The sequence below is a fragment of the Rhipicephalus microplus genome, chromosome 6 (genome assembly GCF_043290135.1).
Source record: "Rhipicephalus microplus isolate Deutch F79 chromosome 6, USDA_Rmic, whole genome shotgun sequence".
Classification (NCBI taxonomy): Eukaryota; Metazoa; Arthropoda; class Arachnida; order Ixodida; family Ixodidae; genus Rhipicephalus; species Rhipicephalus microplus.
Genome location: NC_134705.1, coordinates 42,600,307 through 42,744,485, shown reverse-complemented (window position 1 = coordinate 42,744,485; position 144,179 = coordinate 42,600,307). Strand labels below are relative to the sequence as shown.

General features: G+C 44.7%; 4 protein-coding genes and 1 long non-coding RNA gene across 7 annotated transcripts; 2 read left to right on the top strand and 3 right to left on the bottom strand.

Annotated features, from left to right (window-relative positions):
* Nucleotides 1-28,417: 28,417 nt before the first annotated feature.
* LOC142765253 (uncharacterized) lies at nucleotides 28,418-72,131 on the top strand. Of its 2 annotated transcripts, XM_075865955.1 has the most exons (6): nucleotides 28,418-28,601; nucleotides 46,135-46,264; nucleotides 58,628-58,779; nucleotides 66,013-66,080; nucleotides 67,446-67,532; nucleotides 71,837-72,131. In XM_075865955.1, the coding sequence occupies exons 2-6, from the start codon at nucleotides 46,169-46,171 to the stop codon at nucleotides 71,959-71,961; spliced, it is 528 nt and encodes a 175-aa protein (XP_075722070.1). In that variant the 5' UTR covers nucleotides 28,418-28,601; nucleotides 46,135-46,168; the 3' UTR covers nucleotides 71,962-72,131. The 2 variants fall into 2 exon arrangements, with proteins under 2 accessions (XP_075722070.1, XP_075722069.1); XM_075865954.1 differs by lacking the exon at nucleotides 28,418-28,601 and having other exon boundaries at nucleotides 46,084-46,264.
* Nucleotides 31,561-36,017, bottom strand: LOC119172499 (uncharacterized). 2 transcript variants are annotated; one of them, XM_075865953.1, is made up of 3 exons: nucleotides 34,396-36,017; nucleotides 33,115-33,330; nucleotides 31,561-32,187 (listed from the first exon to the last, which is right to left on the bottom strand). In XM_075865953.1, the coding sequence occupies exons 1-3, from the start codon at nucleotides 35,714-35,716 to the stop codon at nucleotides 31,745-31,747; spliced, it is 1,980 nt and encodes a 659-aa protein (XP_075722068.1). In that variant the 5' UTR covers nucleotides 35,717-36,017; the 3' UTR covers nucleotides 31,561-31,744. The 2 variants fall into 2 exon arrangements, with proteins under 2 accessions (XP_075722068.1, XP_037279525.2); XM_037423628.2 differs by having other exon boundaries at nucleotides 31,561-33,330.
* On the bottom strand, nucleotides 58,781-98,943 carry LOC119167657 (uncharacterized). The gene is made up of 3 exons (XR_005109275.2): nucleotides 98,765-98,943; nucleotides 87,158-87,244; nucleotides 58,781-58,897 (listed from the first exon to the last, which is right to left on the bottom strand). It is a non-coding gene; the product is annotated as an uncharacterized LOC119167657 (long non-coding RNA).
* Nucleotides 98,944-98,958: 15 nt separating this feature from the next.
* LOC119167655 (uncharacterized) lies at nucleotides 98,959-125,842 on the top strand. Its single transcript, XM_037419170.2, has 5 exons — nucleotides 98,959-99,264; nucleotides 110,752-110,903; nucleotides 119,597-119,664; nucleotides 124,415-124,501; nucleotides 125,671-125,842. The coding sequence occupies exons 1-5, from the start codon at nucleotides 99,169-99,171 to the stop codon at nucleotides 125,796-125,798; spliced, it is 531 nt and encodes a 176-aa protein (XP_037275067.2). The 5' UTR covers nucleotides 98,959-99,168; the 3' UTR covers nucleotides 125,799-125,842.
* LOC119167654 (uncharacterized) lies at nucleotides 112,794-113,746 on the bottom strand. The gene is made up of 2 exons (XM_075865956.1): nucleotides 113,572-113,746; nucleotides 112,794-113,410 (listed from the first exon to the last, which is right to left on the bottom strand). The coding sequence occupies exons 1-2, from the start codon at nucleotides 113,682-113,684 to the stop codon at nucleotides 112,855-112,857; spliced, it is 669 nt and encodes a 222-aa protein (XP_075722071.1). The 5' UTR covers nucleotides 113,685-113,746; the 3' UTR covers nucleotides 112,794-112,854.
* Nucleotides 125,843-144,179: the final 18,337 nt, after the last annotated feature.

Genomic DNA, 144,179 nt, shown 5'->3' with positions numbered 1-144,179 from the left:
GGCAGCCAAATAGATCGATAAACGCTGTCAAAGCGAGACGGGCTCCACCATGGACGCGATGTTGGCGCAGAAATTTCACTCGAGGGACGCTTCAAGGTAGCTTGATCGCTTCCTTGACAATCTCGAAGAAACGCTCGAGATTTCCTCAAGTGAAGGAAGCGTTTCAAGTGAAGGGCGGTTTGTGAATGGGAAAACGCCACTCAAGGAGCGTTTCGAGTGAAGGGTCGAGTCGAGGAGCGTTTTTGAATACGGGGGATAATCTCCTACTGCCTGGTATCTAGCCTGCTTCTTCCCTACTTTTGCATTAAAAAGTTTCTCATCAGTATGATATACTTGTTTATACCTTACGTATTGCCGATTCCACGTCTTCATAGAAGCTTTCTACTGAAGCGTCATCATGGCTCGATGTAGGTGCGTAAGCCAGTACCACCTTCGTTTTGTATCTCTTGTTGAGTTTAACTACGACACCTACCACCATTCGATAATGCTATAGTATTTCTGTATGTTGGCAGCTATGTTTCTGTGAATAAGGAATCCTACTACCAGTTCTCTTCTGTCAACCATGCCCCGATAGCAAAGGACGCGCCCATTCTGTAGCCCCGTATAGGCCTCATCTGTCCTCCTAACCTCACTGAACCCTATTATATCCTATTGATGTCACGCCATTTACATCACGTCATACCAAATTTGGCATGTGAAGTTAGCGAAAGCGCCGCGAGGGCATCATGAGCATAGGCCGTAGTCATGTTGTTACATGACACGCATCTCATATTTATCATGTATGTCCGAGTCTCATACCTTCGTCATTCATTCACGTCCCGCAATACCAAATTTGGTATAAGTGAAGCTAGCGAAACGGCCGTCAGCGCATCATGAGCGTGGCATGTAGCCATGTTGTTACATGACACGCATGCTATATATCTCTTGTTAGGGCCTGTCGCTTTTGTTCGCCACGCAGTCATGTCATACCATGCCAGTTTTCCAACATGTCATGTGAACGAAATCACCGCAAGAGCAGCAGGACCTTAAAATGTAAATCAAGACATTCATGACATACATGTCATATATCTCGTGTTATGACTACTCAAATATGCCTGTCATACAGTCATCTTATGCCATACTAAGTTTGTTATCGATACCAATATTGAAACAGCCAGGAGAGCTAAAAGTCGTAACCCTATTAGATAGATAGATAGATAGATAGATAGATAGATAGATAGATAGATAGATAGATAGATAGATAGATAGATAGATAGATAGATACATAGATAGATAGATAGATAGATAGATAGATAGATAGATAGATAGAGAGAGAGATAGATAGATAGATAGATAGATAGATAGATAGATAGATAGATAGATAGATAGATAGATAGATAGATAGATAGATAGATAGATAGATAGATAGATAGATATGCTCAAAGTCACCGAGGTTCACTAAAAATGCTTCACATTGATTGGTAGTACAAATAGAAATATAAACAAGACGGAACACTCACCGCTCAAGAGTGCAGAAAGGATAGATGGGAAACATGCGGAGGCATGGTCGAAGGCGTACGAGGATGGGACATCAATCGGCGAGAGCTATGGGGTGCCTGTAGATTACGCACGGCACAACTGTTCAGCAGGGAATCCACCAGGCGACTCCATCGCTGCACGTGGAGCGATGTTATCATGTCTGTACTTTTCGCGATGAAGACACGGGTTCTTTTCCCTTCTGCTTCAGTGACGCTCGTCCCTAGCAGTCGCACGCCGTTAGATAAAATATGCGTGGATTGATGCCATCTTTCGAACATAAATTGGAGCATTATTGCGTTGACGAAAACCTTCGAAGAGGGTCAGGACACAACAAACAAAAATACACGCAGAATAGTTGTTTATGCATATTGTTTCATGCCATCCTTTCAACCGGTGTGCGCTTTTTACGGTCTAACAATAAGCCGTCGGAACTACCATTTTAGACATCAACACCAGCTACGCTATGTTCCATCACACGCATTTGCACAATGCATAGTTTCGATAAACTTCAAGGACTCTTCATATGAACGTAAGCACGACAGCTGCATTACGTCCCTTGAAGGGCCATTGAACCACACCGAGTTCAAAGACAATATATTATTTTCTTTCTGGCATTTGCTGCGCTTACTACAAGCGCTACCTCCTCACCAGTTATTTCTTCATAAAACACGTTTCATGTCACAACTAAGCGTTGAGCCAGTCCGGATATGCGCTTTTCGGCGACACGCTGCTTTCTCCACTTGCGCTGTCGCAAACGTAAGTAACAAAGCGAAATGAGATCACCGCTTGCAATAGACAGATGAGACAAGGCAGCACGGACATGCGACTGAAGGGTAAAGAAGGGAAGTGACAATTTACAACGGATATCTCTCGTATATCGAACAACTGAGACCTCATTTCATAACGTCAGATAAACTCGCCCCGCTGCGGTGGTCTAGTGGCTAAGGCACTCGGCTGCTGACCCGCAGGTCACGGGATTGAATCTCAGCTGTGGTGGCTGCATTTCCGTTGGAGGCGGAAATGTTTTAGGCCCGTGTGCTCAGATTTGGATGCACGGTAAAGAACCCCAGGTGGTCGAAATTGTCAGAGCCCTCCACTCGGAGTCTCTCATATACATATGGCGGTTTTGGGACGTTAACGCCACATATCAACGTCAGGTAAACTCACTACTAATGTGCCAAAAAGATGGAAAAACTTCGAGAAAGAATAACGCGCCCTTTCTTCACGTTTTCAGCGACTCTTCAGTGGCCTTTGAACGGCAGCTAAGGACACCGGAAGTGAAGCTCAAAATGTATTGAAAAATAGATAGGGTTAGCTCAGAGCTCTATGAAATAGATTGAGTCCTTCATTACATCATGATACTCTAAATATTGATCTTTGATATGTATTCCAAAATCTCCTTCATGAGCGTCTGAGTATTTCAATATTACTTCGAAAATACTGAAATCTTTTCTTGATAGGAATTGCTAACTTGTGTAATTCTTGCTGCTGTTCTTGCTTTCAACAGTCTTCATTGTTTACATTCCGTCAGCTACTCGCGTCGTATATTCTCAACTAATCAGACTTTTTCCTCACTGTACAGATTGCATGCTGTGGGTGAAACGTGCGGTCGCAAACACAGTGCCACAAAATTGCTTGGACAAGTACGAGGAGAACTGCGACGTCCGAGTACAAACGTACGATAAGGACCTCAGCAAGTACGAATAATAAAATTGCATCTCACATTGCTGCACTTTGTCTGCGTTTATTCGTCAAAAACTAAGAACTCCGTGTGGACACCGATAAAAAATGCACCTCTGGCGATCGCGGCAAAGTGTCACCACGTGCAGTCACTACAGGTTGTTTAGCCTACATTCCTATTACATCGACTTCTCCTGTGAAGATATCATACACTTTCGTGTTGTGCAGATTCCTAAGACGCAGATATTAATTATGGTGTTTTAAGTATAGTTTTAAACCGGAGATGAGGTTTCCAATGCTATAATAAGCTGCAAAATATAGTCGTGAACTCCTGCTACACAATATTACTTGTTTAATATCTAGTATCATTGTGTTTATGCAATATTTGCATGTCTGACGGTTATGTGGTTAACAATAAACGAATCTCATTGGTGCACTAGCATCTCTCAATCTTTTTTGCAAGGTGTTCAGCAGTTTTCGCTTTCTTCTCAAGCTGTCATTCATTTATGTTTGCCCCGTTGCCACTCTCCAAGCAGCCTTAACTGCTTTAGTGTCTGCTTGAAACTATTTTATCGAAAAAAATTCAATGCTTACTTACGGAGGGACAATGCGGTGAAGCAGTTGCATCAGATCATGAATCGTACTTTTCTATTTTCTTCTGAGTAGGGATGTTTTTATTATGTTAACGTTTTGTTCTGTGATATGTCTTGATTGATGGGTGGCTGAATATCAATGTTTTTACGATGTCGTGGCCTTTTATTTCGTTTATTTTGATTTACAGCTTCTCGATAACCTGTTTGTTCTTCGCTGATGTTTCGATTTCTTCGTATGCACCTGCGCCAGATCTGCTATAAACGATAATGAAACACAGACATTGCGCGGTATTGAGGCGCTACTCTTCTAAGAGCCCCTACTATCCCGTCCAATGCTTGCGAAGCCGCCACGTGGGCCTGCATTATCTTACTGAACTAGTTCGAATTTCGAAGGGCACTCAGTAGCCCTCAATCGCCAAAATCTGCTGAAAGCATGCCTTTGTTTTCTTTCTGTCAGCAATGGTAACAGCTATCACGTTGCGTTGCGATGAACTCACGTCACTACATTAATTGATAGATTCATATGTGGGGTACAACGCCTCAAAACCACCGTATGACTATGAGAGACGCCGTAGTCGAGGGCTAAGAAAATCACGTCACTGCATAATCTCGGTGGGTTTTTGCCACCTCTGATGCCATCCGCATCGGTACCATGTTCAGCACATGTATATCGGCGCGCATATATATGTTGTCACGTGGTATTCGATGGGTTTCCAGTGAAGAAGGTGGCAGTGGAGATGTTACAGACAAATCTGTTTACTCGATGATCTTCTGCCGAGCGAATGAATCGTACTTGTAATGCACGTGGTACATTGATAGCGGTTTTATTCATATGCCTGCTTTTATATATATATATCTTTGTACATTCTGGTAAATATCTGTTATTGAACTCGCGACCGCTTTACTTCTAAAAAAATTGCATTCTTTTTTTTGCACGTGCAATATTATTGGAACATTCTGAACATTGGAGCCGTTTCAAAGAATTATGGCTAGGCAGTTGTTACTTGTGTTACGGACTGGTTACATGAGAACAAGGAAAGGAAACGCGTGTAACCATGCATGTGGAATCCACCACCAATTTAGTCATGAAGAAAGATTTTTTTTGATGAACGTGGCTGCGTATTTGAATCAGCAACTACTAGGTCGGTAGCGGGACGCGTTAAAAAACTGGCTCGAGCTTATATATACGCCTACTTGCTAACGGTGATTAATTATTTGTCATAAATTTCAATGCAAACGCCTGCGACACTGAGCGTAGGTACCTATCTAACGCCTAAGGCTTGTACTGTCATTACTCTCTTTGCACTCCTGTTTCATTCACGGCATGCATATTCCAATTGGTATAGCCTGATATGACTTTATGAAGAACATAAATGAAAAGTCATCATGTGAAAATTATGCCTTGCATGCCGTGAACGGCACGCCATAGTTTTGAGGCTTTTGAGGCCTTTGCGTTGACTTGATGTGTATGAAACATCTTAATTTATGACAGTAGCTAATGATGAACATCAACCACAGCTGCTAAGGTGCAAATTATTACACGCATGTCGGTTACGACGTTATTTACATGACATAATATCAGGCTTCTGGAGACTGTTTAAATCATTGAATATGCACGAAACTGGCATTGCGTGACCTTACTGTATGACGAACATTGGGGACACCTGGCAACAAAAAAATAATGATATGCATCTCATGTACTTCATTATATAAAAGCCATGTTCATGGGGTGCTTACGACCAGTTCGCTAGCTTACTGTACATCATAACTGGTATTCCGTCAGATGACTGTATAATCAATATAAAATACTGGTGTTAGCATGAAAGTCACGACACGCATGTCATGTATGCTATGACTTACATACCATGGTAATGGCGAGATTGCAGCAACTTAGCTTTATATGAAACAAAATTGGTATTCTGTCATATGACTGTGCGTTGTATATAAATGATAGATGGTAATATTGAAATCATGACAGGCACGGTATGTACGGTGCGATATGTATGATATTGTCTTGGTGCACTTTTGGCCGTTTCGTTACTGTATATATACACTAAAGTTGGTACACGAAAATTGGCACGCATGATATGGTTTCTGCAGAACGTAAATATTAGGTTACGAATGGTATATAGGAATATAATTTTCAATGACAAGGTAGATACTAAATTGTACATGCAAATCATGACACATATGTGATAGTGAGCACGTCACATCAAGGAACAAATCAATGGCCTCAAAGGCAAACCATATGATGTAAAAAGCTCCTTGCTGGCTGCTTCAATTTACAGCAGTGGCATAGGTAGAAAGTTTTTTTCAGGGTAGAGCAACTCCTTATTTCGGGAGAGGGGGCACCTTAAAATGGTAATTTTTCGCTCGGTATGCCATGGCGGAAAAATTTGGAAAAAGGACATGGGCCTTGTGCACCACCCCCTCGCTATCCACTGATTTACAGCAATTGCCACAGTGGATCTGGTCTGCCTGATTTTTCAACGTACACCATCTACCGTTGCTCCTACACACAGCAGACTTTTCCTCTAGCCCTTGCGAAATGACGCTAAGGGAATAAAGGCACGTTCGAAAGGCCATCGCATCAGGTGTCTTTCGTCACGCCACTTGTACATATAAGCTCGAGCACGTCCTTACTATGACTTAAAGGGCCTGCTCACCAGTGCTTAGCGCTTATTTTTTGAGGAAGGTTCGACAGATAGCTTGTACTTTTTTTTACGTGTTGTGCGTTCGTCTATAAACTTGCGTTGATACCGCAGAAAGCATGAACGTACTTTGCACACCACAACGGCCGCTAAAGGAGCTAGATAAAAGTCTCTCTTCATATTCCATTCCTATTCCGTGGCTTCGTTGACCATTGGCTTCAACAAGCTACTTGCGGAAGGATTAATGAAACAGCCTCCTAACTGATCAATCGCTCTAACGGTCTAATAGACCGACCTCTTCGATACCATTTCACTATTTTCATCGCCTAACCATCAGTTTATTACAAAAAGCTTGCAGGTGCCTTTTGCGGCCATGCAAGTTACTCATGGCAGCACTACTATTTTTATTAGCATCCCATACATATAAATTGTTAGGTTTATGTTACGGGGATGTCTCGACACATATTAGAACTCCCCCCTCTCCCTGCAAGACGCGTAAGTTTTTAAGCAGTCGATAACACGCACTGCCCAAGTTCTTGTACACCGACTGTGGTTAACCCACGTGATTCGTCACCAGCTGGTGTACTTCATTCCTACGCATCTTGCAGTATTAAGCCCGTCAAGTGTACTAAGCTAGACTGCCTCTTAGACAAATTTAGGGTGGCCGGCATCACCAAAGCTGCAGCCAGAGTCTCAGTGAAAACCACAGCCACGGCGAAAGTCACAGCACAATACACAGACATTCCAGTGTTCGTAGTGGACATTGAACAAGACAATGACAGTGCTGCTTCCCCATGACTTGTAGAAAAAGAAACAGGGCATTCCTGCGATCTCCCCCTGTCTTCTGGACACCACATTTATGCTTTTGAATAAGCTAAGTGCACCGCCAGCACGCAATGCCCTGGAGCTTCTGAAGATTTCTAGTTGAGGGTTTTATTCAGATACCAAATGTATGGCCATTATCCGATGGATTTTGCCGCCGGCGTCTTTGTTGATGAGTGCCGTCATTCACCGTATATATACATATCTATATAAATAAAAACGGAAAAAAGGAAAGTATTAGAGAAAAAATCTACGGCATGCGGAATGAAACGTCCGACCGCTTGCTTTTGAGTTCATGTTGTTTACCACTCAGCCACAAGAAAGCATCCTCTTCAAAGTAGAAACCGCAAGCAATTTTTACCTGCCACTTACCCCTGGCGACACCAATCATGGGGAACTATCGCATTTTCAGCATTACCTGTGAGCTGGCGCAATGAACGTGCGTCGCCACATCGCAACGATGCGGCGACGCCCGCTCATGCGTTGACCTCTCACGCATTCTTTCCCCGTGGAGGGGGTACACACTCACACACTCACGCGTGCGCACGCTTATTTCACGGTGGCGAGAATAGTACGCCTTTGGTTTTCACATGAACGATTCTGTTGTAGTCACCAGGCGCACAAAGGTCACTGCACTCAATGCACAGGTTACGTTCGCGACGACGGTGCGTTTTTCAGACATGGCGAAGTAAACACTGAGACACTTATTTGTCTTGATCTCAACCCAATAGCACATTTCGTGCGTCACTTGTGTGCGAACAACACGGGGCACATTTCCATGTGCTTGTCATTTTTCGTGTGCAATCCTAATTTGTTGCTATCGCATTTATTGCTTCGCCTTTGCGGCAAATCTGTGACACTTTTAGCACTCCAATATTCACCATGTCTCGGTGTCACAAGTCCCGTTAAATTAAGGAGGCGATCACCGGGCTAATTCCAAGGGCCTATATGCCTTCCAGTCCTTTCAACGCAGGTCGTCCTCTCAACAGGATTTGTCCCTTCACAAACATCTCCAGCAGAATTCTCATGGCTTGGCTGCACTCTACACGGTAGACAATTCAGCAGCCGCAGCACCCAATTTCCCTCCTCCAGAGAAGTTACAGGCATCATCGCCACGACACCTGTGTCTCCTGCCTAAGTGTCCAATTGCGCACAAGAAGCGCCACCATCGCAACAGCCTGTCTCGGTGCAAGTTTTGCTGTGCTGCGCTATGGAACTTCACGGCCCGGTGCCCATTTGCACCTTGTTGGTTGAACTTGCTACAAGCAACTGTATGATTTCGTCGTGACCCTCGCCCGCTGAGATTCTTCCACACTCGCCCGCCAGAGACCAACTGCTTACCGACGGCCACTCCACGTTGACGACCTGGCCTTCCCAATGGACACCTTATGAATTGCCGTTCAAGTAATTAGTATTTGTCACTCTCTTTCTTTTTCATATATATTTCAAATTGCGCAAAGCACTGAGGGGGGGGGGGCTGTAGTGCCATAACCACCATCAACATTTCTTGATCACTGCTCCGCGCCTCTCGCGCAGCTGATGCAAGTTCGAGCTTCACGAGGACAAAATGGCTGAACTCCTGTCCTGGCTGGACGCGGCAACTGAAAACCCGTCTACACTCGCGTCCCGAATAAAAGCTTAGACCATGGCATGGTCTCAGGCGCCGTCTCGTCTCTCCTTTCTCTACAAGCACTCGAAAACGGGAAACTGTTTCAAAGCGTAAGGCAATGTGGCCATTTTCAACGCTTGGAGCAATGACGACAAGCTACTGCGTGTCAATTATGCCTTGCTAGACACCACCAGGACATGATAAAATAACCAAGAGTCAACCCTCACATCGTGAAACATTTTCCGCACCAGATTCATCACCACTTTTACAAGCTTCGTTCGCTAAGAGAGGGTCGAAGCTCTGCTTGAATACCGCCTTCATCTTCACAAAGAACTGTTCATGCTGTTCATAGAAGAAGAGAATAAAATGTTCTGCCGCGCCGACCTAACATGCCGAAGGACAAGAAAATCCGCCTCCTTATGCGAGGAGTTAAACAGGAGATTTTCGCGGTACTGTTGCGGAACCCAGCGAACAGTGTAGAAGAATTTGTCTCAGAGGCGACCGCAATCAATATGTTGAGATGCGCAGCCGCCAGTACAATTGCCGTTCGACGCCGCAGTTCGCCGATATCCATGGGCTGTGCTTTGCCGACCTGAGTTAAACAACCAGTGTGATTGTGCAGGAAAAGCTGTGACACTTTAGGCATACGCCACCCCCTCAAGTTTATTGTACTGATGACGTTGTGCCCCATCACGAGATCAAGCAATTTCTGGGCGTTCTTTGACAAGCAGAGCCGTAGCCACAGGCTATGAGCTAGGCTGCTGCAGCGTGACGCTGCGCTCCCCCTCCACACTCAAGTCAAGATGCCGCATTGTCGCCTTTCTGCAGCCACAAACCACCACTACCAACGCCGTCACGTCCACCCGACAGCTAGCACAACACTTCGAGGAAAAACCGACGTGTGGCGTGCCCCAAACCACAAACTTCTTTGCTACCATTGCATAGAAACTGGCCAGACGTACCACCAGTGCCAGTACCGCCAGAGGAGATTGCGTGTTTTCAAAGCCAATGCAATGTGCCTACAGTAGGGTAAACACTCTCTTGACATCGCTGTATACCTTGAAGGAGCGCAGTCGACGCACCGACTAGCTTACCATTCACCGTAGCCAGGTCGGTACGCCTCACTGCATTACAGGCTGTATATGCCAGCCCTGCTGTACGATGAACTATCGAAGATCCTCCTCCGCCCCCGACGATGATGAGGATGCGACAAAAACTCACAAACCTGCCGTACCTCGAATGCATATCCGTCATATAAACTGCGCTGCCACAAGAAGACCTGACGACACAACGTAGAAGGAGCAGAGCAAACTGTCGCAGCCGTGATCTGACGCCGAGATCCAACCAAAACAAAGGACAACGAACCGGAGACCTTGGCGTTCTCATCGACCGTCACAGCGTCACCACTCTCAGTGACCCTGCCGCCAACTATGTCGTCATTAATGGGTCATTTGTCGCCAAGCTGAAGAAAGTAAGGGCTGATGGAGGTCACCTGATAACGCCGGTTGGAGTTTGCACTCGACATGTCATGCAAGCTTTGTTATGCTACAACAGTGCCCCCGGAACGTGTTTTTTCTGAAGGAGTACTTCCTAAGTCAAAGAGAAAGACATGCACTACACTCGGACAAAGACCACCCTACGCTATGCCAGACAACCCCGAAATAAATCAAATAGGAGAGCAGGACACCGCGCCACCTTTTCTCCAGTGCCATCATTTCTGTCAGCACTGAAAAGCAGAAAACCTTCAAGCTGTCATTGAGGGCAGTAAGCACATGCTCTCAAACCGTCATATGCTGAGCTGCATGGCGGCAAAGCAAGGGTACTGACGAACTTCAGCCACGAGTACACGCACCTGAACGTTAGTACGATGGTCACCGACATCGACGAATTCTTTAACGCCAGCAATGCTTTCGCCCTAATCGACGCTGCCGAAGCTGTTTTGACGAATCGAGGTCCGCAACCAGATTCTGATGTCAATGTGAGCTTTCCGAAGGGCGAGAAATACCAGCTCAAGGCCCTGATCCCGCAATTGAACGACTTATTCTCGTTATCATTGAGAATTCGACAAACCCTAGGTGCCAAACACCGCTCCAACCCAGAAGAAAGTACCCGACCAGTTCGACAAAGCCCGTACAATGTTTCCACACGCGGACTTGAGGCCGTGGAAAAATAAGTCGACGAAATGCTACGCGACGACATCATTCAGCCATCCAAGAGCCCGTGGGCATCACTCGTGGTAGTGAACAAAAAGGATGCGGCCCTGCTTTCTTGCGCCCATTACCACCGCCTGAACTCAATCACGAAGAAAGACGTGTACGCTCTCCCACGTATAGGTGACGCCGTCGATCGAATCCACATTGCGAAATTTTCTGGTAGACTCGAAGACGGTTATTGGCAAATCGAGGTGGACGAGAGAGATCGAGAGAATACAGCCTTCATCACATCACATGGCCTATTCGAGTTCAAGGTCAAGCCATTTGGCATTTGCTTGGCGCCTGATATGCTCCAGTGCGTTCAACACACCAAGCTCGCTGAATTTATGTGGCAGATTTGCCTCGTGTACTTGTATGACATCGTCATGTTTTCGTCGAGCTTCGACGAGCATCACCAACACCTTGAAGCAGAAGTTTAAGCTATCAAGCCCCCAAAATCTACCCTGAAGCTAGAAACTGGCGCTTCTCGGAAGGGGAGCTTTTGTTCCTAAGACACGTTATTAGCAAGTCTTGAGTCCACCTCTACCCGTCTAAAACAGCTGACATTGTCCTTTATCAGCCACCCACCGACGAAACAGCAGTACGCCGATGCCTCGCACCATGTGCCGAATACAGGCGCTTTGGAAAGGGATTCTCACAGATCGCTGAGCCCCTAACTCACGTCACAAAAATCGACGTTGAATTGAGGTGCAAAGCAGATTAACAGTGAGCATTTCGTGAACCTAAAGAACGCTTCCATACACCGTTGTTATTTGCGTATTTCGACGAACTACGTAGGAAGAGAAACACATAGGTAGCACAAGTAGCGACGTCCGACGCAGGTATCGTAGAACTGAGCACCGTCCTTGTGCAAAGTACTGATTTCCTGGAAAGGGTTGCCAGTTATGACAGCTGGTCGCTATTCAAGGCGAAAGCCAATTATTCCACAACAGAAAAGGAGTGCTTCGCTATAGTCTGGATAGCGTCAAAGTTTTGCCCTTAGTTCCCCGGAAGGCATTGGTTAGATGTGAGCGACCACCATGCCCTGTGTTGGCTTGAGAACTTGAGACCCTTCAGTTTATCTTTTACGATGGAGCCTAAAGCATCAGGAATTCGACATTACCATCGCGCACAAGTCCGGAAACAAACACTCTGGAGCCGACACCATGTGCCATGCCTTCGTCAATCCACCATCCCAGGACGACCAGGATGATAAAGTTTTCTTTTTTTGCACCATCAGTGCCGATGACTTCGTCCGGTGACAGCTAGCCGACCTGTGACTGAGGGGCTGAGTGAAGTACCGCGAGGGCCACAAACCCCGTCTTTACAATAGTACTCGCGCGAGAAATGGCGTTCTTTTTCTTGAAAAACAACACCTTTGTGAAGAAACACTGCTCTCCGTTCCGAGTCAGCTACCTTATCGCAGTACGTTCGGCTATGCAACCAAAGCTTCTGCAGGCCCTGCACGACGAACCTTGGCAATTTCGCTTTTTCCACACGCTCACGGAGATCCAAGAGAAGAGCTGCAAGCCACGCCTTTCAGCCGACGCCACACGTTACGTGAGGACATTTCGCGACTGCCAACGTGGACAAAAACGCCGGCTAGGCCCACCTTCCCACCTTAATTCCCCAGCCCAGCAAGCCACCTCCTCAGCCGTCCTATCAAATAAGCATACACCTACTGGCGCTGTTTGCAACGTCGAATTCCTGGAACAAAAGGGTTTTCATAGATAGTAACTACCTCACACATTACGCCAAGACAAGGGCCCTGCCCGAAGGCAGTGCCTCCGAGGTACCAAAGTTTTCCGTCGAGAACATCACTCTGCATCGCAGAGCTCCAGAGGTTCTCCTTGCTAACAGATTACGGACTTTATGGTGGACGATCCTGAGGGCGATCCTGAGGTACAGACAAACGATTCACCGTCCGATCACCACATACTAATCACAGAGCATTGGCCTCACAGCGTCTCAACAGTACCATCAGCGGTATGGTAGCGACGTCGAATACAAGAAGGGTGTTGCAATTACTCCGTACGTCACCTTCACGTAAAACGTTACCATGCAAAAAATGACACAAATGATGTCGTACAAGTTGGTGTCTGGAAGGAGCTCAGCGCCGACAGTTGACGATATATTTTCCAACTTCAGTGATGAAAATATTGACGTGACGGTCTACCTTCAGCGCGCCGAAGAATCTCGACTACTCGCCCACCTCCGCATCAAGAAGCAACAGTCGACCGACAGGCACCGATGGAATCTTTAAGTTTCCTGCATTACCAGTGCGGGGATCATGTTTGGTTGTTGAAGCCAATAAGCCGACGTTACGTACCACAGTGAAGAACTTCTGCGACGGTACTACGGACCGTACAGGGTCGTTCAACGTCTCGGTACGCTCAACTGTGAAGTTGTCCCCGACAGCACCACGAACTCTGCACGGCTGCATATCCGACCTGAAGTCGTTCATGGCGTGCGCATAAAGCCGTTTGATGCACGTACCTAAGGACTATATTCTTTGTTGTTGTTTCTCTATTATTGTTCTTTATTACTTGTACTTATTTATTATAGTACTTTCTTGCTTTCTTGTATGCATTTTTTCACGTGTTCTTTTTTAAGCAGCGCGACAATTTGTTTTTTTTTTCAGAAAGAGAAATGCTACGTGCATTCCTTGTTTTAACTGATCTTTCATTAGCTGTTTGCCAACGAAACTTGTCAAATGCTGAGACCAAACTACGCCTTTTTGTGTGGGAAGGTTTTCAATTATTGTAGATCATCCTGTCAAGATAGCGCATGAGGCGCGAATACACGAGATTATTCCAGAGCTTGCATGACGAGTGGTGATAAGGCTGGAATATCTGACGGAACACGCATAAATGCCGACGCGCTTCGCCGCTTGTTAGTTGATCGACGGCCGACAGTGTATTCGTCACTATTAGGGCCAGTGTGTATCACTGTAATTTACTTTCCTCTCACTGGCCACAAGTTCTGCTTAATAAACAGTGTTCTCTTGGACCTTCAGTCTACTCCCTTCGTCCCCGTGACAACCCTGTGACAATATTGAGTGTCTCTCGTGGAACGCTGCGTAGTTAGAGGAAGTCTAGGGCATTCATGAACATGATTTTATTCACCTTGCAAATAAGCCTTAAACCGCAGATCACTGGATCGATTCGCGTCAGCGGCGGCATTTTCAATGGCAGCTAAAATGCTTGAGGCCCATGTGTTTATATTTAGGTGCACGCCAAAGAAGTCCATGTGGTCCAAATTTCCGAAAACCCTCCACCGCCACGTCTCTCATAATTACGCGGTTGTTTGAAGACGTTAAAGACCAACAGTTGTTATATTGTCCAAATGGCCCATGGCCACTCCGGTCGTTGTTGTTATGAAAAACAACGGTTTCGTACGGTATTGTATGGACTATCAGTGGCTGAACTGGATTGCTCGAAAAGAGCTTCATGTATTTCTGCGAATAAAGGACGTGATGGAGGGCCTACAAGGAGTCGAATTCTTTTCACCTCTCGAATCGTACACTCACAGCCCCAGGAAAGTGCTGGCAACTCTCTTTCAAGGAGTATAGGCTTGTTTCATATTTCACTCTCTTCTCAGAAGTGCTGGGAAATCTCTTCTGCACAGAGTAAACACGCACTCTCGACCGAGTGATGGCACTCTGGCTGAATGAGAGCGAACAGGCTCCCTCGACAGAGTACAGTCAAGATTCTAAAATAGAGTTCATACACGATCCCTGCGGTAGTTGCGCTACTCTCTCACAATGTTCTACAATCTGGTAGGGCTAGAGTGCATCAACTCTCTCCAAGAGTCAAATCACTCATGCTGTGCTAGGACCAACGTCTCGTAAAAAATTATGTCGCGTATTTTATAAATGCAGTGAACTGCATAGATAGCTTCAAGATTACGACACATATGCAGGATGGACATCGGCATACACATTATAACAGTACGAAACACAGCAAAAGTAACACTGAACATACACCTCTCACGCTACGGACGACTATTCACACAGCAAACGGTATTTATGCTCACGATGTCTAGCCCCCTTCTAATGAAGGTGGCGCTACATAAATATTACGCGTTTCGAAAAGCAAATATGCTTCTATCTTCTGTAACAATCTGGTGATCGTTGAGTGCGCTGAAGGCACGTCGACCTTTTATCATAAAGCCACATGACATACAACGCCGTTTTCATTGCTATTCTATTTATCAGCTGGTATTCTGTCATATAGGCTCAATGCAGTGAAGCCACTCATGCCCAAGCCTGAGAGTTGAAACTAGGCGCCTACAAACACAGTTGGGACGACCTGTCAGCAGTGCTGGTCAAAAAATTACCTACGAACGTTGCGATCCGGCGTCTTATCTGACTTGCGAAGCCGCGGTATGTACTTGTACGCCAGAAAAGCAACGCTGGTCGAAAAAATCACAACTCATATGCACTTCTGGAAATCCTTGTGGTTTTCCTTACGTCGCCTTCACTTAAATACAACAATGAAAGGTTTGCGGATTGCTCAAGCGTCAACCTTCACAAGCCACCTGCGCCAAGATCGGTTCAAGTAAATGAGACCCGTACAACTCCCCGCGAATGTAGGCTTAACTTACTGGCTGAGTCCGTCATACATGCTATCAGCACTTCTGGGTTTAATTTAAACGCGCTATGCCGAAGAGTAAAAAATGACTGTACAGTAGACCCTTGCCGTTGGGTAACTTGAAGGAACCATTCTTTCTTGCTTACGGTGTGCGCAGCACAAAGAGTGAGGAGCATCGACGCGACGCGCTTTCAGCCTGCGGCGAAGCGCACGCGGGCCACCGACGACAGCCGCCGGGCGCACTCGTGGGCACTTCGCTGACTCATACGTCGAAACACATGCTTGTCGTACGGTGCGCGTTCATAAAGTAACACGTTGAGACACTTCCGTGCATGTGCAATCAGATTTTTAGCTATCGGCTATGTAGCTCTAGCTATCAGCTTACAGATGCAAATCAGCTCACCCTCCAGAGGCCCCTGCACTATAGCATATCGTCGTTTGTGCACGAAAATACACCTAATTTAATCAACTACACGTGTACGTACTTATTGAGCATTACAGCCCATATAAAGCTTCGGAGCACATGAAGCAGCAGAAAAAACGAGTAACGGTTATTGCACTCGGCATTAAATCATCTGCCCCAATTTCTCGGTAATTTTTGTATACATTCTTTTCTACGATTATGAGTCCGAAAGAAATTGGCGTATTGGCATTAGTGGCATGTATGGCGTGGACGCCAGTAGTTTCTATATCAATAACACGCAAGGTTTAGTTTGAAACGAAAATCGCGTATGTGTGCAAGAACCCGCGAATTGGAATGGCGCGGGTTTTCTTTTAACCAGTTTTTTTTTTTTTTTTCACGCAGTGAGCGCGGCACAACGTGATGTAGTGGTAGAGTACCTGCCGCAACCTACGTTGGTGGCGAGTTAGTACCCTGCTGTTATTTTTTTTTGACAGTATGTGCTGAGATTTACCTTACTCACGTAGCAATACGTTTGTCTGGTAACTTTTGGCGACGCTTTAATTGTTGCCGCTGTTTCTCGCTCACAAGTTTTAGTATTGGCACTACGGGAACTAAACGTTCATGATCACACAAGCATGCTCTAATTATCACTGAAAGTTATCCTAATACTTGACGCATCAAACTCACATCTTGGACGTCTACGCTCAGAGGCGTATGGGTACGAGACAGTTTTCTTGCTTTCCGGCGTCGGTGGTAACATGCAAGCGATAGATCAGCAAGGAAGGAGTGCCAGATCCCATTCGCGCCTCGTCGGCTCGAGCGTTGCATAGATTGGGTACTCCACTGGAGTAGCAGAGAGTTTGCAGCCTCTTTTACTCTGAATTTAACAAAAGAGCATGTTCCACGGCCAACTCTGCCCTACTTTCCCATGGAGTTAAAGAACTCTGTGGAGAGTAACAGTCCCTCTGCTCTTGCAGTACCCCCTCCAATATTTAGTGTACTCAGGGTACCACCATAGATGATGATAAACCAAAATCGGCATATTTCATTAGCTATGGTGCGGCCAATACAGGATTGTGCGGATGCTAGTGGTGCTGGCCTCAGCCCTATCCTTGCACAGCGTGAACCAGGGTTCCCTGGTTCACGCTGCTTTAAAATACAAGGACTGCATCTTATCACCGTCTAAAATTCACCCCATCCCAATCGCGAAACATCGCATCATAGCATAGAAAAGCTCCAGACCACTAGGGCAGAGCCCCTACAAAGTACGAGGCGAGAACGCGAGGCTGTAAAGCGACAAGAGGACGAAATGCTACGCAACGACCTAATCCAGCCATCGAAGAGCCACTGGGCATCTCCCGTGATGTTGGCGAACAAGAAGGACCGAACCTTATGCTTCTGCGTCGACTATCTGTCGCCTAAACAAAGTGACGGAGAAGGACCTGTATCCCCTCCCACGGATAGACGGCATCCTAGAGCGACTCCAAAACGCTAAGTAATTTTTGTCGATGGACCTGCCTTTTGGCAAATCTAAGTCGACCAGAGACCAAGCGAAGACTGCATTTATAACACCAGATGGCCTCTTAGAGCTGAAATTTGTGTCCTTCAGTCTTTGCTAGGCACCTGCGACTTTTCAACGCGTTATGGATACAGAGCTAGCAGAATTAAAGTGCATGGCAGGCTTGTCTCAGTTAGTTGGATGACGTCGTCGTATGTTCCTCGAGCTTCGACGAGAATCTTCGGTGCCTTGAAGTTGCACACTAAGATATAGAGACGTCCGGACTCACCTGAAGCCAGCAGAAGTCAGATTTGCGTACGAGGAGCTCTTGTTCTGGGACGCGTAGCTAGCAAATCTGGAGTATATCCCGATCCGCAGAAAACAGCTGCCACCACCGACTTCCCGTCGTCCACTGACAAGAGGCCGTGCGCCGATTTCTCGGCCTGTGCGCGTATTAAAGGCGGTGTGTCAAAAACTTCGCCCGCTTTGCCAAACCTCTCAACAACTTTACCAGGACCAACATGGAGGTAAACTGGGAAACACCGCAGAAGGAAGCATTTGAGGAACTAAAACGACGTCCTCATACGCCTTCATTACTAGCGCATTTCTACGAGTCCACCGAGACAGCAATACAAACCGATGCAAACAGTGTAGGACTCGGCGCCGTTCTCGTGCACATAACTGACGGACGGGAAAGAGTCATCAGATATGCTAGCCGGGCGCTCTCAAAGGCAGGGCCAACTATTTTACAACAGAAACGGAACGTCTCGCCATCATATGCGACAATTGACGTTCCGTCCCTACCTTTACGGCCGGCGCTTAAAAGTTATGAGCGACCAGCACACCTTGTGTTGACTATCTAACTTGAAATACTTTTCGGGTCGCCTCGTACGGTTGAGCCTGAGACTTCTGAAATTCGGCGTTACCATCGTTTACATGAGTGGAAGAAGGTACTCTGACGCCGACTACCTGTCTCGTGCCCCCGTCGAACTATCTCCGCCGAACGACCCGAATGATGAGTGCTTCTTGGGAATTATAAGTGCCGTTGAATTCGCCGAACGACAACGAGCTGATTCGGAACTGAAAAGCCTTGTGGAATTCCTCAAGGGTAACAGCGCCACTGTTCAGAAGGTATTCAAAGTAGCACTAGCGTCGTTCTTCCCGCAAAATAGAGTGCTCCTAATGAAGAACTTCTTGCCCCTTCGAGCCAAACACCTTCTCGTGTTGTCCTCAGCAGTGAGATCAGAGGTCTTTCAGGCCCTCCATGACGACCCGATGGCTGCACACCTCGGTGTTTTCCGTACGCTCGTAAGAATACAAGAAAAGTAGTACTATAGGCACTACTTGCGGCCGATGTCACTCGTTACGTCAGGACATGCCGAGACTCTCGACGACGAAAGACACCGCCGACAAGACCGCCGGCTTCCTTCAACCGCTCGAACCACCTCACTGACCGTTCCAGCAAATTGGTATGAACTTACTGCTACCATTTTGTACGTTGACTTGTGGGAATAATAAGATCGTTGTAGCCACCGACTACCTTACCCGCTACGCCAAAACAAGGGTTCAGCCTAGAGGCAGTGCGGCCGAGGTAGCGAAGCGCTTCGTTGAAGACATCGTCCTGCGTCATGGAGCACGAGTGGTCCTCTTCACTGACATAGGTATGACTTTCACTGCTGAGGTAACTCAGGCTACTTGGCATGCAGCCAGACAAGCCACCCCTGGACTACAGCGTACCACCCATTGACAAACTGCCTCACCGTGCGGATAAAAAGGACAATCACCTACGTGCTGGCCATGCGAGTCGATGTCAAACAGAAGACGTGGGACGCCATCCTTCTGTACGTGAGGTTCGCATACAACAAGCTGGTACAGGAGACGACGCAGATGTCGTCATACATGTTAGTTTATGGAAAGAACCCGGCATCAACGCTCGATGCCATGCTACCAAACGTTGCTGAGAGAGAAAACTATGACGTGACTGCCTACTTTCGGTGCGCCGAAGAAGCTTGACAACTCGCCCGTTTTCGCATCAAGAACCAACGAATGACCAAGAGCAGCCGTTACAATTTTTGACGACACCTCGTGGAATACCAGCCTGGCGACCGCGTTTGGGTATGGATGCCGATACGTCGACGTGGATCGTACAGGGTAGCTCAACGTCTCGGCACACTCGACCATGAGGTTGTCCCCGATGGCATCACGAACTTTCAATGGCTGCGTGCGCGACCTGAAGTAGTTCACGTCGTGTGCTTCAAGCCGTTTCATGCGCGTCAACGAACTTAAGGACTGTGTTCTTTCTTGTTGTTGCTCTGTTATAGTACTTCATTGTTTGTACCTCATTATTATTGCGTTTTTTCTTTGATTTGCAGTTGTTCTTTTTATTGTTATTCCCTCAGTGTTCAGCTTTAAGCATCAAGACGATACTTTTTAGAGGGGGGGGGGCAATCCCACGCGCTTTTATATTTACACAAGTTTCATTCGGCTTCCAGCCACAAAGCCTGTCTCGAACGCTTACCGCAAACGATGCCTCAATATAGAAGGTTCGCGATTACAATACGTCTTTTGTTAAGATTACGCCAACTTCGCGGGCGTTTTAGATTATTGTGGAACCTACGCGGCCGCTAGTCATAACGCTAGAACGTTCGATGCCACGTGTATAAATGCCGACGCGCTTCGCCGCTTGTCAGTCAATCTCCAGCCGATGCTCTGTTCGCCGCTATCAATTCCAGTGTGTTGCTGTTATCTAACCTTCAATTTTCTAGCCACAAAATTGGCTGAATAAACAGTTTCATCTGAAAATTGGATGTGCTCCTTTGGTCCACGTCACAGCCCCGTGACAATATATAATTTCAACTTCCTTATGCTCTCTCCTTTCTGCGTCAGAAAAGCGTTTGAACAAATGGGACAGATCAAACCTCAAGGTACTGAGCTGCCGTTTATATTAACCGGGAGCTTAGTTTTGTACTTCTGCGAATTTTCTTGCTGGAGTTCATAAGTTTTTCCTAATATAAAACAGCCAAAAGCTGCAAAGGAGGCCTATAAATAGAAGCATCCGGTGATAAGCATCCATGTGGTTTGAACAGGATTGTGACATCCTAATGCATGAGAAAAAAGATGTTATGTACTGAAGTATTGCGGGCTAATAGTCTTACTTTCTAATTTCTACAAGCTTTTCACTAAAGTATTGCCATGACTAGACTTTTTTTAGAGGAAGTGATATTAAGGAGAGCCACCCCCCACCCCCCTATCTCCCCGGTAAGTAGGGGGTTCTGCCGACAATGACACCGGACGTCGAAGTTCTGTCGTGGTGTCGTGGGCCCTCAGGGCAGCCTGGAATTGTGTGTGAATACTTCTGATATTCGTAAATGCACCCCATTTCTCCTTCGTGATGGGTTGAGAGGCATTAAGGCCTCAGCAAGGTAAGAGAATGTGATCGAAAGAACAATTCTCATGGCCACATTTCGGGCACGACCGAGAATCTTCGGGGAGTCTCCTTTCAAGCGATCGAGGAGAGGGATACTAATGGACTTGCAGTAGTGTGAGGGTGCTTGCTGAGAAGCTTCATTATTTGGGGAGGGGGGGGGAGGGAGGGGAACATAATTGAGATCACGTACCTTCGAACTCAATACCCAAAAGAGCAACAAGCATTTTTTGTTCTGGCTGCACTCTAAATCTTGTTCACATTATGAATTAGGTGATAAATATGCACAAACTACAACAAACTTTAATATGAAACTTTTATAGATTACGAGAAGGCATTTGGTTCGGTAAGGAAATCAGCAGTCATGCAGACACTGTAAAACAAGGTAATGAACAATGCACAAACATACTGCCACGCAGCTTTCACAGCGCAAGCATTACCACATGAAGCGTAAAAAAATATCCAATTTCTAACTCAAGGAATTCAAATGCTCATGAATAGGGCATGTAGCGCGTAGGCAATATTTTTGGTCATTAAGAGGAACAGACTAGACTCTAATAAGAGACTAACACAGGAAGAAGACACAGAAAGTAACTTGGGCAGAAGAGATTATTATAGAGAGGTAAAGAAAAGTTTAGTTGAAGGCAGGGAGAGCTGAGAATAATCGTTCGGGTACAGTAAGCACATGGTCATAGTAAGCACAAGACCAGGTCGATTGGAGAAACATGACCCTGAGAAGTGTTTGCTTTTCAACAGCTAGATGTAGTCAGACTGAGATTGATGATGCGTACATCAGCAACAACAAAAAATTTTGCAAAGGTAGTTGTCTCACCTGTCCCGTTTATTAGAGAAGCAATCGCCGGGCTAATTCCAAGGGTCGAAGTATCGGCCCGCCGAACCGCACCACGAAACCGTGGACAATTTAGAAGTGGTCCTTTTTGGCGCGCCAGCGGACGCCGGCTGTGGTCCAAAGAACACGTCAGAGCCGAGAGTTGATAAACAAACAAAATTATATTCTCATTAACGGCAGATCGAAAACAATACACACGTATGCACACTCCACAATAGTTACATACAATACGTCACCAATCAAACAACGTACTACACAGTACAATCAGCCACACTCAAAACAACGGACATAGACAACGAACGATACGCTCTACAATGCAGTCGCATGCATTGAACAACCAAGACACTTAAAGACTAAAGAGATAGAAACCTATCCAGTCCAAAGTTCTTGGAACAAAAGTCTGGATGATACTCTTCCGAGAATCACTCACTCAAATTCCAGCGTTGTTGTCGTTCCGCGCCCTCGAAATTTCTCTTCCAGGAAACCTCGCGCCTTCAATTGGCCACTCTCCAAGCTTCAAACTTCTTCGCCCGAACACGTCGGCTTCACACACGCAGCTGTCGCCACGCGTCTTCGCTCGATAGCGGTAAACACACTCTCTTGCCTGTAGCTCGGGCCTTCACCCCTCAGGTGGAAATCCTCTTCATCTACTGCTTCGTCCCAACGCAACTTCCGTCTTCTCCTGATCTCTCGTCTCCGCTGCTCGGTTAAATACCTTCCGCGCGACATTCCAGAAAGTTCTCCTCATTTCGTCGGCGCGATGCGCAGCGGAGGCTGGGGAGAGGCGCGAGACTGTTCGGGGGCCGTCCCCGACAGATGACTCAACTCGGCATATACGCCCCTTTCCTTCTGGAAATTTCTAGCGCTTGCCCGGCCGCCGCTGTGGGGTGAGGAGGTTCATCGGCGAAGCCACGCTTCCGAGAGGAGAGGCGTCGCGCGCCCAGGGAGCCTTGGATGCTTGTTTTCTCTTTTCTTTTTTTTCGTTGACCTCGCCGCGTCTCTCTGGGCGCGTTATCGCAAGAATTCGGCGGCGCGCCCGTTTTTAGCGCTCGTTCTGTGACACTGCCCCCCACTTTAAGAATATTATCTCATAATATTCAAAACCACACAAACGAGCGCGAATAGTCACCACACTGAAAGACTGTAACACATACCGTCGCTCATGACACTTTACATTCGCAATAGATCGCTCAATACAATCTTACATTGTAGTTCAATTCCACAACACATGAAATATAGCCACAGGTACACGACTACAACACTTCATCACTCATTCCAAACAATACAAACGTACAAAGTTCTCTCATTACAACAATTATACAACACTATACATCACACCACAGCACAGACACTTCGACACTTGTGACACAGGATAACACAACATTAACGCAACATATGGCACTCAGCACTGCCAAACACATTCTGATTCGACTTCAGCACTTATCCTGTGTATTTCGAGCTGCGCTTGCGTCCTTTCTTGCGGTGCTCGCTCGATCTCTTCTCGTTTTTCCTTGTTCTTTTTCGGCGAGCCTTCTCCAACGGCGGTATCTGAGGCAGCGTCTCAGCCATCGTTGTCACTTCCGACCCTGCTAACGGGTCATGACGTTCGACGGGTCCGGTCTGTTTATTTACCAGCTTGTTCATGTCTCTACATTTGGCCTGGCTGGCCGACTCCGTCTCCTTTACACTGTCGGTCGGCTGAGGTCGTGCCGACGTAAGTCCAGTTGCTCGGCCCGTGAACCCATTCAACACGATCATCTTATCATTCATAGTCCCTTGCACCGCGGCTTCACCTTGGGCTCGAGTGGGATCCGTCACGGGTTGGTCCTCCACTGTATCTCGCGGTCGTTGGGTTGGCGAGGGCTCTATCTTAAGGTCTTCTCCCAAATATTCCGGATCATTCGGTCCTCGCGCCCCGTCGATGTTTCCGATGACAAGGTCGTAAAGGGGGGTCGTCATACATAGAGCCGTAACCTTCCCGCTGAAGTATGGGGTTTCAACCTCAATCTCTGCTTCGGGAAGCATCCGAACTGTACGGTCAATTAAGCAAACCGGTTTCGTTTTGCCGGTTCACTCACTTTCCCGTACCAAGTTTCTCCGCACGATAACAGTGGAGCTGCCGGTATCTCTTAACACCGTAATCTTTTTGTCCGCAACCATTTCCTGGCAGCGTCGGCATTCCTTTCGTAACACCGGTTGGCTGTTTTGACATTACAGCACCCACAATAGGAATTTTCTCCCCATTCTTTAGCTCTACGAATCCATCGGTGACGGCATTATTATCAGATTTGGGTGCCGCTTGCACACAAGATACCTGGTGAGTTTGACTCACTCCGTTCCGACAAGCGTCTGCTTTGTGCCCAGTCTGACCACACTTGAAACATTTTACTGCCGTAGGGCTCGTAAAGATCGTTCGACAGTTTTTCGCGCGATGACCCACTCGGTTGCACAGAAAACATCGCGGAATGCTCTCTGGTGCACGCTCTTTTCTTCGGGAGCCAATTTCTTCGAATCATCGGGACAATCCTTCTTGACCTTGGCCAAATTAGTGCCACCTAGCGCTTCCAAGAATTGGTCAGCCAATTCAAGCATGCCTTCACGTGGCTCAGCCTTCCTCTCTTTCAAGTACAGCGACAGGCTTGGGTGGCAACTAGTAAGAAATTGTTCTCTAATTAGGAGCTCTCTAAGTTCATCGTACTCCTGTGCTGTCCCTGAAAGTTCAATCCATCTGTCGAAATAATGGCAAAGTCGGGCGGCATACTGCGTAGCCGTCTCACCATCAGCTGGCTTTCCTGTCCGAAATCTGTCGCGGAATCCTTCTACGGTGAATCTAAATCGCTTCAGCAAAGCAGCTTTCACCTTTGCATAGTTGGCTGCATCGGTCGGCGTCAGCCTACCGTACACACTGAGCGCTTCACCACTCAAGCAAGTACTCAAAGCAGTTGCCCATTGATGTTCCGGCCAATTCTGGCTCCTTGCAATTGTCTCAAATCGGTGAAGGTACGCGTCAAGGTCGTCCTTCCTTTCATCAAATGCTACGAGCAGCTTGCTTGGGTTCAAGTGGAATCCGTGGTCCTCCCGTTCGCTGCTTTCAACTCTAGCTAGGACCGGAGTTTCACTTCGCTGTTGCAAACGGAGCCGCTCGAGTTCTATCTCGTGCTGTCGCTGCCGTTCCCTTTCCTCTCTTTCTTCTTTCGCCCTCTCAGCTGCCAGTCTTTCTCTCTCCAGCTGCAACTTCAATTGGTGCTCTCTTTCTTCTCTCGCCCTTTCGGCTGCCAACCTCTCTCGTTCCAACTCAGCTTCTTTTTCCACTTTGGCTCTTTCGACCGCCAGTCTTTCTTTTTCTAGCTCAGCTGCCTTTTCTTCTTTGGCCCTCTCTTTTTCTTCTTTTTCCTTCTGGGTGACCCACTTCCGTAGTTCGGCACCAGAAAGACCCATCTTCTCACCAAGAGCGACTAACTTTTCGAGATCCATTGTGTCTCGCAACTCGCAAATAAAACCTTGCCGCGTGCAAAAAGTATCTGCCTAAATCAGTCTATCGGAAGACTCCCCTGCACTCGTTAACGAGAACACTGAACAACACCCAAAATTAGTCCGATAGCAGTATCAACAACTCGAGGCTCTTTCTCACTACTTTGGACACACTGTGCACCAAAAGGTCCTGTCGCGGACGCCAGATTAATTGTCTCACCTGTCCCGTTTATTAGGGAGGCAATCGCCGGGCTAATTCCAAGGGTCGAAGTATCGGCCCCCCGAACCGCACCACGAAAGCGTCGACAATTTAGAAGTGGTCCTTTTTGGCGCGCCAGCGGACGCCGGTTGTGGTCCAAAGAACAAGTCAGAGCCGAAAGTTGATAAACAAACAAAATTATATTCTCATTAACGGCAGATCAAAAACAATACACACGTATGCACACTCCACAATAGTTACATACAATACGTCACCAATCAAACAACGTACTACACAGTACAATCAGCCACACTCAAAACAACGGACATAGACAACGAACGATACGCTCTACAATGCAGTCGCATGCATTGAACAACCAAGACACTTAAAGACTAAAGAGATAGAAACCTATCCAGTCCAAAGTTCTTGGAACAAAAGTCTGGATGATACTCTTCCGAGAATCACTCACTCAAATTCCAGCGTTGTTGTCGTTCCGCGCCCTCGAAGTTTCTCTTCCAGGAAACCTCGCGCCTTCAATTGGCCACTCTCCAAGCTTCAAACTTCTTCGCCCGAACACGTCGGCTTCACACACGCAGCTGTCGCCACGCGTCTTCGCTCGATAGCGGTAAACACACTCTCTTGCCTGTAGCTCGGGCCTTCACCCCTCAGGTGGAAATCCTCTTCATCTCCTGCTTCGTCCCAACGGACAAACCTTCGCCGACTAAACGGCGGGATCCCTTCGCACTCTGGCGCAACTTCCGTCTTCTCCTGATCTCTCGTCTCCGCTGCTCGGTTAAATACCTTCCGCGCGACATTCCAGAAAGTTCTCCTCATTTCGTCGGCGCGATGCGCAGCGGAGGCTGGGGAGAGGCGCGAGACTGTACGGGGGCCGTCCCCGACAGATGACTCAACTCGGCATATACGCCCCTTTCCTTCTGGAAATTTCTGGCGCTTGCCCGGCCGCCGCTGTGGGGTGAGGAGGTTGATCGGCGAAGCCACGCTTCCGAGAGGAGAGGCGTCGCGCGCCCAGGGAGCCTTGGATGTTTGTTTTCTCTTTTCTTTTTTTTTTCGTTGACCTCGCCGCGTCTCTCTGGGCGCGTTATCGCAAGAATTTGGCGGCGCGCCCGTTTTTAGCGCTCGTTCTGTGACAGTAGTGTATAAGTTTTTTTCATCGATGAAGTGATATTTGGCTTAGATTTAGGATTTAAGAATATCTTTTCCACGGAGCATCAGAAGCATAGGTCGGAGTGAACCACATTAAAAATTTTCCCGCGAAAGCTGACATCACCTCCGCTTCGACGGTGGAGGCCGAATGAAAACGACAGCACCGCCTTGAACGCTTGCCTTTGCGATCGTTTTTCTGCAGTGCAGACGGAAGCCCACAATCGCTGAAATGCGGCACCGCATGCTGCGCCTGCCTCAGCACGATAGTGTAGCTGGGCACATTATCTGTATCCAGCAATTGCGTTGCCTCACTGACTGCTACACTTGTATAGGGTCACGGCCAGCCGCAAAATCTGATACTGAATGCGATGCAAGAATAACTTTTCTTTTTTACAAAATTTCTGTCTTATTTAGTTGGCTCTAAAATATATGGCAGTGAGACCACTCATCAGCCTGCCTCGGAATTAACCGAACAGATGGACAAAGAACTTGTTGAAACCCGGATAGCTCCTCGGTAGCTACACTCCTAATCAAATCCTTGCTAGAATACACGCCAACAGGCAGAAAATCTGGAGAACACACGGCCGCTTCTCACTTCATGACGCTGCTCCGTAGCCGTGTCTCAGCGAAAGCGGCCTTATTCAAGGTGGCCTTAAGAATATCCGGGACGAGAATTCGCCGGGATTCTGAATCAAACTTTTATATGCGTAGCAGCTCTTTCACTAGCGTGCATAACGCTGTTCCTCCGTTCACACCACTCCCCTCATCGCAGGTGTTGAAGCGGTGTGAAGTTCTAACGCCCTCCTAGCAGTGCGTGATAACGCCTCTTTCCCTCGCTTGCCGCCCACTCGCCGCATGTCAACTCTTTCTCCCTTCACCCTCTCTACCCCTTGCAGCGCTCGAGCCCACTCCTCCCGTGGGCCATAGAGTTATCGGATATACACTAGAGGGAACTCTGGCGCTAGTGTCGATGGGAGTTGCAACGCCCGGCGTTTCATCGAGCATGCGAATGATTGGTAGTACACGTATTTGTCTAATCTTCGTACTTCTGGCCTGCTTCTGGTTTCGTATGTGTTCGTGTGGCTTGGAGTTGTTTTACCAAAAAACAAAAATCAGCAATTATTCAGAGGTTGCGCTTCACCATCTTATTCTTGTATGCTTACCATTTGGAATCAGGCCACGAAGTTTAAAAGGGTTCATTCTTTCCATCGAAAGAAAATCGAAAAACAGCAATACACGAAGCTGTAAGTACGATTCGCCGCCCGCAAGTACGAAGACTAGGCAAATCCGTGCACTACCCGTCATTCCTATGGTCGCGAAATTATCCCAGCACCAGAGTCCCCTCTAGTTAATTTTAGGAAACTCTATGACGTGGGCATCATTTCACCCTCGCCACCTCTCCTCATCTTTCGGCAACAAGAAGCCGCGGTTGTGCGCCCTGCACGCGCGAGAAGAATGTCACGGCGCCGACACTATGGACAGCGCCCCACTCGTTTCCGCGTGACCGTGCTGACGAGCCGAACCTTTTCCGGCTGTCGACGGTATTGCAAGTGTTACCCGAACCGATCATGTTTGCGAATGGCGACGTCAACACTGACGAGGCGCAATCCAGGAAAACCGAACGCAAGCGTCGGCTGTGGAAGATTAGCGACACCAACGACGTGTGAGTCAAGAACAACGATCGCGTTCGAGAATACAGATGGCGCGTAGTTAAAAACCGACGAGACGCGAGCCAAGGAAGCCGAGCGCAAGCGTCTTCAACGAAGCCCGCCTCTAGTGTCTTTGTGTTTCATACAAACGTTTACTCGAGTAAACGCTACACCGAGGTTCACTTCAAACCGTTTTTCCAGCACACGCGTCGACCTCCGTTTGAACCGGGTCAACGCCGTGCGCACCGCTGCTGCTTCGCATCCCATCAGGGTTCCCTTCGGGGAGGTGATCCATACTTTTTTTTTCTGGACTAGATGCCGCCTGTGGTTACGCGTGACGGCTTTGTAAGTGGCTTCTCTGTATGCAGCCTTCAGGCGGTTGAGAAAAAAATATTTTAATATAACCACAGCATTTTTGGCAAGTTCTCGCCATACCAATTAGCGCTAGCGTTAATAGAAGGTGAACGACACCACATTCCTAACCGTCTGGGACATTAATATGTAAATTACACACAAGACAGAAATGGAACTTATGACCTCAAGGACTGCAAGTAGATTCTGTAGCCATTACATCGCAGCGCTACCACATAATAGCGCGCTTTTTTGCGGCGTTTCTACTATGTGGTTCGCAAATCGTCAGCAAAATGTTTCACTTCTCTTTCTTGTGTTATATGCATGTGTTTCAGCGGCTATTAGGTGAGGAAATAGTTTCTGTTGCTTCGTGAAATCGAAACAAACACCGTTGGCGCCTTCGGCTCCAACTTTGGTACGTGGTCCGCCGTGCCGAAAGAAGAATTAACGTGTACCTTTGCGTCGTTTTAGCGCTTCTCTGTAACCACGGGTGTAACGCTCACCGAGAACTCACGAACAGCAGCATGACGAGGATACTTTAAGGCATCGAAATGCACGTGTGTTTCTCCAATGTTTGTGGGCTGTGAGCATTTTTTTTCTTGATGATTTGATTTGTTGGGTTTAACGTCCCAAAACCACCATATGATTATGAGAGACGCCGTAGTGGAGGGCTCCGGAAATTTCGACCACCTGGGGTTCTTTAACGTGCACCCAAATCTGAGCACACGGGCCTACAACATGCATTTTTTTTCCTATTTGAGCCGCGAGGTACACGTCTGTCGTTGACAGCAGTTCGTTCGCAGCCGTTCAAAGAAGATGTGCTATTGGTCGTTCACGTTAAATGAATATTTTATTGTGCCTACGCAAATAGTTTCAATTCGAGCGCGCCAACAATTGAAGGTGCACTAACACCTGCCTGTAAGCAACGTGCCACCGTACTCCCGCCAGTTATAAAGTGAGTATGTTCTAATAAAATGTTCTGCTGATTCTGGAATACCCCTTTGCCACCACTCACTGCATGCGCAATGAACATGCATATTTAGGTCTACATGAACGTATAAATTTACCTAACGAAAGTAATGCGGATCACGAGTTGCATGCAGCTGATCCTATAAAGTGTTTGCCCAATTAAGTACATTTACTTGCACGGCTCTAGCCTGTTCAACATACCAGTAAGTTCAACCATCAGATTTCAAGATACAAATGAGAGCATGGACGCAGTGTAACAAGGTTCTTTAGAGCCAAATATAGCATAAAACAACCTTAGTCGTCGTATATCAAATTGTGCTGTTATGTTTGTTTTTCGGGTATCAGGCCTGGTACGCTGAAAACTTTTCCAGGTTGAACATTTCTGTGTGAGGTTTGCAAAAAGCTTTGCAACTATGATGCACAAGAGTAAAGTAAGACTACAGTGTATTATAAGAAGACAGTTAGCTCACTCTCCGGCGGAGTGTATGTGGTTTGCGGGATCCGCAAAGGTCGCCGATTTCTGCTTCTTTCTTCGCCCGAGCGGTGGCGCTAGTATCATCTTGATTGATTGATTGATATGTGGGGTTTAAGGTCCCAAAACCACTATATGATTATGAGAGACGCCGTAGTGGAGGGCTCCGGAAATTTAGACCACCTGGGGTTCTTTAACGTGCACCCAAATCTGAGCACACGGGCCTACAACATTTCCGCCTCCATCGGAAATGCAGCCGCCGCAGCCGGGATTCGAACCCGCGCCCTGCGGGTCAGCAGCCGAGTACCTTAGGCTGGCATCATCTTAAATACAGCTTGGGAGAAGCGTTGCGGATGAAAAAACCCGCCATCTTTTTCGGAACATCAGTTGTCAAGCCACGTTTCATTTCGGTAGACATTATAGCGCCAAGTTTTTGTTTTTGTTTTTGCAGCGTTTAGCCGTTTGCAGTGTGCGTCAAATTAGAATGCCTTTTGGTGCATAATTTACTCTGCAACCTGAAAAAAAAAACTAGTGTCATGCGCCTAAATGCTAAACAGGTTTTGTTTATACGTGGAGGACGAGTAAAAGCCCTCGTTTCTTGTCGTCCTCAAAAGTCAAAACAGGCGTGAAGATTGCGAAAAGAAGCTGTGAAGCCCTTGGAAGACATCAGCGCAGTTCATGCACGACCTTCACTTCAAGCTATGCCGTGCTCAGAGGCTATGTGTACATTATTGATGAAGAAGTGTGGATACCTCGTAGGGACTCATTCGCGATGCTGTGCCACGATTCTTTCCGATCTGCCAGCCTATCTTAGCTAAAGCTGACGAAAGAGAAGACCACTTTTAAGAAGGAGAAATCGGAAACTTCAGGTGGACAATCATTAGCCTACGGAGGGTTCCCCATCAGAGGAAAGGAAGGGCAAAGTTTAATTACAGCCTTCACCCCGTCCCTTTTAGCGAATGATGGTTAATATTGATAGTTACAATAGCCTCCATAACTACTTCTTCTTGTGCAAGAACCAGAGAGGAGCAAAACTATTTAAGCTACTATACTTCATTCTAGGATAGCAGAGGCACAAACCGAGCAAGCATACCTGCATGTTTAAGCTTGGCAAGAAAGCAGGCTTGCTCTGTTTTGTAATACCAAGCTGGGAAGCAAAATTTACACATAGTCTTGATACAAAATGTTATGTCTGTCTACACCACATGAAACCACGTGTACTGGAGGGCATTGCATTGTCCGTATTCGCAAGGTTCTATATCGGGGCAAATTCGAAGTGGTTTAAAAAAGATGAAGTGACTCTGCAATGAACTATGCATTAATTAGGAAACGACTTTTAGATATTGCATTTGCGAAGCTAGGTTTAAATTTAAGCACAGAAAATGTTCTAAGTTTTGGTGTGTTACATAGCTAGCCGGGCAGCCACGGCAAGCATACGCAGACAACCGCAGACTAGGGCAACGAGTGAACGTTTATTGTTTCGCGCAAGCTTCTTTTGTAGCTTCATCTACGAAGCAGGGAGAGGGGGAAAAGGGGGGGCGGGAATGGCTATCGCTTCAGCCATCGACAGAAACACGAAGGGGGGAAAGGGGGGGACGTAGAAGTAGGAGAGTTCAGTTCGCAACACTTCTCTCTTCTTAAAAATGGAACCGTTGTACTGGCTTGCGTTGTCTGGTAGAACGCCGAAGCACTGGTTCCGCGCTTGGGGTCGCCGCTTGTGTAGGACCGGCCTGTGGCATGGTTGGTACTGGATGGTCGTGGGGGCTTGCGGTAGTGAGCGCTTCTGGAGGCAGCACGGTGGAGCTTGTAGTTGAGGGCCCCGGCGATCGTTTCGGCAGCATGGACATATTAGACTCTGATAAGGATGCAGAGCCCGGCGATGGGGACTGCGATGCTTGTCGAGGGCGCACTTGGTCAACGTGGCGTCTGACTACAGAATGAGGAGTTTGGACGGTCACCATTCGGGATCCTGCAGTGGACTGCACACGCCCTGGTGTCCACTTTTCTCCGACACCGTAGTTCCGCACGTACACGTTGCTTTCTATGGGGACCACCCAGTCATCTGATGCCGGCGGCGAGTCTGCAACAGTTGAGGGAAAACACGCATCCAATCGTGAACGTAACTGGAACCCTAGCAGCAATTCTGACGGAGATTTTCCCGTCTTCTGTGGTGTTCTCCTGTAGTTGAACAGGAGCCGCACAAGGTTGTCCTCCAAATTACCCTCCCTCATCTTCCGAAGTCCATCCTTTATTGTACGCACTGCTCGTTCTGCCGCTCCATTAGACTGTGGATGAAAGGGCGCCGTTTTCAGATGCATTATGTTGTTCTTTGCCACGAACGTAGCAAAATCCTGGCTAGAAAACTGTGTCCCATTATCCGAAACAATGGTTCGCGGGACGCCGAATCGACTGAACATGGCGCGCAGACAGGTGATTGTGCTTGTTGTGGTGGCATGCTTTACTGGCACGGCTTCTATCCATTTGGTATGGGCATCTACTGCAACTAGAATCATCTTGCCTGCTATGGGTCCGGCAAAATCGACATGTAGCCGCGACCATTTTTCATTGGTTTTCGGCCAGTTTACTGGTGGTGCCGCTGCCGGCATTGGCATGTTTTGGGCACAGTTCGTGCAGCCGGCTGAAAGCGCTTCAATATCGCGGTCTAGTCGGGGCCACCAAAATTTTGACCTTGCCACTGCTTTCATTCCTGACGAGCCTTGGTGGGTCTCGTGCAACAGTTTCAAAAGACGGTCCCGCGCTTTTTCCGGTATCACTACGCGATGCCCCCAATACACTAGACCATGGGCTACGGACAGTTCTAGTTTGCGGTCGAAAAACGGCCGCATCGTTTCCTCCAGCTGTTTTGCACTTTTGGGCCAGCCATGTAATATACAATTCTTTACCGCCGTTACTGCGGGGTCTGTGGCCGATAGCTGCTGTAGCTCCCGTGTTGTGATAACGCCATCGTCAAAATTATCCAGAGCGAGGACATATTCCGGTGGCTCACCCACGTCATCAGCCTCCGTAGACCGCAGTGGCAGCCTGCTCAGGGCGTCCGCGTTGAGCAACTGTTTTCCCGGCGTGTATTGCAGCTTGTAGCGGTAGCCACCCAAGTACAGTGCCCAGCGCTGGATACGTGCTGCAGCCAGGGGTGGCGTCGGGCGGTCGGATTGCAACAAGCTCAAGAGGGGCTGGTGGTCCGTCACGAGAGTGAATTGGCGACCTAAAAGGTAATCACGAAATTTAGTGACGCCAAACACTAAAGCCAGGGCCTCTCTTTCCAGCTGAGAGTAATTTTTCTCGGCGGCCGTCAGTGTACGGGACCGGAACCCAATGGGTTTTGGCATGCCGTTACTCGTGTGAAAAAGCGCCGCGCCCACACCGTAAGGGGAAGCATCACATTCGAGCTTCAACTCTTTCAACGGGTCAAATTGAACAAGAACCTGAGCTTGCAATAGGCTGTCTTTTGCTTTCTCAAAGGCAGCTTCTTGTTGCCGCCCCCACTGCCATACTGTGCCCTTCTCCAAAAGTTTGTTGAGCGGAGAAAGTAGAGTGGACATATTTGGAAGAAATTTGGCATAAAACGTCAGCATTCCTAAAAAGGAACGCAGCTCCGCCACGTTCTGTGGGCGAGGTGCCTGAGCGATCGCTTCCAAATTTTTCTCTGTGGGATGAAGACCCTCTCTGTCTATCCGATGGCCGAGATATGTGACAGAAGGCTGTCTAAAGCTGCACTTATCAGACCTTAGCTTAACTCCGTGTTCACGGAACCGTTGCAACACACTCTTCAGGCGTTCACTCCCATCGCCACGAGCCTCCGAAACCAGTACATCATCAAGGTAAGCCTGAACCCCTGGCAAACCTGACAGTATTGCATCCATTTTTCTTTGAAAAATAGCCGGAGCCGAGGATATTCCGAAGGGAAGCCTATTATACGAAAACAAGCCTCTGTGCGTGTTAATGACGCAGAGCTTCCTTGCGGCTTCATCCAAAGGAACTTGATTATAGGCATCTCGCAAATCAAGAATGCTAAAATACTCCCCGCCGTTTAGAGATGCAAACATGTCTTCAATCACTGGGAGAGGGTACTGCTCAACTGTACAGGCTGGATTTAGGGTGGCTTTGAAGTCACCACAAATTCTAACAGTTCCGTCTTTCTTAAGTACCGGCACGATGGGAGTGGCCCAATCGGAATGTTGGACTGGTGAAAGTACACCGATGGCTACCAGCCTGTCCAGTTCTTGCGTCACCCTGTCCCTTAGAGCGTAAGGTATGGATCTTGCCTTACAGAATTTCGGCACCGCTCCCTCTTTCAGCTGCAATGTGGCTGGAGGCCCCTTGATCAGGCCAAGATCCTTGGAGAAGACGTCGTGATAGTCGTCGACAATGTTGTGAACTGCCCCAGCGGGTTCTGGCGTTGAGTGTAGCAAGTCTTGTGCCGACGGCTGCAAAACTGGAACCCCCGCTCTGTGGAGCAAGGAAATCAGATCCCGGCCACACAGGTTAGGTCCCGAGCAGTTCAGTACAATAAGACGGCAGTAAACTGAGACGGCCCTGTATTGCACACAAAGTTGCAATTCCCCCATCACTGGGAGTGGTCCAACGTAGCATGACAACTTCACCTGAGAAGGTTTAAGCGCTGGCCACTGTTCGCGATGCTTGTCAAACACGTTTTTGGAAATTACGCAGACAGGCGAGCCAGTATCTACTTCCATTGTAAGTTGTACGCCATTCCATAAAAAACTGCGCCTTATCGGCGGCTCGAGGCGGCTTTTTCGTGCAGAAAGTAAGGTCCATATATGTGTCTCGTCCTTATCGTCGTCTTCAGTTACGGCTTCTTCGAGAGTCAAAGCTCTTCCCTCCACTGCATGCGTTGCGACGCGGCTCTTACTGGCGGTTGTGCGGCACATCTTTGCGAGATGCCCATGACGTCCGCAGCGATAACACCTTGCTCTAATCCAACGACAGCTGTTGCCGTCGTGTTTGCTGCTTCCGCATCTATCACAATGCTGTGCCGCGTGCCGAGTTGGAGATGTTTTAACAGTGTTGGCCTCGGACGCGCGTAGCTTAAGCAAGGGCGTAGCTTCTGAGGTCATGCTTTCGGCACCATTTTCAGCTGCTTCGACAGACAGTGCCAATGCTTCGGCTTCTTCTAGCGTTAAATCCTTTTTTGCCAACATCTGTTTCCTCAGTGCCACGGAGCGTACGCCGCAGACAATGCGATCCCGAAGCATGCGGTCAAGAGACGTGCCGAAATTGCAGTTGTCTGCTATTCGGCGAATAGCAACGAGAAATGCGCTAACGCTTTCGCCTGGAAGTTGTGAGCGATTGAAGAACTTGTAGCTTTCCGTTATCTCGTGCTTCTTAGGGTCATAATACTCATTCAAGCTCTGAACGACTTCCTTGTATGTCAGTTCATTTGGTGCACGCGGGGCTACTCTGCCGGCTAGCACCTCGACCGTCTTACTAGACAACGCCGAAACTAGTAGTGCTCGCTTCTTAGCCGGGTCCGTTACACTGTTCGCCTCGAAATACGCTTCTGCTCTGACGAGGTAAGGCTTCCACTTATCTTTCGTTTCGTCGTAATCCGGCAACTGCAGGGAGGCCATCGTGGTCGGTCCTCGTTCGTCTGACGCCAGGACTCGTAGTCCGTCAGGTACCGTGGGTAGCGAAAACCGACTTCGTCGCCACTGTTACATAGCTAGCCGGGCAGCCACGGCAAGCATACGCAGACAACCGCAGACTAGGGCAACGAGTGAACGTTTATTGTTTCGCGCAAGCTTCTTTTGTAGCTTCATCTACGAAGCAGGGAGAGGGGGAAAAGGGGGGGCGGGAATGGCTATCGCTTCAGCCATCGACAGAAACACGAAGGGGGGAAAGGGGGGGACGTAGAAGTAGGAGAGTTCAGTTCGCAACATGGTGCCTCTGTTTTGGGAAATCGCCACAGAGATGCATGCGATGCGGTGTGTAATTTTATTCAAGACTCTAAACGTTTTTCAACATAAAGCCCACGTTAACAGATACTAAAAAAAAACCGGGTCGGTCGAAAGGTAATTTTCAATTCTGGATAAATCTGTGACATACCAAATTAATCGGGTTTGGCTAAACCAGCTGTCTGGTTGGCTCCCAAAATCAAGTTGTAGCTATTAGTGTCTACTTTCTTGTTGATTCTTTTTTCTGACTGTCTAAATCTTTGATTTCTTTCTTTTTTTCTTTTAACATACTGTCTTCATTATACAACTCCCCCCCCCCCCCCCCCACACGTTTTTTTTTTCGTTGTAAGTAATAGTGCTGTTATCGTCCATATGAGACTTTATGCTCCCTTGGCCAATCCTCCAGAGTGGGTATGAGCGATGGATTAGAGGATACAAACAAACAAACAAACAAACAAACAAACAAACAAACAAACAAACAAACAAACAAATGAACTCAAGCGCACCTAAATAATGATAAAAACACATTAACTCTCTCACACTAAATAGAAATAAAGGCATTGGTTGCGTGAACTGCCATCGAGCTGATTTCCAAGAAATTCTGTCGCAAAGGAAAAAAAAAGCGAGAACATACGCTCTCAATATAGTCAGAGGCAGGAAATACAAGCAACATTATTTTAGATATGAAAGAATGGCATGTCGTGACTCGCGTGTGACCAGCGGCGAGCCACTTCTGCAACTAAAGCTTCTGTTGAAGTAGACTGTTGTGCCACTTACCCTATGCAACGCCAGCTGCGTCAGAGGAATGGCTTATTAATCTCACTGCCCTCTTCTAGTTCACTGTAGTACAACGCCGTAAAAAAAAAATGCACCAGAAAGCCTCAAAACACTTTTCTGAGCCAGCGCCTCCTGCATTTTATCGTTGCCATACGAATGCCCCCACTCTAGCCGTTCACTACCCCATCCTCTATCCCTTTCCTACTCTCACCCATAACCTATCCCTCGTGTGCGCCTGGAAAACGTTCACTTTAAAGTCTTCTATAGGTGCGTCGTTGACTGATTCCGCATTTTGATGGTGAAAAAAATCTTGACTGACTTTTTTTTTTGTTTCTCGACTGACTGAATACACAGAATGCAAACTTGTAGTTGACTCTTCCGTACAAGGGCAGCAGGCCGCCATTCTTGAATGTTCTGGTTCGTTGTGGTGCGAACAATCTTGTTTTTATACTGAAATCCCATACACACAGGTCTTTATGATGTTTTTTTTTTCGCATTCGCTCATAGCCACAAGACATCTTCTGTGTCAACCTTGCTAATGCGTACCATATGGGTCTGCTCAGATGGCGATGCATCGACTAAGAGCTACGAAAGAGCCATCGGACACTAAGTTGCGATTGCTATCTTGATTCTTTATCTCTAAAGCTGGTAATCGGATGCTGCACTCAAACTCATAAAGCATTGCGATAATTTTTGCACATCGAAGAAATCAGCGAAGCATTTTCACACGTATTTTTATTTATTTTTACTTTCTTATACGGTAAGCCGCATTTGGGTTATAACAGGGGTCAAAAAAACAAACACACACTCAAACGTTAGGCACACTCTATACAAACAACAAAGTATAATAGTCGTGGCACTTTACAATAAAACGATAGGCGCATTGCTTGCACCTCGACCGGTAGAATCCAGCACCAGCTAGTGAACATAGAAGACAGGCTGCCTAGGGAGTCATACGCAGGTAAAGTGTATAATAGCGCTTTCCATCGGGTGAGCAGAAGCAAGGGCAACGAGCAGCCAGATCAGCAGACGGGGGCAGCGGGGATGTGTGCTCTCGTCGCACAAATCAAACAATCACCCTGCTCCCCGAGCATTGCCAATAGCGGGAACGCGAGATGTCAGGCGTCATGCGACTGGTTTTTTATCACTTATATTGCAGTTATATTTCCAGCCACAAAGTGTGCAGCTATTGGCACTCTTAGCATCATTGCTTCTACGCATGACCTTGACTCGCTATGACTGATGCCAGCGCTGAAAAGAGTTGGACACTGCGTGTTTTCTGCACTTCATAGTAGATGGAGCGGGGGCTTATTTAAACAGTAATTTTTTCGCGTCTGCCTAATCAGACACTTTAATGAACTCACTTAGCAGATCCATTTTCACCATGGTTTGCTCGTGGCTATGTTACACACAGCCCATCAAATTTGTTTTCATATGCTTGTCTCTGCAAGCAACCATTGTGTGTGACATATAACACACCATTCAAGTTCGAAATAGCAGATGCTGCTTGAGAGAAGTAATACTGTCGTTTAGCAGATTAAGTACTTGCTCACCTTATTTCAGATTTATGTATTGTGCGACAATCACAAGCACTATGATTGTGCATTTGTTGTGGTTTTTTATTGGCTCATTTTTTTCGAGCAGCAGCTGTGATTTTAAACTAGAAAGATTCCAGATTTTTAATACACAATTATTCAATGCTTAGATAAGCCTTGGCAACGTATTTCATGGGCTTGCGTGAAAATAGCCACGAGGAAAATGTGGCGAAAACGGGCCTGCTATGGGTGTTTTTGACCAGCCAATTGGGCAGAAGAGAACAGGAGATTTACGGGAGAAATTGACTCACACTCCACCTATTATTAGCTGCAGTAAATAAACCATGTCCAATGCTTGACGGTGTTAGCGTCAGTCAAATCAGGTCGAGGCCACGTGATGGAGTAAAGCTTGTTTATGGCTGTGCATGCCTAATGGAGAAATTATGAAATGCATTCCTACCTGCGTTTGTCGTTAACTGCATACATAAATAATTTAGCATTGTTCAAACTTAGGTGGCATCCAGCTGTTGCATGTTCTCCATTGTCTATAGTGGTCTGTCGAAGGAAAACGTTTACTGTGATTCATGGTTGTACTGGCATTCCTGCCGTTGCTGTTTTAGGACGTCTGAGCCTTCTCTAAGCCATGGTTTCGTTGAACAATAGTCCTACTTTTGAAAATGAGTTCCTCAGTTGGTTGGGCTGTATGAAGAGCACATGGCAGCCAGGCCGCGGTAGTTTACTGGCTAAGGTACTCGAGTGCTGAGCCGCAGGTCACGGGATTAATACCCGGCTGCGTCGGCTGCATTTCTGAGGGAGCCGAAAATGTTGTAGGCCCGTGTGCTCAGATTTGGGTGCACGATAAAGAAGCCCAGATGGTCGAAATTTCCGGAGCCCTCCACTACGGCATCTCTCATAATCATGTGGTGGTTTTGCGACGTTAAACCCCACATATCAAGAGCACATCGATTCTGAGGAAATATATAGTTTCCGCCACTGCTTTCTTAGTGGGCCCAATCAAGTGCCGTAGTACAGCGATAAGTATTCCCTAATGAACAGATATGGGTCTGCGTTCTTAATTTTTCAAAGCTGTGCCAATAGCAACAGTTTGGGTGCGACAAGAATTCGAATACTGAAGTGTGAATACGAATAAAATATTTTTGAACATTTGTTGAAGATTTTTTGAATACTTCGATGAAGTTACTGAAGAAAGGCTCCAGAATATCCCTAAGCACACTGTTATCGGACAGAAACGTGGCATTGTTCCTTGTGGCTAGGCTGGTGAAGCTCTAGAAGAAGGTGTTTTATTATTTTTTCACGAATGAGGCAATGCTGAGCGTAATATATTTATTTATCACATGTGGTTCTACAAATCTGCAGTTGATAGCACTTTGCATGTTCCTCCACCTCTTTCCTGATTAACCTCTGTTAAGGCCATTTTCATTTGACGGAGAAGGGCATGCTTCCTCCGAATTCAGTGTTGCTAGTTTGCCCTGCAGATGTATGCGTATAAAAGCACCTGAAATTTTAGATAGTGAAAACGTTTTGGTACTTTTTTGAGCAATTTGGTCTGAAAAAACATTAGTTATAGCCTCCACTTCTGCTGTAAGTTTGAACTAGCCGCCACCCACCACGCAGAGCAACAGAGAATGTAAAAACTCCTATCAGCATTAATTGGCAGCCCTCCGAAACACGTAGTGGTCCCATATGTTCGGGAAACCTGCGAGATGTTGGCGTGGGTCTTTAAAACAGAAGGGGTTCGCATCGCGCACGTGCCTTCGTGAACACTGGGTCACCTCCTGCCCCACCCCCGGAAGACCGGCCAACAATGGACAGGACCTCCGGTGTCGTTTATAAGATCCCGTGCTCCGAGTGTCATTCTTCGTATATCGACGAGAGAAAAAAAAAACCTGCCGGAACGACTCAAATAACACGCCAACGACGTGTGGAAGGTCTACAAAGAGCACAGCGCAGCCGTCGAGCATGCTGAGATGCAGTACCACTGGATAAATTTCTACGCAATTACCAACCATGAAAGTGAGACTAATTGGAAAAGAAGGTTACTACTCGAGTCGTGGCATAAACAGTGAACGGCCCAAAGCTTCGACCGCTCTCTCGGAAGCTTTCCCCTAGTGTATACACACGGACTGCACCCCACTGCCTGGAAGTACAAATAAAAACTTTTGTTTTAAAAGGATTTATCAAAAGCTTATTTTTAGTACACCATGCACTAGCGCTAAAGTTCAACATTAAGGGCTGCTATTGGGTGGCTTAATGAGTTACTTGAAAGACGGAGAGTTGTTTCGTAAGCATATAAATTGCATTCAGTTGACGAAGTTAGACATTGAGGAACGTCATTATTGCAGAGTTGAAATGATAGTGGGACCAGAAGTAAGTCTTAAATAACACTGATAATAACTACTTTTTTAGTGAAATAGATGCCGGAGATGGATACGGATTGCTCACGATCAGGTAACTGCGGAAAAGTTTGAGAGAGTTGCCTGCAATGTCATGAGATTATAGTTTAATGAAGTCAATGTCATGTATAAGTGCATGAAACGCTTTAGCAAAATCTAGGAAAACAGACCCAAAGAAGTTACCTTTGTCTATTTCTAGTTTGCATTTTCTGTGAAGTAAATAAGGGCTAAGTTAGTCGAATATCCTTGTGTAAATTCAAACTGTTTCGGATGCAATACCTGAAATTTCTTGAGGTAGTTGGACAGTCGAACACGGTTTAACTTTTGAATTACTATGCTAAAAAGGCAAAATTGGATAGAGGTCTGTAATTAGAAATTGAGCATCTGTCACCATTTTTTAAGTACTGCAGCAATTTTACTACTTTTTTGGCTCATGGGGAAATGCACCAGAGTCAAAAATTATGCTATTAATGCAGCGGAGCAAATCTCCAATAACATGAGCAATCATCTTCACATGGTTAGCGCAAATACTCTCAATACCTGCACTAGAAAATTTTATGCTAACAATTGGGCTTGTAACTTCATCCGGCTTAGTAGGAAAAAAAAATGAGTGACTACAATGAAGTTCGTCATGTGGAACAGGAAGGGGAGAGGAGAAGTAGTCAATAAGTGCATTGGCAATGTCCAGTGGATTTCACAACACCGAACCTTCATGACTGATCTATCCGTAGACTAATGGTTTTATTAGGAAAAAAATGAGGAGTCACCAATGCTTTTTTACATCTGACACAGTACAATTGATTTCAATTTGATAATAGTGCTTTGTTGCTTCTTTTATAACGGAATGCAATGTGATACAACATTGGTTGTAGCGATTAAGCAGGCGCAAGTTAAATGGTTGTCATTTTGTTTTTTTATAGGTTGTATTTTTACTTAGGCTTTCAAGTAATCCTTTCGTTAACTGCACAGTTTTAGGGGAGGCTTAATGTTGATGGCATTGCATACTTGTTGACGATGAAGATTTGCAGTTGTATTTGAAATGTCAACGCCCTATAGGTGGCGCACCGTGCAATCCAAAATGACTGCGGAAAGATGATCAACCCATGAACTCGCATAAGATAGGAAGCACGAACTTATTCCTCGTGCCACTTTCACCTCACGAACTCTTCTTCTCAAATGAAAGTATATCAGACCAAAGCACTTTCCCAACCAATAGAAACGGCTCAATGTTCGCTACCTCATTTCTCGGCACAGTGCAAAGGGTGGTGGTGCCAGCTGATCGACCGTGCGTTAACGGTGCTGTGCGTAATTTTGTGCGTGCTAGAAAAAACTGCGCGAACTATAATTCACATATGAACTGAACGGCACTCCGAGATCATTACTCGCAGTGGCCTACTACTGCGGCGTATTCGCCGCAGTAGTAGGCCATTAGCAAGTAACGCGCCGTCGCAGCTGCACAAGAGCGAATCTTTAACGTGGGAATCATTTGCAAACATATTACGCCATCGTCATTACTTAAGCTGTAAGCATCATGCAGCTGCTTCTTCAACAAAACACAAGCATTTAACTTCCGATTTAGTAGGGCTTCTGTCAGGGCCATGATCATACTCTAAATGTGTGCGATTCCCTCCACTCAGATGTTGCAGGTTCCATCAGCGCCATCAAAACAAGGATATTGACATGCGTACGCTTTTAGAAACGTCGAAATCGCAAAAATTTGTCGAAGAACAACATAATTCAAACAGCACTGGTAAAGTTCAGGAGAAGTTAGCGTGGGTGGTATACTCGTAAGTACATATTTCGTTGATCTAACCGTTTCGCTTTGCTGGTCAAGTTCGAGCGTGTTGGCGGCATGCGGCGCTTTTAATATCCACTGTAATTAGACACATTCAATACATAAGAAAAAGTATGATTTTATTTAGAGCGTGCTGAAGGATATTACAGAATAAATACAATCAAAGTGACTTACGATTGGGAAAAAAACGTTAACGAACGACGGTACATGAAGTGCGACTCTCTGCTTGTGAGTTAGCAGCTGATCGTTCATCGTGGCTTTCACTCTCAGCGCGTTGACCACCACCTACGTTCAGTAACAACTCCTCGAGGTCAAGACGGTTTCTTTGAACATCACTGCTGAAAGTGATCTGTGGAATTCTCTCCGCCAAATGACTTGAATGGCACCAACAACGCGTCATTCGCCACGCACAACATGCACACGGCATCACTCCCCACGTTTATCTGAGGGTGCAGAGAACATTTCACTCCGATACTCGGCAAGAAAGGAACCGCTTGCTGTGTTCTGCCATCTATCAACGAACGTAAAAACAGGCGGCGCAGCACAGGCCAAGGTTTCGAAGCGCAAATCGCGAGCCTGCGCTACTTTCCGTGTACAATGAACGTTATATGATTCATGCACTACACAAGCACTAACGAATGCTATACGCACGTAAAACAAGGCGAAATTTAACTTGAATGGTCAGACTAGAACATTCAGCTATCCAAAGTGGCTGCAGAAAATATTTCTAACCTGATGTGTACGCTGCGGGCTATATTCGAAAGCGCGCGTTGCCACATATTTTTCCAAAAACTTCACTTCTCGCAAGAACGAACCATAATTATCGTGTCACGGACGTTTCAATATATTCACTGATGCACGAAATATACAAAGTGATTTGTAATCATTTCTTGCTAAGCGTTAACACCGCGGCTAGCACCGCCGAACAAGAGAGCATTGGGAGCGTCTGCCTACAGATCATCCTTGAGAGGACGCTCCTGAATTCCGCTAGGTGGCTTGGCAGTCCATGAACACTGCGAATAACATGGAGATGAATGTGGTGTATTCTGATTCAATAGTGTTCATTGAAGTGACACGAGATCAACCAGAATTCAGTATCCTTTCTATAAATTGTTTACGATCAAGCTTTCTGGTGACCAAGCCTACGTTATTAATACGAGTACTAGTGTAAATGAAAAGAGCGACTGGGAAGTAATCCATATTTTGTTTCAAACAATGAATGTGGAGGGGGGGGGGGTGTGAAGAAAGTTAAATAGAGCATGATCAATAAGAGTTCCCAATCTATTAATACTGCAACGTACCGGAAGGAAAAGTAAAAATTAGAGACCATAGCCCTGGATGCAACTTGCAAGCTGGGCTGCAAAGGAAGAAGTATCAAGTAAATTTAGGTTACTATCACCCATGATGACGCCAAACTTTTTCCTTTAAAAGAGTGTCAAAAATGAGATCAAGTGCTTCACAAAATGCACGAATTGATGTATGTGGTGATCGATAATTGGTACCAAAGACAACATTATTATTATCAGCATATATTACAGAGTGATCTACTTCTATCCACACTGAATGACAATCACGGATATTTGAGAGCAGATCAAGCCTACGCTTGTATAGAATGCCAGAACGGATTAACATGGCTGAGCAACCACGTCAGTATGACGTGCGACTACAGTATTCTGAACAGTAAAACAGAAAACCATAGAGAGTTTTGCTATATCGGCTCAGCCATGTTTCAGAAACACATATGATTGAAAATAAATGGAGACAAGACAGTAATATTTCTGAATTCTTAGAGTGCGAAAACAACGTGAGTTGAAGTGAATCACTGGATGACGATTGTTCGAAGAGCAGGACCTAATTTCACTAGTGCAAGTGTATGACGTGAAATTAGAGGAACAACAAAGTATAGGTGAAAACGTATAATTACTTTAAGCGCGAATCGCAGGGTTGAAATCCCACCCGTTTCGAAAAACTCTCCTGTCTTTTCTCTTCTGCTTTAATGCTATCACCCCTTCCCCCAGTGCAGGGTAGCAAACCGGACGTGCGTCTGGTTGACCTTCTTGCCTTTTATTTCTTCCCTTCCTCCTCCTCCTGTATTTTGGCTGTCTCACCTTGATGACGCAGTCAACAGTCCACGAAAAATGCCACTTTTTTTCTTTGTTTGGTGTCAGAAGTTTGCTGAATAATTGCTTTTTTTTGAGGAGTGAGGTGATCATTGACGAAAACAGGTCTGTCTTTTTCTTTGTGGAAACCAATGTCACTAGTGCTCAGGCATGCCTTGCGGGCTTTGCCTATAAAATCAGTTTTCAAGGCTCGAAAGTGAAATCGGGCTGGCAAGTCCTTTGTATTGGACGCTGACGGAACACGATGTACAGTTTCTATATCACTAGCAGGAAGCTAGCAGTTTATTTTAGAGGTGAGGGATTTGTTCAGGGACTCAACAGTTTTGTTCAGAAAATCAAGGTTGCTCATACGTCCCTCAATCTCGTCCTTTAACCCTGTAATTATCAGGAAACGCTGGCAATTTAGCTTGGACACAACAATTGTCGTTACCTTCTCAAGAAAGTTATCAAGCTTATCGCTAAAAGTATTTTCGAGTTGTTCCATGCGTTTAGACAGTACGGCAACAGTTGGCATGAATAATAAATCACACCGAAAATAGCAGCAGGGGCAGTGTAAATAGTTTTGCCATAAATGACTGAAAATGGGCATAACCATTGATTTTGCTGGGATTACCCTACATTTCTCTACTATTGCAGAGTTTGCTTTTGATGAGTTCACATTGTATGGAGTATCCGTGTCTTTTTTTTTCTCTGTGTACATGATCACGACAACAATGCCTTCGGATGAAAGTAGAACCATAATAAGAAAATTGCATCTTTGTATGAACACTTGCTGCATTTAGGATCCTGTGGTTTAGATGAAACTCAATATTTACCGTTGCCTACTAATTTTGAAAGACTGTTTGCCATTACTTTCGAAGGACATTGAACCTTGTGTAAAGTTCAAGGTGAACGTTTTTTTTTTCTAATAGAAAGCTCGTTTTTGCTAACGCTTATCTGCCAACTTCCCCGACAACTGTCTGCTTGAAGGGATTCTTGAGGTCCTGTTTTCGAAGAGCCCTGACTGGTTTTTATCACCTCCTTGTTTGAGCGAACGCTGGAAACTAAAAGATAAACTTTCGGTAACAAGCGTACCTAAAAATAGAAAGACATGAACTCCCAAACCTGCTCTTGATCACCGTGTGCTGTTGCAGAAACTATCGTGGCGGTTTCTTACGGAAGGAAGAAGTGCGTGCTGCTTGCCAGGCCCTAGCCGATGCTTAACACTGATAAGCCTGTTCTGAGTATAAAGGTGGGGGATAGTATAAAAGATGGCGGGCATAAAACAGCCTGCAAGAAAAAGCAATGATTATCGCCGCCGGTTCTTTTTACTTGTGAGAATTTATTTCTACGGTTTACTTTTCGCTGTATATATTTTCTCTGGGTGTTCTCACAGTGATCTTGAGCTGTCGTATAAAATAGAGGTTCCTGGTACGCAACCGCCACTCGCCCGGTATTGCGTCCTTCCTGACAGAGCGAGGACCCCGAGAAGACCTTCATCGAACAAGATGGGCTTGTGGCACGTGTGCACATGCGTGGTGCTGGCCGTGCTGGTCGGTGCCATCATTGCTGCCAATCGGGGAGAACGAACGGACGCGTTTCGGGTAAGTTAAGCTGATTTCTGCTCCGGTAACTATTTCGCAACGAGCATGCTTATTTCGCTTACCTGCGTGAGTCGTACTTGTTAATGTCAAAATTTATATTCGCACATTGAATTTTTGTGCATATGTGGCGCCAGAAATTATACCACCGGAAGTTAACAAATTATCTTCTAAGATGAAAACTGTGAATTAATCTTTGATTCACCTAAACAAGCAAAATATTAGAACACAATATATTTCGTGCTGGCATGAAAAAAAAAACGGCAGCGGTACATTTTATAGAATTGACCTTTACAAAACCTAACATGCTCACAAGCGGCGTACGGAACTGAGCCAGTTGGTTGAACTTCATTATGAAAATCCGTGCAAAAAGACGACACATAAGATGAAGTTTTGTGAGCTCTTAGGTCCTATGTATCAATTTTTTGTGCGCTGCTTTTTAACGATGGCGCTTACAATGCGTGTCTCTGCGAGCACCTACTGCAACTTAGAACAAGAGGCAAAATGACTTTTTCTTATGCATTTCTGTATACAATACGTAGCATATTTGGTGAGTGATAGCCCATTAAAAGCATTTGAAAGCAGTGAATGATACCGGAAAAGTCCTTACTTTTTTGGAGTGCTTCGTCCGTAGGCTTTGATATCACAGATTGTTCATCACCAAAGCATGTGCTCTGATACATCTTCAGGACCATATAAAAGTTTGGACGACTGATTCTCAGCCGCATTACACAGACGGTGCCACGAAAACGAACAATATATTTTTTAGTGCATGATTATTTCAGTGTACGTGCTCCATTTACTTAAGAAGTAAAGGTATATACGAAGCGTTTCTTATCAACAAAACGTGTGGGAAAAGAAACAGATAGCTGTGCGGAGAGAGAGAGAGAGAGATTAATGAAAGAGGAAGAGACAAAAAGGACGCTATTTTCTGCCTCCCGTCGCGGGGGCACGGCTCAGCGCCTTTAGGGATCGGGGAAGGGGAAGTAAAGATGATAGGAAGAAGAGAGGAAGGAAAGAAAAAGTGAATGTCATGGCAAGAGAACGTCTTGTCAGTACAGTCAGTAGTGCGAGTGAAAAGAGTCCGTCTATAAGGCGGCGAGGTCCGCGCAAGCACAGAACTCGAGGAAGGCTCGAAGGGCTTTCGTCTTCGAGCGCGCGGGAAAAAGTATGTCTTCCATTGTTTCGGCAGGTAGTCCAAGCAGACGATAGCGGCTTACCAGTGCGCAACGCTCAGTGGCCAGGTCAGGGCAGGAGCAAACAATATGCTGCAGCGTTTCGTCATCACCGCACCTTCGGCACGCTGGCGATGAAGAGCGACCCGCGGAATACATGCGTGCCGCAGGCCAGACGCTGCCAGTACGCAGGCGAAGCAACAACCGCCGCTCGCATCTGTCCAGGCCGGTCTCCGGAAGGGATGGTGGAGGTTTGCCGCTTGCCACCCGTGTGTCAGGGTGGGCCGTTGGTAAGAGCTTCCGCAGTCGCTGCCGTGAGTAATCCGACTGGGTTACCGCCTTAGTGACTGGCGTGTCGCAGTGGTGTGCTGCCTTAGCGGCGGCGTCAGCCTCCTCGTTGCCAGCTATTCCAACGTGCGAGGGAAGCCAGTGGAGGGACAGGCGCACACCACTCTCTTTGATGGCGGTCAGTTTTGCGTGCAGCAACGCCACAGTTATGCCTGCTTGGTCTGGTTGGAGCAGCGCTTGTAGGGCTGGTCGGGAGTCGCACAGAATCGCCACAGGCAACTGGGGTAACGTGGCAGCAAGGTGGTCGGCTGCCAAGTGAAGGCCGGCCAATTCAGCTGCAGTGGAGCTGGCGTGAAAGGGAAGTCGGCAGCGGATGGTTGTCCCAGTCGATGGTGCGGACATATCAAAAGTAAACGGCGTCTTTCTTTTGCTTTTTAAAATGTACTCGCATGGACATGTGTATAACAAGTAGTTTTTGAAAGTAGGGCGTTGTCTTTAAAAGAAAGTAGTGCTTTTAGTTGTTTATCTAGTAGAAGAATGGCTATTTAGACTGAATTCATAGCGCACTTTGAAAAGGTTTCCAGAATAAGTTAGTTCTCTAGTTAGTAACCGAGATTTATTCTATCATTTTTTTTTTTTGTTCGATCACAGTGAGTCATTTTGAAACGTTGGGAAAACTCCTGGGTACGCATTCTCGTACGTTTAAAGTTAATGCGGGTAGATTGAAAAGGCATTATTTTGTGGTATGAAACGTCGCTTAAGCAGTGAGTGGCAGGTAAAACAAAGACCCACACGAGGATATTCATAGGAAGTTCGGTAGTGTGGGCAAGCAAGATGTTTGAGGCGGAACCATACAATTCTACATTCCAGGAAACCTGTCAGGTGCAAGGTTTCGCTCAGCTGAAGCCACTTGGTCAGCTTGATTATTTTGATAGAGATTAAGCTTATACAAATGGTAAGCCTTGCGGCTCTGGAAAATTCAAAACGTCGTATTTCTACAGGCAGAAGATGATATGCGTCTTGCAACAAGCACAAAAAGAAAACTTCTTTTACTTTTTTCATAGAATGCCCCAAAAAGTGGTATATATAAACAAAATAATAAATAATGTATATATATATATATTTATATATATATATATATATATATAGAGAGAGAGAGAGAGAGAGAGAGAGAGAGAAATATGAACGCAAAAGAAAAAAAGAGCGAAAGTAAAAAGGATGAAAATAAAGGAAGCATACCAAAAAAATGGAAGTACAAGAAGAAGAAAGAAAACCACAAATTGATTAGGAAGGGTGGCATCTGAAGATTGTAAGACGAACGTGAACATTGCAAACAAGCCATGCCACCATTGACCACAAAATACACCCCACGCACCCCCACTTTCCCCAAGTGCAATTTGTGACGACCCACGTTTATTATTTCGCCTTCCGGTGCAATCCGCTGGTGGCTTATCGACCTTTGAAGTTTACGGCGAATCGGGGGGGGGGGGGGGGATATAAAGTGCTTCGAGTGCATGTCAATGGTGCCGGAAGGTATAAGAAAGCCGGCAATATGACACCGCCATCGATAATATTTGTATGCATTGGCTGCTGTCAGTGAAAGGAAAGGAAAGATGCATAAACACAGAAAAAGAAAGAAAAAACTAAATAAAAGAATGTACGACATTCGGGACCACATATCTGTGTGTTCTGGCTGTGCTCGAAGCGGCAAAACAATTCTATACTGTTAGATTCATGCGCTTACAACTCTGTCAGGTGATAATATTACTGTCGCAACGGGACGTTTAACCCGAAAAATCAATCAATCAATTCATGATTTACAATTCACGGTCCTGCAGCTCTCGCGATAGCTCCGCTCACATGGCATGTTGCCAAACTGGTATGATATGACATGATTGCATGGCGAACACAAGTGACAGGCTCTAACATGAAAATCACGACATGCGTGTCATGTAACATGGCTACATGCCATGCTCATGATGCGCTCGCGGCGGTTTTGCTAGCGTCCCTCATACCAAGTTTGATATTACAGTACCTCAATGGGTGACGAAGGTATGTGACTGGTGCAAACATGATAATTATTAGATGCATGTCATGTAACAACATGACTACCAGACAGGCTCATGATGCCCTGGCAGCCCTTTCACTACATTCATTCATACCAAATTTTGTATTACGGGACGTGAATGGGTGACGAATGTATGATATTGGTACAAACATGATAAACATGAGATGCGTGTCATGTAACAACATGACGACATGCTACGCTCATTATGCGCTCGTGGCTGTTTTGCTAGCTTCACATATGACAAATGTGGTATTACGGGACGCCAATGGATGACCAAGGTATGGGACTGGTGCAAACATGATAAACATGAGATGCGTGTCATGTAACAACATGACGACATGCTACGATCATGATGCGCTCTCGGCCGTTTCGCTAGCTTCACATGCACAAACTTGTTATTACGTGACGCGAATGGACGACATAGGTAAATGACACATCCAAACCTAATAACAACATGCGTGCCATATAACATGCCACACTCAAGATGCGCTCGCGGCCGTCTCGGTAGCTTCGCATATGCCGAATTCGGTATTACGTGACGTCAATGAATGACGAAGGTACGTGACTGGTGCAAACATGATAATCATGAGATGCGTGTCATGTCGGAAAATGACTACTCACCACAGTCAAAGAGCTAATACATTTCGACGTGACGCGGTGCGCGTGCTCGCTGGCGTTGATTTGATCGCGTCACGCCGGCGTTACGATGCCAGGAGCCGGTTTTTTCATATACACGCAGGCGTGTGCCACGCTGCGGCGCTATGACGCATGCACGTTTCAGTTCATCCGGCATCCCTCCGTCATAAAAAGAGGGAGACGCAGTGTTGTCTGGGTAACGCATCGGCACGAATTTCACGCCGGTTGCCGTCGGGCCACGCCGAAAGATGTTGGTCGCGCCTGGCGTCAGACTATAGAGTGCTCGCGTTTCACTAACGAAGCGTCGCTGTGCCCAGCGTGCGCGCGCGTCAACGCTACATCGGAGTATATTGGGCCCTTCATAATGCGCTCGCGACCATTGGGCTAGCTCCACATATAGCGAAATCGGTGTTACGTGACGTCAATGTATGACGAAATATATGACTGATGCAAACATGATAATCCTGAAACGCGTGTTATGTAAGAACATGACAACATACCACGCTATTAGCGTGCTCGAGGCCGTTGCTCTAGCTCCACATATACTAAATTTGGTATCACGTGACGTGAATAGATGACTAAGGCCGGCGACACGTCTAAATATGATAATCTCGAGAAGGAAGTCATGTACGGTATCACTTACTTCCACCTCATAACGTTGTACTGATTCGAAAGGGACATATAAACCTTTCTAATTCATGCTTTGCATATCATCGATTCCCACTGTGCGTGGAATCTGTCTTTTCTTTTACTTTATTAAATGATCTTTTATACTTTCGGGCCGCCTGCATACCACACAAGAAGGAGAAGAGAAAATTTTGGTTATCGCACGTTCTGTACTATAATGTTAGTGTTTTCTTAGGCCCATTTTAATGTTCAGTGGGTTGGTCGTGAAAGTTAATAGCAAAGCTTGATTGTGGTGCTGGTCTGCATTTTCCTTGTGGTTTAGAAAAGTCTGGTGTTCCAATTTTTTGCTTTTTAAGGGTCTCATTGATGACAGTTGGGGGTATTCTTGATGAAAGAGTGCCTCGCGCATACTTGTGTTGTTTTTATAGAAGTTCTAAGTGCGGAAGCGTATTCATCTGAATCTCTCTGCTTGGCAACAGAGAATGGTGGTTTTGCAGTGTCGTCAAAGGCAGCTTTTGAAGTGCAGGTATTGTTGCCCTTAGGTTTTCTTTATATGCTAGATACCAGCACACCGTGCTCTATTTGAACAAGTAAATTAGGAAGATTATTTCACTGTTTGATGAGGAGTGTGTAAAATAAATGCTGGTATTTGCTTGGTTAAATGACTGTGTGAATTTGAATATAGTTCTCCGAATGCTTTCATATAAGAAAAATATTGTCGAGGTACTGCTTATAGATGAAATGTGATATCACGCAATGAAACAAAAATGTACTATATATATGTTTCATGAATATGTTAGCGTATGTTTAGGGCCACTTTTGTACCCTTTACTCTGCGGCTAACTTGAAGTTAGTGCTGATTGTTATCTTCAAAGCTGTTCAAATCGCGTACACGTCCTGTTAAAAATTCAATCATTTTTCAACTGGATATGTGTCAGGTTTCTGGGTGTCACATGATTTAACAAGTGCCTTCATACCATCGCCATGCGGGATATTTATATATATATATATATATATTACGAGAAAAACCGCTTGATATTTCGGTCACCTTTTAAACATCATAATATGACGCCCCTAAAATCAGGCATCGCGCAGATCGCATGAAAGTAATTTACGGGCAGCATCGACACAGTATCAGCAATATTATTGTGCATATATATATATATATATATATATATATATATATATATATATATATATATATATATATATATATATATATATATATATATTGTGAAGAAGAAAGAGCGTCGTTGGCAAGCAACATCGCCACCGCTTGGGTACTGGGTGCTGGGCTTCGCTCGCTCGGCTCGTGCTGATCATCGCCGGCATCTGCTTGACCGTTGCTCTTGCACGATCGTGTTTCTTCGTAGGACCACCGTCGCAACAGTCGTCAATAAACCCTTTTTCAATTGGTGGAGGTGCTGACATTCCCCGTCGCCTGAACCTGGGTGCTGCCATTCGCCGTCGCCTGAACCTGGAGCTGCGCAACCGAACGCTACCTCCCATCATGGCTACCAACAACGCGCAACCTGGCTGGAAGTTCCATCGCCGATACCTTAAGTGCCCATGAACGCGCCGAGCTTCTTAATCTCCTCCAGCACTTCGCGAATTCATTCGACGTTTCTCAGCCGCAATTGGGTCGGACTTCCGCAGTGCACCACTACATTGACACCGGTTCGCACCAGCCATTGCGTCAAAGACCGTACCGTGTCTCTGCTGCAGAACGTCACGTCATCAACGACCAGGTCGAAGAGATGCTACGCCGTCGCGTTATTCGACCATCGCACAGTCCTTGGGCATCTCCTGTCGTTCTAGTTCGAAAAAAAGATGGATCGATTCGATTTTGCGTCGACTACCGGCGATTAAACAAGGTGACGCGGAAAGACGTCTATCCATTACCGCGCATAGACGACGCCCTTGACAGCCTACAAGGAGCCGAATTCTTCTCCTCTTTATACTTGCGATCTGGATACTGGCAGGTTCCTATGGCAGAAGCTGATCGCCAGAAAACTGCGTTCATTACACCAGATGGCCTGTACGAATTTAACGTAATGCCATTTGGTCTTTGTAATGCTCCTGCCACGTTTGAACGGCTCATGGACAACACACTGCGTGGACTGAAGTGGTCTGTGTGTCTATGCTACCTCGACGACATTGTCGTTTTCTCTCCCGATTTTCCTACGCATCTGCTTCGGCTCCAACTGGTTCTGACGTGTTTAACCAACGCTGGGCTCCAACTGAACCTTAAAAAGTGCCGCTTCGCCGCGCGAGAGCTGTCCATCTTAGGGCACATCGTCTCCAAGCATGGTGTTCGACCCGACCCTGCAAAACTGCGAGCAGTCGCTGAGTTCCCGAAACCTACTACACTCAAAGAATTACGCAGTTTTGTCGGACTATGTTCGTACTTCCGGCGCTTCGTGCGAAATTTTGCATCGATCATGTCACCACTGACCAACCTCCTACGCGGTGATGCAGACCTTTCATCCTGGTCTTCTGACTGCGACGTCGCGTTTGCCACGCTCCGTAGTCTGCTAACATCTCCTCCAATTCTTCGGCATTTCGACCCAACAGCGGCAACGGAAGTTCACACAGACGCTAGTGGGGTTGGTCTAGTCGCCGTCCTCGCCCAACGCAAGCCGGGCTACTCCGAATACGTCGTCGCTTATGCGAGTCGCACACTTACTAAAGCTGAGGCCAATTACAGCGTCACTGAAAAATAGTGCTTGGCGCTAGTGTGGGCGCTTCGCAAGTTCCGCCCTTATTTGTACGGTCGTCCATTCGACCTGGTAACGGACCACCATGCACTTTGTTGGCTCGCCACATTGAAAGACCCTTCTGGCCGCCTAGCTCGGTGGGCACTGCAAATCCAGGAGTACGACATTCGTGTCATCTATCGCAGCGGACGCAAGCATTCTGACGCCGACGCCCTGTCGCGTTCGCCTTTACCTCCCGACTCGGCCTGCGGAACCACTGGTATCTCCATCGCATCTCTCGACCTCGACTCCTTTACCAGTGAACAACACAAGGACCCGTGGATCGCTTCTCTTTTTAACTGTCTTTCTGGATCGTCAACCACTGCGGTACCACGATCTCTCCGACGTCAAGCTGCTCATTTCGCCATTCGTGATCGGCTACTACACCGACGCAACTACGCCCCCGAAGGTCGTAAGTGGCTCTTGGTTGTCCCGCGCAGCTTGCGATCACAAATCTGCGCCTCCTTTCACGACGATCCCCAATGTGGTCATGCCGGAGTTTTCAAAACTTACGAACGCATTCGCCATCGCTTCTACTGGCGCGGAATGTATAATTTCATTCGAAAATTCGTTATGGGCTGTCCTGACTGTCAACGTCGCAAATCACCGCCTTTCCACTCGTCCGGTCCGCTTCAACCGCTTCCGTGCCCTGCCAAACCTTTCGATCGGATCGGAATTGATCTCTATGGCCCTCTACCGACAACATCAGATGAAAATCGGTGGATTATAGTCGCTGTGGACCATTTAACACGCTACGCTGAGACCGCCGCCCTTCCAAGTGCCACTGCGCGGGACGTAGCATCCTTCATCCTTCATCGCTTCATATTACGACATGGTGCACCTCGAGAACTACTAAGCGATCGAGGTCGAGCCTTCCTATCAGAAGTCGTCACGTCTCTGCTTTCTGAATGCCATGTTGTTCATCGCAAGACCACGGCATACCACCCGCAGACTAACGGGCTCACGGAAAAATTTAACCGCACCCTTGGCGATATGCTCGCCATGTATGTGACATCCGATCATACTAACTGGGATCGCATTCTTCCATTCATTACGTTCGCATATAACACCGCGGCACAGTCTACCACTGGATTTTCACCTTTCTTTCTTCTTTATGGACGCGAACCATCCCACACCATCGATACTCTCCTTCCATACCGTCCTGACGCATCCGAATGCCCATCTGTGTTCGAAGCTGCCCGAAATGCAGAAGAGTGCCGTGAACTCGCACGCACCTTTACGTCTCGAGAACAACAGCGCCAGAAAGAAAACAACGTCGACTCTTCCCAAAGCCCCAGCTATTCCCCGGGATCACTTGTATGGCTGGCTGTTCCTTACCAAACCCCCGGCATTTCCTCAAAACTCGTTCCAAAGTACGAGGGCCCATACCGCGTTTTGGAGCAAACCTCGCCGGTGAATTTTCTCATCGAGCCACTTTCCCCATCTGACGACATGCGCCGGCATGGACGTGACATCGTTCACGTCGCCCGCCTTAAGCCATATTATAGCCCTCTGCCTCCAGACTCTTAGGTCGCCAGGATGGCTCTTTTTCGGCGGGGGCAAATTGTGAAGAAGAAAGAGCGTCGTTGGCAAGCAACATCGCCACCGCTTGGGTACTGGGTGCTGGGCTTCACTCGCTCGGCTCGTGCTGATCATCGCCGGCATCTGCTTGACCGTTGCTCTTGCACGATCGTGTTTCTTCGTAGGACCACCGTCGCAACAGTCGTCAATAAACCCTTTTTCAATATATATATATATATATATATATATATATATATATATATATATATATATATATATATATATATATATATTATTGCCGATCCTGAGTCGATACTGCACAATAAGTTACTTTCATGCAAACTGCGTGATGCCTCATTTAAAGAGCATCATACTTTGACCGAGAAGTTCAAAAATATAGGCTTAATTCAGCTTGAACATGCATTATAAAATTAATGTTAACCTAGCGATTGACATATGGTGTGGTTTTTCTTATGAGAGCATTATTTCATTCAAAAGCGCTAAGAAAACATCCTTTTATTGAACCTTGAAGGTAAATTAGTTATTATCGGTACTACAAGCTCTTTCAGCCTCACAGTACGCAAAGAATATTGCGCAAGAAAATACTGGAAATATTGGGAAAGTGAACTACTCATACACATATAGGATACATCATAAATATATTACGGCTTGTTTTTAAAGTAATCCGTATATTATACTTCAAGAGTAATACTGAAAAAAAAGGCCCTTGCAATCCACAGTGCATTTCACAACGAAAGAACACTAATGGTCCTGTTTACAAGACGAATATGGTATCACGACATAGGAGTTTTCTGTAGTGAGACTTTTTTTATTTGTAATGATTAAAAATATGAGGGCAGATTTATAATACTGGTTTTTAACTGTATCTAAATTATCTTCATATGGCTGAGACAAAAATTCTAACATTATGAAATATGGTCATTGCTAGCAACGTTCGGACAAAGTCTGCTTCACAGTTTTGATTCTAAGGAAATATTTCTCAAGTCATGTTATCAACCTTAGATAGACAAAACTTCCGCAGCCCTCTCATACGGCCTCTCCCATAATTAGACCGTCACTTAGAAACGCGTAACTGTCTAAAACGGTCCTCCTTAACGTCCATGTCTCAAAATAACGTAGCATCAGTATCGTTGAAAAAATTGAATTGCTGCACAAACTTGTACAGCAATTCAATTCAAGTTTGAGCAGCAATTCAATTTTTTCAAGTATGAACCAACTAGTCTGCAAAAAGGTATTGCATCAGTATTGTGTCACACACCTCGTCTGTCATGGAGCTTCTAATACGAAAGTGGTAAAGTATAGGCATAAATCAATTCTGCGATGCCATCTCTTTTGAGAAGGTGGATTACCATAATAAATGTTGCAATAGGGGAATTTATGAAAGGGTGCGACATATCCTTAACGGCATCATGTCTTGCACATTTAAAAGGAAAGAGTGGGCCAGACACAGTGTCTGTCTTCTGTCTTGACGTCGCAGAATTTCGCTCAACAATATACCAGCGAGTGCAGACACCCCTATCTCCACCAAATCAGGCCCATTCCCAAACGATGTGGTTTTGGTGATCGAGCAACGGTATACCTCGCAGCAGACGGGACAGATGTAGCAGGGTAGGCCAGGCGGTGGGGTCTATGGCTGTGGTTGCATTTGCCCTCTACCTACGTACTTTGTCTGCTTTAGGTGATGACCGCAGTAAGTTCTCAGCATTAATTACATTGCTGAAAAAAACTTCTCAAAACAAAAAAGTGTGGTCACAGTGTTGAGAGGTTTCTTTTGCGCGCCTCCCTTTCATCTAAATCCCCAAAGATAGTGACGGCCTTCCACGTCCGTCCCCCCTTTCTAAGACAAATGGGCAGACACTTCTACATCGCCACTGGAACATGGCTTAATGCAAAGGTACAATGCCCTTGCAATGTACCAATCCCTGTGGCACCGAATTAAAACGTTTGAGCTCGTAACAGTGCAGCTGCTTAAGGTCGCGCTGCATCTCTGTAAAGTGTAACACAGCTCTTGGCGGATAAGTGCCAACTACTCACCTCCAAACAACTACAAGGGAAGAAACTCTCTATAGTAAATCTAGCTGACATGTTTCAGGCAGTTCCAGTGAGGTGATGTGCAAGAAAAATTGGCACAGCGTTGCTACTCACCTCTGGTTCACAAGACACTAGATAAAAAATTGAAATTTGCAGCATCTCAACTGACTGAAGATCACGAATAGTGATTAAACACTACTAATGATGGCTAAACTGTTTTAGTGCAAAGAAAATGTGCACGAAATAGCATTGTTGTTACGTATTGCAAGGGGGTCACGCAAACACTGCTTTTATTAAGGGAGAACTTGTGCATAACCGAGTATAGTGAAATAAATAAAAAAAGTCTGCTAAAGCGTTCAACTTATGCTGCAGTTCTCTTATGCTGCAGTTTTTCATGTGATAAACGTCTTGTGGCCGAGGCATGTCCGTTTTGTTGGAACCTTAGTGAAAGCAGTCTGTGCGGCAATATGTTGACACAAACTCGTTGTTTCACCAGTATTTGCAAAGCTCAGTCAGTGAGGCAGGTTACCATTTTTTTAACAACGCATACGTCACAGAGAAAGGACGAAACGTTATCAGACCAAATGAAGTAGTGTTGTCACGTAAAAGGGTTGCACTGTGCTATACGGGGTTATGCCAGCACGCATAGTAAACACGAACTTTTGCTTATACCACCGCAACGTGTTGCTGGTGAAGTGAGAAGAAACAAAGGTAGGAGGAGGGTTGCCGGTATTGCAAGAAACTGCTCCCCTCTAAAAATTTCCGCAGTGCTACAATGTCCACTCTCTAGCGTCGGCACATCTTCGTTTCTTCGCCTATTCAAGAGCTATAAAGCTGTGCTGTATTATGAAAACCCCATGGACCAAAAGGACTGGTCTTGAGGTAAAAACAGAGAAGTAGCTCTTGGTTCTAATGAAATAAAACCCCGCTCGAAATTTTCGCAATCACACTCATAAATGTATTCCTTGGTCACTCTCATTAGGGGATGCATAGAGTGCATACATTAGCAGCAGAAAAGAGCTCCAGGTAGCACAAAGGTAGGATATGAAAAGTGGTATCTGTTCAGCAGTGACCTGTCTTGTCCCTTGTTCTCTGGCTGTTTTGTTCACTTCGCCTTTCACATCTCGCCGTGATGCCGAACCAGATGCCAGGTTTCAGGCAACCTGCTGCGCTCTTGTGTGTGCCCTTTCATAAAATATATGTTTTTGCATATCGATAATCAAATGCTTACTTTTTCGCTCAGGTGATCGAGGCGTTTTCGCGACCTGTCAGCATCTTCAAGGACAGCAACAACTCACCCTTCAAGTGCCTGAGCGCTACACGAACTCGCTTCGATCCTCAAGCAAAGGAAGCAACCTACATTTGGCACCTGAAAGATGACCATGGCATAGTGAAGTAAGCTGCTCTCTTTTTTATGGCAATTTTTCAAACTTGTTCTCCTTTCTGGTGATAAAACTATTGAAGATCCTCCAAGGATACCATGGTTGCCAAGGCACTGCTGCGCACAGTGTAACTGAAAATGAAGAATAAACATTTTCAGCTTCAATAATGGCCTCCGAGAGTGTGTTATTTGCTAATTGAATGCATGAAAACATAATGACAAGCTTGGTTTTGCGAGCAGCGTAAAAAAACAAAAAAACAACGGATTGTCATTAGTACTCCCGAAAACCCACAAAGGCTTCCTATAGATAGTGGCCTCGTGAAAGCAAACTCCTAAACTATTTTTTTACAGATAAGTCTGCTACGCATCGGGATGCATCAGAGGAAAATAAAATCCGGGCAAATATTGAGAGGCTGTCGAATAAGCTTGGGAAACTAAAACACTGCTGGGGTAAACTTAAGGGCTGGTATTTCTTTGTTAGACGGAATAACAATAAGAACTGACAAGCAATAAAGTCAAGGAAAAGGGGATAGTAATAAAAGTAATTGTAGTGTAGTTGTAAAAACTGAAATGTGGATGAAGAGATAACTTGGCCGTGGGGGGACCTTCGAAAAACGCCTCCGATGCTATAGCAACTGAACTGCCACTGCGGTTTTCACCCCGTTCACTCCATGGGGTAGGCAAGTGCATTTAAACGTGGGAGTGTCAGTAAGCACCACCTGTTGCCAATAGGGTGAGTGGGGAACACTAATTTTTTGCCAGTTGGCTTCACGTAGCACGTGATCTTATTACGAGCTCGCAGCTAAACAATGATACTTTGCACACCACCTGAAGGCATTAAGTCAGCAAGAATGAGACTCTTGCCCTGAATGAAAAAAAAGAAAGGTAAATTTAGGGGTTGTTTATTTTTTTGTTTCGTTATACATAATACTATTGAGAACTCCAACGTTTCAGTGCACATACATGCATCATGAAGTGAACGGGGTGATCGCCGCCGGGGTAGCTCAGTTCTTAGAGCATCGTTCACGTTATTGGAAGGTCGAAGTTCGGTCCCTACCCACGGTAGGTTATCTTTTTGTTCAATTTTCTCGTCACAATTACATAATAATGACTTTTCATACAATACCATATACTTTTTTGGCATGATTGTCTGCCAGTTCTCATTGAAACAGAGCTGGCACCGTTACAACTTCAGGAGAAAATTCATGGTGCTTACTTGTGCCTGTGCAACGCGAGTGAGCACGGCAAATCTGTAGTAGTGTTGGGACTCAATGTGTACACCTTTAATGCACCATAATTGACATATATTAGGTTATGTTGCCTGGGCCTACGGTCCTTGTGGTTTTTGCGATTGCTTGCGTGTCATTGAAGTGATCGTATTGGCATCGATAGGCAGGAGAAAGTCGCTTCTGTTTCAGGATACCTTAAAGTAAAACAGAATTGCGTCGTTTCTGGCCCTTGAGGAAGCTCATTTTTTGTAAAGTTAAGGTTACGCAACAGTATAGTATGCGCACGTTTCAAGAAATAGACCACTGGCATGCATATTCGTTTTATGCTGAGCAAAGAAGGCCACGTTTGTATTGCCATCCGCTATCTATGACATAACATTTTTGATGTTACAGAGTCACCTATTGTTGCACTTTCACCAGTTTAGTGTAGCACGTTTTAATTTTCACCTATTTACACTTTCGCTCTCACTTAGAAATTTGGGCCTTCATGTGTGCGAGACTTTCATTACAATACGAATGTCATATTTTGTATTATTGATTGGTGCAAGCAACTGAAACAGAAGCACGTGAAAACTGTCACATGGAGGTACCTAATGAGCCAGAAAAAAAAGAAGAGGTGAGCAAGATGGCATTATGTCTGATATAGAGCATTCAGAAGAAGCAAATATGCGCACACGAGCACAACACGTGGATAGCGCCAAGATGAGGAATCAAACCACTGCAATGAAAAGGAAAGCATGCTAGTGGTGATTATAAATACTAACCTCAGGTTTTATATTTCAAAGCGTATCTTTGAGTATCCCTCTGCGATTTGCTAACTGTTGCCCTGGTGAACTGGTTCCTGCAGCGAGCGACGTAAGTGCGGCTCCAGAGCTTACTAAACACGTGTGGTTTTGTTTTCGAAGGGAGTTTATCTTGCATGAAGTTAGGTGCATAAGATTGCACATGGCTCTTCTGCCCTGTAGCAGAAGTATACAATCCGAGATTACCTGCTCACTCTTAGCCCATTCATTTCTTCTGTTCACATATTTGTGAGCATGCTTCCTGAGCAGCACGGTTTTAAACTCAGAGAATTTCAAAATAGGATGCGCCCACTTCAACTAAGGAATGTAGTGCGATGGTCTTTGTAATATAGATAGTCTAAATAGTCGTGTAGACAGAGAACCATATAAAACGCACACGTGATTTCCTTGCACAATGATTTCATTACACTTCGTTTCAGTTTATTCAAGGCAAAATTGTTACAATTTGCCTTGGGGGTCCCGACTAAAGGTTGAATAAACGCCTCACTAGCTCGTGCCACTGGGCCCGCAAGAACATGAACACAACAACAAGCATTTGTGTTACAGAATGCACTTGTACATCATCATTATATGGAGTGGTTACAGGATTAAAAATATTTTGATATAAGTGAAAGAGAGTATAAACAGAGTTGTCTTAAAGTTGTATCAATACACCGACCTCAAAATGAACTTAAAACAAAAAGAAAGGTAATAAATATAGCTTCTCGCTGCATTTGCGTGTGAACTACACAGAAACTTTATCAACATTTACTAGAATGCTGGGAAAAGTAACAGTGAGTAATCAAAAATCACTTTATAAAAAGTACAATCGATTACTGTAAAGTAATAAACTATCACTGGCTTAAAAAACAAGCTGGAAATAAATACAAGACATATATAGTCACCACTATTCAAGGATCAAAAGAATCATAATTTTCTCCTGTTAGGAGTTCTCTTGATATTTTTAATGAAGTAACTGATGTTTCATCTTGCAATAAATGAAGCTTGATTGAAGTTATTGGTTTAGGATGTTTGGTATGCGTCAGCTTGATAGTTGGTCTCCGAAGTTGTGCGTGATATAGGTCTCCATATTAAGCTCCTACATAATTCATATGATGTTTGTTTAATATATAATGTATCCAAGAATGGAGATATATTTACCTTAAACTGATGTTGTACCTCTAAACATAGCATGTGTCTGTATTACTGATTGATGGGCAATATTATGTAGCTCTCGAAACATGATCGAGTACTTTATGGAGTGCAGTGCTCGATATTGCACGTATTGCGCGCTTTTGCGGCACTAAAGAGAATTAAAGTTTATGACAGTTGTTGTTACCCACGCTATGGAACAGTACGGTAATCAGAGTATACAAGAGCATAGTATTTTTGTCGCTTGATATTTGTTCGGATGAAGTACCTTAGCCTATTTAAAATGCCGATTCTTCTGAAAGATCATTTTTATTGTGTCTATGTGGGGGTCAAATAAAGTTGTTCTTCAAATTGAATTTCTAGGGATTTCATTTTTGTTGTTCGCGGAATCTCAACGCCCTGAAAGTAAATTGGTGCGCATGGAATGCAGGTAACCCCTTGCGGTTTGAAGTACGTGTATTCTGTTTTAGAGATGTTCAGTTGAAGTTTGATTACGTTTATTCATACATTTCGCTAGTTCATTCATATGTTGGCTTCCTTATATAATTCGCATACGTCTGATCCTGCAAAGAATACGTTTGTATGATCGATATACAAAATTATTTTTATATCCCTCAATATTTACAATATCATAATGAACAACAGCAATAGAACTGGTCCCTGAGGATGGATGGATCTTTGAGGGTCACCATACGCAATGAGTTCGACTTGTAAGCGTATAATGTTTAGAGTTGTATATTGCTTTTGTCGATGACAGCTAACTTTGTATCAGTTGGACTGTGGTACCACAATTACAGGAGTACGGAAGTTTACGTAAAAGTAGATCGTGTTGTATGCTCTCAAGTGGCTTACTGAAATCAAGAAACATTTCTTATGTGCAGATTTTGTTTTCAATCTTCTCTAGAATGTATTGTTTATTACGGAGTAGAGCAGATTCAGTAGGTTTATTTTCGCGGAAACCATTGCGTTCTTTTGCAATAACATTGTTTGCTCTTACAAAGCCCGTGTATGTCATATATATATTGCCCTCAGCCATTTTCACGAATACAGAAAGTTCTGAGATAGGCCTGTATTTGTTTAGACCACCAAACGAACCTCTTTTATGTATTGTAGTAACTTAAGCAAGTTTCATTTGATCGGGAAAAAGTACACGCGGTAGCATCGAGTTATGAATGTGCACACTCAGAGGAATAGTGATAATGTGACTAATAGCATTTAATGACTTAAGCTAATTGTCATGAGAAGCGCAAGCACATTGATCTTTTATTGACATGAATAATGTTTCCACTCTGTGTTGGTGAGTAGAATAGAGAAAAACACTGGATTATCAATTTGTGGCTTTATGATTCCCGAATTATGTTTCTGCGCTGTTCCCTGTAAACTGCTTAACTGTAAGAAAGTGTTTCTTAGAAGTGTCAGCAATTTCTGATTTACTCATACCGAGTTTTCTGAACTTGATCCTTCTCGATACCTCTCTTTTGTCAACCAGCTCATTTATTGTATCGCACAGGAGGCGTGCATCTCTTCAATGAGCGGTAAATTTATTGATATTGTAATTTGTCTTAGCTATCTTAAAGTCGTTGTACATATTCTTACGGATTTTTTTATTACTGCGTAGGTCGTTTGCATCTCTGAAGGATAAAAATGTTTGGAATAGGTTGTTTCTTAATTTAATTTTGTTGTACAATTCCCCTGCCACCCATGGCTTTCAAATTTTTTAATTTTCTGTGGAGTCTAAGAAAAAAGCATTTCTCATAAATGGAGGCCAAGTACTCCACAAAAATGTTGTAAGATTTATTAGGATCAGTTTCTTCAATAATTGGGCTTCCGTGAACTTCAGTGATTAGGTTCCTAAATAGTCCGATAATATGGATGGAGTAACTCCTGAAACACACTTCAACCTTGTTGCCCCACCGCGGTCGTCTAGTGGCTAAGGTACTGGGTTGCTGACCAGCAGATCGCGGGATCATATGCAGCCGCCACGGGCTGCGGCGGCTGCGTTTCCGATGCAGGTGAAAATGCTGTAGGCCCGTGTGCTCTGATTTGGGTGCACGTTAAATAAACCCAGGTGGTCGAACCTTCCGGAGCCATTTACTACGGCGTCTCTCATAATCATGTGGTGGTTCTGGGACGTTAAACCCCACATATCTATCTATCTATCGTCATCCTTATTTCGGGCCACACGATTGCCAGGTAAGAAGCACTATATTGGAAAATGATCGCTGATGTCGACAGTAATCGCACCTGTTTCATTATCCACAAAACCGAGGCTTGAGATACATACGTGTAATGTTAATCCAAAATCTAGACGGGAGCCGACAGATAGAAGCAGGAAGTGGGATAGTCGTGGTAAACAGTGGAAGCGCCTCAGACAGGCTGGCCGACGTCTCGATAGGAGGACCAATCTTTGTCAAAAGCACCTTGTCATCCTTGGCGTATTACTTAATGATGACCCCCTTATTCTTTTTCCCCTTCCCCCGAAAACATTTGGAATCACTACCCCCTAACTTGAAGTGAAGCGAGGAGTGCACTCTTCTGCTTTAGAGTTTTTTTTTTATTTTCCAGCAGCGATTGCCAACAGGGACATGTGCTACCACCAGGAGATTCCGTCACTAAAGACCCTCTTAATACTATCATGCCAAGAATGACAAGGTGCCTTTGACAAAGAGAGGTCCTCCTACCAAAACGCTGGTCAGCTTGTTTGAGGCACTTCCACTGTTCACCCTGACTATCGCAATAAGTCTAATGTTGTTTCAGATGTAGCTGTTATTCTGGTTTGTGTATTGATTACATTCACACAGTCATCATCTTCGATAATTTCATTCTGGCATACAAAGCCTGGATTATCTAGGAACCTATATTATTAAATTCACCCACTAAAACAATTTGCAGGCGGAAATCTAAAGATCTGTGCAGTAGTTACTCGATGAAAATTTGAAAAAAAGCTTTCTGTCGAACCAGAAGCAGAGTGATAAACAACAAAAATGACACATCCGCACACTCTATCATTACACGCTCATAGCAACCATTTACGACCTTAAATTCGGGTATTATTCTATACGACAGGTTTGTACGAAAAAATTCAGAAACATCACTGCCACCGCCACGCTTTACTAATCTGCTTGCAGAGATGCAGATGGCAAATTTTGCCACGGCGCTTCATGTGAACATAACATTTTTTTCTTTATTTATTTATTGAGTTATTGGTTGGTTGATTGATTGATTGATTGATTGATTGATTGATTGATTGATTGATATGTAGGGTTTAAGGTCCCAGAACCACCATATGATTATAAAAGACGCCGTAGTGAAGGGCTTCGGAAGATTAGACAACTGGGGGTTCTTGACGTGCACCGAAATCGGAGAACACTGGCCCACAGCACTTTCGCCTCCATCGAAAATGAAGTCACCACCACGGGGATTCGACCCCTCGACCTGCGGGTAAATAGCCGAGTACCTCAGCCAATGCGACGGGGCCAACGAAAATACCATCAGCATTGGGTGTTCCCAGGTAGTTACCCTGCCAGTACCGACCGAGCTCAATGCTGCTTGACCTCGATGTACGACGAAAACTGGCGCATTCAGCATGGTATGGCCGATGGACACATATCGTATCTATTTGTGTAAAAAAATGTGTCAAAATCAGCAGGTAATGGGGCAGTGCAACTACCTTGTAAGTTACTTGAAGGTAAAAGTTGTAATTCTGAGCTGCACTTCAATAGCCCGAATTGTGTGCTCAGACTTCCGTTCCCCTGTGTTATGTTAGCAATTTTTTCGGGGACGTGGGCATGCAGATTATGTCAGCTCGAAGGCCACACAAATCAATTCGCCGAGCTGTGACAGTGTTGTGACAGTGTGTTATAAGCGACGAGCATGTTATTAGTAGCAAATGAAAAACGATCATCATCTTCTTCTTAGGTATTTTTGTCTGAGCGTTGTGATTATATCCCATAAAAGCTACAACCCTTACTTAGGTACTTCCATTTGACTGTGTTAGTTGTGTTTCTATTGCTTTCTTTTATAGTTCGCTAATTATTGCAGTTCATTGTACAAAGTGAATTATTAATTAAATTTGATTTTCCAGGCAAAATGTAAGCTTCGACGTTGAGAAAGGAAAGGAAATTGACCAGGTCACCTTCTACGTCGACGATGGTGGGTTATTTTCTGAATCAAACTTTTGATAGTGCTCTATGAAGATGCTCTCTGAAGATGCTCTCTGAACACTGCCCACACAACGGGCATAGTAATAACCATAACCACTTTCTACCTCGTAGCTTGTGGCGGAGAAGACAATTTTTGTAAGACCGTAGAAAAAAATGAAATTGCCAGGATTCTTTCTTCTCCGAATGCCCACAAACGAATAATCAAGTGAGCCCTTACTTGGCCCTAATGCGTTATATCTTAGAGTAGGCTTAATAAATATTACCATTTAAAGATTATTCAATTAGGGCAATGGTGAAGTCTGAGTCAACTGAAGGATCCAGTCACGTTCACGCATATTTGTAGCTCAGAAGTGGTGTCGCAGAAACTTCATTTAAAAAGGAAGCAGTCTCTTTTCCTATTACTATTGTGCATGGATCGTGAGTTTATGTATTACGATTGAAGTTCGTGGCCTCGTAAGAATATATCCAAAAAATTTGGAAGTCCTGCCACTCTTAATAATACTCGAACACATTTGATGAATATGAAATGAATGCTGAGAACGAAAAATTGGAGAGTGCATGACAATTTGTTTCTGTTTTGGCAAGATGCTCACAAGGTGAGGCTTCCTCAATACATTTGCATAAGTTTGAGCTGATGTGGCTTAATATAACCTTTATGCTTCTCTATATGATGCGAATCATCTCCTAGTATAATTGAAAGTACTAACCAATACTGACACTTATGCCCGTAAGATTTCATAGCACCATCATATTTCAACGATGAGACCAAAAAAACAACACTGTTCTCACGCCTTCTCATACAAGCATCGGGAAATTCTTCAAACTCTTGTTCAATCATTAACAATGGTTGAACAAAGCAATACAGCAAGAACTAGGCGTACAAAAAGGTGCCCTTTCTATATGACACATTTCATGAGAAGAAATTAGATCTTTTCACCACCAGCGCGATTCTGACGTGGCTGATTGGTCAAATCAGCCTTAAGCAACTGGTCTACGCACTTAAATGGCTTGTAATATTTTGTATATTTTAATATATATCACTAACAATGCTGTTCATAAAATTGGGCTGCACGGGTTTTTTTTTTGTAGCGATTCATTTGTGAAGAAAGCATGAAAAATAACCGTACTACTCTGATACACATGCAAGCGTAGAAATTTAAAATAAAATAACCGAAGCTAGGAATTATGTTAGGTAATAAAAAACTTATGAAAACAAAAATATTCAACTTGATTCCAGTATATATTTTATGTAAAGTACCAGAAATGCATATGCAAATTCAAAACTACCGCTAAGTTTCCACTTTCTTATCGTGTTCGAAAAAAAAAACTGCTGATTTTTAACTTTACTTTTCAGATCGAACTCAACCTTTTACTGCATACCTCAACTACACCGACTACCAGAACTGCATAGTCGTCATTGTTCCTTACAGTGGGCACAATCGTAAGACATGAAATGACTTTTTTCCTCATTATTTTCGCGCGTTAAGTGCAGTACCAGTAGTAACAGTGCAAGTACCACAGCTCTAGTTTCATATTATAGTTTACTTCAGGCTTAATTATGAAGACTCTGCTTTTAAAGCCAGAAACATGACGAACTTTTTCCGACACCCGTATTTTCTGAGCACTGACCATTGGAAGCAGACTGTTTGTCTAGCTACAACGCTCTTTTCTTTATAGAAAAACTTAATACTGCGAACTTGCCTCTCGAGGTATATTTTATTGAACCATTGATGAGGTAGAATTCTTTCGCAGAATTACTTCTTTTAAAACTCCCGGGGTTCCTGGTGCATTCACGGAGATTAGTCAAAAATGAAGACTCCCCTTCTGAGTCGATGCGTTCCCCACTACCATATGAAAGCTTCTTTCAGCCGACGTAGCCTTGCACTGACTCCAACATCGGCTCACATTTGATCAAGCAAGGGTGTGATGACTCCACCATCTGAAGCCACAGACTTTAACACTCTGACGTCACCAACTACGTAACAGCTATCGGCACATTCTGTAGTCATGATGTCCTTGTATGGTGGCGTCATCGATGATGATTTTAGCATTACTCATGTGGAGGATGACGCGCAAAGCCCGTCAACTTTCAGATTTGATGAGGCATGTAAGGATTTCGCCATCATAAAAGAAACTAACAACTCTTCGACTGTTGTGGAGACGTAATGAACGCATCGGCATCACCTGCGGCTGCACGTTCTGCGCTAGTGGCTTCATGTTGGGCTAGCGGCTGATGGAACTTTCATGCACGTTGGCGCTCCTTCAGTAGCACTTCATCTTCTTGGCAAGGGCACCGAAAACAACACAAAAGAAACAGAGACGTAAACAGGCCGGCCGCTAGTTTACGTATTTTTTTTGAGATTGTTCCGCTGCGCTTGCTAAGTTGCTCAAGTTCTACACCCCCCAACTAACCTAAACCTCTTCGTGGCATTACCTTCAGCTGCGGGTTTTTTTTTTTTTCAGGGTGATCGACACGCATTCGTCGTCCTATAGCAAGCCCAATGAGCGATGAGCAACTGCTGATAAAAGCGATTGCGTGATATGTACATCACAATACATAGAGCCACAATACATAGACGTGGGAAGTGTAGCCGGCGAGTATCGCGGCATTTGGAAAAAAAAGCATCGACCTCGCGATAGGTGACGGCAGCATGGGCTGAAACACTTGTTCATTCAATTCATTGATATGTGTGGTTTAACATCCCAAAACCACCATATGATTATGAGAGAGGCTATAGTGAGAGGCTTCGAAAATTTCGACCATCTGGGGTTCTTTAACGTGCAGCCGAATCTAGAGCACACGTGTTTTGAGCATTTTCACCTCCATCGGAAATGGAGCTGTCGAAGGATGGATGGATGGATAGATATGGCTGTACCCTTTAGATCGGGCGGTGGCTAGCGCCACCAAGCCTGGATATAATCCCGCCACCTGTAGGTCAGCAGCCGAGTACCTTAGCCACAAGACCACGGTGGCAGGGCAGTGTTGTATAAACAAAAGAAAGTCGTTAAGAGGCGCTGTGCTGGAGCTGACGTGTCGACAAGGGCAATTTTTTTTCCGGGATGCAACCAAACAGAACATGTCCACTTTTCGGAACAGCCGCTACAGCACTCACCCATAAATATGAATTTCTCATCAACACTTTTTGAATGTGCCTGACTCCTGCCTCTTTCTATCCATAAAGGGGTGCATACAATACACTGCAAATTGTTCTTTTACACGCCATTTTGCTCCCGGCCAATATCCGAGCAAGGAAGTCACATAGAGCTTTGCTATACATGTAAAAAACGACACCCGCATCTTCCCACGGAAAAAAAAAAACTTGAGTAAATGCGTCGCAAAGTGGTAAGGAGATCAGGTGAAGGTTGCGTGATTAGGTATGGTTCGTGAATGCCTAATTATTACTCTTTCTTTATTATCCTGATTTATTGAATGAAAGAGAAGCCAACGAGTGATGGACCGCTGATGTGCCATCCAGTGGGTGGCCAGTGAACGGTTTTGCAGCTCGAACCGTCGTTTTTTACTAGCGGACGCTGCCAGCGTGAGCCTTGCAAGACGAAAGAGGGGGGGGGGGGGAGCAAACAGTTGGCACGAGGCCATCACGGGACGCAAGCAAGCGGCACGATACGCGAGGCACGAGCATGCGCAGTGGGTGTGTGGACATCGCCGCCGATGAACGACGCATCACATCGTGCAACGAAGAACTGGCAGCCCGGGACACTGCAACATAAATCAATTTTAGCGAATGTCCCGTAACTACAAAAAACGTTAGCCCAACGCTGGAGTACGTATGTAATGCTTATGAGATTTGATAGCCCCGCGGCATTACAAGCGATATTGGGGTGTCAAAACAATACGGTCAATTTAAAAAGTAGTTCCGAGATCTGGCGTGGCTCTGTGGTAAATACTCGATTGTACGCAGATAGATTGCGCTAGATTTCTGCTGAGACCATGTTATTTATTGTATGCGTTCGTCAGGTGGAAGAGGGGGGGGGGGGGTGAACTATGCCAACGTAAGCTATTTTCTTAACGCTTATGCTATAAAAATACCCATGTGTGTTGTCGCCATTCCTATCCAGACACTAAGTTTGACTCACCTGTGGCCGATACCCCCTAGGCAGTGGCGCATGCCTGCCCACGAGTATGTGCCACTGTTTAACGGGAAGTGGTCGACGACATACGTGAGATGATTTTGACATTATTCAAGTCTTGACTAGCGCATTATATTCGTCTAATCATCTTAGTTCAATTTGTCAAACCATCTTCGCCATCGCGTCACATTCGTTCGTCCCTAACACAGTGTAGCCCATCACCTCGAAATCCAGATATACAGACTAATTGCTAATCACTCGCATATTGCACATATACTGTATGAAGACATCAATTTGGAAGATATACAGCCTGTAAGAATTGTAGTGAAAGGAGTGTAATGAAGAACAAAACCAAAGCAAGAAGTTCCGAGTTATTTTATTCTTCGAACGGCGGAATTCTTTGCAAAGTAATTCCATGCCAAACATTTCCCACATTTTGGCGACCGTCTCACATCTGTTTTTTGTATAAATCGTGACAATTCGCTGCATGGAAAACAGTGAAATTGTAGAATATTTCCAAGAGGAAAAAATATGTTTACGAGGCTGCCTTGTGAACTTCCCGGAATTTCATTTTTGTGTTTGTTAAAAAAATTTATTTCGAAAGTACTGCTCGTTTCTATACCACAATTGGTGTACACGTTAATTAAAGATTTTATGTAAGTTGCCTGAAACTCAGTAACATTAGTGTGATTTTCTTGGAATAAGTGAAGAATTTAGCCAAAAATGTGTTACGTTTGTATTTTTTCTATTGCAATACTGCACTTTGTATGAAAATGTTAGTGAATACTTACACCAAAAAAGCAATAATTTCAGAAAAAAGCATTTAATACCTCTCAAGCTGCTAAACGTTACGAGGTAAATTCGGAAATTTTATAAAATCGTTAATTATGTCAGTTTTGAGAGAATTTATTTTCTTCATTACAAAAAATGTAATAATAGGATTCACCCTATGAAAGGAATTGTTTATTTGATTTTAATCGAAGTATAAAGAGGACTTCTATTTGGACCACCACGTTGTGCCAATTGCGTGTCAAAACAGACAAAAATGACAATTTCTTGAAATTTGTGATTTTTTTCGTAAGATTTAGCAGCTGCAAAGCTATAAAAAATATTTTTTATCAGTATAGACTTTTTGTGGAGTAGGTAATCACTACTCAGATATTCATAGAAAAAGCAGTATTTAATTGAAGAAAAAATGCGACAATAACACACTTAGGCTAAATTTTTGGAGGCGTGTGTGCCAGAAAAAATGCACTAATATTACAGAACTTCAAGTTTCTTAAACAAAAACATTTACTTCACATGTAGACGAAGTTTGGTATAGAAAGAAGTGGTAACTTTTTTTAATAAATGTTTGCACGAACAACATCTGAATAAAATTCCGGGAAGTTTAAAGGCAGCCACGTGACCCAGAATTTTTCGCTCTCGGAAAAGTTCCACCAGTTCACTGTTTTCAATGCAGTAAATCAGCACAAGTTTTTTGATATACACTTGAGATGGTCACCGAAACGGCTGGCACGATTGGCATGGAATGACCATTTTGCAATCTATCCAAGCGGCTTTTCCCTTTTGCTTTTATTCAGTCATTACGATCCATGTTTATTCACTTCTTCGAATCGTTTTTCCAAACCAATCATTGCTTGTCACTTTTTACAGATTGCATGATGTGGCTGCAACGTAGGGTCGCCCACAACGTGCCACAAAACTGCTTGGACAAGTATGAAGAAAAGTGTGGCGTCAAGATACCAACGTTCGACAGCGATCTCTGCAAGGATGACTAAAAAAATAGCATTTGACAGTCACCGAACTGAGCTCGCACTAACCACTTGGATCAAAAAGCTCAACGTGATAAAACACCGAGATATCGGACACTGTCAATCTACCGGTGAAATGTAACCAATTAAAGTCATTGCGATTAAAGTTACAAAATTTTTGCTTTAAGCCTCATGCACGTTCTGCAGCCAGCTGTTTTTCTTCGCTGCTTTTAGCATGCGACGAATGCTCTTGCTGCGGAGTGGCTTATCATTTAACTAAGCATTTCTGCGCAGTCTTTTGGCAACCAACTCCACCGACATTTCTGAGTCTTCCTGGACATAAACTTTTGGGTTGCTTCATGAGATCGTTATGCTCTACTCAGCGTAATAAAAATCTAAATTTAAAAATACTCCAGTGTAAGCGATGACAAAATATGTCTTTTTTTGCGGACATATGGAGGGGCGCAATGAGTATTCATTGAAAATAAAATATAGTATAAACTAAATGAAGTAAAAAGGTCCCAACAAATCATTATAGCTACATATATAAACAATGTATAACAATAATATAACACTCTATATTAGCCTTTAATTTAACACGTAAATAAAGCTACGAGGTATAAATACATATTGTGCTATGAACAATAGTGTATTTAAACATTGTGATCGTTTTCGCAGTATTTTAAAAACTGCAGAAAATTCGTTGGTTCCACTGAATATCACTCTTTCAATCCATTTGCCGCAGGAAATCCAGTGCAGTTACCGCATGAAATCAAGCCGCATGAATTTTCGTCTTGTTTAGCTATATACTGCCTGTTTAGAAAACTTGAAAGGAAGGAGCGCTTTCAATTATCGTGCTGGCGCTAGCTATTCGAAGCACCCGGGTGACTGTCTGCAGGATGTATTGATGGTACATCAATACATCCTGAAGTTTTGATGGTACATCTGAAGTGACAGTTGCAGAATACATGTGCCCCTTATTTGGGCCTATTTAGCCTATACATGACATGAAAAAGGCTGTGTGATAATTCCTCAACAAGTTATACTGTTTCTTGCTTCCTACGTAATTACCTAACACACATAGCGGGTAAGTGCAAAGTACACCCGGAGTTCCCAAAACCTCCGTTATTTTCGCAGCACATCAAAAACGAACAAGTGAGGCAAACGCAGTCCGCTCTGCTCATTACTTATTTAAACAAAGGCTGCTATCTTGGTGACAGCTCAATAGACAGCCTTCAAAACATATGCAAATATCAATTTCACTCTGTAAATGTAGCACGTGTACTTATTTCTTTGTCCCAATGGTAATTGACTCTATGTGATGGTTTCGTCGCTGACAATCTTGGCATATGTCCTGACGTAACGAGTAATGTAGGCGGCAAATCGTGGCCAGTAGTACTTGTCCTGTACTCTTTCAAGCGTACAAAAAACACCGTGCCGTCGGGTTGGGGTGTAGTTCCTGGAGGACTTCTGGTCTCACCACGCTCGAAGAGGTGAGAAGTTCTTGTTCAGGAAATTGCATTTAGCAGGGAGAACGACATCAGTCCTCCCTTGAGTACATTCAGACATGTGGCGCTGTTACCCTTGAGGTATTTCACAAGGCTCCTGAGTTCCGGGTCAGGTAGTTGTCGCTCGGCGAAGTTGTCGGCACTTAAGTTCCCAAGAAGCAGTCCTCATAGTCGTCCTTCGGTGGTGGTTTGAAGAAGCACGAAAGAGGCAGTCAGCGTCAGAGTGTTTTTTTCCAGGCTTCTAAATGACTGTAATCTCAAATTCCTGACGTCTTTGGCTCTACCGTGTGAAGTGAACAGAGGTGTCTTTCAAGTTAGCTAGCAAACACAAGGCGTGGTCGCTCACAACTTTGATGGGCTCGCCCGAAACGTAGGGGAGGAAACTTGATGTAGCCTAGATGATGGCAAGATACTCGTTTTCTCTTGTGGAGTAGGTGGCTTCTGTCTTTGATAACGACCGGTTAACATAACTGATCTAGTCCGTTAGTCCTCTGCAAAGGAACAGCCCCGAGTCCTGCAGTGCTTGCGTTGCTGTAGATTTTTGTCTTCGCGAATTTATCAAAGTGCGCAAGTAACGGAAGCGTCAAAAGGCGCCGTTTTAGTACCTGAAATGTTTCTTCCTGTGATGTTCACCACTTGAAGTACACGTTGGTCCTGGTAAGGTTAGTGAGATGCTCGGCAATGCGGGCAAAGTTTTTGACAAATCACCGATTTTACGCTCACAGGCCAAGAAATTGACGCACAGCCTTCTTGTTGGTGGGCGGCGAGAAGGCGGTGATGGAAGCTGTTTTCTGCTGGTCAGGGAGAACTCTAATCTTACTGATGACGCGGCCCCATGAACAAGAGCTCCTTGTATGCGAAGGGCATTTTGCCGGCTTCAGGCCGAGTCGGGAGTTCTCATTTGCTTGCAGTACAGCTTCAAGGCACCGGGGGTGCTCATCAAAGTATTGGAAAAAACACCATGCCGCCCACGAACAGAAGCAAGTCGGCCACTTAAAACTGGCCAGTACTGTATCCATACTGTGTTGGAAGAAATCGGGGGCCGAGCAAAGACATCAAGGCATGACTTTGAACTCGAGTAGGCCATCTAGTGTTATAAATGCAGTCTTTTTTATTGTCTCTTTGTTTAACCACATTTTGCCAGCAGCCTGCTTTGAAGTCCATCAACGAGAAAAGACGGTTGGGAAGTCGATCAAGGGCGTCCTGTATTCATGTAACTGGATACACTTCATTCTTTGAGACTTTTTAGGCGACTATAGTTGACGCCAAAGCGTAGGGTTTCGTCCTTTGTCTTCACCAACACCACGGGGGGCGCCCAGGAACTCGGGCGGCTGGATTATGCCGTGGCGTAGCGTTTCGGCATTTGCTTCTTCACGGCTTCGTATTGTCACATCGATGCTCCATAAGGGTTCTGGTGAAATGGTCAGGCGCTTTATTCTCTTATGATACAATGTTTCGTGACTAGGTTCTGCCGAATTCTTAAAGATGGCGAGAAGCAGTCCTTGAATCGCAGGAGCAAATTTTTAAGTTGGTCTTACTTGTGCTTCGGGAGGCTCGGGTTGACGTCGAAATCAAATTAGGAATGTCAGTTGATGGAGAGGGCTTCAGAAGCATCAGAAAGGGTGAAAGAATCACTGGCGTCAACCAAGTCTTCCATGTGGGCGATCGGGGTACCTATGTAGAGGTGCCTGTATTCTTTTCTTAAGGTTGCATTCATTACCATCACTTGACCATGACTCAGCTGGGCGATGCTTCTTGCAATGCAAATCGGACGGCTAACGACCAGGTGATTGTTGCCTTCGAGGATGCCTTCGATGTATGTGGTCATTTCGGTGCAGACGGAAACGATGACACATGAGCAAGGCGGAATAGTGACTTTGTCTTCCAGGACGTTTACTGCGTGATTCTTTGGCGTTATGAGGATTGGCAGCGCATTCTCTGATGTTAGTGTCATTGACTCGTACCTTAGGTCAATGACAGTGCCATGTTGGCTAAGGAAGTTCACCCCAAGTGTCACATTGCTGGAGCAATGTTGTAGGATCACAAAGCTCCCAGCATAAGTCTGCTTAATAGTGGTGAGTCTTGCTGTTCAGACCACGTTGGAGTTATTAGTTGACATCCAGCGGTTCGAACTGCAAAACATTCTCATGTAGTCTTTATTTACTTCAACTTTGTCGCGAAAGGTCCACCGAAGATAGATTAGTCGGCTCCCGCGTCGACGAGAGCCGTGACGTGGTTGCATATGATCAAGTTTGCTGATTCGCCATGGTGCATTGTTGTTAGGTCGTGGTGTCGGATCACTGATACATTGGTGTATTTCGCTGCTTCCATGTTGCTTCGTGAGGTCTGCTTCGAGCAGTAAAGTTGGGATGTCAAAGCCCCTTCAGTCTCGCGGCGGATGCTTTTGATTTGGTTGCGGTGTACTAGTCGGTGGAGGATCTTAGGTAGTTCGTCGTAAAGCAACATCATCTCTATCAGTTGCTGCGTATAGTTTCAACGCAATAGCATTAATTAAAGAGCCCATGTCGCAGAAATTCCGCGGCCGGCGTCAGACCCGTTGGTTGTGAGCGAAAAATCGTCTGTGCGTCTGGGAGAGAAAAATAAGGTTAACGACATCGCCGCGGAAGGCCGCTACTTGTCCACGCATGCGTGCGCGATCACACTGAGAAAGCCACGCATTTGAAGAAAAAAATGCTCAAGGTCCCAAGGCGTGGTAGTTCCTTTACCCCTGCCAACCCTTTCTGCCTAGCTTTCAGCGTTTTTGTCAGAAGAAGAGAAGAGATAAAGCAATCCCAGCATGCGACAAACCTTTGTAACTCCACTCGCACTGGACAAATTCTTAAAATTTTTGGCGGTGTTCAATTCACGACGTAATAAGCTGTTCTAGTGAATTCATTCCATGGTTACTTGAATAAATGTGCCAGGGCCCCTTTAACGCATTTCGTTTGACAGGTGTCACGAAGAAAACGAGCCCATCCGGCGATAATAGCGTGTGCTGGTACAATATACTGTGTGAGTGTGAGTGTGCAAGCGTGTGTGTGTACGTAACAAACCATAATAATAAGTACGCACTAAGCGGTTGAAGAGCGCACATATAGGGGCCGGATTTCACTATGGCGTTCAACTCTTAAAGGCGAAGCTTAAGTATCCCCCAATTTTTTCATGATGAGGGCTTGGACATTGTCCCCGGTGAGAGCCAGTATACTGCCGGCGGTGCGAGGACGTGTAGCCCGAACAGGAGTTCCCCGGGTCATTTTTTGTGCTCCAGCGAGATAGTCGGCGATGAATTAGGACGCAGCGCGTCGATGGCTAAACCACGTAGTCCCTTCTGGCGATACTAGTAGCGCCGACACGTGTGCTTGGCCTCTCCACAGCGGTCGCAGAGAAGGCTGCGGTCAGGGGCCCGCGAGACGTCAGTCTTCGTCGGCGTGTAACGCTGGCTATTTGGCATATGGTATATGGCATATGGTATGACTAAGGGGGGGGGGCAGTGGTGTTTGGAGCGAAAGAGCGGCGATGTAGTGTTTTGGCGTGAAGGAGAGGCGTGACGGCAGGCCGCAGCACCATAGCTCCGAGTTTGATTGATTGATACGTGGGGTTTAACGTCCAAAATAGCTCCGAGTTTGCAGCTGCGGCTATGGAAGTTGAGCAACGACCAGCAATTGCTCGATTTTCCGGCGTACGACGTCCACGATGGAGTCCACTTCAGGCTGCGCTGCAGGCAGGAATTTTCGCAGCTACTCTTGCATGATGGCTCAGATTGTCTTACAAAAGTTGGTGGAGCACAGCTACTGGATATAGTGAAACGGTGGCGTCTGTAACGGTGATTATACTGGTGATCGCGCATCTCCAGGGTTTTCCCGATGGTGGTAGCTTCCGACACAAATTCTTGTACACTGTTCGGTGTATTCCGCATCAGTTCCACCAAAAAATTCTGTTTAATTCCTCACATGAAGACGCGGACTTTCTTGTCTTCCTTCATTTTTGGGTCTGCGTGGTGGAGACGTTTAGTGATTTACCAAGTTAGCTGCATGTCATCTTCATTGGGTAGCTGGATGGTACTTTCAAGCAGAGTTTCGACCCTCTCTTCGCAGACGATGCTCATGAAAGTAGCTAAGAATCTGGAAATTGTCCCAGGTTCTGAAAGCTACTCTTGGTTCTCGTACCACGTTCTCGCGGTGTCTCGCAATGCAAAATAGACATGCTGCCACTTCTGAATGCCGCTCCAGTCATTGAAAAGGGTGACTTGGTGAAACCTTTCAAGTCAGCCTGCTGGACATTGAAGGGGAGATCCGCAAAAAGTGGCGGTTCTTGGGTTGGTGCAACAGGATTGGTGCAGGCGAAGGAAGCGCTCTCATTGTCACGGTGGTGGATGTCAAGGTCTTGGTCTTCCGAGTCTTGTCGGGTCAAAGCCCACACTCCTGAGATAGACCTTGTTGCCTAAGGCTAACTCACTCCTCGTAGCTAGTGTCGATGTCTTCTGCGCGAAGTGGGCTCGCTTCGCGGCTTGAAGGGGCGTCCGGTACATCAAGGAAGGAACACCTCCACCAGATATCCCGCTGTCGTGACGTGGCCGAAGGAAGGAGACTGTATGTGTGAATCGAACTGTTTATTTAGGCAAACTTGTGGTCGGTAGCCCCGCCGCGGTGGTTTAGTTGCTAAGGTGCTCGGCTGCTGACCCGCAGGTCGCGGGATCGAATCCCGGATGCTGCGGCGACATTCTGATGGAGGCGGAAATGTTGTAGGCCCATGTGCTCAGATTTGGGTGCACGTTAAAGAACCCCATGTGGTCGAAATTTCCAGAGCCCTTACCTACGGCGCCTCTCATGATCATATTGTAACGGGCTAGTAAAAGGCAGAGAAGAGAAGGAGAGGAAAACGAAGAGTCTTGCAAGATCGCAGTGCGCTGCTTCGAACGACCATCGCTCACCTCTTGTAAATAAAGCCATTTCATCACAGCTCGCTGTAACAGTTGTGGTGGAGGTACTGGGTAATCGACACCCGAAGACGGAGGCTAAACCGCAAATTCTTCGACGGAGCCGTCGCCTTGCTGGACTTCCACCGAATGCATCTGGGCTGGACATGACCCACAACGCAGATGAACACCGACCTTTCTCGGCTTTTGCGCCGACCAGTTCGGCTCCGCAGCTGAGAGATGCTCGTCCCTTCGCCGGCAGACCAGATGAAGACGTCGAGGCTCATCCATTACAAACGGTTGAGCGCCGCCAACGAATGGGATGCCGCGTCTCAGCTTTTGTATGTCGCGTTTTTTCTGACGGATACTGCATTATTGTGGTATGAGAATCGGGAGGAAACGCTAATGACGTGGGACAGGTTTGTTTCTGAGATTAAAGATCGTTTCGGCGACCCAAAAGCAAAAAAGAAATGAGCAGAACAGACGCTAATGCAACGCGCTCAAGTGCCAGGTGAAACTTGCATGACCTACATTAAGGAAGTAATAAAACTATGTAGGATCATTGACTCCAGAATGTCTGAGGAAGACAAAGTCGGGCACATTTTAAAAGAAATCGCCGAGGATGTTTACAGTTTCCTCATCAGAAAGACACCTTGACATCTGTCGCCGATGTCATGCGCCATTGCCGCACTTTTGAGCAACTAAAGACGAGGCACGTCACGCCGAAGTACGGCAGGCTAGCCAACGTGACGACTATCGCGAGTATAGACAGCAACCAAGCGCTTGATCTTGCATCAAAAATCCGACAAATAGTACGCAAAGAACTCGGTCTGTACGCGCAAGTGGCACGCCACCCAAGCAATCATCCCCCCTACCTGCCAACAGGTTTCGAGCGAAACATTGCTTCATTCCACTCGCACCGAGTGACGGAGGGCATTGAGGATTCTAACACCACACCTCAGTATCAGCCACGTCTTTACGATAGAGGCCCTGCCTATGACGCTGAATCACGACGAGGACAGCCGCGTTCTTATACTCAGGACTCTCAGCCGGACTACGTCCCGCGGCGGCAAGGATAGTACCGACCCTACTACTAAGATGTGACTTACGGCGAATACAGTGGATTCCAGATAATGGCAGAAAACCGTTCTTTGCCTGATAACGAACTTCCTCGCTGACAGCAGCGGCCCAGGATTCGTTCCGATGAATACAGTATAAACCGTGACCCTACCGTGTGCTACAACTGTGGTTTCACTGGGCATATCGCTCGGTATTGCCGCTGCCAACGCCGCCAATTACGAAGGACACCAGCCATTTCTTCGCCACCAAGACCCGGTGCTTGATATGACATGCGGACAACCGACTTGTTCCCGAGGGACCATCTTTCGCGCGAGACTAGACACAGCGATTCGCCAGCATCCGAGCGGAGTTTAACACCACCATCCAACCGTTCTCGTCGCTCGCCACCTCCTCTGTGTCGTTCTTCTCCGCCGCCGCCGCCTGGAAACTAGCATCCGCGGCCAATGGAGGTGAGGTCGCCGGACGGTCTTTTCAAGATATACCTCTCCCTATTGCGATGCTGAAAAACAAAGTGATTGTGTTGATTGATGAAATACCGACTATGGCGTTAGTTCGCACTGGGGCTACTGTTTCTGGAATGAGCCTCGCCTTCAGAAACCGCTTAGGTCGCAAAGTTATGTTTTCATGGAACGATACAATCACCTTTCGTGGTGTAGGTGGCGAGTGTCTTAATCCTCTTGGTGTATGTGTTGTCAGTGTTTCGTTGGCTGGAAAAGTATTTGTATCCGAATTTATGGTTCTATCTCGTTGTTCACCCGATGTAATTCTTGGTATCGATTTTCTGGAGCAATGTGGTGCTTTCGTCGACTGTGGCAGTGGGTAAATATCATTAAACAATTTGTTTCTACCGTCGCTTTTCGAAGATGACTACCGCGGCGAAGACAGGAACACACTTAGTGTCATTGATGAAGTGATAGCAACACCTTGGTGACTGACACCCATTCGAGTCCCTTCCACAACGGTTGATGCTGCTTGAGTTGACCTCGTAGTGGGGCCTCTATGCAATAACTGTTCTAAGAAGGACATACTTGTACCCTGTTCTAATGTGTGCATGACAAAAGGAGTACCAACATTGTCGGCGCTGAACTGTTCTGCCATGCCGGTTGTGCTTCCTCGCGGGATGAAGATAGCTCTCTTCGATGAAGCCTCATGCAGCTCAATAGCAGCACTAGTTACGGACCTCACCACCTCTTTCTCTCCTTGTGATATTCGCAATAATGAAGATCTAATGCTTGGTATGATCAGCAAGACTCTCAGTACAACGGAACGGCAAGCGCTGGTGCAGGTCCTTTCCCGGCATGTTGATGCTTTCGACTTCAAACCTAGAGATGCACCCCTTCAGTTACCCTCGTCCCGCGCTCGTCACAGAATAGACACCGGCTCTGCACACCCAATCCGCCAAAAGCCCTACCGAGTGTCATCCTCTGAGCGCAAAGCTATCGCCGAACAAGTAAAGGACATGCTAAACAAAGGTGTCGTGCAAGAGTCATTCAGCCCGTGGGCAGCCCCGGTAATTCTTGTCAGGAAAAAGGATGGCTCCTGGAGATTCTGTGTAGAGAACACGCGTCTAAACACTGTGACGAAGAAAGATGTATATCCCTTACCGCGGATTGATGACGCCATAGATTGCTTGCACACCGCTTCCTATTTTTCAACGCTTGATTTGCGGTCCGGTTATTGGCAAATACCTATGGAACCCGCCGACAAAGAAAAGACTGCTTTCGTAACTACGGATGGCCTATTGGAATTTAACGTCATGCCTTTTGGCCTTCGTAATGCTCCAGCCACCTTTGAAAGATTTATGGACACAGCATTACGTGGTCTAAATAGGATATATGCATGTGCTACCTTGACGATGTTGTGATATTTGGCCGTACGTTTGAGGAACATAACAACCGTCTCAGTCTTGTTCTCGACTGCATCGAAAAAGCTGGGCTGGTTCTGAATTCAAAAAAATGTCACTTTGGCGAACGTCAAACTCTGGTGCTGGGGCACTTGGTTGACAAGGATGGTGTCAGACCCGATCCTCGCAAGATAGAAGCAGTGAGCTCTTTCAAACCACCACAATCCGCACGAGAACTTCGCTTATTTGTCGGCCTATGCACATATATTCGTCGTTTTGTTCCACAATTTGCGGAGATCGTGTGCCCGCTGACAAGCATCCTGCGACAGGATGCAACCTTCAACTGGACACCAAAATGTGACGCCGCATTCTCACAACTTAACTTTGTACTAACGTCAGCTCCACTGTTGCGTCACTTCGATCCATCTTGCCCGGCTGAGGTCCATACGGACGCTAGTGGTATCGGCGTAGGAGCGGTGCTTGTACAACGTCACAATGGCGCAGAGCATGTCGTGGCATATGCCAGCCGATGCCTGAGCAAATCTGAACGCAATTACACAGCCACGGAACAGGAATGTCTGGCAGCTGTTTTCGCCGTACAAAATTTTTGTTGTTATCTTTACGGGAGGCCATTTAAGATAATTGCCGATCGCCATTCTTTATGCTGGCTGGTTGGTTTGCGTGACCCCTCTGGCCGCCTCGCACGTTGGGCGCTGTGACTTCAGGAATATGACTTTACGGTGTCGAACAAGAGTGGCCGTCGTCACGCTGACACAGACTGCCTCTCCCTGATTCCTCTTGCGACTACCGACTGCGATGCTGAGAATTTCGATGACTGCCTTGCCGCTGTTACAAGCACGTTCCCCAACGCGGCTGACTTCCAGAGAGAACAACGTAACGATCTCAACCTGGATCCTCTTTTTGCCGCCGCACGTGCCTCCCAACGCAGCAGTCACTTTACGGTCCGAGACAAGTTGCTCTATAAAACTGACTACTCCATACATGGAGCACGTTTTCTTCTAGTTGTTCCCGAGAGCCTTCGCTCCGATGTTCTACGTGCTGTACATGACGACGCGACATCCGGTCATTTCGGCTTCATACGAACGCTGATCCGCACGCAGGAGCGCTTTTACTGGCCCAAGATGTACGAAACAACGAAACATTACGTCGCTAGCTGCGAGACCTGCCAACGTCACAAACGCCCGGCCACCGCTACACCAGGTCCCTTTCAGCCAATAACACCACCCAGCACACCTTTTCAACAAGTAGGAATTGACGTTATGGGTCCATTTCCGTTATCTAACAATAAGAACCGTTGGACAATCGTCTGCGTAGATCATCTTACGCGGTATGCGGAAACCGCAGCCATTCCCTCTTCTACCGCTGCATCCGTGGCAGTCTTTCAGCTCCACTCCGTGGTCCTGCGTTATGGCCCACCGCGTGTTATTATCAGTGAACGTGGCCGTCAGTGCACTGCTGATGCCATTGAAAAATTACTACGCATGTGCACGACACCGTTCCGTCATTCCACACCATATCATCCGCAGATGAATGGCCTCGTTGAACGGACAAATAGAACGCTGACCAACATGCTTGCCATGTACGTTTCTTCCAATCACAAGAACTGGGATGAAGTGCTGCCTTTTATCACCTACGCCTACAACACGGCGAAACATGAAACAACAAACTTCAGCGCATTTTATCTGTTGTACGCCAGCTTGCCACTAAGCCCTCTAGACACTTTCTTACCCTTCATTGTACACAATAACAACTCTGTATCGAACACCCTGTGCCTCGCGGAGGAAACCCGTCGAATCGCTCGTCTTCGAACTCTGGCCTCTCAACGTCGCTCGAAGGAACGTTACGACGACCGTCACGAACCGGTATTATTCGAAACAGGTGACTTGGTGTTGCTTTGGACACCGCAACGCAAGCGTGGATTTTGTCAAAAGCTTCTGCTACGATATTCAGGCCCATTTGTAGTTTTGGAGCGTCTCAGCCAGCTCACTTACGTAATAGCCCATCTTTTGTCCGATGGTCGACGATCGAGCAGAGCGCAGCTCACTCACATTGCTCGCCTGAAACCGTTCTACCCTCCGTGTGCATCATAACTCGCCCTTCTGGCTTCGTCTGCTTGCGGGGGAATGTAACGGGCTAGTAAAAGGCAGAGAAAAGAAGGAGAGGAAGACAAAGAGTCTTGCAATATCGCAGTGCGCTGCCGCGAACGACCATGGCTCACCTCTTGTAAATAAAGCCATTTCATCACAGCTCGCTGTAACAATATAATGGTTTTGGGACGTGAAACCCCACATATCAATCAATGAACTTGTGGCCGGTAAACAGAAAGTCAGAATACAGTAGCCCACTAGCACTGATTGGTCGCGGGATCAAAACCCTGCGGCCTCGGCTGCATTTTCGATGGAGGCGGAAATGTTGTAGGCCCGTGTGCTCAGATTTGGGTGCACGTTAAAGAATCTCAGGCGGTGAAAATTTCCGGAGCACTACAATACAGCGTCTCCCATAATATCAATTGGGATGTTAAGCCCCACATATCATTCAACAGTATTCGCGTCTTGCGCACTATCTGAACAGAACGATCTGCAACAGTCGCGAACGTTCTCGAACAATGAGGCCCAGTTTGCGCAGAGCATTTATGGCAGGCTGTGTGTGCGAATAATAAAAAGTAAAGTGAAAAAAAGTGCTTGGCACTATCGATCTATCTTGCCACTTACGTGTAGGTGCTCGGATGATCCCCCCTAAACTAGGCGTGAACAAAAATCAGCATTATATGGTGAAATAAATTGACGAATACGACTCGGTAGTGAAAAGATGAATATTGTCACTATCATGTCACGTACGTACGTTGCGAAACAATTTCTGCTACACAGTGGTATGCGGCTATGTACCCCACTTTCTGCTTCACGGTGTGTGGGTATGTGCCACAGGTGATTGACAGTTTGTGTCTACCCAGGAGTGGCGAGAACACACCTGGGTAATTTTAGCGCTATAATGTTTAGAAAAAGCTGACACCAGCATCGTTGACTTGAACAATGCGAAGAATAAGCGTCAAAGTTTTAGCATCAATCAAACGCTAGTTATGCGCGGTAATCAATTATTCTACCACAGAGCTACGTTACGTCTCGGGACTCTTTTTAAAATATACCCTAATGTTCGTGAAACGCCAGTTGTAATTGGAGTTCTAGATATCTTATTTTGTAAACCGTACTCATGAACTGCTATCTTACAGCCGAAACGTCGGGTTATCGTCAATTGTAGTTAAGTGTCATCCGCTGAGTGATATACGTAGCAGTATCCAGGGCTGCAATCTTCGTGAACACTAGCGCTTATATCAGAATATTGCTTCTGTTTTCTTTTTTCAAGACTCAAGATCAAGTTGGCATCGTTTCGCAAGTGCAAACAACTCGTTAAATGATTACCTGCCACTGTTCAACATATGTCTGCGTGTGCAGCATTTGTACATATTGAAACGCGCTAGCGCACATTCGACGAAGAGGAGGAAGAAACTCGACTGGCTCGCGAGCGACGCTGTGGATCCTTCGCTGAGCTACACCTCTGCATTACCCATCTTGTGAATAAACGCGTTCCATCGTCACAATATACTCAACGTCATTTTATGACATGTCGCTCAACAAAAAAAATTCTGTCAACATGTTTCGCATAAGCTCATTTCCCAAGGCACGCGCGCCTCGCGAATTTCTCAATGTCATGACCAGTGAGTCGTATTCATCAAACCATCTTACCCTACTATACTAACTTTACTTTCGCCCAAGTTAAAGGGATGATCAGGAGATCCCCAAGACGTAGGCAGCTAGACGGACCGACAGGCAGATAGCTAGGCAGATAGATAGATAGATAGATAGATAGATAGATAGATAGATAGATAGATAGATAGATAGATAGATAGATAGATAGACAGATAGATAGATAGATAGATAGATAGATAGATAGACAGATAGATAGATAGATAGATAGATAGATAGATAGATAGATAGATAGATAGATGGATAGATAGATAGATAGATAGATAGATAGATAGATAGATAGATAGATAGATAGATAGATAGATAGATAGATAGATAGATAGATAGATAGATAGATAGATAGATAGATAGATAGATAGATAGATAGATGCTAGAAAGGAATCGCTATCATAAACACTAAAGAAATGAACAAACGCTACCGCGTGACTAGGCTGACCATAAACCCTGGTAAACCCTTAGCAGAATAAATAGAAATGCCTCCGACCGAGTAAATTCATGTATTGCGTATGCAGCGTTTTCAATATTTATTCGTCTTTGTCTGTTATAATATCGCTTTCCAATAAAGAAATGGGTTGATAGTGCTGCGTTCTGCATAGTGCTCATCCCGTCGTCTGCACTGTTCCGCCACAATGACCAGTGATGGATTAAAGACGATTGTCTTTCTTGGAGACCTTCGACGAAAAAATTTTGGTCTGTCTGTCTGTCTGTCTGTCTGTCTGTCTGTCCCTTGCAGGTCAATTTGGCCGCATTTTCCTGAAGCCAGCGTTATCCCTTGCAAGTCCCAAACAAGTCCCAAAGGAAACACTGTGTACACGATAGAGAGGTTAAGGGATGTCTTTTATTCATTGTGTTTTCTAAAAGCAGTCTTCTATAGTATTTTTCCTACTCTCTGAAGTTGCAGTTGCTGAAGCTCAAAAAACAAATAAATTTTCTTATGCTTCCGGATGCTAATTATTCAGTTCTTGTGAACATACACTGAAAAAACTAAAATTAGACTAAAGCACACACAATGTTCTAGCAAATTGCATTTTTGAAAAAAAAAAGAAATCAAATTAGCACTTGAAAACACAAAAACCTATGCGTCATTTTAAATTCTGAAATCGCAACACTGTCATTAAATTAAGTTTGACAGATGGCAATATAGAATGATAAACCTCCGCTTGTGCAACAGCCAAGTGCATTGCATACAAACTTCTTTAATTAGGAACAAGCACAAAACACGTACAATCGACTTCAAAAGTTCGCGGACCACGCGAACGCGTGCCACACTGCCTGTCCGCACCACCTTGCGGTGCGCCATTGACCATCGACTGCAGTTCTGGTGCTGGAAACGACCCTCCTTGTAATTCACTGGCTCCGCGTGCTCAGATTTGGGCGCACGTTAAAGAACCCCAGGTGGTCGAAATTTCCGGAGCCCTCCACTACGGCGTCTCTCATAATGCATATGCTGGTTTTGGGACGTTAAACCCCACATATCAATCAATCAATGGATCAATCAATCAGTCAATTCACTGGCTTTCCAATTTTCTTGCTCCCCGTAACGCATTATCAGTTCGGTGTTCGTATTGTTAGTTTACATCCGCAGTATGACCATCACATTGCTGTTTCCATAGCGAGATCAAAACTATCATGGCGTGCCTCAAGCGGCATTTCGTTGGGTGTTCCTTCGTGGTAAATATTGTATCATCTGATAAGAGTTACGCTCATAGACTGTTCTCGAGACAAAAGCACGTAGACGCAGATGCCGCAAAACGCGTCGCGTTGAAAAAAGGGGATAGTTATTTGTAGCCAGTAGAAGAGAGACAGGCTATCGATTAGAAGAAGGATGCTTTTCGAGTGATGCGGTGCTGTCTACCAGCGCTGATGTAGCGGAATTGTCTTGAAGAGGCTTTTGGCCATGCGCTTGCATGGTCCGTAAGCCTTTGTTGTCGACTGTGCATTGCGCACTGTGACTACATGTTGCATGCATACAAGGGCATGTGTAAGTTTACATATAAACTGCAGATGAATATTGAAGAAATTCATATTGACAAGAATACGGCAGATACTACAAATGAGTGAAAAAGAAGCTGCGCCAAAAGAGTACTTGACACACCCTCAGTGAGTTTCATATTCAGTAGGGTCGGGCCCATCCATGTCTTCAACTGACGCCCAAAAGTCATCATGCTGCTTTGGAAGTCACCTGTTAAATTAAGAGGTTTCCTTTAAGCAAATGCAAAAAAATGCAAACGTCTCTAACAAACGCAATATTCCTGCTACATGCATGTCATTCACAGAAAAACTGTCAGAGAAAGCAAGAAATATTGAAAGTCACTGAGAAAATCGAAATGCAAACTTGCTGTCACTTTACACATTCAGAAAGTTAAGTTCTCTACACAACATACTTCCTCATTGGTCACTTCCTCAGACAGCAAAGGTGTTCTGGCTCTAAGTATGAGATGGCGGTATTAGGTCAGAGCTGGTGAAGTCGCATTTCGATAAAAGCATAACAACAAAAACTACCAAAATATTAATCATACGCCAAGATAATATCATGAAATATGTCGTATAGTAGAGGGCTCTAGCGATTTTTGCTAATTGGTGGTAATTACGCGCACATATATTGTACAAGGGCTCATGGTATTTTACCTCCATCCAAATGGGACTGCCACGCGATGATCACACCCACAACATTTAGGTTAGCAGCCAAGTGCTGTTCCCGCTACATAATCACAGCAAACAGGCATGGTACTATTATGGCCACGCAGTTTCGTTGTAAAACATGTCATACTACCCCAGGGGGTAAAGTGCTATGGCGCGTATTTCATTATAGCCTTTTAGAGTGAAACTCCAGAGCATAGTGGACAAAATTATGTTCCATGTAGAGGGGAGGGGATGGCTGGTGGCAGCGATTTCTGCACTAAGCGTAAAAAGCCTACTAAGAATGACACAAAATGCAGCATATTTGCACCAATAACAAAAGAAAAATACAAACATGAACTTTTCTTATTAGTGGTAGTACACGTTGTTGGCCACATAAAGCTCGTTTTGCTCACTAAAAAGCGGCCACCATAAAAACACATTACCAACATTATAAATCTGTAAAACAACAGATCTGCTTTTGTGCAATTCTAAGAGGTAACCAATTGAAACATGCAAAAATATTTAACAATGACATAGGCAATTGCAATGTGCTAGAACACATCTCTCCGTTGAGCACAGAACAGAATGAAAACTACAACACATCAATCAGATCAGATCTCCAATCATATCTCAACATTCAGGTGTTGAGCAGCTGAATATGATGTTTAATTATGCCAGAAACAATGCAAGGGGTTATTGAGAGATTCGCTTGAAGAAATAACGTAATGCAAACAAAAAATCATACCAAGCGAGATTTGGCAGCATGCTGTCTTCTGAAGTGCCATTTCCCTTGGCACCTAGCCAAACGTACTATCAGCGTCAAGTGAAACCTTAACAGCGGCAAGCCTTTTCGATTGTGCAGTGCATGCCGTCCAGTTATCGCGATTGACAGAGGCGTGCATCCTGATTGATTGATTGATTTGCGGGGTTTATCATTTCAAAACCACCATGCGCGCATCTTGTTCTACAGCTTTCCGCACATATGCGTGCCTGTTAGTAGTGATAAGTGGACGGCGTGCACTATAGCATTACGAAGGCGCCACTGTTCAGGTTTCATTTGACGCTGATAGTACTTTGTAGCCACCTTATTCGAAAGCATGTCTCCTTTCAATCTCTTGACCGTGTCTGGCAAGCTAATCTCATCAAACGTTTTCCGTGTTTTCTGTAAAAGCAACAAAACACAACACTTGCATAGGGAGGCGACATGCTAGTGCGTAGGTTCTTCCAGCCAACGTATTACACAAATGCATTTCAGAGCTAAAAGCATGGAATGTATTATATCAGCACATCTGTTTTTATTATAGGATTTTGTACTCAAAGTCTCAGCAGTTTGAGATTTGTGCAACTTTATTCACTATTTGACAAAAATAGTCCTCTCCCCCGACTTCACAAGTCTACAGCTCGGCGATTCTCATCATCAATGCCCTCTGGGCAATCACAATTTTCTCCATTTTTTCCTGGACCTCACACTGTCTACTGTTTTGATCCTCCGTCGGAGAACCACGGTACGAGGCAAAAAGCGGGCAACGGCCACCTTTGCAAACGCTCTCTCCGTGCGAGTGGGACGGCCGGAGTTTCGAATGCCATGAACTGAAGATGAATCAGCTTTGATGTGCCAAGTTTTGCTGCTTAGTGCAAACTTCTGACATTTTGTCTGCCTCCCGTCTATTCTGTAAGCCCTACACGGTAATAAAGGAAGACACCCCTTGAAGAACAGCTCATATTGTGACAAACACAGCCCATTGCAACGGAACAGTTGCGCCGCAGAGATCTTGAAGACGTAACAACCAATCGCCGGGTTTAAAGGTTTATTTATCATTAGAAAGAACCTGGTCTCAAAAGTAATTGATTGATATGTGGGGTTTAACGTCCCAAAACCACCATATGATTATGAGAGACGCCGTAGTGGAGGGCTTCGGAAATTTTGACGCCCTGGGGTTCTTTAACGTGCACCCAAATCTGAGCACACGGGCCTACAACATTTCCGCCTCCATTGAAAATGCAGCCGCCGCAGTCGGGATTTGAACCCGCGCCCTGCGGGTCAGCAGCCGAGTACCTTAGCCACTACACTACCGTGGTGGGGCGTTCTCAAAAGTAGTAGGCAACTATTCCCAATATAAACGTTGATTAGTGAAAGCCCAATACTATGTACGTTGCACGTGTATTCTGAATCTCAAAGGCTTTTTCTTTCAATATTGGCGACAGTGCTTCACATCATTCAATACCATCAGCATGATATCTGCTATAAGCAGGCAGAGGTCATAGCTACGTTTAAAAGAAAGTGAAAACAAATTATCTCCTAAAGTCAATGCAGAGTTTGTACAAGACGCTTATTTTCTGCTATGAGCTAGACAGCTTGCGTGTGCCGACCAATACGTGCAGAATCAGCATGCGCACTCTCGTAGGAGTCCACGCTACGGCGCATTTGTATGGGCCTACTGCGACGTTCGTTAATAGCCGAGACAATCGTACTTGCAAATGATTACCCTGCCAAGACACATATGTTAATAGAAGAGCCTAGAGCACACATGAGGCATCTTGCTCGCGCCTCTCCATATACCACTTAGCCGCAGTGCCAGCTGACCAAAGCGGTGCATCATTTAGTATGACAGTGTTGTCCACCCGTACACGCCTGTGAAATGGATATACAGCTCCAGCCAGAGTTCTAACGCCATCATGCTGCGTAACTCATCCGCAGGTTAGATTCGTGGTTGCAGCCATACAGTCCAATGCTCGGTTTTCGTCTCTAGTACTCAAGCAATTTTCTGTTATCTTATGTACAAAACGTACCGTGAGCATAATCATTCATTCCCTAACGCTTCGACAATAATGAATGGGTCTGCAGTGTCGGCGATCCTTCTGGCAACTGCTACCACGACGAAGATTCAGCTGTCCAATTAAACGACACCGACAGCTGCGGAACCTGCTGCTATGCGTAGCGCGCTTTGAGTAAGTAATTGAGGGAGTAAGTGAGTAAGTGAGTAATTAGGTAATTGAGTAATTCACACTCCAGAAGTCGAGAAAAAAGAGCGTGTTCATGGACTGCGATGCAGAACTAGAGTTTTCGGTATTCGCCTTACGTCGGGGACCTCATAAAAAAGTAGGACATTAAATCAGAGAGCTGCTCCACCAACTTTTCGTCAAAAGCCATGAAACCACGTTTCAGTGGCTTCCAAGTCACTGTGGCTAATGGGAAACGAATATGCCGAAGAAGCTGCTCCATCAGCACACGAAGACGATGTCGAAGAAGCCATACCATTCTCAAGGGCGGGTGCTGCCATGAAAATACGACAGATTGCCAGGGAAGATGTAAACACCTTGTGGATTACAGCAAGTTTACGGCACACGCGACTGCACAGGCTGGACACGTCTCGTCGACATCAGCCTGCGTCTGGACTCTCTTCACTTAAGACAATGGTGCTTCTCAGACTGTGGCTTGATGTCACTTTCGTCAATTCTTTTGCAAATGTTTTCTCATGTGAGCGAGTTCTTTGTCACAGCCTTCGCTACAGTGAGCACAGACTGCCACAAGCTGCTGAGTTAGGCCGCCTTGACGACAGACCCTTGTCGGAACATTCAGCACTCAAATGATGACATAATTTATCCTTACACAGATAATCAGCCAAGGCCTTATTGAAAGCTTTCCATCACAGTGAATTATTCAGATGGCTATAGCACCTGCACTCTTGTTATTTTTTTCTTCAAGTGTCTACTTTTCACTACCTTTTTTTTCATGTTCCTTATTGATTCCCCCCCCCCCTCCCCTAGTGCAGAGTAGCAAACAGGATGCTACAATTCTCGTTAATCTCCCTGGCTTTCTCTAAATGTATTCTCTTTTTCCCTCGCTTTCTGTGCAAGTAGCTCTAATGAATTCCATTTAACAATTCACACGATTTCTCTAATTTCACACATAGGCAAACCATATAGAGTGCTGAACGCCATATAGTCAGCTTCACGTCAGAGAGAGCCACTAGAGTTCACGAGAAAGTTGGTCAGCGTTGTTTTTGAAATTGATTCTCTCTTGGAGACCTAAATCACACTTCAACGAGTGGCGAATATTACTATAGAGCAGCATATCACCGAAAGCGAACTTGCGAAACTTTACTCGCTGCTCAATGATTCCTGTAATCTGCATCGCACACGTCCAAGTTTGTGGCGAAGGTATCAACTGTACTCCTCTTTGCTGTTTGAAAATAAACAGAAATGTGTGGAAAATCATGCTGATCAAGTTCCTTGGTTTTGTTATTTTTTACTTACATCTACTGATATTGGATTTCGGCCAAAGAATTGTAATACATTTCTATAGAACACAAAGAAAATAAACTTCGAACCACCTTGTGCGACGTGATATACAATGGTAGTGAAGTGTGAAATTTCACATCAAATGAAGTTTCGTGAAGTCTGGGATAGGCTTATATCCGGAATTGCGTTAAAGACCTGATTACGCAGAAGTTCCGGCGTCGGCGGTTGTGAGCAAAAAAACTCAACATTTCATATGTGACCGGAAAATCGCGAATGATGCAAGAAAGTGGGTCGTTTGGGTATGAGTACGCATTGAACCCAGGTAGTTTGCGTAGAAAGTGGGTGTTCTACCATACAGCCATCGCTGAGCTTATGAATACAGTGAAAATAACTTTCTCTGTTTGTAAATGCAGTGAAAGTAACTCATTCTTTTCAAACTCATGCATCTTGTATACATGTTTCTCAATACATAAAATATTCTCGTAATAATGCGCGGTACAAGCGTACATTGCCATCGGGCGTCACAACATGGCATAATCCTAATGGCTTCTTAGTTTAAAGCACTCACCCATCACAAAAGGCACGTACGCTACTGCACCCTCAAGGTCACGTAGTGGGTGGATAGCAAGTTTGAACAAAATTTATATAATAAGTGCTTGAAGTACGCACTAGGAACTGAATATCGCAATTGCGTTCAACTCTTAAGGGATAACCTTAAGGGTCCCAAAATATTTTTGGTCTTGGCAATGAACAGTAAAGACAAAGTGTGTTCTTTTTGTCTCAGTAAATTGTCTCTTGCCTCCTGGGTCACTAGGAACTCAAAGAAGTTTGCGATGCTAAAAAAATCTACTCGGTCGCCTCTTCTTTGACCCCAGTCTCGTTGGCTTTCGTAACAATAATAAAACAGGGCAGTTCGCAGCTAACTATATTGTGATTGCTTCTTTACCTGATCAAATTGTCATGGGTATGACAATGTCAATCCAGTACGGCTGATGTAATGGTGCCGAATGGATGAAACCGACAACAATGTTATCGTGAGGTGAGGTCTAAATGCCCTGTGTACCTGCGAACCTATTTTGCCGGTGTAGTGCTATCTTGATCACTGCTGACTGACTGCCGCTGCATAAATACTCCCCGTAACAAATTTTTGGTGGAGGTGCGTGGTAAACAGTTGCCATTGCTCTACAACTTTACAGACTTGTATGCCACTGAGAAAGTGTACTCTTGTAATCGTAATGCCCAACAGCATATTCTTCCTGCATTCTCCTATTGTGATCTGGGCTAGCGGAGCGCTTGGCGGTCTGTGATGACTGCTAATAGCAGTCCACATGTGTACGGACGAAACTTAGTGATGGCTGAGACGAGAGAAGAAATTCCTTTTCGGTAATTGCATAATTTTTTAACGGCTGCATGAGAAGGTGGCTAGCGTAAGCTATCGCAGAGTTTGTGCCATTCTTTACTGGAGCGAGTATAGCGCTAATACCATGGCCACCTGCATCAGTGCTATTCTCGTTTGGGGCTTTGGAGTCAAAAGATGCCAGAACTGGTCGTGACGCGTGGGCGTAAATCATCGAGCATAAGATCCTGGTTGGTGCGCTGCTCTAAAAAAAAAAGCCGCGTTTTTTTTTTTTTTTGGAGATGTGTAAGGGGCCGATCAACGTCCACGAATTCATGACAAAGCAGCGGAAGTAATATCAGAGCCCCAAAAAGCTGCACAATTGTATGGAATGTGGAAGCGGGCATTTGCGGACAGTGGGTTCTTTGTCAGGGCTGGGTTGGACTTCGAAGGCCTCGACAAAGTGGTTAATTAGTGTAATATGTCAGCGCCCAAAGGCGCACTTCGACGAGTTGAGCTGGAGGCCAGCACAGCTAAAAACGTCGAGAATGGCCGAGAGACGAGGGAGGTGGCTCGTAGAAAATATTGAAATAGTCCTGATAACAAAGCCTAGTTGTACATATAAAAACGCGTAGCAGAGAGTTCATCATGCGTTCGAAAGTTGCAGCAATATTAGAGAACACAAAAAGCATCTCTTTCGACATGTAAACGCTATCGCGTGTGATGAATGCTGTCTTCTCGCGGTTGGAGGTCATCAGTATAAAATTGCCAGTATCTGGATCGAAGCTCGTGTGACGAGAAAACTAGCACCATAGAAGCAGCAGAGCGCGTCCATGGTAGTCGACGCAAGAGTGCCAGCTGTTTTACTTATTTATTTATTTATTTATTTATTTATTCATTCATTTATGTATTTATTTACAGAGTTTCTGCAACGCCATAGCGTCATCGCTGCAGGGGGTATGTAAACAAAGTCCAAGGTGGTTACTAACATTTCTGTGATAGTGACACTTTAAACATTCTGGAAAATACAACATATAAAAATACAGCAAGCAAACAAAAAATATTATAGTACAGTATGACACGTGACAAACAGGTACTAAAAGTGAATGCGCATGTCACATTGACACAACGATGAAAAAAAAGTGCTGTTGTCACTGAAGTTTACGATATCTTCGGGAAGTTTATTCCAGTCTCTAATTGTTTTTAAAAGGAAGGAGTTGGCGAAAGTTGCGGTTTCGAATGCGTATTCTCGTATTTTATGTGTGTGTTGGCATCTTGTGGAACGATTAGTTGGTGCTAGTAGGTATTCTGACTTCTCAATTCCTGTTAGCTAATAGTGTATAGTATGCAGGAGTTTTAGTAGAAGTTTCTGTCTTCTAGATTGTAGAGTTTCCCAGCCCAATGTGGCCTTTATATCTCATATCTTAGCAAATGGGTCGTAGGTTTTCCTAACAAAACGGGCTTCCTGGTTTTGAATTTTTTCTATTATTTCTGCAAGATACTTTTGATCCGGGTCCAAGATAACACAAGCATATTCAAGTATAGACCTTACATGCACCAAGTAGAGAGTTTCTTTTACCCATTTTGTTGCACAATGAAAGCTTCTGCGAATAAAAAACAACATTCTACTAGCCTTTAAGATCATTTGGTCTATGTGTCTGTTTCAATTAAACGATTCCGTTAATTAAATTCCCGAATATTTACACTCAGGTACTTTTTAACTGCCTTTTCATCAACACTATATGTGTGCTAGATTTCTGAAATATTTTTTGCAAACCTGACGTGGCTGCACTTTGAGACATTTAAGCACATATTCCACGTGCCGCACCAACGTGTTACTGTGTCTAAGTCATAATGTAATAATTCAGTGTCTGTGATTGAAGTGTTGTGACGGTAGATGACGCAATCATCTGCGAATAATTTTATGCTAGATTTTATGTTATCTGCTTTATCATTTATGTAAACCAATAATAACAGCGGACCCAGAAAGCTACAATGTGGCACGCCTGAAGTCGCGTTTACACATGAATTGTCCTTTATAACTAGCACCATAAGTGATGCTCAAGCACTAGTTGAAGGCTCTGTGACGTCTTTTTTTGAACATTTTCTCTACCTCATCCTCAATTACCTGACGCTCAGCATGTCCTGGAGGATGGTCATCGATGTCAAAAGTATCTGTATATTGCTCTATCTGGAAAATAGCTCCTCATCGTGCGATAGTAGGAGGTCATTGAAGATCGTTTTGTCCAGGAATGTCGTATTTAGCATGACTATAACAGGTATTGTCTGTTCATTTCAGGGGTGAAACAAAAAATCACACATTCGTCCAGAGCTGATTGCTCCGCTAGGGTTATGCCATGAAGAAGAACGTGGGTCGATGAAAAGAAGTTGAGATATGAAAGAGTCGTCCTGTTGTTCGCGACAACTACGGTGTGGGAGAAGAGCATTGTAAACTTTTATCACTGCAAATAGTAGTAGTCACTCATTTTAATTACTGCCAGCACCCCATCTTTTTGTTAAAACATTAGTTGCATTATTAGGTAGCAGCCGTTGCTACAATTGCACAACTAATGACAGTAATCCGGGGAGCTGGCTCAGGTAGGCTGCTTTGAAATGAGCGGGCTGGCATCTTAATGGCTTGTCATATAGCCAGTAAGGCACCTTGCACCTCTACAAATAAATAAAACATAACCTTGAAAATTTTAACACAACAGCAAAGAGCCTTTCTGCAGCTTGGCCAAACGTGGAGTAACGTACGGCTGTTTCGTTCTACATTTTTTCTCCCTGCTGCCTGACGTAAAACTTAGGGCCCAATGAACCACCCTTCGTGTTTGCATAAGATCCAATTTATTTTCTTAGAAAACCAACCACTGTGCTTGCACCGGCAGGAGTTATCTGCTGGCGGGCACGACTAGGTAAGTATTTCGAAGACGGAATGGTTTCCTTTGGACTTATCAGGAACCGAGCGAGGGAAGACGGTAGCTCATGAGTCTCCAACAGGTTTTGCTTCCCACTTCTTATCGCATGCTGGCTTGCAACAAACGTGGCAGCTTGCAGCGAGGCGTTGAAGAAACACATCTTCAGCTGATGACCGTTCGCAGAATGACATCGTAAACCACCAGACAACAAGTATCTGGGATTATATTTGCCGCAGAAAAATGACCGTCATCTCGCTTTTTCACGTCTCCTTCTTTGAAAACTCAGCTATCACCACTTGCCTACCAAGAATGCTGTGCCACCATACAGGCACACGCGCCGTTTGCGACCGGGAATCCCGCTGAGTGGTTATGTAAAAAAAACATGGGAGGCAGTTGACCTCAGGCAGAAGTACTCCTCAAATATTTGATCATCTTTTTGTAAAAGGTTATTTAAACTCAATCGAAGACCAACTGGACGCCTTTATTGCACCCCTCAAAAGTCAATAAAGATATTTCTTAATCTAGAATAAATAAACTTATGCCACGGCATTGCGAAGCCCCTGCCTAATTGATCGGCAGAAAGCCATCTTGAATACCATTCGCAAAGGAGATATGGATGGCTATTTCTTCATTGCAGATGCTCTTGTTTGGCTCTTGAATGAGCAGTTTTGTGGGCAGAAGTCATTTCTGACGTCGTGGGATTTCGCGAGTTTGTGAATACACATGAGATGCACGAACCTAACTGCAGACTGAAAATTTCCAGAAAACTATGTGGAAAACCAGTATCAGAATAACTCTCTTTCCTTTGCTCCAGTAAGTTGGCACAAAAAGGCATCGTGCAATGGGTTTTCAAATATTAATCATAGCACCCGACCCACACGGATTGTGTTCGTGGACAAGAAGACATCGTTTAATTTAGAAGAGACAATAAGGAATTAAGAATACGGAATAGCCTTGTGTTATTTGACCACTAGAACGCGAACTTACCTTTCGTAACGGAAGTATTACTGTTCACTACTGCTTCGTTGTTGTTTAAGAAATAAGACATTGCCATCATGAAGCTCTAGCACGAGGGCATGATATTATATATCAATGGCTGCCTGGACATATCGGTATTACCGGAAATCAATTAGCCGATGATGCAGCCCGCTCAGCCCATGAAGAAACCCGTGTAGTCCCGATTCCTCTATCAAGGAATGATGCAGCAAGACAACTTTACCTGCTGGCTCGAGATTTCACGCGCACGTTCTGGTCGTCTAACAGCTTCCAAAGGTGTCAATTTTATGAACTGGATCCTTCGCTCAAGCTAAAGCTACCATCACAACTTTCCAGCTCCGATGCGACACTGTTATGCCGCCTTTGGTTGGGTGTTGCATTCACAAAGGTGTACTCCTTTCGCATTGGTATGGCAGACACTCCTACATGCGACTACTGCGGAGATGAAGAGACCATCGAACACGCCCTGTGTAGCTGTGCTTGCTACGACACACAGCGATGCCAGCTACAGATGGTTTTGAATCGACTTGACCGGACCATTTTGTGTGCAGAAGATACTATGACCTTGGGCATCTGCCTCAGTTGCGCAGAAAGCAACTAAAGCACTGCTACTTTACCTTAAGTCAACAAACCTGAGCGAACGCCTGTAAACTGTGTGTGCTCCCCGAGTGTGCTCGTGATTGTGTGTACCTTCTCATCTTTCTGCAACCTCTTTTCTCCCCTTTATCTCTTCCCCAGTGCAGGGTAGCAAACCGGATGTGCGTCTGGTTAACCTCCCTACCTTTCCTTGTATCTTTATCTCTCTCTCTATATATATAAGCACCGGCAGTATTGATTACCTTCCTTGATGGTTTGCTAACCTTTCATTTATTTACTCAACAGGACACTGCATCTGTTATTAACCCGTTGTTTCTTTCTGGTAGTTTGTTGAGCAGTGGTTAAAACATGCACAAGCTTAGGACACTTGGAAGACCTTCAGTAATGAAATAATTGAAGATTTAAAAAATATGAAACACAATAAGGCAAAAAACTTTTCCAGAGAAATGTTTAAATAGAAACAAACCTGTTGCAGAAACAGAACTATACACTCGATTACACTTCTTCTAACTAAAGCCAATGCAAACTAAAGCAATTGCTATGATATATTTGTTTGCAACACCAACACCACGTTTGCCTCGATCGGCATGTTTGCAATGTTATAACGGAGCACCTTTGGCTGACCTCATTTAGGAGCAGCAATAAAAATTATGGCCCTCAATTCGTCCGAAATCTAAACAATGTAATATAGGAAGCTCAGGGAAAAATAAGTTGATGGGAAAATTTTCGCATGCTGTAAGTTGCTATTTACACATAAAAGTAGTGATCTGTATATCTATGGCCTCTCTAACAGCTGTAAGACGTCATTAGTGAAGCACATCTGAGTGCGTTTTGTATATCACCCCGTGAAAAGCTCTTTACAACAATAAACAGTTCAAAATCAACAGGACATTCCCTCTTTCTAAGGACTAGGTACTATAATTCATGAGAGGTTTTACTAAATGTTTTAGGTGGGAGTCAGTAGCTGTCTTAATAACAAAAAAACACTTACGCTGAGCCCTTCCATGTGTGTATCAGTGGTGATACAAACGAAATACCAATATCCAATCACCGAGATCTCACGAGCCGCTGAGAAAATATCACGAAGCCCTGCTTACTGAGACTTAAGAAGGCTTTCTCAGGTTCGTTACTTAGAATAACGTGGCGACACTCGCACGTGCCATGCAAAAAGCTGACGGAACTAAAACAGATAAGCACAGCTGTACCAGTTCCAGTAGAGAGCTCCTACGTTATCACCCAACTCTCAGAAACTTGGCATTGCCTTCGCCATTCCTACATAATATCTTCTCCACAACTTCGGCTTGAAACAGTCATTGCACCCGTCGTATAGACGAAAGGCTGTGATCCGATCGCTCCAGCAGTCTAAGTTCGAGCAGCGAAGTTGCGCTGGGGAACATGGCCTCGCGGAACGTGGGAATATGCCTAATACTGGCGGTTCTTGTCCCGGCCAGTATGGGCGGTACTCGTCGCGAGCCAATTGATGCATTCAAGGTAAGTCCAACATTTCGTTCCCCGAAAGACACCAAGTACTTTTTGTTCCCTAAGAAAGACTGGCCTCAGCCAGCACAAGTAATGAGGGTTCATCAAGTTATATAGCTATGTTTTTTTTTGTGACCAGAGACGTTTTATTTCGTTGGGTAAAGGACACTTCCCGGCCTGTTATCACCAATTCAACTAAGAAATGGGAACGAGTCCAAAACGCTGGCAAAGTACTCGAGAAGGCATTTGTACGAAGTTGGATAAAAGCGTGAAAGCTGTTGTCAGGCATGCGGATATTTGCACCTCGCATGTATTCTGTATATGCTCAGAGGAGAGATAAGGAAGAAATTGTCTAGAAAAGACATAGACTAACAAGAGAAACAACTTGGTCTATTAGCTGCACTTGGTAGAACAAATAAAACAAAAAAGACCGTGTAACAACACTACGCAGCCTTGAAAATAGTTTTTCTTAACGCAGTGCGCCAGCATACTTCCCGCACATTCGCAATGCGTTCATCAGTAAGGTTTCCCTAAGGAACCGCAGCAATGCACTAATATCGGCTTGCGGTGCAATTCGGGTAAATCAGTGCACCATCATTTTGTTTCATGCCGGGTTGCAGTGGTCCAGCTGGCGTAGGCCGGCTGAGAAGGCTACTCTTCTATTAAAGGGGGGGGGGGGGCACATAGAAGGTGCGACATTGTTTTTATTTAACTGCAGAGTTGATACAGTGTCACATAAAGAATTCCAAGAACAAATGAGTATGTTGAGTCCAGCTGGATGGTATTACGTCTTGATAGATCACATAGCATACGCGACTGCAATTATACTTCTAGGGTATTTAAGCTTGCTACTGTAAACGTTAGAAAAGCTATTTGGAAACCTCACAGTGTGACTTTCTAGTGTAGTTAAAAATCCACAGTGGCCTGCAGGCAATTCGTCAAGCGTACCCAGCTCCCCGATTCTTCCAGAACAGCGTGGCCCTGCCACCATTTTTCTGTCACGGTTTGACGCAGCAAAACTTCGTGTACCAGCAGGTCCTTTCACGTTGGACGTGTAGAATTCACTCATAGAAATGGTTCAGGAAGGTGTCTTGCTGGGCGAGAAGTTGCAATATCATCATTAGGAACAGCGCGAAAAACACAGACACACGTACGCAGTGCTATCAACTGAAATTGATAGTAACAACTTTCATAAGAAATATAACTACGGGCTCACTGTCATCTGCTCGCCACGATTAAACTGAGATAGCTTAAACGCAAAAAAAATATTTGGATAAACGAAACGTACGTTAATAAGGCAAGCCAAAACGAGTACAACACCAGCAATGTAACGGCTATACTACCGTTGTTTGTCAGCCGCGTAGTACGGCCGAATCGAGAAAGAGCGACGGTACGCGAGGACGACGTTCGTGCAATGAAACGCTAGGAGAGGTGGAGGAGAGTGAATGCCTAATAAAGATAGTAACGTAAAACAATGAGGTGTGAAAGCCAACTAAAGCTGAATAGAAGGAGGGAGGGTAATTATTGGCAAATCTGCGTAAATTGTTGCACACCAAGGAGTGTGAAAAAGGGACTGAAGGTGAGTAATAATGGTAGGATTGTGAGGAGGTACTGCGCAGTAATCTATAGTATCTTATCTCGGAAGTAGGAAACGAAAGCGAGGATTGGGAAGAAGGAGGCGAGTGAGAAGGGGAAAGGGGAAATAGTAGCAATGCTGTGTATAACAATATAACTAAGGAGTAGGGGAGTCAGGGTGATGATGAAGGTTGTGAGGGTGAGAACTAAACAAAGAACAGAGGGCAGTGTTTAGAATACAGTGTATCTATGTATAGTACAGTATAGTATAGTATTGTATAGTATAGTACAGCGAGGGGCCCAAAAATAAATTCATGGCGAGGAGGAAAAGGGGAGGACAGTGTGCAGAATAGTCCTACATGGTCCAGCATATTATAAAGGGGTGCAAATGAAACATAAAGGGACGAGGATTGTGAAGTAGTGACCAGGAGGAGTGAAATAGTGAGGGGAGAGAATAAAGCAATGCATTGTTATGTAGAATACAGCAAGCGGCTGGAAAAGAGAGCTGAGGGGGAGGATAGGCGTGACGGTGAGGAGGAGAGAGGGCAGGGACAGTTAGCATTGCTTAATGAAGCCGAGTGGATGGCTTCAAGAGCTGAGGATAGCTTAGAATTAAATGAAACAAATTTGATGCGTGAGTTTAGAAAGCCTCCTATCCAGTTGAACAACTGCGGATTATTGAATATTACTTCTAGTCAGAAGCTTGCTGTGAGTAATGATGTCGAACAGCTTTGAAAAATTTATAAATAAGGCATAACTCAAATAACCAGTGTCTAAAGTACTCCTAATATCGTGTGGAAGTTTTACAAGCTATGTTATTCTGCTGAAGCCGCGACAAAACCGAAGTTCATGCTGGTCAAAAAGTTATTTGCTTCAAGAAACTCGGTTATGTGTCTATAAATGATCTGTTCTGCCAGTTTTTGTGATCGTGGTCGACATACATGAATAACATGTCAGCGAATGTCTTGTTTCTTCTCTCCGTCAGACCATTGGTTTGTGAATGATATGCGGTCGTTTTGCGACAAACGGTTCCACTAAGCCTCATGGCTCTTGCATCAGTTAGGCTGTAAAGGCTGTTCCACGGTCAGTGATAACAACTGCTGGCACTTCGTGGCGGAGGACAATATTGTTCTTGAAAAAATACGCAATCTTATCGACGGTGCCTTGTTGTAGGGCTATCGTTTCGCAGTACCTTGTAGAATAGCCAGTAGCGACTACAATGTAGTGGTTTCCATCATGTGACTTCCGAAAGGGTCCAAGCAAGTCTTGATTGATATGTGGGGTTTAACGTCCCAAAACTACCATATGATTATGAGAGACGCCGTAGTGGAGGGCTCCGGAAATTTTGACCACCTGGGGTTCTTTAACGTGCACCCAAATCTGAGCACACGGGCCTACAACATTTCCGCCTCCATCGGAAATGCAGCCGCCGCAGCCGCGATTCGAACCCGCGACCTGCGGGTCAGCAGCCGATTACCTTAGCCACTAGACCACCACGCCGGGGCGTCCAAGCAAGTCTATGCCAATTTGTTCAAACGGCTGCAATGGTTACAGGTTTTAACGTAATGCTTAACCTCCTGGGCGAGCTTTGACCAGCAGTAGTGAGTCTGAATCTGGACAACAGTACGCGCGAATCCTAGGTGGCCGGAGGAAGGCTCGTCGTGTCAGGCAGATAAAATGTCAGGACGTAGCCCTGATGGAACGACGACGAGGTATTCGGTCGCATAAGGTTCAAGTTCGTTTAAAGACGATAGTCTTTCTTGGGGAACATCAACGCAAAATTTTGGTCTGTCTGTCTGTCTGTCTGTCTGTCTGTCTGTCTGTCCACAGTAACGATACCACAAACGGCATCAAGTGATACCTCGAACGGCCAGCCCCAACTGCAGCGCCCGCTTATATTGCTCTAGTTTGAGCGTTCATACTGGTGCGATTGTCAAATAAAAAGCAGTTATTGCTAATATCTGAGGCACCATAACAACACGTCAATATTTTTATGTGTGTCTTTATACAAGAGAAGGCGCAGATAAATAATTCTAAGGACCGTGGCGTTTATCACGCTGCGCTGACGATGCAACGCGATGCAACGCAATGACGCTACAACGCGAGGCAAGCGTTTCCAACGCTTTGCTAAGACGACATGGTGGTGGCATTTACCCGTCGCTATGCGTTCTACACCTTATCGCTTCTGAGACAGGCTAGCATCTTTATCCATGAGCGGGCATGCCTTCGCTCGTTTTCGAAGATAACTACCCGGTAGCGCTCGTATCAAACATGATTCAATGCGCTCGTTAGCCTTCGCTGCACGGATCGAGACTCTCTAACGCAGCGCTTCCAGAATACAATTCTCCGATTTTGTCGCACAGAACATCAAATAAACGTTTTGTGGACTCTTTTCACGTGCAAGACTATCGCCGTTCTACGATAGTTGCGGTGAAACATCCAGATACGGGGCCAATTTCCGAAGAGGATGTCGTTTCGAAGACATAATTACCCTGAACGTGCGGATGCCCGTCTTGGACGCGGGCTGGGGCCTTCGAGGTGTTTTATAATTTGTACAAGCTCTGAGGCATTCCGCTCTTGTTGGGCCAAGTCAGATTCAATGACCGCGCAAAGAAAACGGTCATCGGCATCATCATTGCTCGATGTGCTTGCAAGGGGAGCGCACGAATCGCTATTGGCATCAGCGTGCCCACGGCCAGACAACTGTTACGTCAAATTCTTGAAGACGCAAGCTCCACCTCACGAGGCGCCCTGAAGAGTCCTTGACATTGGCCAGCCAACAAAGGGCGTGATGGTCCGTAACGACTCTGATTGAAGTGCCATACGGATACGATCAGAACTTTCGATATCGCCCAAATACCAGGTAGGCATTCCCTCTCCGTGGTCGAGTAGTTAGTTTCCGCAGATGACAATATTAAAAGCATTAGGTACAACAAAGGGGTTTGAAGCAGCCGTGTTCTCAAAAATAAAGAAAACTGTATCGGTTCTAGTGGGGTTAGCAGGAGACCGGAATTTCCGAAGGTTAAATTTTAAGACGATAATGATTTGTGGGGTTTAACGTCCCAAAACCACCATTTGATTATTAGAGACGCCGTAGTGGAGGGCTCCGGAAATTTCGACCACCTGGGGTTTTTTAACTTGCACCATAATCTGAGTACACGGGCCTACAACATTTCCGCCTCCCTCGGAAATGCAGAAGCCACAGCCGGGTTCTGATCCCACGACCTGCGAGTCAGCAGCCGAGTACCTTAGCCACTAGACCACCGTGGCGGGGTACAGGCTATATTTTAGGAGAGCAGGAAGTTCAGACTGGTAATAAAAGCTTCTAGCATTTTCGATTTTTTTACGCAGATCAATTACAGCGGTCGTAAAGGGACTGGTAAATTCAGGACTACTTGTATTTGTCAAACGGTGCATACGACGAACGCGACATGAAGCTTGCAGCAAGCTGCAATTCATCTATAGAATCTGCGGATATTTTTTAGAGGAACGAATTGATCAATGCATAACTTCATCAAACTCCCAAATGCGCTGACTAAAGTGTCAACATGATCATGACAACTCAGTGCTTGACATAGTGAAAAAACAAGCAGCGCGATAAACCAAGAGACCAGACGAAGAAGTACACATACAGAGCGCTAACGTACAACAAAAACATTATTCTCCAAACCACGCACATACAAACATGCAGTGAAACGGAAAAATAATAAAAAAAGGGGCAGTCGAAGAAAAATTATAAAACCATTCTCATAGTTCGTGCAGTCAAGCAGGTAAAAAGACAACTTAGTTTTCTAAGTGGGCAACCGAAGGCCTGCTCACGAATGCGTCACCCCGTCGAGAAATCTTTAAGGCGTCCATTATTTTACGGGTAAGCTTTTTCACTATGTCATACCAACACGCCCAAGCAACCGCATTAGTGATTGAAACTATTGAAAGTTGGAAGCAAGCATATCTTTGATGGAAGTGTCGTCTGCATGAACTAAGTCACGAAACTTCGAGATTCCCGGTTGCTGTTTATTTAGACGAGATGGAAGTGATATGTGCTCAGCTTTGTGGTAAGAAATGCCATCAATTACGTCGAATTAAAACGCTGTTTCGACTCAAAGTGAATTGAGAAAAACAAGGTCAAGAAAAACATTCTGAGGGGGTTCTTTAGATTAAGTGGACGTTGGTTCGGAGACATCAACGCTCTCAATAAAAAAAAGCAAGCCTATTTTCTCTTTTATTCCCAATGTGTCCAAACAACACAGAAATATGCACACAAGGATGCTACGCAAGGACACAACGTTATACTACACAAAAAACTGAAAAAGCGACGAACATGCTGAGTCCTACCACGAGATCGTCTCACCGATGGATGCTTGGAGCTTATGCGGGGCTCGTGTATGTAGAGGAGGAGAAACATGGGAATGTCGGTACAGTAGGAATTTGGTGAACAGCAAGGCGACGCTCGGATGTAGGCGTCGACAGAGCAGGTAGGTGCCGAAAACAGGGCCGATGAAAGCCGGCAGTCTTTTCGGACGCGCGGACCAGGGGCCACAACCAAGCCCTCATGCTAACACCCCACAGTGGACCTGGTGGCTGCAGTAGCTTTCCGCTGGCTCCGTGGACCGTCGAAGGTTGAGGTCGAGCAAAGCAAACTATTCCGACTCTTGACCTATGCCAGGCACTCGGGGCAAACCACGGCCGTGACGCTGGCGAACTGCCTCCACCCTCCTCCTGCCCGAAGTGACCAAGAACCCCTTGCCGACTATCTGGCACTCCTCCGGTAAATTAGGCTTCGCAATGGGGCTTTCTGAGTTGCCGTGTTGTCAAGTCTTTGGCCACTAAAATCTTTATAGTCATTCCTAATTCGGCCATTTTCTTTTTGTGTTGTTGACGTAGTGCCCTAGTGCCGATGTTCTTCGTCATCTTCACCCGGTTTCTGTTTGCACATGCAATGCTTGTCTTCTGACTTTCGGTGTCACGCACTTTTCGAAAACACTCACATAACGCGCGCATAGCAATCATCACAAGCATTATGGCGAGTTGGAGATTGTACTTAATGGTTGAGACCGAGGGTTATTGAAAAAGATAAAAGTTATCTAAAATCAAAATTTTTGTGCAGTGCAACTTTTTGTTTGTCAATCAATACACAGTGCATTTTAGTCCCCCATAAAGACAAACTCTGAGGTACCGAAGTCATGTTTATGCCTAAATGGGCTACGTCTTTGTCAATATTCCAAACAGAAACTTGGTGCTCGAAAGAATTCCCCAACAACTAAAGGTCATTTATTTAAACAGAGTTTGCACCAAGCAAGTTCTAAGTCAGGTGTGTCAGAGGGCACAAAAACTTTTTGTCAGGGTGAATATGTAGCGCTACCTCACTATTTCCATGTGATTCGTCATTGCGTACTGCTATACGTAACCGGGTGGGGTAAATTCACTATCAAACACTCCATAATGTATCCAGGTCTCCGTTATGACCACTACATAGGGAGAGTAGGACGTGACAATGGCGAGTAAAGGAACGAGTTTGTTGACTCTATTTCTGGCATTGAAGTATAAAATACTCAAATTTTTTAAACATCCTGACACTCAACGAGAAGTTTTAATTTTTGAAGCAACCGATTCTGTAGCGGTCCCAGCAAAACCGTGTTTTATAGAATCTATACTGGTGTCCCTGATGCAACGCACTTCACCAATATAAGCATGATCCTAACGGAGCTTTACTCCGGATCCTTCATCTTGATGACTGGCAATTTCTTTCCACAGTTTCTTTCGTAAGGCGAAAACAGGCGGGGATAGGTCTTCAGTTATGTACGGATAAGACCCTTTCAGTTTCAAAGCATTTTTTATAAAGCGCATCTTCTCCTTGTAATCGAGAATTTTTATAATGACTGGTCGTACTCACCCTTCACGTGATTGGTCTATGCAATGACATCACTCAGTATCTGGGCATTATGTCTGAAGACGCTCGGATAGCACTCGTGTTACCGCATTCAGCGAATAATCAGTATTTTCATGACGCATTTCCGACAAATCATGTAAAATATTATCGTTTTACGTGAACGTTTTTCCAAGTATTCTGACTTTAAACTGAGTTTGGTGACAGATTCCCGAAGAGACGCAATTTCAGAGTTAGGTTTCTCGTTTGTCGCACCATAGTGAGTAACATCTGTGGAAGATTCGAGGGCTGATACTTGAATCTCAAGGACCTAGAAGCGTGAGAATATTGTTTTCTTTGATATCAGAATTGTCACTTGCAGTTTTTTTTTCGCCAGCCGCTAATTGCGCAAGACGATTAGACGTGTTGTTTGAGGAGCTAAAGGCGCTGCTATTGCGACTCGTAACGAGGGTGTTAAACTCGGCTGTATTAGTGCTATTCGCTGAAAGCACACTTGTAGAACCCGGGTTAGGTTCAAGGTCACCACACAATAGAAGGCCATTGAAACAGTGCAAAACACGAAAGCAATATGCAACAAGATTGTTCGGGTTGAACAGCGGTAATAAGAAGTATTCGTCGTAACGATAGGTATAGGCATTAAGAATATAAACTACCTACGTGAAAAACAGGCACCAATTTAGCGACGTTTCGGCGTTGCCACTGTTCCGTCAACCGATGCGAGAAGCTGCTTTGAAGGCCTTTATAGCGTCTGTGCTGACGTTGTCGACCACGTGGTAACGATGAATGATATTGAGTGGATGATGTTGGTCACAAGCGTAACACGTAAGTCCATCGGCAAACGCGCGCGTCATGCCAAGGTTAACATCAAGCAGTGTGGCCAAAGATGCAACATCGAAGACATTGTCATGTTGCAGAGGCAGCATGCATGATAAGGCAGCATCACCGTAGAGCAAACCATGGTAGAATTAAAAAGGTGCATGAAAAATAGGCATTGATTTGACGGCATTTCGGTGTTTCCACTGTTCTGCCCACCGCAGTGTTGACCCCACGATTCTGAGGAATGTAAATATTTGTCCCAAGAGAAATCAAACCCCAGAATTCTGCGTGGAAGTCAATTAATCTAGTACAGAATCACCCCAGGTGTCGGAACTTCTTTTCGGATAGGCCAAATAGAAAAAGAAATAGAGAAAAGTGAGACCACGCACATCTACTACCCTTCTTTCCTCGTGCGAGGCTTGAAAGTTACAATTGTAGAATTACTGAAACCTAAAATTCAAGGTCTTTTTTGTTAGAAATTCCACGCCGCACTTCACGCCCCCACCCCATAATTCAGTGCAAACAACTGTCATTCATAGTGTTTTTTTTTTTTTTTTGCAAAAGAACCTGAAGCAAAAGTGTAGCTTTGTGATCGAACACATGCTTGCCACACAGGTGGCCCGGATTCGATTTTCATTCGAATAAAGCTTTTAACCTGAACTGTTCCTTCGCGAACCACTAGCACTCACATGTTTTCAAACAATCTATAGATAGATAGATAGATAGATAGATAGATAGATAGATAGATAGATAGATAGATAGATAGATAGATAGATAGATAGATAGATAGATAGATAGATAGATAGATAGATAGATAGATAGATAGATAGATAGATAGATAGATAGATAGATAGATAGATAGAAAGTGCTGCAGTATGCAAAAGAAGGCTTCACGTTTAACAGCGGCCAAAATCCTGCAAGGTACATCGTGAAGGCTTTCCTTAGAACAGTTAGAACAAGCATTCGTAATTTAAATGCGAGAGAGTATTTAAAAACCAACCACAGCCACGTTGATCCGACCTACTTAGTTTATAAAGTTCAGGATCTCAGCAGGAACCGAGGCCAAGGGTTCTACAGGGCAGTAACGTATACTACTACAGCCCCGCCGCTGTGGTCTAGTGGCTAAAGTATACAGATGCTGACCTACAAGTCACGAGATATCTCGGCTTCAGCGGCTGCGTTTTCGATGGAGGCGAAACTGTTGTAGGCCCGTGTGGTCATATTTCGGTGCACGATGAACAACTCCAGGTGGTCGAAGTTTCCAGAATTCTACACTGCGGCGTCTCTCATCATCATATGGTGGTTTTGGAACGTTACACCACACATATCAATTAATGTGTACTACCGCAGAGGCAAGCCAGTTCTTGAAACTGCTATTGAAAAGCAGTTTCATGCAGTAGTCACATCATCCCATGCAGTTGTCACATCAGTTCAGTGTCAATTGTAGTTACAGTGCTGAATTTATTTAAAAAACGCAATAAACATCCCATATCGACTTTTGCACTCTTTGCGTCATGTCGCGTTAACGTTAGTGTTAGTTTCAGTGACTGCTACATCTTTTTAGTGGTGTATTAAACATCACACTTGAATTCCAACAATGCAGCAAGCTATTTGAAACGTTGCTTAATCCCGGAAGAAAAAAAAACGCTAGAGGAAGTTTTCCAGGGCATCCGCGTCATCGCACCATCCGTGGCCATTTGTTATGGCAACGCTGATGTATATGCGCTAACATGATTGCTGATATTACTTCAGATCCAAACTTACCATTTAACTGCTGTTACAGTAGACGCGCCTGGTAAACCCAAGATGAGCTCTAAACTGATCCACTGACAAAACGCATCGATACGCATCGTAAACTTTTCTCAAAGCAACTAAAAGAAAACGACATATATATTTTTTATGCTTTCCGACAGCTTCGCATGAAAGCGATTCCCTTGAGATGTATCAGCGAAGTTTTCATTATTTATTTTATTTCCACTTTTTGCAATTTTTTGGTCAAAATCAATGGCGCCGACGCTGAAAGTTGCATTTATGCGAAAAGAGCTTTTTAGCGCTATCTGTATAAACTGTTTATCCCACAGAAAATGCCTACATTGGGTATTGATGGGATACTTCAATGACTATAGGGGCAGAGGGTGGTGCCTACTTAAGAAGAGAATGCCAAATAAAATTTATTTTCACTCTTAGAGTTGTTACAGATTCGATACGCGCAACTTTTGTTTCTTGTTAATTGGCGTATGCCCACAAAAATGGTCGCATCTAGCTTGGTACCACGCCGGTTGCTGCAGTCATTTGAGCAAGACGGAAACTAAAATAAAGCGGCAAGAAAATATTGTAATAATTGTACTCAATACATGACCTTCCTTCCGTCTTCAGTTTAAACATTGTTGTGGTGTTGCAGTACCACTATTGGTTCATAACATTATTTCATGCGTAAAAACACTGTTCATTACACACTTGTTCTCACCGCAAGCTACGACACCATCTTCTTTCATGACAAAAGCATGAAAGGTCAGGTGGCACCCACGCGCCGCTATTTCGCTATTACTTTGGACGCAAATTTTATGCAAATTCAACATTCATGCCCAATTATTTTTCCCTGGCATGTCACATGTGCCATTACCTAATGGGTTTAATTATTTACCAATAGTACAAAAAGGGTAATGAAGGCAAAGTGATATGATTGTCCAATCAAATCATGTTGCCTTCATCTCAGCTTAAGAACAAGGCAGGTCCGCGAAAGAGCAGCATAGCGTTCGAGCGCGAAGCCTCGAATGGCTCTGTTTCGGGTAATGTAATTAGAAAGTAATTTAATTTCTTTACAAAGTAATGTTAATGTTAAGTCATTGCAGTTGGCCGATTGCAATTTGTAGTCCATTTCCTCAATGGCAAGAAAACTTTGTTTTACATTATTTGAAAGAATATATAGGTAAGTGGTTAATCAGACAGTATAATTACTTTTTAAGCATGGTTCTGCGCTATTTCATTGGTGCACATATTGATTTTGTCGGAAAATAAAATGACGTATTTGTGTAGCACAAGTTATGATACTTGATGGCAAAAATAGCTGTACAAAAAGCGAAATCAAATTTTCTGAAATAAAAGGCCTCCAGCGTTTTGTCTTTCGACCACGTATCATTCATCAAAATATGCTGGATTACAAAAATTGACGCTGCGTTCAATCACTTCATTTTCAATCTGTTTTTTCTTCTCTCTTTTAGGCAATGGAAAACTTCACCAAAGGCTTCAGCCTCTATACATCTATCGATGACTCGGACTTTAAATGCCTCACTGTCTCTAGAATATCATTTAATCTTGAGGCAAGGAAAGCTGTATACGTGTGGCATCTGAAAGGCCCCGACGGCACAGTCAGGTAAGCCCAGTGAGCACGATTCATATGAAGTGATAAAACATCACGCGTTGTCTTTTCCCTAATGGAATGACGGATCGCGAACGTCGCTGTATGTGAGGCTGGCCTATCGTTTTCTGCGATCATTTATTTCCTCGTTATCGTAATTCATCCACGACAGCATTCACCGCAAGTGTATGCAGGCCACGCCGCAATGCTTGAGAAAATTCGCGACCTCTTTAAAATACGCCTGCTGTAGCGCCATAATCGCGTGTGTCATGCCATGCCCGTTGCAGATTGCCGTGCATCAGTGCCTTCGCAAAGACCAGCGTGTCAAGTGCCATGCCACACGGTAACGCGACGAGATATCCTTTGGTTTTCAAACGCGTTGGCATCACGTACTGAGTTTGTAAGCCTTTTTAAAGTCGGTAGTTTTCCTTGGGAACCTTCGACGCAAAAATTTCAGTCTGTCTGTCTGTACATTTGTCTGTTTGTCCACTCCTAATGACGCCGTGTATTCGAATCGACCGACCCCATCCGCAGCGCCCACCAATGTTGCTCAAGATTTAACGTTCATACTTGTGCAATTGTTAATTAAGAAGCAATTACTTCGCATGTCTGGGGCACCAAACAACACGGATATAATCTGCATGTGCTATTTTACTAGAAAAGGCATACAAAAGTTATTTTGAGGACCGTGGCACTTGTAACGCTGCGCTGACCATGCAACGCTTGCACGAAAAGGCCGCTTTGCTAAGACGAGGTGGTGGTGGCGCCTACCCACCGCCTTGCGTTCTACACATTATCACCTCTGAGACGGGCGCGCGCACCCGTCTCAGAGCCACACGCTTCGTTTTCCAAGAAAACTGCTAGATAGCGTTCATGTCTCACGTGTTACGTGTCTTAACACGGCCAAAGCGGATTCCGTCACGTTCTTTCGCGCATCAGGTGTAGTGACACAGCGCCAGCAAAGCGTGTACGTGGAGGAAATTCACTCGCTCATAAAGGCGGAGGAGCCCCGTCTTGCGTGGCCACCGAGTAAGCCGCAGGCGTCTGAAACATTTCAGTGATATTAGGGCAGCTATTGGGATTACATCTTCGTTATTTCTTTTAATGATATCATTAGTTTAGACCTTGTTTGTAGATTTTGTCCCGGCTTTAGGCCCTGATACCTTTGTGAACTTTATGGCAAGCATGATCACTCCACATGAGCTGCATAGATAGACCATAAGTTGGCCTCCTCAATTGCCCCACAGTCAAAAAAAGAAGAAAAGGCAGGGGCGAAAGCGCACAAAGGACGTCACTGTACTCAACGGTGAACCATGTTTCTGTGCTCACAGTTTCATACATGGCAAAACACGCTCAGATACAGAGATACACAACATTGATTTGTGTGTCGCGTGTTTTCCACGGCGTGATATCATCTGCCAAAGAGATCTGCCATTCTTTTTTGTTGTTGAAACCGTACGCTAAATAAAAATATGGTAAATAATGCATGCTAAATGTAAATATGGTACTACTGTGTGTGGGAGCTGCAACGCACGACACTTCAGCCGGTACGGAAATGATGAAGAGAACATGAATTTGTCTAAGCCTTGTTTATTTCACTCCCTAGGAGCCCGTAGCCTATTTGTAGTCATGGGTGCGTTACCAGTAAAAAGTAATAGTGTTACAGTTACAGTTACTGAAGGCAAAATAGTAACGCTGTTACAGTTACAGTTACAGATTTTGTAAAAGTAACTTGTTACAGTTACAGTTACAGTGAAAAAGTAACGTCGTTATTTTTTGTTACTGTGTAAAATAAGTAATTGATTACAAAACAAACGATAGGTTTCAATGATTAATGGCGTAGGAAGGCATGCAGGTAATGAAAGTTGCATGTTGTGAAACCCTAGATGAAAAAAAAAACTTAAAAGTCGGCCAATATAATCAATCGTTCTGTAAGGCTCACTTTGTCACATCAGTTTTGTTGTTGTTATTCTTGTTGTTGTTGTTGTTGTTGTTGTTGTTGTTGTTGTTCTTGTTGTTGTTGTTCTTGTTGTTTATGCAGTTTATGCACACTTGGTGACAAGGAATTTTGCTTGCAAAATTCGTTACACTTTAGCATTAGTTGCTTTTCAAAGTTTTCATCGGAGAGCTTTCGCCTCTGGATGGACAAAATGTCGCGTTCTTTGCTGATTAGCCGTTCAGCCGGCGCACTGGACGGAATTCCTGTATTTCGCTGAATGAAAATCTTCTTAGTATTAGGGCACTTCGCCAGCTCGCTGATGTCAGTTCCGGGATCGCTGAGCCATTGTTGCACCTCGGAGCATGAAAGGGAGGAATGAGGCAACTGAAAAAACACGTCGTCTTCGTTAGTTTCTTCGCTGGTGGCTGCATTTTCATTGAAAATTGCTTCTAGAGCATGACACTCTTCCTCAAGAAGTCGTAACGTCGCTGCTTTCTGCGCTGCAGTCATCCAGAAAAGCTTGAACTTTGGATGTACCGCCGCTGCCAGGGCCAGATCGGCATCCTCCAAAACTCCAGAAAACCTGTATTGAAAAAGGTTACAGAAAAAATGTATGGCTCTGTTAAAAACATTTCACTTTCATTCATACCACGGACAATCCGTGGTACGAATGCATATGCACCCCTGCGAAAGCAGGCGATGAGATAGGACAGCAAAGAGATGGGCACAGGAAATTACTCTCACTTTTTCTTGACTGTGTCCTGAAGACTGCTATCAAGGGATGTGCAGTACTTAAGCGGCGGGAGGGATCGCTGATACCGCAGTAGAGATTGAAGTGTTGGCTGCAGGACGCCCATGAACTAAAATTGTTCCCCTTGTAGTATATCCAGCGCCTTTGCCACAGCGTACATCGCCTGGAAAAATAAAAGATATAGTCAATGCACTGAATCATATTAAACAAATAATCGAAACATACCTTGCAGTATTCATCAATGAACATAGATTTCTCATGCTGCTATCGTGGCAACGAGAGTGCGTCGAATGTTGCGTCCATCCTCGCTTTTGGTACTTCGTTTACGTACTTCATGGCGTTGAACAACGAATTCCATCGCGTTGCATTCGGCACAGGGAGATGCCTTCCCAAGGCAGCCTTTATTGCTTCGGCTGCCTGCACAGACTGGCTTTGTTTCCTTCAAAGAGTCTTCAGTTTTGAGAAAACGGTCCTCATCATTTCGCGGTAGGTCCCGTTGTTGCCGGCATTTTCGGCATCGACGGAAGCGACGACGTTTAGGGTGTGCGCGGCACACCTAAACGCCGTGCCATGGCAAGTGGATATCTTGAAAGGAATCATTGTTCGAGCCACTGTCCAGTACCTCCGTGATGTTATTTGCCACAAAATCTTGGTCCCGTTCAGCTTCTCCAAAGACCCTGTGTCCCGAAAAATAAAAATTTCCAACAAGTTAGCGCGGAAATGAGCTAGTGGAGGTTCAACATTTTTATACAGCATCCATATGCTTTGATTGACTAATTTGTTAAGCAGTATGAAGTAAAAGTGCCAACAGCTGGACAAAAAAATACGAGACAGAGCACTCCCTTAACAATAAAAGTGTTAGAAAAAGCAAGAAAAGAGTGAAGTTTATTATCCATTAACAAATAAAGATAAACGCAACGACTATGCCCAAGCAGACGTATAAATACACCCAAAAATTTGCGGAGCGTAGGCTCTACTGCAATTGCGAATTTCTGCTCTGTTAGCACGTGGCGCTTTTTAAATAGCTGGTAACTATGTAGCTCGCAAGGACTATACTACAGGCCGGAACATCTATTTGGAGGTTATGTTCTCAGACAAAGCCGGAATATAGCTTCCTCGGAAGTTTCGTACTCCGCACGTTTTTGGGGCGGTTTACATCTGTGGTTCACTCCTAACAGGAAAAAAAAACTATTGCATGGCACCGATGATCAGTAGCCCTAATATGTAATGTAGCACAATAATAGGCTTTAGAAAATTGCAAATATCTCATTAAAACAGAAATCCAGGTTTTTTTAAAAGTACGACAGACGAAACAAAGCGTAAAGCTTTTGTTGTGTGTGCATTGCATTTGTCTCTTGTCTTTTCTAGTCTCCGGGCTTTGTACAATATCTCTGTAGAACATATTTGTGTTTTAAATTCTGACTCTACAAAATAACCACATGACTATCTAGATTTGCGAAGGATATGCAGAAGTTTGTCGTAAATTCTAGGGTTACAAAATGTGCCTTAATATGCAACAGTTGAGGGCATGCGCGCAACTCTCCATAGTCAGTGAGATCAGCGATTGCAGCATGCCAGGCTCATTAATTTATTGCGATCATAAAAAAAAGAACGCAGCTGAAGTAGATTTGCAGCTTAATTTAGTTTCTTGTTGGGAAGGATAAGATAATAAAAATAGGCAACCTCGGTGTACACAATGAGATTAAAACAGAAGCAGCCTTTTAACCTACCCGAAGGCTTTAACCTACCTGAAGCGATCTGTTCCCTTAAACTGCGTCGGGAGCCGTCGAAAGTCGAAAGGTGGAGAGGATACTGTAAAAAAAGTTCGAAAAAATGAAAAGCGTTTAGCGTCGGCCTCTAACGAGTGTGGCTGTTAGATAATTTATTACAAAAACAAAAGTAACTGTAACTGTATTTTTTGTTACACTTACTCAGTAAAAAAGTAACAATGTTACAGTTACAAGCATCTCTAAATCAAAAGTAACTAGTTACAGTTACAAGTATCTGAAAAAAGTAACTGGTTACCAGCAACGCGTAACAAGTAACTAGTTTCTGTCCAAGACTGCCTATTTGTCACGAGATGAAGTTCAGAAGAACTACTGCTTTCATAGTGACAAACTCACTAAGGAAAAAATTTTCGCGTAAGAGGAATTTTGTTGTGTAACTCAATTTACGAAATGAAAAATAACGTCTTAAGATGTTACTGTTGTCACATCGGCTGCTGCAATAAAGAGCACTTCGACTGCAGTAACATATCAGCGATGGTGATGTAGTTGATATAATTGCTTACACCACCAAAAAATACCCGTAAGTGGATTCACAAAGCAAAGTTTTTTTGTAAAAACAGCTCTGGCACGAGTAAATCCCAAGGGTGGTGCGAACCACTCTTAGCATTTCCTCCTTCACTGCTCAGATATTGATGAAGGCTGCAATAATATGGCAAGTAATCTGGATAAAATGCCTCTAGTAATTTTATATGACATTTAAAATGTGCAAATCCTCATGATTTTTGAGCAAACCTTGGCTGAAATTTTCCAGCAAAAATTAGCAGCCATTTATTACATATTATAACTGTTTACTCTATTACATGTAGTAGTGCTCGTTATTTCAACCACTGCAGTGTTTATTCTACGCCAGTGGTCATCATGAATACAGCGGTATTTATTTTATTGGGTGCCCTTGGGCCTGTTCATTGCAAATTATTGTGTTTTTGCATTGTTTTCATCTTCCGAAAGCCTGTCAATACTTTTCGCTTTATTTGTAATTGTGTTTTCCGATTCGTGAACCTAACGAATGTACAGTCACTTCTCTAAAATTCTCTCTGAAGATTGCAGTACAGATAAGTAAACAAAAAATAAAAGTTTACATGTAGAGCCAGCCGCTGATTCGTATTTTGCGTGAGACAGTGATCATCTAACCTGGGAGTAATTGCGTGGTGAAGCCAAAACCTCCGCCACAAGCTCTCATGTAAGCAGACGACAAACGCGAGCAGACGAAGTAAGAGTTTCATGAAGCAACCAAAAGCAGAGCTACTGTCTAAGACGTAAATTTGTCAATATACTGTTTTTCTTGGAACGATCGGAGACCCCCTCAGCAGAGCCCACTGTAGTTCTTCATTACTAATGGCAGCAGAATTACATGGAAGGCACAACATGACAGGTACCGAAAGAGAATACGGAAACTCATTACTCTGTTTGTACCTTGTCTCTTTTTCCGTGCCTTTTGTGCTTTCTGCGTGTAATGAATCCCACAAAACTAACTCTAAAAGGTGTCGTGACAAAGCCAGTCATCTTGGCCGCAAGCAATTACCTCACTGCATTTCTAGGTGTTTCTTGACAAGATCTTGATGTCTGACCACTGGTCGTATATCCAGACACGCCAAAAGTAATATACCAGGTAATGATGGTGTTTGCGCACTAATATTGGTGTTTCAGCACAGGGGACTCTTGCGATAACAGAAGTTGGAGAGGGAAAATATGAGCCCTGATGTCTGTAATTCATGGCGGAGCACGGTGCGGCACAATTGGGTCAAAAGGGGAGTGAAAAAAGAGCAAAAGCCACGTTATAAAGAAAAGAGTGCACGCCGAAACGCATATTTTCAGGTCGGGCCACCTGTCAAAAAAATCGCTTGCGGCTCGGCGCCACCGCAAATTGAAACCAGTTCTCCTACATTGTAGTTGAACACTGTAACCACTCGTTGACTGCTGCAGTGTTTGAGATGAGAGCTTGCCACTGCAGCATTTTGCGTCATTGTTAATATATCGTCATTCCCTCAAAAGATGCCAAATGCAAAACAAGCTCTGAATCTTGGTTATAAATTGAAAAAAAGAATTGGAATGCGTTCGCCCAAGGTGACTAAAAGGTAGAAGCCACCAAGTGTGGCTGTACTTTATTGTGCACTTTATATCAGCGCATGACTACGCTAATCAACTATCCTGAATTCAATGTCACTATAGTCTCCTTCACTAAATCATACACAGTTTGTTTTCATTATCATCATGTAAGCAAACTTTTGCTAATCAGCTCACAAATCTCTTCATTAGCTTTGATTCCTAAATATCAAGACCGTCACAATTTATCTTTCTTTCTGGGTGGCTGTCACTTCAATAAAACGCGTGGTCCCCTTTTTTATGCTCTCCAAGCATCCTACACCAATTTTCCGAACTTTCCATGACGTCTGCTGCCCCAGAAGATCGTCTTTATCATATCGATCACTTCGATAGGATAAGCTGGCTCTCTCTTTTTTTCCCTTCTGTTTCGCGCATGTGGTATTGTCACTTCACGCCGAGACTCATGAACATCTCTTGTTTTTTGTTTGTTCACGAAAACGCCGCACAACCGAATAACTGCATCACGTTTTCTGAAAAGCATAAGCACTGAAACACCTCCCGAGGAATGTCGCTTGTTTTACGTGGTCACATATCGAAGCGTAAGCGTACGTCTGTTCTCGCATTCTTGATTTATCAAAATGATGCGGGGCATAAAAGCTGTGACGTTACACTCACGATACCGTTTCAATACTGCTGTTTTATATTTCTGCAGAATTCCTCCACAGTAACAAAAGCCGCAACTGTGTCTTGTAATGACATTAATGTGAGAAAGTCAATCTGTTGCGTCTAGCTACAAAACCCCCCTACAGTCAATACTAACCAATGTTAGACACTGCCGGGTAAGTTGAGTAGCACGCGCAGCTTTAATAAATTGCAAGGTAACTTGTCGCGTTAAGCCCGGGAAGACACTTGGGGCTCATCTTCAAACATTGGATGCATCCATTTTTGCTCAGTCTGGAGTGTTGTTCGCTTCCACTTGGTGAGATAGCACACGAGTTATTACTTAAAGCCATAGAACTATTACTTTTTTTAGCTACGGTCATTGATGGAACGCAAGCGCGTGGGTTTGCACAGGACAACCATACGCTAGTTGCAACGCGGCAGTGCGTGAGCGCTGTAGCAAATGCCCTCGGAACTTGAAGTTGATATGCAGCAAATCATTGGCTATCAACCATTGTGTACTCTCGATGTTAGATGCTTTGTGTGCTACCTTGCTATCATCGTCACGCACTTTTTTCTTTCCATGTAGTTTCATTGCCTTTTGTGTGTCCTCATTGCCCTCAAAAATTTTGTGTAAGGTAAACTCATGACGTGGCTATCGTACCCTCTCAGTATAGATAATTCCTTGCTAAAAAATGTGTGTAGCCAAAAGAAAGATTTGTGAATTCAATCCCAATTGTCCCCATTCCGCATCTTGACGAGTTTAGACTGGCCCACTCAAATCTGCTCAAGTCGTCCAGAAATATTTTTCTTTCAACCAAAACAAGAGCCAGAACGTCCCATTAAAGAAATGCACAAGTGCGTGTCATGCCCCAAGCAAGTTAGCAGACAATAGGCAAATCCTGGTGTACCCGTCCTTGCCATTGTGGCTGTAAACCACTGTGCCACAGCTGTCCTGAGTAATAATGGGATAAGCCCTATAGCCCCAACCACTGAAGTGCCACTGAGGCACTTGCCTACGTCTTACTCAATATTGATGGATGTTTAAGTTCGTTTGCTCACTTTTCCTAAGGAACCTGACATTCGTAGTGCCTACAATGATTCCTTAGGTGTATGCATTGTCAACGAGATGCTGTTGTGTATAGTGAAGTCATCATGCTCCCTTGTTTACTCGATAAGGTGCTGCCCTGTTGAGCCGATATAGATCTCGCCACTGTGAACCAATTAGCTCATATGAATCTTGTGTGCTAGAAAAGAGTCTTTACGTCTGAAACTTTTATCTGTAACAAACGTGTTTTCTCCTTCTACAGATAGATCAGATTAAGAAAAGAACTGAAATAACTCTTAAATGTTTTACTGCCGGGTAGTTTCACAAATCGGTATGAAACCTAAGGCTCTAGAAAAAAGTGGAGTATCTTCACAGAACCACGGCATCATGTTTGTAACTCAGCGTTTGTGCACTGTTATTTTCTTTTGTCAAAGAGCGGGCGATTTGTGTATGTGTACAAATTTGTTTTTTTTTATGCAGGACAAACGTTACTTTCTACGTTGATGACGGAGAAGCGCCCGAGAAGGTCACCTATTTCCTGGACCATGGTGCGTGTTACGTTGTTTAACTTGGTGGTGGCATCGTCAGTCAATTTAAGATTTTTTTCGTTATGTACATCACGACCCCCCCCCCCCCACAGAGATTCATTCATGAGTTATGGACGCCTTCCGTTTTCTTCGCCAAATGTTAGGAAACTGTGAGGAAGGAGCTTTGAATCTTAGTGACAGTACTGCGAAAAGATTTAGTGCATTCAACGCATGCTTTTGAAATCTACTGGCATGAAAGCTGTTTTCCCTGTTTGTCTTTCAAATAAAGTTCAGATATGCTCAATGCATTGCGATTATTTCGGTACCTTTCGCCCAGTATCTGGAACGCGTTAAGACATCCTTGACAAATTCAGGAGAAAGAGGTGCGCATAACACCGGAACATTATACTCGGAAGCAGCACTACGCACGCATTATTATGAACAGAAGTAATTTATCGAAGCTTTCTATTTTTGGTGCGCGGATAGGTGGAATCCTGATTAAGAAAATGGCTGAGCTGCTAATTAAGTGGGGTGAACTGAATACACTGACCTACATATATGGGTTTATGTTCCTCGTGTTTTTCGTGTGCCGCACCTATTTTCTCTATACAACAAATCCACTAATTAAGCAACATGCTTTGTTGAAATGAAATAAAATCTGTTATGTTCCCACTCGTACTTTGAGGCTTCCATCCCGGTGTGTCGTTGGTATGCTATGGTAATTTTTATATTTACGTGCACATGCTTGCTGTCAGGCAACAGAAACCATGATTCCCAAAACCAGTGGAAGCTTCTAAAGAATAATCCGCTTAGAACAAGCGCGTGCTAAGTTCACAAGCATGGTGCACCGTCGTCCGGAACTCAAACGGTATCGAGTGACCGGTGCCTTTTTGGGTTCTACAATTTTGCATTTGAAAAAAAAAAAACTTTGCTTTGACCTATATAGGACAGGTACTACAACGTGCCGCATAAAGCAGTAAGCACCTCACAGGTCGGTAACTGACGTGTGTGTGCGTACCTTGTGCGCATTCTGTGCTTTTTAGTCGAGTTCATTGTCTCGTCACATTTTTACACCTGACACATAGACAAACTTAAACAAAGCAGCAAAACAACAAAGTGCGGACGTTAAATTCTCAGCCAGCGATTGTTTGTATATATTTTTATTGCTACTGTGTGAATATGGGCTGCCAATTTATTAAGGGCCTGTAAGTTATTATTGGGCAATAATTAAAAGGCAGAACGGCATAAAAAATTAAGCCACTCACATGCCACCATTTTGTTCAGCTTGCTCTCTGCTTGTCCTTCACCTTGGTACAGCGGTTTCATTAGACTGCCGACTATCACTGTTCAGTCCATTGGTAGACCTTCGCAGCGTTTACAAAAGCAAACACTTTTTTCCAGTGGAATTTCTTGCTGGCCTGAAAGATAACAAAATCGTGACATGAGCTGCTTTCGACAATCAGACTGACGCCGTGTTTTAGTGAGTTACTGCGATCGGCGTTCTCGCAGACTGTTATCGCATGCATTACAGTTCCTTTCTCAGCGACTAGTACACGTGATGCTGAACTATGCGGAGCGCTGTTTCACGGTTTTTTTTAAATATAGCCTGCCTGTGCTGAGAAATGCTTACAAAACAAGTATTAGGTCTCTGCAGGTCTCGCGATCCCTGCGCCTCGCTCTCTCATTCCTCTCTCTATATATACATTTTAATCCTACCTTTTAATTCCCTCGTCTCCCCCCATCCCTTGTGAGCTACTGTCGGATGTCGAACGTGAAGCAGACAGTTACGGGGCTCACTTTACTCTTCTTTTCCCTTTAAGAACCACATAAAAAGGCAGTACAAGTGCAATCACTCAAAATGTGCCTCGATTTGCCCGGATGTACGTCAACAGAGGCAACCATTGCGATTGTTATCCAGTGCACTCACATTACGGCCGTAATCGTGAGAACGTACATCAGACAATTAGCCCGTGCTTCCAGTCATGGCCATGTCACGCTGACTTCAGACAGACGCCAAGCATGGTTCGCTAAATCTATGGTCAAATAAAACTACAAACTTCCCCCGGGCTTCCACATGGCATCTAAATCATCGATGCCCTCTTGGTGCCTTATTCAACCCGCAGTGAACTTCTGAGTGCCAGGAATCCAGAAAAAATCTTCGATGCCATCGCCTGTGCTGGAGTAACTCTATCTGCCTCTTTTATGCGGACCGTGTATATATGTACTTATGGTTCCACAAACCTCCTGTCTTCGTCCCGTGCAGTAGTTGTGCGAGCAAGAGCTATGACAATCATTATCAGGACTGACCACCCACGATGTCAACAGCTGTGGAACTAGCTGTTGTGCACGCTTCCTTTTGTTTGGTTGATCGCGAACCACCTTAACAATGGTCGATCTTAGCCGACTTCATGGCAGCCCTACAATCTGTGCTATCAGCGCTGCGTCGTGGCCCATACGAACTGCTCGTATTGGAAATTCTGCATTTTCGTAACACATTCCATGAGAAAGGGAGCCACTTGCGTTCCAGCGGCTTCCAATTCAATGCGATGTCATAGGAAACAAACCCCCTGATAATGCCGCTCGGACTGCTCTTGACGGCACACACGAGGACACCATACTACTTTGAAGGTCTTACGCGGCCAACAGACTTCGAGGGCTTGCGCTGGAGATGGCGCTCTCTCTATGGTACCCACTAAGCAGCCAGTTAAGCGGACCAACCTCATCCCGGCTGCGGCGGCTGCATTTCCGATGGAGGCAGAAATGTTGAAGGCCCGTGTGCTCACATTTGGGTGCACGTTAACGAACCCCAGGTCGTCGAAATTTCGGAGTCCTCCACTACGGCGTCTCTCATAATCATATGGTGATTTTGGGACGTTAAACCCCCCATATCAGTCAAAACCGGACCAAGATCAACATTACCTGCGCTATTTGATTGACCTCTATATGCCACCTGGATCGCACCGAATAGAGGCCACACTGCTTTAACGTTCATGGTTTGGTGTAGAATTTACGAAATATTATTCCTTCCTCATTGCATTCATTAGCCAACAATAGTCTATGCAGTGCCTGTAGTTGCAAAGAGACACTACGCCACATCCTGTGCGACTGTGCGGCCTCTAATATGCAGTGAAAATCACTAGTATTCATTGTAGCGCACCCAGTCAATAGACCAATCTCTGTTGAATCTGTTCTAGCATGTCGTGTACAAGGCGGCCAAGAAACTGCTGAGGGTTTCTAGGAAGGTGGACCTGGACAGGCGGCTGTGATTGCGATGTCGCATTTGACGCCAGATTATTGAACTCTTATTGACTAGGTTCTTGTGCACGTGCTGTGCGTTATGCTATGTATCTGAACGTTTCCTCTCTTTCCTCTTCTTTTTTCCATCTCGCCATCTCGTTGCCACGTGAAGGGTAGAAAGCGCGTTATCACGGACTGCTTGGCCTCCCTATCCTTCCTTCTCCACCATTTATTCTTTCTCTAGCACAACACGGGCGAGAAAGCTCCGATACACGAATTTCTTTTAGGGGCGAAGCTCCTTAGGGCGTGGGCTGTGCGTCCCCTGTAGCCTGTATGTAGCCACCTCTAGTTTAGTTCTTGCAGTGTTCACTAGATGGCGGTACCGTCCCCTGTATGTAGCCACCTCTAGTTTAGTTCTTGCAGTGTTCACTAGATGGCGGTACCGTCTCCTGTATGTAGCCACCTCTCGTTTAGTTCTTGTAGTGTTTACTAGATGGTGGTACTTGTAGCTGATGATGAAAAGATGCAAGATGTTATAAACTAGAAAGCGGTACTTGTAGTTGATGAAAGACGCGAGATCTTATAAAATAGGAATGATGTCACATATGGCGCGTGTCATTGGTTGAAGGCAATCGTTTGATTTAGTGCGGCGACGTACGCTAGGGGGAGCGATGTAATAAAATCGAGTGGGCAAAATGTACAGAGGATTCATGGTTTACCAGGTTTACCTCCGGAGCTTCGCCCACTCATCATCATTCACTTCGTGGATATGGCGGAATTTTTTCAACAGACCGACGCAAGAGCTACACGACAACATGACTAATAATTATAGTTGCTTGTCGGTATTGCCCACAGGCGAAAACAATTGTTGGCTGCTATAAACGCATATACACTCAACAACAAAATTTTGCGAACCACGCAAACACGTGCCAAGCTGCGTGTCTGCGGCACCTAGTGGTGCCCCGTCTACCATAAACAACAGTGCTATACCGGAAACGGCTCTTCTCGTTGTTCACTTGCCTATCAGTTTCTTCCGGCTGCGTAGAGCATTAATATAATGGTAGAAAGCGCACGATTCGTATACGAGAACACATCAAAATAGACACAATTGCTTTTCTCTCGTGTTCTTGTGCAAACGTTGCGCACTTCTGCACAAGGTTGATTCATATAAAGTTGCCGGTGAATTGTATATTAAGCGCATTGTTTGTGCAAAATATTGGTTACAGCATAAATGACGCATATCCTGTATTCTTCGCCCATTATTCCTAGCTATAGGATTTCAGAATTTAGTCCAATGCCATTGCCTGAGTGTCTCCGTGGAACTGCTCAGCTTCGAGACTTGCGCAATACTAGAGAAGAGCAAATGTGAACTGGTAATGTCGCTGTCACGATTGTTTAGAACGCTTCAATCTTTTACCGTCCTCCGCCATCTACACATGATATAGTGTATGACATTACGTTCTTTTTTAAATAAATCATGTGACCACTCTTTCCTGAAGTTGATACGTGTCTTCATGCCCTCCACTTATTCCAGACACAACGACCATTTACACTGGATCCTGCCTGTACACGGACTATTTGACCTGCGCTGTCAACAGAGTTTTTTTCCGAGGCCATGACCGTAAGGCTGCTGTGTGATTTATTTACCAATGCTTTGATCTCTCTATTTTAGACTGTTATTTGCAGTGTATTACCAAATGAAGGGCGCAGCTTAGGGAAGGCTTTTTTTTCTCATTGTTCACCACCCTGTCATCTAAGGCACCCACACATTCGTTAGGGAGGCAATTAGAATTTGGTGTCTCTGATCTTCATCTTTGATGTGAGGCGTTGGTGCAGGTCGCAATTTCAGGGAATACCAGAAGTGTATGACTGCCAGTTACATTTGCCTAATACTATGTTTACATGCTCACCTAGATGCGTCCCTGCACTTACTGCATTGGTGCCTTTCAGAGGTTGTCTATTGTTGAATAAGACAGAGAGAACGCAACTCACCAATCATTATGATACTGCCTAATGTGAATTCTGAGCAAAGCGTCATGTTGGGGCCAGGCCAAGTGCGTTTAAAATTTCGGCTTTTTACATGGTATTGACTACGCCATAAGTCACAATTTTTGTGGTGTGAGCTAGCACTCGCCCCAACATTTCTCGTCTTTCTGCGGGTAAGCGAGGTAGCCGCTACGCATCTGTAAGGTGTTGGGTGCACTTTTTTATGTACGTGTGGCTAACGACAACGATCTGTTATGGCTGAGCACTTTACAGTGGACAGAAAGCATTCAACTACACACTTTTTGCACAATTATTGTGTGATGACTGGTCTTTACCTGAAAAATTCTGTCACGCTCTGTTACATAGGTTACCGTGATTCCTTGCTGGAAATGGCACCTGTATAGAGTTATTTGGCAAAGAAGTTTAGCGCACCACCGTGGTTCTCTGGTGAAATGCTCACTTTCTCGGCTGAGGGCACAGTCGAAATTTTATTTGACCTTGAGCATTTTTAAAAATTCTTTCATGCCTGTCAGTTAAGCCACCGGCGACAACGGCTATGTGACTTCATGCAGCAATAAGAGTCCGTGAGCTGCGATTTAGAAAACTACGTAAAATTTTGTAGCCCTCAAGCTCTCATTAGTTGAGGTGTGTGCCGCTTCCGCAAAGTTTATATAATGGAGGAGGCAACAGTTACGTAAGTGTAAACTTTTTTCATGGGCTATCATGAGGGGCTCTTCGTCGCTGCGTACTTTGCTTTTCAAGTGCATAAAAGTGTACCTGTTCATTCTTTCATTGCTGCTGCAGATTGTATGCTCTGGGTGAAACCTGATGTCCTTCAAGCAGTCCCCCGACACTGTGTCGACAACTACAAGGCCAACTGTCCGACCAGGTTTCCAACTTACGATCCCGAGCGCTGTCATTTGGACGAATAAAAGCAAACGCAGCGATGCACCTGCTACTGCGCTAGAATCAGCAATGAAGAAGTTTTTTTTTTTTCACTCCAAGCCAATCATTGAGTGCCTGGCTGGCTCGACAAGAGCTAGATACACCTTCGAGAAAGCAAATATAATACGCGTAAAGTCAACTTGGCCAAGGTTGTTGACCCACTTTGTTAGCACTACTGTGGTGTCCTCCCATTCAGGCAGATCAGCATAACTATTCAATGGATGGCCAACACAGTTGCATTGGCTAATCGTGTAGGCACACCACCAATTACATCGAAAGCAAAAGAAGTCTTTTTTGCTTGTCCCATACGAAGTTTATTTTTTTGACATCTTTCCTGATATACTGTTGAAGTGAATTGTGCATTTTGCCTTATGGTTTATTATCAAATCTATGAAAGATAGAAAGCACTTTCTCTGTGCATGTGGCAGTTAGTGTAGTATATGCGATACGGTTAGTAAGCGTATACGAGCTTAGATTTTAATATTCATTTTTTGAAAGTTTGCGTTCACATTGTGTCCACGGCCACGTCAGCTGATGTTAACCCTACAGGAAAGTTGGCATTTCATCATGAGACCCAAGTTCTGCACTGATGTTTCGTTCGTCAAACCTTCAAGCAAAAACAAAAGTATGAATAATGAATTTTGCCCTCGCAGCTTTGACCTATCGCGTTGTCATGTCAGCATGAAGGTGGTGCAGGTGGATAGACTTTTTCGCATTTTAATGAGAATAATCGTGATACTTGCCCCAATCTCAATATTGCTGTACATTTTCTGTGTGTTACAGTTTTTCTTCTCTGTCATATAAAGCATGGTAGCGTAGGACATGCCTTTCATACAGCAATTTAGAGGCTTTTATCTATCCTCATTACCCATTGGTACAAACATGTTCCAGCATCTCCATTGATTGGATGATGGTGAGGTGGGCGAAGCTTCCGAGTTTTATGGTGATACTGTGAATCTTCCGTGAACCTCATCTGAGAAAACTCCGAGAACCTCGCAGCTTCCCACTCGCAATCTGGGGTCCGTTTCTCGTTGCGCACGTTTCGCATTGGCGTCCTTGGCGCACACCGTTTCCAGATTCGCCCGCGCAGCTCTCGCGGTCCGACATGTATGGTGACAATCCAGGAGAAAGAGAAATAACGCGTGCGCCAGCGCAGCGCCGCGCCCTTCGCCAGCAGCCATTTGGAGAGAAGGGTAGGGAGCCTACATACGCCGCGCCTTCGTCGTTTAGGGTGGCGACAGCAGAGTCCAAGGTTGCCTAACGGTGGCTGCGGCGGCCGCCAAACTTGACGGGCCGCCATATTGGTCCCCTAGTGCCCGCCCGACCCAGGGAGCCGGCATGCGCCGCGCCTCCGTAGGCGCGGAACAGACTATCTCTGGAACGACCTGCTTCGAAACAATCGTACGTGATTAGCGGTTATCGCCAAGAAGCTTTCCAAAAACTTCCTGCTGCTAGGAACAGTTGAGATCGCGGGATTATTCGTTTAATGTGGCATTCACGTCCTTGGTAAAAGCTCGCCAGTGCCTCCTTTGGAGGCACTAGCTGCACGTAGCACGTAGAAGCGTGGAAATGGCCGGGGATTTTATGTCGCCTTGCTTCGCCGTCGTTTTTAACCCGGAAAGGTTCTGTGTTTACGTAATTGCACGATGACGCCCGATTAGAGAGACGGTAATTTCATTTTCAGTTTTGGTTTTTGCCTGTTATATCATTTTAATTGTTTTAGCACTATAACCCTTTTATTTATTATGCACTATTATTCAATTACACATTTTTGTGCAGATACAAGGCACTGCATGTTATTAGGTTACCCCGCAAATGCTTTAGCATAGAAAATATCGGTGTGGAAGTAAAGTTTCTGATACAAGAAAAATGGCCCTCACAGACTAAACCACTGTTGCCCATAAAACCTCCCCAGCCTATGCTTGAATCGTTCTGCCCGTACTGGGCACGTGCCCAATGTGTAATTTAACATGTGTACACACACTAACAAAAATATTGTTGAGGTGGCAACACAAAATATTACATCTATGGCTGAACATCCAAGTCATCATGCCTTGTAGCGTACTTTTATTACACGCATAAAGCAAGACAAAATTCACGTAAAATTATTTTATTGCACTGCTTGCGTGACATGCAGATGCCCCCTTCTTGAACAACAGGCGTACATGGGAAATACAACAAACACACAAAGTAAATGTGTCCGAGCTAATAAAGGCATCGAAATATAAGAAGCACATTATGTAGCAGGCTAATGCTGTAAAAGTGATATCACTCATTTGTGACTTTTTTCCAATGAAGCTGTTGAAAAAAAAAACTGAACACACAGGCAACGAGCAAGAATAAAGCCCAGATGGGCTACACAGGTGGACAATGCATATGAGACCAATGCAGAGATAACTAATGAAAAAGAAAGCAAATAGAGAAGAATACGGCTTGCTACACTGATGACAGTGAGAAGAAAGCATTTTACACAACGACTGCATAAGTAGTACTTTGAGCATAGATACATACATGAACCAAAATATTGGGGAAATAAATCGATAAGAAAATCCCCCAAGCCCCACTGGGTTAATTTAAATTACCCCACTGAAAATTACATGACATTAGTCGAGAATAAAAACACGTCGTTAGCAACTGGCACAATGGAGAGCAACGTCTCAAGAGAAAGGTGCAATGTGAATGAAGGCACACCAGTGTTCCTGGTTTTGAATGCTTTTTTCGGGCTGGTACTGAGATATTTTACCGCTATTTTGAACACACTATAATGTAAATTATACAAATAAGCATCAATTTTCCTTTATCATCATTGTACGGCAAAGAAGTTGCATAGAGTCCTTAACAAAGGCAGTCCTAAATTATGATTGAACGTACCACCCAAGTCGTTCAAGTGTCCTCACATAAAAAAAAAATAATCGCAGCTGCGTACGCTCTACGGTTCTAGCTGGCTGCTGAACTACTCCAAGTTTGCCGCAGCACAGGTTTTGCTTGCTGCCCCATTTACTCTGTGTTTATGCTGCTGCCTGAGGTAAATCTTTAGTCTTGTTCGGACATATTTTTCGAGAAGCAGCTTCTCTACAGTAGCCTTGTGCAAACTGCAACATTCCAAGTGCATTTTTAAAGACTTCTGCAGGGCACTTAGAATGCTTGAAAATGGTTTTTTCACCTTCATGACTTCACCCACTTCAGCAAAAGTTTTGAAGTTTTCTTCACAATCCATCAAAATTGTCATTACAGACATGCTTGGCTGGATGAGATTTCCGGCATTTTTTACGTATTCCTTCAACTGGATGAGGCTGCTGAATTTCCCAGGAGCACTGTCAGTCGGTACTGCTTTACAGCTTTTGCAGTTGTCTATAAACTTTAGGACAGACCTCAGAAGGAAACCACCGATGTACGCAGATATGTTCTTACCAGGATAGGGAAAGAGAGTTGGGACAGCATCCGGCCTCAGCTTTTTCAGTCCAACTTGTCGGTGCTGCTCAAAACTTGAATCTTAAAAATGTGCCTCGAATAAAAAAAGTCCATCTTAACAATATTTGAAAACCACATAATGCACTTGAATTACTCGCTAGTGAGGCAGAATGCTCGCTTTCGCGCGTTTTTTATCTTTTGGAATGGAAATAGATTATGCCCTCTAATTTCAGTACGGAAATGTTTATGGGGCGGCTCGCCACAGAACACAGAAATCTTTGCCGACTTTAGTGAACCCTCGTACGCAGTTTGGCAGTGTTGCAAGAAAGAATCAATCATATATTCCACCCCCGCGCGGAATATCAGCACAAGCAACGCAGGGAACAATTGCCCGTCTGCGGTAGGGGGGATTTCACAACACCTACGAGGAGAGTCTACGATAGAGGGGGAGATCGCCAGCCAATTTTTTCGGCGACCCGATGAATATCCAGCCCACGGCAGCTTCAAAATCGATTGCCGAACTCTGAATTGCAGCGCGTTCGAAGATTTGGCAGTCACTTAGTGACCGCTTTTGTCGCTTGGTCTGGACCAATTTTTGTCGCAGTGACGAGAATCGCGTGTTTTTTTTTAGCAAGCATGAACGGTCCGGGCCTTTCGGGGATGTTTTATAACCAGGCTTAGTTTTGAACATACAAGTCCCATGCATGCGTAATCCGGCATAATCGCACCACGCAAAGCATCCACTTGCGCGCACGCTGCATTCGCACGCTAAATTGCCGCTCGGCTACGCGCAGCCGTCGCTGGAAGCCATCAAAACAGGCCATGGCTTCCGCTACCGACGCGCAACGGCGCTGCGGCGACGGAGGAGAGGTTGAGGACACGACGACGCTCGCTGAAAGCGTTGCAGGTGCATAGCACTTACATATTAGAATATAGCTGCAAGTAGGCGTGCGAAAAACATGAAGCGAGGTGCAATACTCACAGCGCAAACACGAGAAGAAGCAGTGGGCTCCCAGCGGTCCCCTTTCACTTGTACGAGCAAGCGCTTTCTTCGGTTCGGGCTGGCCGGGAAGCGGAAGATCCGTATGCCTTTTCTGCAATGGTTCGTACATTGCGGAACGCAACAGCCGGGCATTTTCGCTGCTCATACAACTCCCAACACGTTCACCGAGCTGGCATGGTTACGAAAAGCTTCCCGTGGTCAACAAAAGTCACGGCGAGTTACAGGCGGCACGCACGCAGACACGCGCACACGGCGGCAGTGAACTGACTGGGGCACAAGATGGCGCCGCGTCTGCCCCGTTACTATGGCAACGTGTGCTGGCAACGCTGCCCGACGGCGGGAGGCGGCACGAGCTGTGTCAAAGAGTGGCACCACCCTAAACGACGAAGGCGCGGCGTATGTAGGCTCCCTAGAGGATGGATGGATGGATGAATGGATATGGCTGTACCCTTTAGATCGGGCGGTGGCTAGCGCCACCAAGCCGCAATACTTAATGAACTCAAAACTATATTTATTTATTTTTTTTCCTTAGCAAGTGAGTATGAGGATTCGTACTTTGCAGTGAAGAGTTTAATTTTCACTCGTGCCTTGACTTTAGCCACCAATCAGATAACCTCCTTCTAGTTAAGTCTACTTGCTTAAAGTCTATTTTGCCCTCCCGGTCCCTAAACCCCAGTGCTTTGAAAAACTCTGCGCCATCATCCTGAACTATAGGGTGAAGCCCTTTACAGAACATTATCAAGTGTTCGGCAGTTTCTTCTTCCTCTCCACACGCACTGCATACTGTGTCTACCCCTTCGTATTTGGCCCGATATGTCTTGGTTCGCAGTACTCCCGTCCTTGCCTCAAACAGTAGAGAAGTACCCCGAGTATTATCATAGATCCTTTCCGTGGCAATTTCCGGCTTAAAAGTTCGATAGATCTTTAGTGCGGACTTCTTAATCATGCCCATTTTCCACATGTCAGTCTCCGTTTCCGTCACTTTCTTCTTAACCGATAGTTCTTTTTGGTTTGGCCACTTGCTGTTTTCTAAGTATTTACCAGTCAACTTCCTGGTTCGCTTCCTCCAATTTGTATCGACATTCTTCATGTACAAGTAGCTGAAAACCTTCCTAGCCCAACGCTCCTCCTTCATTTATCTCAATCGCTTCTCAAATTTTATCTTGCTGCTAGCTTCCCTGCCCTCAAATGATGTCCATCCCATATCACCTTGTACTCCCTGATTTGGTGTATTCCCGTGAGCTCCTAAAGCAAGCCTACTTATTCCACGTTGCTTAATTTCTAATCTTGCTTGAACTTCTGATCTCATGCACAAGACCGCATTGCTGAACGTCAGCCCAGGAACCATGACCCCTTTTCATATTCCTCTCACAACATCATACCTATTGTAATTCCACAGTGCCCTATTTTTCATCACTGCTGCATTCCTGTCACCTTTAGTCGTCACGTATATTTCGTGTTCCCTCAGGTACTCGGTCCCATTGCTTATCCATACGCCCAGATATTTGTATTTATCTGTTATCTCTAGCGTGCCGTCCTGTATCCTAAGCTCACTACCTTCGTTGTCATTGAAAATCATGACTGCTGATTTTTCGTTACTGAATCTGAAATCTGACCTATCTCCCTCATTACCGCAGATGTCCATCAATCTCTGCAAATCTTCCTTGTTGTTGGCCATTAGCACTATATCATCTGCGTACATTAATGCTGGTAGTGCCTGATCAATAAGTTTTCCTTGTTTGACTAAAGAGAGGTTGAAGCCCAGCCCACTTCCTTCTAATTTTGCCTCTAATCCTTGTAGGTACATCATGAATAATAAGGGCGCCCGTTTTTCCCCGTTTTTCCTCTGCAGGCTTGGATACCTGTTTTTCCCACTTTATAACTACCTTGTTACCTTTATAGATACCCTTTAAAAGATTAGTGACTACATGTTCCACGCCTAGTGTGTCCAGTATTCCCCACAATTCCTCTTGAACCATGCTATCGTACGCTCCCTTGATATCCAAGAATGCTAGCCACAGGGGCCTGTGTTCCTTTTCTGCTATTTCGATGCACTGCGTCAGTGAGAACAGATTGTCTTCCAACCTCCTGTGTTTCCGAAACCCATTCTGCAGTTCCCCCAGCACCCCCTCATTTTCTATCCATGCCTGCAGTCTTTCTTTTATAATCTGCATCGCCAGCCTGTAGACCACTGATGTCACTGTTATAGGACGGTAGTTGTTTATGTCAGCTTTGTCCCCCTTTCCTTTACCGATCATGCTCATCCTGCTAAGTTTCCATCCATCGGGAAATTCACCATCGATTATTATTTTGCCCACTGCCTCTCACAAAGACTGCTTAGACTTCGGACCTAATGTCTTTATCAGCCTAATTGGAATGCCATCTGGGCCTGTTGATGTACTACTAGGAACCCTTTTCTCAGCCATTTCCCACTCTCGTTGTGAGAAATGGAGCCATTGCACCACTTGATTCGTCCTTGTCTATTGTGGTGCATAAAGTACTTCTTTGTTGAAATTTTTCTGTCACCCTTGCTCTTATATATTCAATAGCTTCGTCCCCTTCTAGCCTGGCACCTTGGGCTGTAGTTATAAAACTCTGCTCTAGGCTCGTCTCATTTCTTAGGGAGTTTAGATGGTTCCAAAATTTCGCAGCTGCCTTTTTATCTTTTTTATGTACTTCTGCCAGCCACTGAGCTCCGTTTCTTCTAATCTTTTCATTGATCAGAAGGGATGCAGCCCTTCTACAGCTTAGAAAGGTTTCCCATTTTCTTTCAACATCATCTGTCGGTTCACCCCGCTGCTTAGCATGTCTGTGTTCCCTAGAGGCTTCCTGACGTTTTGCTATGGCTCTCTTAACTTCCTCATCCCACCAACTTTTGGGTTTGCGTCTTCTTTTCCGGGGTGACTTGTTGCGCGTCTTAGCAAGCTCTAGCTCAAACAGTCTAATTAGATTCGTGTATGTTCACACTGTCTTATTATCCTCCGTGAATACTTTCTCAATTTGTTTAGTGGCTATTTCAATTTGCCTTTCCTAATGAAAATTTTCCTGTAGTTGCTCATCTTGTCTCCTTTCCACTTTTGCTGCTCTTCCAAAACTTAGCTTGATACGTTTGTGATCACTACCCACACTTCTGGAGCCACCTTTATCTATGTGCATTCCCCTGAGCTTATCATACATCCTATGTGACATCAGTACATAATCTATCGTCGACTGCAGCCTTCCTACCTCCCATGTAGAAGGGGCACCTCCAACGCCATCTCGTGTCCATCCACCCAACTGCCATATTTCACACAGCTCCATGCAACAGCGCCATCTATGAAACTAGACAAAAAATTTGTGATAACGAGACATAATGCGTACAGCATCATCTGTCGTCACTCAACTGCAGTGGGCATGCATCTCAATGGGACAGTGTCATTTATTGTGTGCTAAGGGAGATGCTACAGTGTACGCCGGAGGGAGGGTTTGCCCTAGACCACAAGTAGCTTCTCCCCTAAATGTTCTTAGTACAAATCTCGCTCAAGGTCACTGGCCAACCTGGCCGACGTTGTGAAGAGGTCGGCTGCCAAGGCCTGCCCAAGTATAAAGAGGGACAATTACCTCACGTCGGTGAATAGCTACTGCCCCCGACGGTGGGGCAATATCATAGGCAGACCGAGTCGAGTTTCAGATTCTGTAGGGCCACGTTCGGCCCGAGGAAAACTAGGACGTCGCCAACTGGTGGCTGTGAGCGAGTAGCCAAAGGGTGGAGGAGTGTGACTTTTTTGGATATTTTTTCAAGCTTGCCCTTGTATGTATGCATGCAGACCTACAAACGCTTGCGCAAACATGCACGAATTATAATAAACGCCCCTCCCCGGCCCCGAACTAAAATTTCCCGTCCCGCCAGAGACAGCTTTCGTAGGCGCACGCTTAGCTCAGCAATAGTTAGCTTGATTTAAACACACTACGATGATTTGGAGCATACTTATACAACTACCAGCAGCTGCAACAGGAGGGAGCAAACTGTCTCGAAAAGACAAACACGAAATGTTGCAAACGCTTTTCACCATTTATAAAAGGGACACTAAAGGCAACTGTTGTGCCGACGGTGATTGTTGAAAGAGTAATTCAGAGATTTCGTAGTGTTACTTTTGTGCCAAGAAAGTAGTTATGTTGAAATAAATCACGTTTTATTGTTTCGCATCGCATTAGCGCACTTCAAGTTACCCGCCTCAATGGAACGTCTAATGTCACTGGTGCCGTGCCCAACGTTGGCCGGCTTTACTGTGCTGCCCCCGATACTAGTGGCGGGAGAGGGAACGTAGCAGGAGCCACAGCAGCAACAACGGTGATTGAACAATGTTTAACCATGGCCTTCACGATTGCAGGTGTGTTTGGTGCTACTGGACCACGCTAGATGGCGCGACCTTTTCCGTTTGTTTACTCAGGCTAAAATTGAATTTGAGAATCATTTGCGCCACTTCCAATAGTAACCTCCGGCGGGTATTTTTTTCTATAAATCAAACAGACACAAACAAGCAGCCTTTATTACGCCTCCTAATGCACGGGAGATTCTTTATTTAGTTCAGCGAGATTGATTACTAGTGATTAAATTTAAGCGGGTACCTGACGTAATCTGTATTATTTTGCGAATGACCTATCGTAGCTCATATATTGTCGTGCATTTATTCTAATATTTTGGTAAATAGGGCACTGTCGCTGATAATACTGCCATTTTAGACATTGTCATACATTGAGCTTTCACTCTGACATAACTTTCTTTTTGATTTCAGTGTCCATTTAAAAATACATAAAAAGCATAGGCATGCGCGCTGGGGGCAGAGAGGTTAGAGGAAGGATTGAAAAGCCAGCCCCATACATTGCCAATTTAAGAAGGGGAAGGAGGGGGTGCAAATCACGACAAACCTTCACCCTTTCCGGAAGGAAACCCTGTGCACGCTCACATAAAGGAGGCTGAAGTAGTGCTTACTACGAAATATAGACTATTCAATAAAGTTCACGTCCTAGAGACATGGGTCTAGAACTTTTTTATTTACACTAAATATTCCCGCTAACGCTCATGGGTACTTGTAGACGTTGTCTCCACAACATATGTACAATTGGCTGCCTTCCTTCTGTCCTGGGATTCCCCCAGCAACTTTTGATGACACTGCTGCCATCCTGCTTTGTTCACCAGCGTTATTCACGTTGAGGCTGCCTGCAATTACGAGAAAATCAAGAAACACAGCAAGTGACATGATGACATCAGCCAACAACGCTTTAAAGCCCCACTCGAAGAAGATTTCTTTGAAAAGACGTTGCCATGCTGCCAAGCTATATGTACGAGAGAGGGTGAATAGTAGTCTGTGAGGGTTGTGTATTTGCTGAAAAAAATGAAACCAACAGACAATCCAGCCTAAAACATAGACGAAATTTTGTTGGATTTTTTACACTAGTTGTTACATTGTGACCTAAGTTAAAATAAGCTGAAGTGGTCGAGCTTTCCGTCTGTTGGATCACACCTCACTGATTTGTATGATACTGAGAGCTACAAGCAATAAACAATAGAGCTCTCAGTTGTGTGAGACAACAGAAACAGCAATATTTGTTGTCTAAAAATTATGAACCGTTTTATATTATCCAAAAAGGCCAAATTATCACTAATCCAAACGTAGTGTCCAGTTTTGCGTGCAGCGGCACAAGTTTCGCAAACAAAGGCATGATATTATATCCTGCTATAGCATGATTATTGGAGCAATATATTGAGATACCATGACAAACATTTATTTCTTCAATCCTACTGTGAACCCTCTTTTGAGGGTTCACAGTAGGATTCACAAGAACGGCACCCTGAATAACTCTGGACAAAAGCATATATCAATGACCAACTACGAAGCAAAACTACAGTTCTCACTACATCTGCCTAAAAATACCTCAAAATCATATACATAAACTGCTTGCACAGCTTCCTCTGGCAAACTGATATAGAAGTTAACGACATCAAAAAAAAAGAAAACTAAATAAATCTGTAAGTGTTTGCATTGGTTGCACAGTGAGAGGTTGAGCTGTACGTAGAGGCCGTTTGTCAAGGGGCTGTTTAATACATATATCTGAATTAGGTTTTGCTTTTCAAAGAATTATCTAAAAAATAGTCACAATCGACAATTTTATTTTCTTAGTTCAAAGATTTCTAACTCGCACTCCTTCAATGTGATTGTTAACGAGTATGTTCCCATGTATTTTGAAAAAAAATAAAGCGCTGTTATGCCTGTGAGTCAAAAGCAAACTTCATTGCTTATGTGCGTGCGGCTAATGACAACGATTAGATATGACTGAGCCCTTTACAGTGGGCAGAGAGCATTCAACTACACACTCGTTGCTCAATTATTATTGTGTGATGAATGGTTTTTGCCTGAAAACTTCTGTAGCGCTCTATTACATAGATTACCATGATTCCTTGCTGGACATGACACCTTTATAGAGTCATTTGGCAAAGAATATAGTATAGAGTCATTCGGTATCGTCTGACACAAATGGCGTCAACATGAATAGACTGGCTGAAGCAACCAGCGTCACAACCAGCAAGCGAGCCAGGCTGACGCAAACACCGGCATCTCTTGTGGTGTGTCTTACGCCACTCGCGGCAAGCCCGCTCACCTATGGGTCTAATCCCAGCCAGCTGATGAAATCAATAGCATTTCTTGTGGCGAGTCTTACGCAACGCGTGGCAAGCGCCCTCACCCACGGGTCCAATTCCAGCCCGCGGCTAGCGGCGGTTCCTGATTGGAGGCTTCAAACTACTGGCTAATACAAGGGGTCTTTGGGGCCTATAACAGAACCAAGTGGCATGGAGAGCGGAGCGTCCGAATCTCACACATCATACCGCAGTGCGAGCTCCTTAAGCATTCGGTTCAGTGCCGAATACGTAACGCCTCTGTTTATACTGTAGTACACACATGTTGCCTTAACTCACCGTCGCCTTTAAGGAACCTTAGCGACAAACCATTGAAGGCCTGACAAAACAATTCAATGAACACTATTGGCTCAAAGGGAAGGTCCCTGCCGATTGGAAAACAGCCAAAATTATAACCATCCCAAACACGGAAGAAAGCCCTCCCTGCAGGCGCTCATACCTATATCACTGACGTCATGCATGGGGAAGCTTTTAGAACGGGACGCTCACAGCAGACTTTGAATTTCATAGAGGACAGGGGGCTGTGTCCGGTCATCATGATGGGCTTTCGCAGCGACCTTTCAACACAGGACGCTTTCTTCCTAACACAAGAAGAGGTACTCAAAGGCGTTCCCAAAAGTGGATAACATTTTCTGCTTGCTGTAGACTTAAAGAAACCTTTCGAGAATGTATCTCATGAAGCTATACTCTGAGAGCTAAATGTAAGTGGTTGCGGGGAAAAGATATAAAGCTATATAATGTATTATCTCACCGAGCGGGAGGCGACAATCCGTATCTCAAGCGTTGAGTCTGAACCATTTCGAATGCCAAACAAGGAAACTCCTCAAGAAGTCATCATATCTCCTCTGTTTAATATCGCCATGCGTCGAATCGGTCGGGCCTTGGACTGCGTACCACAGCTAGGTTATACCCTTTACGCGGACGACATTACTCTGTTGGTGACACGTGGGTGTCAGGCTTGCAAAGAGCAGACCCTGCAAGGGGCGGCACTGGCCGCAGGAAACTTAGTCAAAAGCAGTGGTCTCAGCTGAGCACTCGAAAAAGTGAAGGTAATCAGAGTACACAGCAAACAAAAGTAGCGGAAGAACAGAAATCAAAATCGAAAAGCAGAAAATTAAAGAAGTCGCTGTAACCCGGATCCAGGGTTTCTGTGTTCAAAGCAATCGTAAGGCAAATCACACTACGTTTTCTTAAATCGGCAACCAAACAAGTGGCGAGTATGATTCAGAGAATCACCTTCCACAAAAAGGGCATCAGGTAAAGTGAAACTGCGCGTTTAGTGCAGGCGCTCGTAATGAGCAAATTGACACACCGCTTGCCTTTCCACACGATGAACAAGAGCGACCCTTACGGCTATGTCAAATATCGCACTTATATAGGTTATATCTAGCCAGATATAGGCATATATATCAGCATATGTGGCCTCAGTTTACCATATATGGATGTTTATTTGGCGGGGTTGATTCATATATGTGGTTATATAAAGCTATGTAATTGCACGGTTGGTGCATATAAAGAGTCAAATCCAGCCTTATAAGGCACGGCCACACCATATATAACGTATCAAGTAGATCCTCATATGTAGAAGTGCTTCCTTATAATGGATGAACCACGTATATATATAGCACCACGCATTACACTTTTATGCGGATTATGATATATAACAATCCGTACAAAAAGGTAACCTGCCTATTTTCTACAACAAGAGTATTCAGTATATATATTGTTTTTTGCAGTGCAATAGATCAAACAAAAATTTAAGTCAGTTTTGTGTACGCGGTAGTTGCAACTATGCATGGATTTGTGTATTTACCTTGCACTAATTTTCCATAAAATTTAGGTTTGCAACAATAAGTTGAAATTAATACGACGTAAATAATGTAAACGAGAGCAGAGATGTTTTACTAAGAAGGAATCGTGTCTGGTCACAAAACGTAATGAAGCTCCCGAACCTAGTTATTATGTATAAAGAATTCATATAGTATTATGTGAAAACGACATGCATGCTACATATATTGTTCACAAATATGCATAGCTTGGAATGGCAGCAAGAAATGGTAATATCAATGCGTTTTTAGCTTGCACATTGGTGGACGAAGTTGCTGATTATTGGAAGGTTTCCGAGCTGATATGCTCGCTTCATTTAACAACATTTCAGTTAATCTTGTTTACCCAAATCTTTGATTACTTTCAGCGGCAATTTACCATATTATCATGTGCATTGCGATGTTCAAGGTAGTATTTTCCAAAACAAAAATTAAGGACTTATGTGAATGGAACACGCACGCATTTATATGCTTAAGTTCCAGATGGTAGTTGTACTAGTTTATTGTGAAAATGCATCTAGCGTTTCCTTTGGCTACGTATGGCGTTCTTGGCTGTGAAGATAGTAAATTTATCCCAAACTTTATGAGTGCTCTAGTGAACAATTTATTTGGTGTAGGGATTGCAAGCGACAAACAAATCTCACATCATACACACCTAACGGGCATATGATAAAATGGGTGCAACTGACTGACCCCTTATACACAATTTTTGGACCATGTATTGAAATTCTGGCGCTTTATTGGTACCTTTCACGCAAGCTGCTGAATTCACAAAACTTCTCTTTTGTGTGGGTACGTTATTATTTGGTCAAGGTCACACGTGCCTCGTCAGAATTACCTTAAACATTACTTTGCGAATAGAATTGGTATGACACATTTTTGCGAATAAAGGCTGGCATGATGCCTAAGCTTAATTCTACATTATGTACACAGCCCTCCGCGGTGCATCCCTGTGTTAAGTAAACGTCCCCTGGATTCCGGCTCACGAGCAGGAGGCGCGCTTTCCCGCATGGGGAGGGGGGGAGGAAGGCGGTGCTTCGCGTCACTCCATGGGACCAGAGAGCAAAACGATAATCACTCCCCTCCCTTTCTTATTTTCTCTATGCTTTCACGGTTTCGAGTAGCTACTGTATGAAGCTTTCTTTTGCAGGAGTTACATTACCGTGGTTGCAATAGTGCGAGTTCTCCAGCTTATTAAAAGATAATGTACAGCACCTACGGGCGCTCTCAAAAATATCACCTGTTTTACCGCATATGAATCGCTACCGTGGAAATGTGCTTGAATATATGTAATTGCTTTCTGGGATTTAGGTACTGATATATATCTAGTTCTTTATGGTATAGAGCGTGTTTGAAACGCGTGGTAAAAAAAAAAGTTCTCTGGCCAGTTTTGTTCAGGGTGCGAAAGTCGCCAAGCACTCGTAGCTCCATCTAGCGTTGAGATGGTGTACTCTATGATGCCACGCAAAAATTTAAATAGAGTGCGCGTTAAAAGAGCGGATTATCGTGCAAGGCACTTTTATGACCCCGCATAAATATATTTAGGGTTCGTTGAGGTAAAAATCTCTAGTTAAGCACATCAATAAGGCATTGTTAAAAAGGTGAAGTGCACGTTTCCGAACATCCAGTGTATGTACCACATAGACCCCTTTACAGCACATTCTCGAGTATTACAGGTTGCATGAAAGTCAGAGTTACCCAATAATTAGTAATTTGTGTAAATAAATAATACATGCCAGGCTAGGCTTTGAAATTTCGAGTAATACTCACCGAGCGCGATATTACGGATGGTGGTATCAACTCGCCGTCCGCACTACTTAAATCCGGCAGACTTCAGGGATCCGTCTTCGGGCCTCTTTTCGGTGTATATCAATAATACCACACATGACATTCCAGCAAATCTAAAGCTTTTCGCAAAAGTCTGCGTGATTTAAAGTAGTTAACGCTTCCAGCGACCAGGTTCTTTTAAATATCTCTTTATCTAAGATTCAAGATTGCTTCACATAATGTCAGATGACCTTTAACAGGAGAAAAACTGTGCCGATAACCACAACCCTCAAAAAGATCTATTAAATTTCACTACAATGTAGGCAATTAATTCTTGTCCTTTGTCTCGCAGATCAAGCCCCTTGGTCTTGTCATCACGTCTTAATTAAGATGGAACGAACGTGTGTGTTATACTACGAAAAAGGCTTGGAAAATACAAGGCTACCTAAGACGGCCACTGGCTAAGGCATCCGACAAACCTAAATGACTGCATGTGAAACGTACGTAATACCAATACTAGAATATTCATCGGCTGTTTGAGACCCGCACACGCAAGCTAAGACAGGTCAACTTGTATCAATACAGCGAAAAGCTGTAAAATTCATACTCAATATTTAAAAGTAACACATCTCCGTCATTTCTTCGGAAAAGTGCTAAACTAGAAACCCTGGAATGGAGATGTTATCGCGAAATAATGAAGCTGTTCTACCTCATATATAATAATAAGCTGGCAATACAAAAAACTAATTATATCGAACCAATTTTGCGCCACGAAACGCATGCTTCGAGTTTTGAAAGAGTGACTGAGCCCCTATATACAGGTACTTTTTTTTTCTCGCACAAGCAGAGAGTGGAACAATTTGTCACCAGAGATTCTTGAAAGTGTCGATCTCAACTAGTTTCTTCGTGTGTAAGCTGTTTTACATGGCTCATAACTACGCCTTCATATATATTACAGTGCACTTTAATTTAATACCCATATTGATCAGACTGATTCCTTCAAGTTCAGTGCCTCGCTTCTGCACGATTCTTCAATGCTTCGACTCTGCAATGTCTCGCTTCTTAATATTGCAGACTTTATTTTTGATTCAGTTAGTATTTGAGTTATTTTTACTTTTTACCCAAACATTATAACCCAGTGGCCACTGTTTTTATAGTTTTCGTTTTATTTAGTGTATTATGGCCATTCTTGGGATTGTGGACCATATTTCATGTTGCTTCTCTTTTTTTTGCGTTTTGAATCATCGCGATCTCGTTCAACACTATCTATACTACTGTGCCTCCTACACAATGTTGCGTCCACTGCACCACACACCCCTTCCCAAAGTCCGGCACTAGACTGGCAGTTTTTCTCTAAAATGAATAACAAATCTATAAATAAATAAATCCACTTCCTCTTTTTTATTACTTAAATGTCCAACTTAACAATGAATATTAAAAATATTATGGTAAGTAAGTTAAAAAAGAGTGATATAATACTTAAAGGCTAGGGGGTTGAAAATATTTACTTACTTACTATTACTACCTTTACTATTAAATACCCTATTTCCACTGTATTATATCCACAGTAGCCATTATACGCAAGCGTACGTAACAGGAAACAGAGTTTATTACTTTCAAGGAAGGTATTTGCGCGCAGCAAGGTCCAAATGGTCCAAGCGCTGGCTTTCGAGTCCGCTGTAGGCCATAAACGAGGCGAGGAACACAAAGGACAGGCAACCAGTGCGCGGGCGCACTGGTTTCCCCGACAGTTCGTCAGTCCCCGGGCGGGTGGCGTCAAATATCGGAGGGGGGGGGGGGGGGTCGAGGTGGAGGGCAAGGCGCATCCTGCAGCTGGCTGGAGGCGGCAATTCCTGGTCTAAAGCCTTTACATTCATGTTCCTGTAGAAGACACGATGGAGGGGCTTTAACTTGAACAAGCCAAAACTACGGCTGAAACTTTTTTTTTACAATGACCACCGTTCATTCAGCCATTCTGTGAATCTGATTGTCCACAGTTTCACAGTTTCACGACCACTGGTTGTCCTTTGTGGAGTCACCGGCAACGCGAAACGTCTTCCTTATCTGGTGTAACCTTTCAAGGTGGTTCTGGCAGAATGGCTGAGATGTGGGCTCGCAGCTCGCAAGAAAACATAAGATTCTTCGGTGTCTGGCCCGTCTGACTGGTTGCGAGTTGCTTGAAAAAAAAAGGCGTGCAATGCGCCGCTGCAATGACCCCGTGGAGTCTCTTGCAAGAGCACGTTTCGTTCTACCACGTAGCGCTGCCTGTCTGTTTTTGGCTGGGTGGTTCGGTGCAGATTTCACCACTGCGACGCAGTTGTAACTCGTAGAATTTCCGTATTTTTGGCTGACACGAATGCGATTCCGTTGTTTGAAACCACTTTGTGGGGTAATCCGAAAGTTTCGAACAACAAGCGCAGGAAATGGATGGTATCGTTCAATGTTGTTTAAATTTTATATTTGCTTTCATTGAATGTTGTTCGCTGACAATGGGGCAAGAATGTCTCTTAGATCAAGAAATTACTAGATGCGGTGAATGTTGAGTTCAAACATCAACACTCATCTCGAGTTTTTCATTAATGACGTGGTAATAGGCATGAACCATAACTTGCAGAATCCATGCTTTGATTCACCAGAGTGGTCTCTCAAGTCAAGAACAGAGGAAGACATAGTCCATACTACTGCTCAAGCTTCCTTGATGATTATTGAATTAACAAATAAGAAATTAAATAATGTTAGTGAGGCTATTTTTGGCTAGTGAGGTTCTCAGGTCACACAGTATGCTTGATTAACTATTCTGTACGGTTGTGCGTATTTCGGTTTGCTTCTTCAATAGGTAGGGCCCATGAATAGCACGGTTACGTATTTCGGCTGTCTGCTCAAAGGTAGCTCCCTGCAAGAGATTCATAATGTTTGCCTTTTAAGATTTCAGCAAATCATTCACCTTTATGCTCCTTTGTTATGGCACACATCGTCATCTAATGTGGCCTCGGAACAAAACGAACATATTGCTATCACATTTACTTTATTTCAGGCACCCAGCTCAATTCGCTTGTGCCTTTTGAAGAAATGGGTTTTGGCACGCAAACAGATGGCATATCTTACAAGTCTGCTGAGAGTAGTGCCAAAAGTTTTAATGCTGCAATGCACAGCATCACCTTTACACTCATGAATACCACAACACCAAGGCAGCAAAAAATTAGGGCATGTGAAATATCGGACGATTTCAATGAAATACAGCCTACTGTGGATGTCACTGATCACAGCTACCAGCCAGCATGGAAATGTCAGCGTTTTAACAATTTTATTGCGTAATTACTTATGCTTAAATATTTGCATTGTCTGATATGGTGAATGACATCTCTTTCAGAGACTCACCATCCTCACCACAAGTCGAGAAAAAATACATCATTTTTGAAAGTTGCCTGCTGGGACTTTTCGAAACTTGCAACATTTGCGGTGAGAAGTGCAAGACTTCAATGCACACTCGTGAGAAAATCGTGATGATAACCTTTGTGCAACCTTGAGCACTAATTTACGTGGTGCGGCCAGCCTTCCACAAATGGCCTTGCCATTTGTAATATCCTTCTTTCTGGGGCCAACTATTCAGTGGTGCTACCCCTGCCGAGATAGCTTTTCGTTTGAAGACTTGTTTGCTGTATTTCGCTGCAATAAACATTCTTTC

Excerpts from the sequence above, each read along its gene's own strand:
- LOC119167655 (XM_037419170.2), top strand. The coding sequence starts at position 99,169 with ATGGCCTCGCGGAACGTGGGAATATGCCTAATACTGGCGGTTCTTGTC. Across the intron at positions 99,265-110,751 it reads AGCCAATTGATGCATTCAAG|GCAATGGAAAACTTCACCAA; the intron begins GTAAGTCCAACA and ends TCTCTCTTTTAG. Across the intron at positions 110,904-119,596 it reads GGCCCCGACGGCACAGTCAG|GACAAACGTTACTTTCTACG; the intron begins GTAAGCCCAGTG and ends TTTTTTATGCAG.
- LOC142765253 (XM_075865955.1), top strand. The coding sequence starts at position 46,169 with ATGGGCTTGTGGCACGTGTGCACATGCGTGGTGCTGGCCGTGCTGGTC. Across the intron at positions 58,780-66,012 it reads GATGACCATGGCATAGTGAA|GCAAAATGTAAGCTTCGACG; the intron begins GTAAGCTGCTCT and ends TTGATTTTCCAG. Across the intron at positions 66,081-67,445 it reads CACCTTCTACGTCGACGATG|ATCGAACTCAACCTTTTACT; the intron begins GTGGGTTATTTT and ends TTTACTTTTCAG.
- LOC119172499 (XM_037423628.2), bottom strand. The coding sequence starts at position 35,716 with ATGGCCTCCCTGCAGTTGCCGGATTACGACGAAACGAAAGATAAGTGG. Across the intron at positions 33,331-34,395 it reads GGGAGCGGTGCCGAAATTCT|GTCGCCAATTCACTCTCGTG; the intron begins GTAAGGCAAGAT and ends ATTACCTTTTAG.
- LOC119167654 (XM_075865956.1), bottom strand. The coding sequence starts at position 113,684 with ATGGGCGTCCTGCAGCCAACACTTCAATCTCTACTGCGGTATCAGCGA. Across the intron at positions 113,411-113,571 it reads CAGGACACAGTCAAGAAAAA|GTTTTCTGGAGTTTTGGAGG; the intron begins GTGAGAGTAATT and ends TTTTCAATACAG.